At 37.0% G+C, this 126728-nt stretch overlaps 1 protein-coding gene across 2 annotated transcripts; it reads left to right on the forward strand.

The window, feature by feature from the left end:
* Positions 1-8813: 8813 nt before the first annotated feature.
* On the forward strand, positions 8814-120528 carry LOC131969517 (unconventional myosin-Ic-like). 2 transcript variants are annotated; one of them, XM_059330563.1, is made up of 33 exons: positions 8814-8920; positions 9033-9224; positions 79738-79893; positions 82213-82328; positions 85230-85428; positions 86590-86670; positions 87350-87529; positions 89211-89309; positions 90711-90821; positions 92910-92981; positions 93185-93304; positions 95788-95861; positions 98509-98614; positions 100915-100995; positions 101607-101698; positions 102726-102820; positions 104690-104736; positions 104846-104926; positions 106250-106355; positions 108977-109094; positions 110820-110933; positions 111128-111204; positions 111309-111377; positions 111516-111600; positions 111721-111880; positions 112759-112842; positions 112927-113020; positions 114447-114502; positions 115081-115216; positions 115691-115761; positions 117702-117799; positions 117959-118058; positions 119925-120528. In XM_059330563.1, exons 2-33 carry the CDS (start codon positions 9135-9137, stop codon positions 119949-119951), a joined length of 3195 nt encoding a protein of 1064 aa, XP_059186546.1. In that variant the 5' UTR covers positions 8814-8920; positions 9033-9134; the 3' UTR covers positions 119952-120528. The 2 variants fall into 2 exon arrangements, with proteins under 2 accessions (XP_059186546.1, XP_059186547.1); XM_059330564.1 differs by lacking the exons at positions 8814-8920; positions 9033-9224 and adding an exon at positions 18548-18776.
* The last annotated feature ends 6200 nt before the right edge of the window (positions 120529-126728 follow it).

Raw genomic sequence — 126728 nt, forward strand, 5'->3', positions numbered from 1 at the left:
GTGTCTTTTTTTAGATATTTTGTGTCTTTTTGTCATTTTGTGTCTTCTGTGGGTTTTTTTTGGTTATTCTGTCTTCTCATTTTTTGTCTTTTTTGGTCATTTTGTGTCTTTTTTTTAGTCATTATGTGTCTTTTTGTGTCTTTTTTGGTTATTTGTGTCTATTTTGTGTCTTTTTTTGGTAATTTTATGCCTGTTGTGTCTTTTTTTAGTTATTTTGTGTCTTTTTTGTGTCTTTTTTGGTAATTTTATGCCTGTTGTGTCTTTTTTTAGTCATTATGTGTCTTTTTGTCTCTTTTTTTAGTCATTATGTGTCTTTTTGTCTCTTTTTTGTGTCTTTTTTGGTAATTTTATGCCTGTTGTGTCTTTTTTTAGTTATTTTGTGTCTTTTTTTGTCATTTTGTGTCTTTTTTGGTTATTATCATCTCTGAACCACAACCATCTCTGGGGTTTACAGAGAATGGTCCCAAAAAGAGAAAACCTCCAGAGATCAGCAGTTCTCTGGGGGAAATGCCTCCATGCTGCAGAACCCGTTCCTCAGTCAGTGATGTCAAACTAAAAAGGTGTCACACTAATAAACCCTCATGAGGTTTTGGGAGGTTGTTGACATTCAAGTTACCGTTTCTCCTCCACTCAGCAGCTTGTTGTAACATGAAACCTCAAGAGGGCAGCAAGTTCCAGCTAATCTGACAAAGCATCCCTGAATATTTCCATATTTCCACAGAAGATGGTGGTAGACGTGTTGTAAAGGAAACATAAAGTGCAACAGGTTAACTTTCCATTCATTCTCTGTGAGAGTGTGTTCTCCTGAGGGCGTGTTCGGCCTCCTCTCCTCCGTCTGCAGCCTGATCGGCGTCCTCTCGCTTCCTCGGCCTTCCTGTGGAAACTGGAAACTGCGGCGGTGCAGAGCGCGACCCAGGGAACAAACATCAATGAAATATTATGAACTTCCTCCTCTGCTGCAGAGACAGCAGTTATAAATAGCCCGGGTTATTTTCAGGCAACACTTGTGAGATTTACTCAGGCCCTGGTCTGATCTGGTCTGGGCTGAACCTCAGTGTGGGATCTGGTTGCAGGACTGAACCACAAATACACAGCAGGATGAACCCGTGAACTCACACTTGCTCCGTCCTGTCCCTGTCCCACTGCAGCAGAGACATGCTGTACCGTCCTGTGTGCATTTCACTGTTTCTCTCTGCTATTTTCCCACAAATCCATAACTTATCTGTGAATTACAGATATTGATCACAGAGGAAATGCAGCTTTTTAGCCCCGTCGGATGAACTCAAATCATCCATACTCACAACATGCCACTTTATTAGGTACACCAGTAAAATGTTACCCAACGGCTCTTCCATTAATTCTACAATTACAAAGATTTTTATGATAAATTGTATTATTAGATGACACTCACGTCATCTGTCATTTCCTCCTGATGACCCCTCAGAATTTCTCCAAAAATGATCATGGTCATTGAACAGGGATTGATAAAAAACTATATGACCTATCGAAACGCAAATTAATACACCAATACACAAGACTTGTGTCTACTGTTTAACGTTTAAATGGAGTCTCTAGGTGAAATTATGCCGGAGAAGTAGACGTCTGAAAATCTTCAATTAATGTTCTTTTTTGCTCATTTTCTTTCGGCCGTCCCATTCATTTCAATGCAAAATTTTGGGCAGTTTTTCTGTACGGGTCTCTGAGCCTCTCTGACATGGAGCCACTTGGATGAAGGCACATCACCTCCAGCTGAACCTTTCAAAAACTGAACCGCTGGTCCTCCCTGCTAAACCTACAATGCACCACAACATCAACATCAAAACTGACTCCCTGTGTCTTTCACCCACCAGGGTGGTGAGAAACTTAGGTGTGATGATTGATGACCAACTCTCCTTTTCCAGTCATGTCGCCTCAGTTACCCAGTCATGCCGCTTTGGACTTTACAACATCAGAACAGTCAGACCTTACCTAACTCAACATGCCACTCAACTCTTGACACAAGCTGTCTTCATCTCAGAACTTGACTACTGTAAACCCTCCTGACAGCCTGTTAGCCTGCACAGTAAAACCGCTTCAGATGATCCAGAACGTGGCGGTGCGTCTGGTCTACAACCAGCCAAAAAGGTCACATGTCACACCGCTGCTCATTGAGCTCCACTGGCTACCTGTTGCAGCCCAAAGCATCAAATTCAAATCTCTAATGCTGCCTACAAAGTTGTCTCTGGTTGTTACGTCCACTGACTAAACCCAGCCAGCAGACAATAACCCAACAATCAGAAAATTAAACAAAGTCAAAGGTGATATGAACAATGATGATTTATTTTACAATAACCAAACAAAGACACACTAAGGTGGGGGAGGATGGGACAAGTGATTGTGCCAAAAGAAAGTTGAAACAAATATAACAAAAGAAGGCCTATCTAACCTAGCTGTGAGGTAAAACAAACAAACAAAAGGCCTAACTAACTTCTCTACAAAAAAGGCTTTCAGAACAATACAGGGGTGCACAACCAATAACCTAATGGGGTAACAGAGAATAACCTATGTGATGCAAAATGTACAGGGTACCCCCAACTTACCTAGTCCCAACCTCCCACCACACAAACCAATTTTCTTAAGCAAAGTCAGCAAATGCATTGGGAAAAACCAAGAGAGAATGAAGGCCCAAGATGTCCTCCATTTAAAAGGGTCTCTTCCATTGTGATTGGCCAGCTGGGGATGCAGGGAGCCAATAGGCAGCACAGCCTGGCTACACAGGTAGCAGCTCATCAGTAATCACCTGCAGGTTGTCATCCCAATCACTGACAGTCTGTGCAGGAATCACCTGAAAACACAGGAAAAGGAGGGAGGAGAAACACAAAAACACACACATTGCTGCCTGACACGTAACACTGGTGCTGCACCCAGCTACCTGAACGCTCTGATTCAGACATATGCTACCTCATGACTGTTGTCCTCTTCCAATGAACGGCGCCTGGCTCTGCCCCCCGTTGGTCCAAGACAATCCAGACTCTTTGCATTTCTTGTTCCCCGTTGGTGGAACACACACCAGTTCCTACCAGAGCAGGGGCGTCCCTCTCTACCTTTTTTTTTTTTAGAATATTTTATTTTTCAGTTTTCAATTCAACAAGATATACATGAAAACACAAACACACAACTCCAAACCCCTTCCCCAACCCACCCACAAACTGAAAAGCGAGAGAGAAAAAATAAATAGATAAATAAAATTAAAAAATGAAAATATTAATGATATAAAATTAATTTAAAAATAAATAAAATAATAAAATAAAAATAAAAAACGGTCGAGAGGCAAGGAATACAATTAAGCTCTGACAACAAAGAGAATGCAAAAATTACAACCCGTCCACCATAGAAGCTGGCAATGTGTCCATAGATGCTAAATAGGGCTGCCACATCTCTGTAAAAGTATTATAATCATTCCTCAGTGTATATGTAATTTTTTCAAGTGGAACACAGCTATTCATTTCTGAAACCCATCTTCCTATAGAAAGTTGGGAATCAGATTTCCACGTGATGGCAATGCACTTCCTGGCAACGCACAAGGCCAGTGAGAGAAACCTCTTTTGAGCTTTTTTTAATCGTGCATCAATATTTGTAGTATCTCCTAATAAGCCCTCTCTACCTTTAAAAACCTCCTGAAGACCTTCAGCTCTTCAGAGAGCATCTTCTCTCCTAGCACCACACCACAACTCTACTCCTTAAAGAATTGTCATTAGCACTTATTTCTTGATGCCTTGATTGTTTGCCTTTTTTTCCTGTAAGTCGCTTTGGATGAAAACGTCTGCTAAATAACTAAATGTAAATGTAAATTTCATTACATTGAAGTCTAGTCTACAGGTTGTAGTTAAACCCTCCCATGCTATACAGGATGGTTATAATCACATGATAATGGTTCTGATTATTATGGAGTTAAAATGGTGTAATTGTTGTCATTAGGCTAGAGTATTGTTGTTATCACAGCTGCTGGTAGTGTGAGTCAGATCGCTCTGTATGGGCTTTGAAAATCCCACCGCAGTGTGTGTGTGTGTATGTGTGTGTGTGTGTGTGTGTGTGTGTGTGTGTGTGTCTGTGTCTGTGTCTGTGCCTCTGTCTTCTCATCGTGACTCATCTTCAGTCTGTTGAAGCAAAGGAAACACATGGTGACACACACACACACACACACACACACACACACAGTCAAATAGAAAACCCCTCAAATATTTCTCAAAGGAAGGTCAGTCTTCGTATTAGAACAGATGTGCTTTTACAAGCGTTCTGTGACTTTACAGTAACTGCAGAGGAACTTTGTTGTGGGAAAGCACTAAAATTTGTCATCATTAAAAAATGTTTTGGTACCAGATGATGGTATTTTACTTTTTTAGTTTAGTCTTTAATTAGGTTCTATGATCAACTGAAACAATAGAAAACAATAAATAGTCAAACAAATAAAATGAATAAATATACAAAAAAATAAAAATAAAAAATAATAATAACTAGAAAATTTCCTCTGGGGAAATTCTGAAATGGCCACGGGGGTTACTGCCGGTGTGTGTACACTATGATGAGATTCTTCAGAGTTTTCAAACAATTAATACTAGTAATGTTATGATGCTATATTATATACAAGGAGAACAACTACAACAAGCAATTCTTTTCAAGTATTTATTTCCTCCATATATATATATATATATAGTATCATAACATTACTAGTATTAATTGTTTGAAATCTCTGAAGAATCTCATCATAGTGTACACACACCGGCAGTAGCCCCCGTGGCCCTTTCAGAATTTCCCCAGAGGAAATTTTCTAGTTGTTTTTATTATCTATGTATTTATTTTGATATTATGATATATGTATTTATTTTTATTTGTTTAACTATTCACTGTTTTCAATTGTTTTAATTTATTTATATAATTGAATCAGTTTTTTATTCAGTTTTTTTCCTCAAGTAAATTGATAAGATTGAAGATAGCGTTTCCTCAGTTCTTGCTTTTAATGATTATTGAATGCTGTTTCTAGTAACATTATTAATTATTAAGTAATTGATTGCTTTGTGTGTGAATGGGCGGATGTGTGTGTTTGTTTTATTTGAATGAAAAGTGCTATACAAATAGAGTTTGATTGATTGATTGATTGATTGATTGATTGATTCAATTCAATTTTATTCCCTTCTGATCATTCAACTGTAACTGTGTTTGTGATCAAACTTGTTTCATTTCACTTTCATTCTACATGAAGCAACAATAGTGTGTTTTTCTTGGAAGTCACTCACTTTCAAACTATGTGTTCTTATTTTTAGAATAAAACCAGGCAGAGCCGTGTGTGTGTGTGTGTGTGTGTGTGTGTGTGTGTGTGTGTGAGTGTGAGTGTGAGTGTGTGTGTGTGTGTGTGTGTGTGTGTGTGTGTGTGCGTGTGAGTGTGTGTGTGCGTGTGTGTGTGTGTGTGTGTGCGTTTTTCAAGGCCACAGGTTTCCTGTTGATGCCAGGCTGTCAGGAATGCCTCCAGCCGGGGTCGGAGGTCAAAGGATGTGTGTCACTGTCATTTCCCCCCTCAGCCCCTCCACACACACACACACACACACACACACACACACAGAGTAGGACAAAATATGCATGTTCATGGCATGTGCCTTTTTTAAATACAGCTGCTGAGTTAAAATTTAGCTTAAAGCAACTACAAGTGACTTTAAAAAAAAAATTGTATTGATTTGGCGCCCACTGTGGACAAAAGTGGTAGTGTTTCCATGAGCATCACCCCCTTTGTCATTAAGATCAGGATCTGGAGAAGAAGTGAGGAAAAGAAAGAACTGACTTTATCAGCTGGGAGCTAAGTCCAGCCCTCAGGATGTTTTTTTGCTACCTGTTTTTCCACTATTATTTCCTGTTAGCCCGTACTCTGGGCCATCACCAGCTGATAACAAGCACCCTGTTTGGTTTCAGGGAGCCAAAAAGCCCTTTTTGCAGGCATGTTTCTGGTGAAATTATATAAATAGAAATATTAAGGGACTGCTATTACATAAAAAGTCAGTCAAGTATTAAATATGGCAGGGAGTATCCTGAAACGATAAGATAAGATAATGGGGCTTACTGTGTCTCTATTTTGAAATATAACCTGCAACATCCCAAAAAAAGACACACAATCTAAATCACTCTGAAAGTACAGGCTAACAGGAAATAATAGAGAAAAATGGTTGCAAAAAACATCCTGAGGGCTGGACCTGGTCCCCAGCCTTTTAGACTCTAAAAAACGAAAAAAGAAGAAGATGTTTGCAGCTCCTCTTCACCTGGTCTACATCAAGGTTATTATAGTTAACGAAAACTAACTAAATAACGAAAACTAGAACTGAAAAAACTTTTTTGTTAACTGAAACAAAAATAAAAACGAGTTTTTTTTAAAACGATAACTAACTGAAACTGTATTTTGTGGTTACAAAGCCACCTAACACTAACTAAAACTAATTAAAACTATAGTGAAAATGTCCTTCGTTTTCGTCTTTGTCAACTTTTTTCATACGTAAACCTTTTTGGTTGATATGAAATCTATTAATCTATCTGGTTTTATGACTTAATAAACTTATTGGGGCTGAGATGGATCAGACAAAGGAAATAAAGGAAACATTTATTGTGTTTTTTTTATCTCGCACCCAACAAATACCCCATTACAAAAAAACTAAAACTAATGAAAACTAAACTAAAAGCATTTTCCAAAAAATTGTAATGGTAATGGGTAATGAATTTGAAAAGAAAATATCACAACGAAATTAAAACTAAAACTAAAACTAATGAAAAATCCAAAACTATTATAACCTTGGTCTATGCATTGAGTTGCTGCCATGAGATTGGCTGATTAGATATTTGTGTCAACGAGCAGTTGAACAGGTGTACCTAATAAAGTGGCCTGTGAGGTGCTTTAAACAGTTACATAATGTCCCTCAGTGGTGACTTTGAGCAAACAGGAATCACAGAAAGACGTGTTTACCTACCAGAGTGAAGCTGTTGACATTTATCTGTCACAAAGACAAATAATTACAGCCACAGTGACACATTTTCCCCCATCACCACTATATCTATATGGTGTGCTTGGATCAGTGTGTATATGTGTGTGTGTGTGTGTTGAGTGTCAAGGTCCTGGTTCCTCTCTTCCCTGGGGACAAGAACACAAGTCTCCTATTTGTTTTTAGAAAGTGTGTGCACACACGTGCCTCTTGTTTGTATATCCTCAGGGAAGTGTGTTCACACACATACGTCACATACACACTCAATCTACTGGGTGGGTACTGGTAATGTCTGAGGCAGGATGCTAGGTCTATGAGGAAACCCTGTTTAGACCAGCCCTGTGTGTGTGTGTGTGTGTGTGTGTGTGTGTTGGACACAGTGTCATCAATTATCAAATAGGAGCTGAGGGGAAACAACAAGATAAAACAGACCAGTGATTTCTAACTTGCACTTGTAGCTTCACAACGTTTTCTGCAGTTGAAACTTAAAAATAAAGACAAAAGAAAACTCATTCTAAGTAATGAAATAGAAGCTAAAAAATAGAGTAAAACCAAAAACAGATTTAAAGTGTTAGGTTATTAATGTGTAATTCAGATTAGTAAATTAATTAAAATTATTGTATTTAAGATATGTTTTTATTTAAATGTGCACTTTATGGAGCTTTGGTATTCAAAAAAAGGTACTCCTGTTGTTATACCGTATTTATGTTCACTTTAATAAACGGTTTCAATAAAACTACTTGTTACATGTCATATTAGACTTTGACTGAACATTTGCTCTCACTTTTCAGCCTAAATATACCAGGATATGAGTTTTGATCCATATCGCCCAGCCCTATGGTGAAGATTAGGGTAAGGGACTAGGGACTTCACTATTCCAATGAGGGTCCTCATAAAGATAGAAGTACAAGAATGTGTGTGTGTGTGTGTGTGTGTGTTCTTGTACTTCCAACATAGTGAGGACCAGAACACGTTTTCAACCAACAGAGTGAGGACATTTTTGCAAAGTGAGGACATTTTGGCCGGTCCTCCCTTCTTTAAATGCTTTTTTGAGATTTAAGACTTTGTTTTAGGGTTAAGGTTACAAAAAAAATGATTACTAACTAACTAAACTAAAATTATAGTGAAAATGTCCTTCGTTTTCGTCTTTGTCAACTTTTTTCATACATAATCAAGATGGATAATACAGAGGAAATAAAGGCAAAATTTACTGTGACCTCTTTTAATCTCCCACCCAACCAATACCCCATTACAAAAAAATAAAAATAAAACTAATAAAAACTAAACTAAAACTAAAGCATTTCAAGAAATAAATACTGAACTAAAACTAGCAAACGCACTCTAAAAACTAATTAAAACTAACTGAATTTGAAAACAAAAATTTACAGTTAAAATTAAAACCAAAACTAATGAAAAATCCCAAACTATTATCACCTTGCAAGGGAATTCACTGTTCCAATGAGGGTCCTCACAAAGGTAGAAGTACAAGAATGTGTGTCTGTGTGTGTGTGTGTGTATATATATATATATATATATCTGTTTAAAGAAAGAAAGAAAATCAATTCACCAGCTGTGGCTCTAGCTGTGACTTTTAATTGTAGGCACAAATGTGTTTCCCTCTCCCTATTAGCACGCTCCCTATTATCTTCTATGTACACACACGCCACTAAGACAAAAGACACATATCCTCTACATGTGACATCCATCTCAGGCCGGCTCAGCTCCATATCCTCCCGTGATCCCTCAGCTGGAGAGGCTACATCCTCTGGCTGCAGCGAGGGGAAGCTGGCCTCACTGTGACTCTCCGCTCTGCAACAGGTAACAGCCCAACACCAACCCTCTGACCCACAAATAGCTCCAAAGCTGCAAAATCACTGCTTTCAGCTTCTTCATCTGCGTGTCAGGAAGCCACATTACTCTGACAAGTAAGCGCTCCTGCTTGAATGATACACTGTGCATAAAGGAGACGGATTTATCATTGTTGCATGTATTTCTGAGGAGAGTAAAGGTTTATGGTGGTTATGTTTTTGCTTTCAGGCATCTCATGGGATAGGACCGAAGGATATTTTTCCTGTTAGAGGAACAGAAACCACCAAACAAGTCGGAATCAATTTTTTTTTTAAAGGAGAAAAGGGAACAATGATGGAACTGAGGATCCAGCTGATCCCGACGGGGGAAATCATCTTTTCTCCGGGGAAGAACGGAGAGAACTACTGCCACGGCTGCAAGGTCAGTTCACTTCCACACTGTGGCCAAGTCTCACATTTCTCCACTCATCCTTCATTCTCATGGCTTTTATGCAGCTCAGTGGGTAAAAATAAGTGCTGACACAGCTGAAGTTACAGGGCTCATCTCCCATAGGGAGGAGGTGGAGAAACATTTACATAATTTAAAAAGTGTAAATTGCTTCAGAGTTTACTGTCTGTCATGTAAACTGCATTGATAAATCAGAACAGCTGTGTTTAGTAAATAAGTTTAAATCCCCTTTGGCTCTGAGCGGTGCTCTCTGAATTATAATAAGCTTTTCTCATGCATAGTTAACTACACATGTAAAGATGGACTTCCTCCAGTGGTGGGAGAAGTATTCAGATCCTTTACTGCAGTAAAAGTACTAATACCACACTGTAAAATGACTCCATTACAAGTAAATGTCCTGCATTCAAACCTACTGAAGTAAAAGTGCAAAAGTATCAGCATCAAAATGTACTTAAAGTGTCAAAAGTAAAAGTACTCGTTATGTAGAATGTTTTATATATTCCATATATATTATTTGTATTGATGCATTTATGAAAGCAGTGTTTTAATTTTGTAAAGACAGGACTCATTTTAACTACTCTATTTATTGTTATGAGTTTTAATTTATAAAAAATGCATAATCACTTTAAATTTATCATGTTTTTTAATGTTAAATCTCGACCTGAAAAGTAACTTTAGCTGTCAGCTAAATGTAGTGGAGTAAAAAGTACAATATTTTCCTCTAAATGTGATGGAGTAGTTGTAGAAGAAACTGCTCTCAAAAAGTATAAAGTTACATAAAATGGAAATACTCAAATGAAGGACAAGTACCTCAAAATTGTACAGAAGTACAGTACTTGGGTAAATGTACTTAGTAGACTTGCGTCTGTAGACTCCTACCTTCAGCTTTATTGACATGGATAGAATAGGATTTATGCAAAATCACACACCACATAACAAAACCAGTGGCAAGTGGCAAAATAGACTCCAAAGAGTTAATTATGTCATCTTGTTGCACCCTCTTTTTCTGCAATGATATTGTGAATTTACTGCTAATCGCTATGCACTGTAAAAACAGATAAACAGTAGCTACTCAATAAAATTGAGGCAACAGATTGCACGCAATATTATTAATTAAATCTAACTACGTTACAAGTTGAGTTAATAACAACTTAACAGGAAGTGCCTGTCAATTAAAAACAGACTAATTCTATTGTGTTGGATTCATTCAAAATTCTCTTGATTTAGTATTACATACACATAAAGATTATATTTAATGTGATCAAAATAAGTAGATTCTATCTCAAACATTTTTATATTAAAGTTGCTTAAACAACTGCCTCAAAATCAAGGACGCATTTATATTTAATACATTTTATCAAATATATTAAGTAAAATGAAATGACTACAGAATAATTCATTACAGTGTGAACCAACTCCTAATAATTGAATAACGGTGAAGGATTCACTACCCCCACCCCCACCCCGCACACACACACACACACATTTTTATTTTTATTTTATTGTGCTGCATATGGATGGAAAGCTGGCCAGTGGTGAACGTTCCTAATAATCACAACCTTACATGGAAGCCTCTACTACCAGTGTATGAATGTGTGTGTGTGTGTGTGTGTGTGTGTGTGTGTATGTGTGAATGCTGAGTGGTGTTTAACCCTCTGGAGTCTCCAAAAGCTCCAAATCCAGACTTCTTCATCACATCCAGACTAGAAAACAAAGCAGCGTGGAGCCCTACTGTAAATTTACCTCTAAAGTTCTGGCTGTAAACTCCATGAGGCCAGTTTCAGTTTGATGATGATATACAAGTAAAACTTGACTGCATAAAAAGAAAAGTTGGGTGAACTCAAAATTTCAAGGCAACAAACTTCAATAAAATTTTAAGTTGGACAGTTAAACTAAATATTTTAAGTTTTGTTTTTGAGTTTGCTCAACTCTTAATTCGGATTTTTGTCAACTCAACTGTAAATTGTACTAATTTATAATTTTACATTGTAATAACTTTTAATCCTTACTTCTGCTAACTTCTGCAATTGGCACGATTGTAACGCCGCTATGAAATGTCAGCTAATGTTGTGACCACAATTTTGAGTTAGCATTGATACGCTAATGGCTACTCTTGTAGCTGTAACAAGCAGCGCCGCTAGCATCAGTTAGCCGCTAGCATCAGTTAGCCGCTAGCTTTCGCTAATGACAGAATTTCACCGCTTTCCTGCATTTCACAACAAAGAAATAAGAGTTATCAGAACTATTGTCCCTTGTTGTGAACCCCAACTTAAAGATATAAGTAACAACAACTCACCAACTTGTTTTTGAGCAGACAACTGGCTTCCTTTGTTGTGCTAACTTACATTATTTCCCTAAATGTCAATCATTTATATTTCCAAGTTTTACCAACTTAAATCACTGTTTTAGGCGAAAAAATAGAAGTTGGCTTTTTTGCAGTGTGGAGACAAGGTCAAATATATTTTGTATAAAATTATAGAACTGGATGTAACCCTCTTATATGTAATACCTGCAACCATTTGCAACATTTAAAATTCTTTATTGAGCATGATAGTGTTTTGAAAGTCAAAAAAAGATTCCAAATCACATTTTATGTTGGACTAAAGGACTAAAAAAGACAACAAAAAAAAGACAAAATAAAGACACAAAATGACAAAAAAAAAGACACAACAAAAGACACAACAAAAGACACAAAATGACCAAAAAATACACAAAATGACTAAAAAATACACAAAATGACCAAAATTGTTACACTAAACAAGACACAAATGAAATAGAGTGACACTAGAATAAAAACCAGAGTTGGATGACAGGATCACACACAATCACAAGATTACATTTATGTTGGTTTTTCTTTGTTTCATTTTGATTCAAAATGTTGATCCAGTAAGTCAGAATAAAAAAAAAAATTATTATTAGGTCATATAGCTAAGGTTGTGCTGAAAAAATATACCAACATGGCATTTAAACATTTTTAAGTGGTGTATACAGGCAGGATGAAAAGGGTTAAATAGTTAATGGACTAAATAGCCCAAAACTCCATAGAGTTAAAGTGCTCAGAGTGTGTGCAAAGACCAATGACATCCATTTACCATTTACTCAGACTGTGAAACAGTTGTATAATGCAACACTTTAAAACAACAACGTAAATCCTCTGAGCCTCAAAACCAAGTGGCGTTTGACAAGCACATTTTCTTAAAAAATGGAATTAAAACAGACATTATCATCAGATTTGTAACTACAACGATTTATTCTACATCATGCATGAATCTTACATTTGCACTAATCAGATCCTATGAAAGCATTACATTTTACAGTGCAAACTGTGAAGTGTATGATAAAATTACAATCACATGATTGACTCCGCTAAGACGGACAGTGATAAGGAAAATATTCAGTATAAATATTCCATCCATCCATCCATTTTCCTCCGCTTATCCGGGGCCGGGTCGCGGGGGCAGCAGGATAAGCAGGGAATTCCAGACGTCATTTTCCCAATATTGGTAAGACTTGAAAAACTCAGTTGAAACGTGAAGAGACATCCTTTACTCTTAAACATGTTGGCATGTGTTTCATACTTCATACTTGCTGTCTTGTGTAGGAGGGTGGTAATAAAGACAGCTGATGCCTTCTATCTATATATACTGTATCTAAGGAATGAAGGGAGTGGGCTTTTTAAAAATCCATCCTGCCATGGTATAAGGAACCATTTGGTACAGTTAGAGCGTGGGCTGACACAGGATTAGGATGTATAGTGAGAGGAATGTGGTGGTCAGTGATGATTGGGGAGGTGAGGAATGTACTGTAGCCTGGACGGGAGGAAGCAACAAAGACATTCCAGTACACAGCTTCATTTTTTCCCTTACCGCATTCCTCCCAGGTCAAATCACCCTGCATCCGAGTGTGTGTGTGTGTGTGTGTGTGTGTGTAAAAGGTGTGTGTGCCAAGGTTATAATAGTTTTGGATTTTTCATTAGTTTTAGTTTTCATTTCGTTGTCAATTTTTGTTTTCAAATTCAGTTAGTTTTAGTTAGTTTTTAGAGTGAGTTTGCTAGTTTTGATTAGTTTTATTTTTTGGAAAATGCTTAGTTTTAGTTGAGTTTTTATTAGTTTTAGTGTTAGTTTTAGTTTTTTGTAATGGGGTATTTGTTAGGTGCCAGATTCAATAATGTCACAATAAATGTTTCCTTTATTTCCTTTGTCTGATCCATCTCAGCCCCAATAAATTTACTAAGTCATAAAACCAGATGGATGAAATAGATTTCATATCAACCAAAAAGGTTTATGTATGAAAAAAGTTGTCAAAGACGAAAACTAAGGACATTTTCACTATAATTTAGTTAGTTTTAGTTAGTTTTGTAACCACAAAATACAGTTTCAGTTAGTTATTGTTTTTTTAAAAACTCCCGTTTTTATTTTTATTTCAGTTAACGAAAATGTTTTTTCCATTCTAGTTTTCGTTATTTTGTTAGTTTTCGTTAACTATAATAACCTTGGTGTGTGTGTGTGTGTGTGTGTGTAAAAGGTGTGTGTGCCAGGATCATCAGTTGTCTAATGGAAAGTTGGGCAATTTTGTCCGTTTTTAGTTTAGTTTCGTTATGTTTTCTATAAGTTTTCTTTCCCAAAATGAGGGCCTTCTAAATAAATTTGTCATTTTCTTTCCTTGTTTTTTGTTTTTCATTGTAGAATGCAATTTTTTGTTCAACTTTAAACCTTTGGAGTCTATTTTCTCCATTTCTGAAAACGATTCATTCTGCCACTTAAAAACTGTTTACCATGCCATATTGGTATCATATTTTTCAGCACAATCTCACCTATATGACTGTTAGTGTGGCTCCGTCTAGTTTTACTTGAAACGCACACTTCAATTATGGAGCGTGAGGATGTAGACGCGTGTCTTAAGCCGAAAAAATCCCACAGTTTCTTCGAAAACCTTTCGTTTGAGCATTACAAACAATAAACTGCAGCAATCCAAAAAATGATAATTATGAGCACGGTCAAAAACTAGTGTGCTCTCCTCGTCTCCATAATCCTAATTAAAGCAAAGTAAGCAATTATGACGTTACACACATGTCAGCCAATAAGAAGAATGCAAATCCTACGAACCAGTAGGCATTCTTACTTACCTTAATAAAGAACTATGAACTATGAAATACTAATCTGAATTATTTATCAGCTTTTCCACAATATACAAAATGGCTCTAACAATGACCTTACTGGATCAAAGTTTGAACCCAAAAGAAACAAAAAACAACCAAAATCCAATTTAGAAAATTATGATTTTTTTACTTTCAGAACACAATCGTGCTCAATGAAGAATTTTAAATGTCGGTTACAAATATAACATATAGAGGTAAAATGAGGAGAACATCTACTTCTATATTTTTATACTAAATATATTTGACCTTATCTCTGGTTTCACTTGGCCTATCATCATCAAACACAAACTGGCATGGAGTTTCAAGACAGAACTTTCGAGGGAAGCTGACGGTAGGAAAACACCCTGCTTTGTTTTTACGGAGAGGTAACGCACCAACACTTTCATGAACTCTCCCACAGCTTCCACAGAGGTGGTGTGAGGAGGGTGGAGTGGCTGGTGTGGAGGTGGAGGTGGGGGTCAGTGTCCTGACTGGGCCTTTCCGTCAGCACAGTCTGTCTGTCTAACATCGCCATGTCAACAGGATGCAACCTGTGTGTGTGTGTGTGTGTGTGTGTGTGTGTTTGTGTGTGTCAAGGTTATTATAGTTAATGAAAGCTAATGAAATAACGGAACCTGGAATTGAATTTTTTTTTTCCTTAACTGAAATAGAAATGAAAATAACGAGAGTTTTTAAAAAACGATAACTAACTGAAACTGTATTTTGTGGTCACAAAACTAACTAAAACTAACTAAAATTATAGTGAAAATGTCTTCGTTTTCGTCTTTGTCAACTTTTTTCATACGTAAACCTTTTTGGTTGATATTCAATCTATTTCATCTATCTGGTTTTATGACTTAATAAACTTATTGGGGCTGAGATGGATCAGACAAAGGAAATAAAGGAACATTTATTGTGACTTTTTTTAACCTGGCACCCAACAAATACCCCATTACAAAAAAACTAAAACTAACACTAATAAAAACTAAACTAAAACTAAGCATTTTCAAATTAATTTTGTTATCAGTGTATTTAAAAGTGTTTAACAACTCTAATCAAAGATTTGCATATTTTAGACTTAATATTATAAAGAAATGTTGTATTTTAGTCTTAATATTATTTTATCTCACTTTCTTTTTTCCCTTTTCAAATAAACTTATAATTTCTATTATTTTTATGTTTAAATTAGTATATATATGCAAAGCAGACTGTGGTAAGTCATGACAATTTATTTGACCTTTGACCCCAAAAATGTAGTTACTGTACTCTGGTTTTGCTGTAAAAGGTTCTATTAGTCAGTACTGCCAGTGTTTGTGGCTGTTGGAGGCTGAATCGATCACTCCCCCCTCTGGCTGTATGAACATATTACAGCTTGGACATTGACAGCCAGCTGACCAGCTGCTGGAGGTCACCTTCACATGGGCAGGACACGTGTTGTATGACTCTGCAGTGATCTCTGCAGTGATAGAGAGGCTGTTATGTTATGGAGGGAACACTGGACTCTCAAACTGTGAGCTACCTCAAAACAATGTTCACTACTCTGCCCTACAAAGCAACAAGGCAGTAACTAGGCAGAGTGCAGAACTGAGAAAAATGACTTTAACCTCCTGTGACCCTGCATCCTCATATGTGGACATTTTATTTTAGGTTTTCTGGACCTTATATGACCTTACTATTTTGCCACAATGGGCTGTATTTGAAATAATTGGAACCATTTGTTTTCCTGAACATGGATATACCAAACCCAAACTAATTTGACCATTTTAGGTCAATATTTTCCACCCGGAAGCTGTTCTGGTGCTGAAACGGCTGCTGAAAAGCTGTACTTCACTAGGGCTTCTTGCAGTTACTGTACAAAACGACTACCATTTTTCTCCAAAACGACACACATTTGAGATAAGATGTTTTGTCACATAACAAAGGATGCCTTGAACGTCATGAAAATGATAATAACTCATTTTTGACTGCCTTTTTGCTTTGTAGGGCAGTACTGAGGACACTGAGGCCATCACTCCATGATTTAACCCTCTGGGCTCTGAGCCTTTTATATACCACATAATATTTACTATACCCATGTTTGGTATTTGGTATTTTCTCAGCACAACTTCAACATGATCTGACGATTATTTTTTCACTTTAACCCACTTTATTAACACATTGAGCCCAAAAATCATGAAATCTGAAATAGAATTATACTATTTAATTCAATAACAACCATAAATATGCTAAATGAACTGTTTCAGACCTAAAAAAATGTAAACATAGGTTGCAAATATGAACATATAAAGGTAAAATTCAAATATAATACAACTATACACAAAAAATGACCATAAAAACATGTTTATTTATAGGAACAGTGTTAGATGATTAGGCCCCTATTTTCCATTTTTGCAGAATGCCACGCCTGCCTCGTCCAATACTACTTTTATACTTGAATAAATCATTTTGTACCATCAAATTAAAACGATAATTTCTTTGGTTTTACGTGACCTCAGAACGTCAAACAAATCATAGACCCCATAGAGCGGATTAAAGGGGAAATGTTATGGTCATTTTCAGGTTCATACTTGTATTTGGTTTATTACTAGAACATGTTCACAGGTTTTAATGTTAAAGAACACATTATTTTTCTCATTCTGTCTGACTGAACACACTTGGGTGATTCTCATGAAGCCAGTCTAAGCTATGTCTGTGAAGATTATAAGGACATACTTTATTAAACTGAATATATTTCACTTTTATATGAATGAACAATATAGACATAATGAGGCACAATTCATTGTTTTGTGTTAAAATAATATTTTCTATATTTTTAAACATGTTTTTGATGAAAAATGTCATGTTTTCCCCACACTTATATACAATAAATATTTAATAAACTATATAAAATGTTTTTAAAAATGTATAATTTAACAGAATATAATCAAATATAATGTTTTTTTAACAATGTATAAAGAACAAAATCTGAATGAAAATTGATGAGAAAAAATAGTTAGATGTTACGGTAATGATAGAATCGTTTGCATTAAAATATGTGTATATTTTAATAAAATCCATTTGGTGATACCAGCTACCCTTTATATAGGTATATTTAGGTGCTTGCCAAAGAAAAAAAAAACTTTCATTATTTTTTTTTTTTTATTAAAAATGTTGTTTTGCACCTTTCTTATATTTTGTCATTTGTTTGCAGCTATGACAACATAAATTCTGTTTGAGGATATCTATCTATCTATTTATCTATCTATCTATCTATCTATCTATCTATCTGAGTGTGAAGCTGCAGTGACAGCCTTATTGTCGGTAGAGGGAACAAGAACTCTGTAAACTGATAGATGTTGCTGAGAGAGCAGCTTGATGCAACTCTGCCACTGTTGTGTAATGTGCAACTAAATTGCCGCGGTAAAACCTGCAATAAAGAGAGATTAATCCCTCGCCCCACACTGCGTTCAAATATTTGGCCATTTTAATGATGCCTTACATGTGAACACACACCCTGCCTGCATTTATCACCCTTTGATAGCACTGAGTTGTAAAAGTTCAAAGTGTGTTTTAAATAAGTGCTGATGCTGCCGATTTATGTCCTCTGGCTTTTACTAACTTACCAACTTGCTTAGGACTCTAACTTCGCTTCAGTTAGTTTGTTGATTCGCATAAAAAAAAAAAGTCTAGATTTTCGAATGCAGTTTTGTTTGATATGTTGGGAATATTATTCCCTCCGACTCATGATAGGTGCATGTATATTATTATAATATTGCAACCTGGCACGTATCGACTTATCTAAACATAGGGAATTATGTTTCTATTGGTTCCAGTTTGTATAGCTGCAGATCATAAGTCAAAAAGGCTGTCTGGTTATTGCCGTACAGAGAAAACAATGACGACATGTGGCTAAAATAACCCCTATAAGTCATGCATGCTGTGGGAAGGGTTTTGGTGAACTTCCTGGTGTTACAGGGCTGAGCTGCCCTGCACTGAAAGAAAAGGAAGGGGGAAACTGCCACACCACTCCCAGTGGGGCTTTAAGGGGAACTGAGTCCAAAAAAAAAAATTAAAATAAAATCCCGCACACTGTCAGTTCCTTGAACATCTCTAGATATTAATAAGATATTAGAGTATGAGTGTGGGGCTGAGCCGCTAGAGGAGACTCTGCTGAGGCTGCAGTCTGGGACAAACCACAGTGGGAGCAGCTGAAACCACAGTGGGAGCGCTGGTGTGGACTGGGAGTGGTGGGAGGGTCAGGATTCCACGCAGAACTGTACGTTAAGGACGTTAGTGAGACATTCAGTGTGTGTGTGAGTGACACCCACAGCAGAGGACTGAAGCAGACACCTCCACTAACTCAGACACTCAGAGAGACTAGCACACGGCTTCACCTCGGCTCTTTTAAGGTATGTTTTAAGTCATTCCTTTTTTTTTTTTTTTTTAAGATATTTTTTTGGCCATTTTCAAGGCTTTATTGATAGTGAGGACATGCGGCAAAGGGGGCTCAGGCTGGATTCGAACCCGGCTCCGCCGCAGCGAGGACTGTAGCCTCTGCATATGGGGCGCCTGTGTTTCTGTCTTTTAAGTCATTCCCGGCTGTTTTCTTGCCGCTTCTATGGTTACTGTAAGGGTTAACTTTACTTTTACCTAACCCGGCTAACTTCACTGTTGCCTTATTAGTCACAGTTGTGACATTTGGAAAGTTTCCGCAGAGTAATTTGTGACATTACAGCATGCTTGAGTGAGTGGGCTGAGAGCCTCCTTGATGCGAACCATATGGACAAAAAAAAAACCCCGCTACGCCAAATGTCATTCAAAAAACTGGCAATTTAACGCTGTTGCAGCCTGTTGGCGTGTCATTTGCTCGGTAAAACATACTTTTAAGAAATGTGACACATCTGCCAGAGCCACTGTTCATTTCTGCATATGTTCAACACGATATGTTATGTTGCTTTGGTTGTATTTTAAGCGTTTTCACTCGACCTGTCCACCGCAGTAGAGGTTATTGGGATCTAGCCGAGCTAAGAAACACAAGTTTGTTGTGTGTATTTTGTGTGTTTGTTATGCCGATGTGGAGATGTGTGACTAAGCTGTGCTGTGTGAATGTGTGCTCCAGGTGGGTTGTTGTTAAGGTAAGGAAAATTAAAAATAAGTCAAAATGTAGGTAGGATTTGAATGAAGCTTGGTTTGAGGTTCTCTGTTAACTGACTTTCACTGAAGGCCACGTACTGATTTGGCTTGTAGCCTACAACTTGAATCCTTCAGGTTGGGGGTTGTCTTTTTATAGACACCAGACAGACACAGATTAAGATAGTTAATTAAACAGCTAACCTCACAGCATGTCACACCTGTGAGAACAGAGCTGCTGTAAACTTAGTGGATGTGTCTGTCAGGAGGGAGAGCAACATGGGCCGGAATCTGTTGCTGTGGTAATGAATGGTTGCTAACCATCTCCATCAAACCATAGCAACCAGTAACCAGCAGAATGGTGATGATCAGTTTGATGGAACTTTCTATGCTATGTAGTAGGGTAGGGGTGGGCGATATGGCCCTAAAAGAATATCACGATATTGCAGGCTATTTTTGTGATAACGATATTCTTGACGATATTAGGAAATACTTTAAAAGACATACAAAATATGATTTTTTTTTTTAGTCTGTATGAATAATTAAAAATCTAAAATGTAGTTTCAAGTGCAAATCTCAACAGTTGCCAAATACAAAATGTTTTACTCTTGACTCTTGAGTATGAGCAAATAATAAAAATAACCATTTAGGGGTTCTGGGGGGGCATATTTTAATTACATTTTGTAAAGGAGAATAAAGGTTCTTGTATGTTTTATTTAAGGCATCTTATTTTGACAGTCTTCTTGTAAATTCTGTGGTGGATTCTCTTGACTCACTGTGCTCTTATTTTGAAAGCTGCATGTGTTTAGCGACAGGGAGTAAGTAGCTTTTTGTGATTAAAACAACTTTCACCACCACATCAAGAAGTAGGAACATTGCCAATATCATGATATGCATTTTTTTAACCATAAAAAATATATACCGATATTATCGTGAACGATACGATATGGCACACCCCTATAGTAGGGCTGGGCGATATATCAATATAAAAAATATAGCGATATATTTTTAAATGTGATATGGAATTAGACCACATTGCATGTATCGATATAGTTCAAAAACATTTTCTTTCTTTCTATATAAATGCTGCCCTGACTAGGGTTTGTCATATTTAGTTCTTTTGTAATGTTTGTTATTCTTTTCTCACATACATTTATTATTACTATATTTCTATAGCACCTTTCAAAACCAGGGTTACAAGGTGCTTTACAAAGTACATTATCATGGAGGCAATACAACAGTTAAAACAAAAATAACAGAACATCATCAAAAACAGTGATCAAGCAAAAATAATAGGATACAAAATTAAAATATGTGTAAGACGTTAGAAATCATTGCACAAATGCCAGTCTGTACAAGTGGGTTTTTAAAAGTTTTTTAAAATGATATATAAATATATTTATTTCAGAAAAAGATTGGCCTAATTTTATTACTATTTTTTTTTTTTAATTTAAACGTGCACTTTATGGAGCTTTGTTTTGTTTTGTTTTTAAAAAGGGTTCTCCTAGTATTAGTATTTATGTTCACTTAAATAAACGGTTAAATGGATAAATGTCATATTTGGCTTTGACTTTAACTGAACATTTGCTCTCACTTTGAGATAAAAAATATCGGGATATATATCGTATATCGATATTTAGCCTAAATATATCGGGGAAATGACTTTTGGTCCATATCGCCCAGCCCTACTAAGTAGTTTGCTCCTATAAACCTTTCAGCTGTCAAGTGTCTCTGCTAGAAAGGCTTTGTCAACATGTTTGCTCACCTGTTTGTGTTGTTTGCACCTGTCATACAGTGCAAATGTAGTGTAACAGCCACTTTGTTTGTTTGTTTATTTGTTTTTTGTTTGCTTAAACCTCCCACCACTTGGTGGAGAAGATTATAGATTATACATGTAGGTTCAGAGTGAATAAGGGCACCTGTGTATGTTTTATTGTTGAGTTTTGTAAATTAGAGCTTTATTTTGTCTCTTTTAGGATAGTATTGAATAGCAAAACTGAGTCACTGCATGTAGAATTAAATGATTTTCTCACCACTGTTTACATTGATTGTCAGTGGTTGTCATTTGAGAACAACTTTCTTTCTGTTTTGACTTTTTAATCTCCTGATCATGAGAGAGATTACCCACCCAGAAGGGAATAAAAGGGAGAATATCCTTTACATTAGGCCAATGTGAATAAAATCAGAAGAGAGTGGGTTTTTTGTGATTTACATTTTTTACTGCGATTTCTTCAGTAAACAAACAACATTCTATATAGTATACATCTCTGGATAGGAATAGGGGAAACATGATATTAAATTAATTAATTAATTAAGAAAAATAAATTAAATAAAAAAAACATTTTCATATAATGATAATAATAATATAAAAAATATATGTACATATATATACTAGTGCTGCAACTAACGATTATTTTCATTATCGATTAATCTGTTGATTATTTAAACGATTAATCGATTAGTTGTTTGGTCAATAAAATGTTGAAAAATATCAATATCAATGTTTCCAAAACCACAAGATGACGTCCTCAAATCTCTTGTTTTGTCCACAAACCAAAGAGATATTCAGTTTATTGTCATAAAGGAACAAAGAAACCAGAAATATTCACATTGAAGAAGCTGAAATCAGAGAATTTGGACTTTTGTCTTTAAAAAGCTGTTCAAACCAATTATTAGATTATCAAAATAGTTGACGGTTCATTTAATAATCGATTATTGTTTGATTAATTGTTGCAGCTCTAATATAAACATAATGAATAAGAAAGAAAGTTGTAAAAAAAATAATTAGTTAATCAATAAATGCACTCTATATATAAATATAGCTATGCATGTAAGAAGGGAGAGTTGTATCAGGGTGAAGCTGCTTAGAGCAGCTGACCTGCTGCTTCAAGGTCTGGTGGAGGGCAGGACCTCCAGCTCTCACACTGGCTGCAGCTGCCACTCTGCTGTACATTTGCTATAAGCTCCTTTAAATGGCAGCTTGAGATGATTGGCTTTGAAGCCAGAGTAGCAACGATGGCAGTGTCACAACACAGTGGTAATATCTTCCTCTAATGTAAAGTAGAGTTGTTCTGATTCCGATACCAGTATCAGAAATTGTAAATTAGTAATCGGTTCGCTTTGTTAACCCTTAATATGGCACTCATTGAAATACTTGCAAATCCCAAATTTCAACCCTAGAGAATATTGGAGGATATTACATACAGGCAGAATGTGTAAAAAACAACAACATACAGACCCGGGGGAGATGGGTAATATTTTGAGACAAAAGTTTACGAGATTAAAGTGGCAAATCTACGAGAAAAAAATGCGCAGATTTATGAGATTTAAAGTGGTGAATCTGGGAGGAAAAAGTTGCTTTTCCCCCACTTTTTTCTCCTAAATTTGCAACTCTTTTCTTGTAGATTTGCCACTTTAATCTAGTAAATATAGTTCTTCGCCCAATATAGGGTTAAGCTAATATTGTGGCTGCACTTTAAATATATTCCTAGATTTATTTATTTAAGTTGCTGTTGCACTACTGTTTTGTATACTGTTTTATTTAAAAATAAATGTAAAAATAAATGGCTTGAATCTGCTGTATTTATTCATGTAAGCCAGGCCCAATGATAATCATATCACAGTCATGCAGGTGTATATTTTATAACATACTGGTATCAGATTGGTACTCCGTATCGGCCGATACCCACAGCACAAGTATCGAAATCGGTATCGGGAGGGAAAAAATGGTATGTGAACATCTCTAATGTAAAGGCCTAATATCAGAATGATTGCTAGTTGAAGACACAGTGCATGCATAATCTGCACCATTAACCACCATGGCACACAACACACATCGATGTGCTGTTGTCGATAGATTTTTCCAAAGCAGTCCCCCTGTTGTATTGTCCCCAGTGAGATGTATTTAGCTGTAGTTTCCATTGGACTGATGTGGAGCAGATGCTTTCAGGCAGATTTTCCCTCACTGCTTTGCTTCAAGCTTTTTTTAATCTCCTTGGGCTGGGTTTTCTGTCGTATTTCTGGTTCGTGGCTGTGACAAAGTTGTGGTCACAGTGGTGTTGGGTAGTTTAGAATGAGCTTTTACCCCAAATGTTAACCTCCTTCTTCTGCATGCTTAGGCATTTTCCACTTGGCTCTGTATACTTGTGTAAGCAAAGACACATTGGTTGGAGACTGGTCTTCCCTAGAAAAACCAACCCAGAGGTTGTTCGTACAGGCAGCAAAATTCGACCCATATTTACGTTTAATAATGCCTTCCACTGCCCTCTAGCATACGTAGTAATTATGAAAGGCAGCGTGAGTTTAAATCGCAAAATTTAAATAAATATATGGAGCATAGCCTGCAGACTAAAGCCAAAAATGTTGTTGGCAGAGTGAATATTCTTTGTATATTCAGAGAAGGACAACTACTAATCTATAAAAGCTTTTATTTTTGTATTAAATTAAATAGATTGATTTGATCTGATTTGATTGAAAGTTTTTAATTTGAAGCAATAAAAGCAATAGTATTTTTCTTTTCTTACCATCAGGTGTGCATAAAAATGAAATTATTATGTGAAATTATTGCTTACTAGTGCAGTGCCCGTCAGAAGTATATATTCCTACATTACATGCCACACCACAACGTATGCAAAACTTCAAAAATCACTTCCTTAGAAGACGACACCATCCAGCACATACACATTGATATTCACTGGAAACTATTTGAATATTTGAAACGGTCTGAGAAATATGGCGCTTTTATCCAAAGCGCTTTACACAACACACTGCGCTCATTCACCCGTTCACACACACATTCATACTGGTGGCAGAGGCTACCCTAAACGGTGCCACCTGCCACCATTGGGAATTCATTCACACACCAATGAACGCAGCATCGGGAGCAATTTAGGGTTCAGTATCTTGCCCAAGGATACTTTGACATGTAGCTGCCATGGTCAGGGATCGAACCACGGACCTTCCGATCAGAAGAAGACCGATCTACCAACTGAGCCACAGCCGCCTTCTTGCTTATATAATAATAATAATAATAATAATACATTTTATTTGGAGGCGCCTTTCTTGGCACTCAAGGACACCGTACAAAGGATAGAAAGGAAACAGCAATAAAATACAATAAAATACACAGAATTAATAACAATACAATACAATAGATATATTGGACAGGGTAAAAGTCATCAGACGGAATAAGCAGTTTTAAACAGATGTGTTTTGAGTTGTGATTTGAAATGGGGGAGTGAGTCAATGTTCCTGAGTTGGGGTGGTGGTGAGTTCCAGAGGCGGGGAGCAGAGCTATAGATAGATAGATGGTATTGGTACTGGCCAGGAGAAGCAGATACTTCTGGATTATTGGTGTTGGTTGAATCATTAGATGTTGTGCATCCCTACTTGTAGTGCTTCACACATAGAGGAGACAGTTGATTGGTTGGCTCTGACTCTCAACCCATTGCTATGGTAGTTGGTACATTCCTTCTCAGCAGATTCATTATCTTTCCGATCCCATTATCGAGAAAGTGGTGAGTGAAAGAATTAAAAGTGAAATTGAATCCCAACAACCTTCCCATGGACCTTAGTTTGACATCCACTGCTGTCTGTTTTGGCGGATATAGCGACTGTCTGCTGTTGACAGGGTGGAGGTTTTCCTGCTCATGTCGTCTCTAAGCTACATGTGATGTGGGATCCTGGGAGGTTCCCATAGGATACACCTGACTGACAGACCTTCACCATCATCTCCCCAACAGGAAAGACTCTCAAACAAGCATATGAGCTCATCAAGACTTGTGTACTTGAACTGTGCTATAAGAAATGATCAGTGTGGTACCTATTTCCCACTTTCCCTCATCTTTTAATGTTATCTCGTCAATTTAACACTTTGGAGATTTGCACTATTTAATCAGTTTTTGAATACTTTTCAATCTGCCACCTAATAAATGTATACCATGCCATTTTGGTATAATTTATTTCAGCTCAACCTCACCTATATGACCTGATAATTTCACTTTGGGTACAAATATAATATATAAGAGGTAAAATGAGGATAACGCCTAGTTCTATATTGTTATAATAAATATATTTGACCGCAGAGACAGAGATATATGATGTGAGATAGCATTTGCATTAAGTTAAATTTAGTTCAAACTCTAAAAGGAGTAAATAATCAGCCAGGGTTGAAGTGAAACGTTAAAGACGAGTGTCAGTGTTTTTATTTTCAAAAAAGAAAAATATATTAAATTGGAACCGTTCATTATGTTCCTAAAACATCATTTTTTATTGCCCAAGTTTATGATGAAAAATTAAAGAAAGCCACAATCAGATGGTTGGCAAAAAATAGCAATTATAAAAGATTGGGATAAAGATCAATCATTTTTCTTTATTTTAATTTTAATGTTTTATAGGTACGTTTCTGTTGTTACCATATATTTTCCCTTTTTCTGTTCTGGCTGTCATGGAGTTAATAGTTTAAATATGGAAATGGCTGGTATACATTCAAATATAACATATAAGAGGTAAAATAAGGAGAACTTCTAGTTCTATATTTTTATACTAAATATATTTGACCTTGTCTCCAGTTTTACTTGGCCTATTATCATCAAACACAAACTGCCATGGAGTTTCAGTTCAGTACTTTAGAGGGAAGCTGACGAGAGAGCTCGACGCTGCTTCGTTTTTTTACATCACAACATCATTAAAAAGTAATGTGCCAGCACTTTTGTGGACACCTGTGGACGTGATCAACTGGCGTGACCTCTAAAGATACAGCTGTCAGGCCCAGGATGTTTACACTGCACACACGTGAAAGAAATGGGCAAAACAATTATGCCATCACAGCAGGCACCGGGATTCAGTTTCAAGAAGTGGTATGCCTGGTTTGACCACCAGCACTGTTGGCAGGGTGAGACTCCAGTGAGGGATCATGACCTTGTAATTGCACAAGTTTAGTCCTACTGGCTGACTGTGCAGCCTGCTAAGGGTTTGGATTTGGGCAAACATTAAGCTAAAACTAAACTAATGCTTGCAACTGTGGATGATGAAAGAATCGTTAAATGCCTGATATTTGAAAGAGCTTGACTTTGCACAGGAAAAAGTTAGAGAAATATGACAAAAAGTGCAGGTGAGAACCATAGACATATAGATAATGGACGTAGTCACCGTGACGTCATCCATTGGTTTGTGGTCCGTTGGAAGCATCAAGTTCAGAGTTACGCTCGTCGACATCTTGCGTCGCCATCTTGCGTCGCCATCTTGTTTCTGATACGGGGAGCAGACCATATCTGGACTGTGGAGGAGGAGAGGGATCTGATCACTGACTACAGCCTCTCTACACCTCAACCTGACTTAGAGAAGCTGCTGCTAATTCATGTTAGCATTAACTGGAGCATTAACTGGGATGTTAGTTTTGGCTAGCAAAAAAACAAAAACAAAATGTATGTTACTGACCTCAGAAAACTGAGCAGCGACTCCTTGGAGTGTCTGTTAGTCCAACCAAACGCTGAACAAGACATTTAATGAACAAAATGTTCAAATAAACTGTCATTAAGTGAAAATACAGTGAAAGGGTCGAAGTTATGAGACCAAACCGCTAAACGTCCTTTTTTATATCTATATCACGTTATATATAATTTATTGACACGTTGCCATGGATACTCATTGCTCTGCTTCTCTCCTGATGACGACTCGCCCTGTTAGTGACCTATCAAAGGTAGCCCCGCCCCAAATCATACGATTCTTTATCTTCTATTTTCTTCTAAATGGGGCCATTATTTACACTATTAACATCAAATTGTCTTGAAGAAGACTTTTGAGCGATTGAAGCGATTGAGACCATAGTGTTGTCCTAAAAAAAAATTCTGAGGGAATAAATCAAGTGAGAAGTTTTCTCATTTTGCACTGAAATGAATGGACAGATTTTTTTTTTGCTGCCAAACTTAACGCCCCCTGCTGGAATTTTTGGTAAAATGCAGCTGAAAGCACTTCCTGGTTCCATGCTCAGACACGGAGGTTGCTGCCTGGTGAGAACAGCAGAAATGCCTGATGTGATATAGGCTGCTACTGCTTACTGGCACCGCTTGATGTATAAGTTCAGTCATGGGTTATACAGATGTTCCTGGTCATACACATTAAGCTTGACATGCCTAGTTTAAAACCTGGCATCTGTGACTACAGTATGAACCCAATTGTGCAGATATGGTCTGGGCTTTGGACATGTTGCCCTGATAACATTAAGCACAGATCACACTAGACTAAGAATAGGACTGATAAGGTTCTAGTGCAACAACAGTTCAAAGTGGATTGATGGCCTTTGTACTTGTTTCTTAAGAAATAATGAATTGGGTCAACTGGGTTATTGAGGGCGGTGGTAAAAGTCCTGATAAAATGAGTAATGAAATTTCTGTAGGAAGGTTGCATGAGGTTCAGATATTGGTCAAGGAGAACGATTTGTTCTTTCCATCTATTTCCAGAATGTGCTGCTCTGTTGTAAGACAGTAAAACTACAGTTCCACATTTCCACTGAGCCTTTCTGAACAATACAAATATTTGGCACTATCTGAGCTAGAGATGGTCCCATCAGGTTTTTTGGGACCGATACCGATCACCTAAAGCCTCACCGATCCGATTACTGATCAGAACTGTTCAATCACGTGGGACGATATTAATATTTATATTTACTCTTTTTTCCCCATCAATTCATCCACTCATGCACAGGCCTATAGTCTTTCATTTATGTTAACCTTGTAACCATTTATTTCCCTCCCTCACTGCGCTCAGTAGATTCTGTTGTCACTTTTAGAAGCCAACTGAAGACATTTTTATTTGTTCAGGCTTTTGATTAATTGTTTCGGGACTGCTATGGTTGTTTAAATTGCTGTTGTTTTGGTCTTTTAAAACTTGTATGTACATTTTTATGTTATGTGTATGATTTTTATGTGAAGCACTTTGTGACTTCTGTTTGTGAAAGGTGCTATATAAATAAAGTTTACTTACTTACTATTTCCTAGATACTACTAGATTTCCTAGATTGACCTTTATTTATTGCATAGCAGTAACTTTAATATTCCTTCATAGCAGCAGTGGCACTGTGGAAAACAATATGCCAACATGGCCTCTATAGGGCAGTCAAGAACAGGCAGGAGCTTCATGTTGAAAGTTCACTCATTTATTGATACTATCCATTTTAAATGGCTGTATTTCCCACCGCGAGGGTTGTAGGACTGTGTGCTCTCTATTGTTGTTTGCAGGAGAGGCGGTTTCTTCTTTTCTTCTGTTTCAGGAAATCTTTGTGTTCTTTTGTGTGAAATGACTTCAAGTGCCTAATTAAATTTATCGTGTTGAAACTGGTTGGGTTGTTTCCCCCACGAGGCACTAAACGCATAATTTGCAGCTAGCATGTGTGACATGTTGTGGGTATGTGTAGGTGCATGCAGGCTGCGTGACCACAACACTTCTTCTTCTTCGTTTTAAAGCGGCAGCGTTTCGGCGCACTACCGCCACCTTTGGATCCGGAATGTATATCACACCATAACAAACACTTGTAAAGCACATGTACGTATAATGCGATCGGATCGGTGATTTTAACCTTTGATCTGATTTTTTGATCGATCAGGCCAATCCGAACAGTTGCCGATCGATCGACGTCATCCCTAATCTGAGCCATTTGTTGTGTTCATAGCACAAACTATTCCCCAGCCATGATCATGGCAAATCTCAGTCGCAGGTGGATGACACAAACAGGCCAAAATCAGCTGTATAACAAAAGACCAGTGTTCATGTCTGGATGGACCACTCCTTACTTCCTGTGAGAGATAACTAAGGAATGAGACTGAGATAAATAAAAGATTTGGTCAAGTGATTAAAGCAATTAAGTGATTAAATTCGGTGGATAAAATGAGCTTAAGTTGGTAATGTTGTTGGTATGTGTGGGAGTTTTTTCAGATGATGACTACAGCAGATAGAGACTGTGAACATGTGGGAAGTTGAGTCAGACATTGAGATGGGAATGTGTTGGAGACACTGGACGGGATGGATATTGATCTAGGCTTTGTTAGACAGACAGCAGAAACAGAGATACGGATATATGATGTGAGATGGCATTTGCATTAAGTTAAATTTAGTTCAGACTCTAAAAGAAGTTGAAATGTCAGCCAGGGTTGAAGTGAAATGTTAAAGACGAGTTTTTATTTTCAAAAAAGAAAAATATATTAAATAGGAACGGTTCAGTGCGTTCCTACAACATCATTATTTATTGACCAAGTTTATGATAAAAAATAAAAGAAAGCCACAATCAGATGGTTGGCAAAAATGAGCAATTAGAAAATATTTTTTTTCAATTATACCAATGTATACAAAATGTGGAATATAAGTTCACTGAAGAGCTGAAGCTGCACTGCAATGGTGGTTTAAATGGGTAAGATAAAGTTGAAGTAGTAGCAAAAATGCTTATTCATGGTTGAGTAGATAGAGTAGATAATTGGTGATAAAAATCAATAGTAGTATGTAGAGACAGAGGTTACAAAACCGATTAAGAGCGATACACCAGTCAGAAATATCAGAAAGAAGATGGGAAACGTTTTAAGGTTTGAATTGAATGAGTTTCTAGCTAAAAGCATGAATTCGCAATTATTTCATGAAATAGTGCAGAAAGAGTTAAATTTTTGTCAAGTTCCTCATTCATTTCAATGGAGAAAGAATACCAGAATGGAATATTTCTGAAACCATGAGAGATATGAATGACACCTGCACATGTCCTGATTGAGCTTAATGTTTTGCTGTTTGAATGAAGTTTCCATGATGAAAAATGTGGATATAATCTTCAAAACAATGCAAAATGTAGTGGAAAAATAATTATAATATTTATTAAAAAATCATGAATTAGCAGTTTAAATGTCAGTAAAAGAGTAAAAGTTTGCAGTATGTGTAAGTGGTGAAAGTAGTTTTAATTTGATTTGAAATGGAATCGCTGAAGAAAGTTCAGGTATACTGTAAGAAGTTGAAAGTAAAATCTGAAAGTGTGATGGGGTACATTTAAATAATATAAATAATGGATAGTGCCAGTCAAATTACAGTTGTTATTCGTCAGCATTAATGTGCAACATCTCAAGTAGTAAGCCTGTTTTGCCTCTTATAGCTTTTATTGTCTCGGTCGGCAGAGCTGCAGAATGTGTTGGAAATGATGCAGAAACACTTTGTAAAGTGGATGGAAGTAGTGAGTGTGTGTCTGGCAGTGATTCAGATGATGTGTTACCTGTATGTTGATGACTCACAGTCTTTGAGAATGTGTATGTACAGTATGTGTGTGCCTGGTTAGTTTTAGCCCTCTCCTGTGGGCAGCTCTTTTAGCTTTTCCATGTGATTTTTTTCCCCCCACATCCCAAAGCTAGCCCAGCGGCAGAGCGAGCCCCGCCCTGCTGGGAATAAACGTTATGAGTGACTGAGTGCTGCTTCTCCTCACTATTACAGCCTTGACTGCTGTGGGACGGGAAACCACCCTGGAAATGACACAAAACCCTCCACGCCAGCTTCACTGCCTTTTTTGTATATATGCAGTGTGCCTGCAGGAGCTGGGAAGTCCTTGAATGACTTATGACAAAGGCTACAATTACTACACACAATAATACATAATACATAACTAATAATACATAAATAAAAAAAAGTTTTATTTAAGTTTTATAAAAAAGTTTTATAAAAGTTTTATAAAAGTTTTATAAAAGTTTTATTAAAGGTTTTATTTATGTACTAATAATACATAAATAAAAAAGTTAATACATAATACATAAATAACATAAAAAGTTAATACATAACTGCATTTCTTTCATTTAGTTATCAGTTTTAGAGTTAATCTCTTCTATTATTGAACTTTTTAGGATGCAGGCATGTATCTGTTTTTCTTTAATAATCTAGAGCCTCAAAAGTCAGTTGAACCAAAGCAAACTTGTAATGCTGTGTAAAACGTAAATAAAAACAGAATTCATCAAATACAGAATTCAGTGTGCATCTGCAAAAACAAAACTTTATCAGTTTAAATGCAGTGTATACTGTATAAATGATCACATTCTGTTGATTCACATTTTAGACAATATCCGAAATTTTTTGGAATGGGGGTTGTACATTGGAACAATGGATTTAATCAACATAAACACAGTTTGAAGAGTCAGAAAAAAGCTTCAGCTTGTGAGAAATCTTCTGTCTAACCTGTCACTTCAGCTGTCCCCATTAACTCCGCCACAGAGGTTACTATTTTAGTTTGGTTTGTCTGTTTGTCACCAGTATTAAAGGGAAAACTAAGAAACTACTTTTCTGACTTTCTGACCTTTTTTTTCACTTTCATTGACTTTGCCAGATAGGGCACTTATGCTCCATTAATCGAGTGTTGGAATTATTGGAAAAATGAGTTCCTGATCATATTTCATGGCTCTACCTTATTAGGTTCTTTTTCTCAAAGTAAATATATTTATATGAGAAATGAATAACGAGCATTACAAAAGAACTAAATATGACAAACCCTAGTAAGGGCAACATTATATATAAAAGGGAAAAAAAGAACTATATCGATATATGTGATATCTAATTTCATATCACATTTAAAAATATATCGATGTATTTTTTATATCAATATATCGCCCAGCCCTAACCTAAATTCATTCTTGTGATTTCGCATGTATCTTTGGTTATGTATCAAAAGAACATTCATGAATTTGGTGTCAGCTGAGGACAGAAATGCTCAATCATGTTTACTTACCACAGTGCTGACCAGCTCACTTCTTAATCCTGTTCCATTCTCTACTCTTGCACACACCCTCACCCATACACCTTCACTCAGATTAAACAGATAATACAAGATGACTGGTAATCCACTTTCATCTGCCCTTGCACATCTTCAGGCCAGAAGGAGAGGAGCTCCATGGATGCTTATGTGTGGTGGGACATGTGCCTACATTTCTAGGTCTGGTTCGGAAATGTTTTGTTGAGGGCCATTTACTGCTGTTGTTGCATTCTGGGTATTTCACCAGAAAGTTATTGAAAGTTCCTAACCCCATGCTAGTGACAACAGTAACCCATGTACAATAATAGACTGATGTTTATTTGAAATACCTATTAATGTGAGAGATTGTGTTCCAGCCCAAACCTCCACACATGGAGAAAGTAGGTGGTCTCAGGAATAAAAACCACTGTCCTTACCCCCATACTGTGCAAAGTAAACTCTGCATTGTATATCATTCCAAAATAAATCCATGACACCAGTCAATGAACCTTTTAGTGAGCAAAATATTACTACCACTAGGGCTGCAACTAACGATTATTCTCATTATCGATTAATCTGTTGATTATTTAAACGATTAATCAATTAGTTGTTTGGTCAATAAAATGTTGAAAAATTTCAATCATTGTTTCCCAAACCACAAGATGACGTCCTCAAATCTTTTGTTTTGTCCACAAACCAAAGAGATATTCAGTTTATTGTCATAAAGGAACAAAGAAACCAGAAATATTCACATTGAAGAAGCTGAAATCAGAGAATTTGGACTTTTTGTCTTTATAAAGTTGAAGTAGTAGCAAAAATGCTTATTCATGGTTGAGTAGAATTGGTGATAAAAATCTATAGTAGTATGTAGAGACAGAGGTCATAAAACCGATCAAGAGCAATACACCAATCAGAAATATCAGAAAGAAGATGGGAAACATTTTAAGGTTTGAATTTAATGAGTTTCTAACTAAAAGCATGAATTCGCAATTATTTCATGAAAAAGTGCCAAAAGAGTTACATTTTTGTCAAGTTCCTCATTCATTTCAATGGAGAAAGAATACCAGAATGGAATATTTCTGAAATTATGAGAGATATGAATGATACCTGAACATGTCCTGATTGAGCTGAATATTTAGCTCTTTGAATTAAGTTTCCACAATGAAAAATATGGATATGAACTATCCAATGTGATATGAATATATATGAAATCAGAGAATTTGGACTTTTTGTCTTTAAGAAGCTCAAACAATTATTCGATTATCAAAATAGTTGACGATTCATTTAATAATCGATTATTGTTCGATTAATCGTATAATTGTTGCAGCTCTAAATACCACCTTCAGTTATAGACTTGTTTGTGAGTTCTTCTGCTCGGTCTTGTGTGTGTATGATCATCGTCCCTCTCCATCCGTCCTTGTAATCATGTCAAACTGACCTGAGCCCTCTGGATCCTGCACTATATCATGACTGTAATTATGTCAGCTCCTCTCCTGTGTACCTGTGATTTTCAACTGCTTCCTAACCATACCGTCAGTGTTGGGACACACCCACCCCTGCTGTTTGCTGAGATATGACACCAGAGGCAAATCTCTGTTTGTTGAAACAAAGGTGCTTGTGGTGTGTCCGTGTTTGTGTTGGGTAGATGCGAGACTCTGGAGCACTCTGGAACATTTTAAAGCCACTCCTATTCAGCAGAATTCCTCTCCTTAACCCTGCTACCCAATCCCCTTTAAAAAGAACTCTGGGTTTTACTATTTTTAGCTAACCCCATATCTCTCGTTCATGTTGGATGTGTTCAAATTGAACATGTAAGAAGGGGGTGGAGAGAGTGGGGCATGTTTGTGTCAGGAGAAAGTGGAATCTGGTATCTGGAATGGACATGGGAAAGGAAAAGTTGTGATAAATAGCATAAAATGGGCTTAATGGCTTGACGTGAGCATTCAAACACAATTTTCTTTGCCCTGTGTGTGACTAATAGCTGCCCTATCAGAACAGTTCCTAGAAATCTTCTTAGATGTTCCATGTTAGAGGCCTGATGGGTTGGAAGTAGTTGGTAAACTACTGAAGATAATCATCAAGGTGAACATGCTCGCACTCGTCTGTCACAACAGCTCTTCCAGCTTCTTTACTGGCCCGTTTACTCCTCCTGGCCTTGTGTTCTTTGGATTGTACATTATCGCACCCAATAAAAAGTTATTTAAGAGTGGAAAAACCTCTCAGACCTAGCTAGCTTGCCAACTGTCTGCTCAGTTGCTAATGGGACATAGTTCACATAGTTTATTCAAGAGGCATACCATAGACTCCTGTTTCATAACGGCTTGAAAAACGGACTTAGAACCCATCGACTATCGGTCTGATGAAGGTTAAGGTTCTGGGGGCTAGGGCCAATACTTTTGGGTTAATTAGTTGGGCCAAGACTTCCTCTTACATGCTCTGGTCATTGTTTACCGTCTGATTAGCAACTTTAAGCGTGAGCATCAAGTTGGAGTTGAGAGACAACGTCTATGACCGGCTCGTTCCACAAGTTGCCAGTTTAGTGAAGTTAGGGGTTAACATCCCCTCCGGCTCTGTGACTGCAGCTGGGAGAGACTGCTGCAGGAGGACTGTGCTGCTTCGACTCCTTCTTACTCTTCCTAACGAGCTGGCGGCCCTCGCGGGTCGTTAAGAAGAGTAAGAACGAGTCTCCAAAAGTCTCCAATAACACCAGAGAAAGTTGCTGGATTTGTCTCCAGTTGCTTTTTTGAAAAATAGTCACTAAGGGGGTCTGAAAAGTCGCTAAATATAGCGACAAAGTTGCTAAGTTGGCAACACTGCTTCGCCGGCTTTTACGAATGGCGCGTGTCACATCCTGCTTAGCGTTCTATCCAATCAGCAACCAGGCTTTTTTCAGGGGAGAAAAACGGCCCCACCCCCGGTGGTTAGTGAACTACTGGTGTAGAAAGTGCTTGATTAGATATGCAGGAGCCGCATTTTTAAATGGAAATATCGCGACGATCGGGTTAATTTAATCGTGGCGGCCAAAACTTTGCTTTTACTGTACGCCATCAAAAGATTTAACTTATTTTGCCACTAAATTACTGGGACTTTACATTATGATGACACGAAGCGCATTACAATAAAGGTTTAACACACAATGTGTTTTTAAAATGACAGGAGGTCTTTTCTGAATGGCCAGTATAAATTAGCAGAAAAGAAACTGTGTGCATGTGTGTTTTCCTCAGCCTCTACTACGGTGAAATACAGCAACCTGTCCCTGGTTTAGACTGTGAAAGCGTTCTCTCTCACTCATTACCTTTTGTTAACCTTTAACCAAATCTTTCCATGGAGCTTTGATAGTGTTTGTACACTATGAGCAGGTGTGGCCTTGGGCCTGGAGAGAGGGAGAAAAGGGAAGAGTGGCATGAAGGGAGATTATGAGGTGGTGGAGTAGGAGGTAGAATGTAGGAAACGGCAGAAAAAGTGTCGTATAAATAACCTGATCTGTTGTGTGAGGCTGAGAGAAGAAAAAGCTGCTGTGGCATGAAAGCATAGCCAGATACCAGCAGAGAGAAAGCAGCCTATAGAGCCTGAAGGAATGCAAACAGTTGATGAATGAGATTAATCTCTGATGGCTGATACAGATAATTATGCAATATCCACTCATTCTTTGTCTTGACTGTGAAGCAGGGGAACAACCTGGACTAGTCCAGGAGAAAGTTGACACAGATATTGCATTGACGGTGCATGCTGCCAGGTCAAAGTCTAATCAGACAACTCACACCTGCAGTCCTCTTTCTACTCTGATTACCCTCCTGTGAAAACCAGGTTGCAAATGCTCATAGGAGGTTAATGTTCACCAGACCCCTCGCCACCAGGATTACACAGTTGTTTCATAATTAATGTATTTTTATCCTGAAGGCAGCTGTGAGCCACATACCTCTTTAACAAAAAAACAAATACTCAAAGCTCACTTTCTCACATACCACAGCAGCTGTGTGTGTGTGTGTGTGTGTGTGTGTGTGCGTGTGAATCCTCTGCCTTTGGAACAACTGTTCTAATTATTTCTGAGTTATTCTCAATGGGGTTACATTTTCCGTGGGCGTGGCACTGTACTTTAGTGGACATTCCATCTAAATTTCACCCATTTTTTTGACTGCTACAGCACACATATCTGATCTGATCTGCAAATATCTCATCTTGTGTTGTACTTTGAGAAAAAAATAGAAAACACAAGGAGGAAATTTACAATTAATATTTTATAGTTTTTTTTAATGGCTCCCTCTAAACGTGTTATTTTTAATCAGACTTTTTGTGCTTATCTTGTCACATCTTCACAGGTTTCAATCATGTGAAACCTCAAACCTCAATAGCATTTAAACTGGTGAGTGATATAAAAATTCACCCCTTTGGCAGTTTGTGTACAAGGCTGTTTATGTTTATATCTGTGGTAAAGTTGGGCATTTTATTAATAATAATAATAATAATAATAATAATAATAATAATTTAATATTATTTGTCGGTCTAAAGCAGGCGTCTCAAACTCAAATTACCTGGGGCCCGCTGGAGTCAGTATCAAAATGACCAAAAAAAAGACACAAAATTACAAAAAAAATACACAAAATGACTGAAAAAAAACCCCACTAAAAAATGACCTTAAAATGATACAAAATTACAAAAAAAATCACAGAATTACCAAAAAAGACAAACAATTATTTAAAAAAGACACAAAATGACAGAAAAAAACAAATTACTTAAAAAAGACACAAAATGACCAAAAAAGACACAGAATTACCAAAAAAGACACAAAATTATTTAAAAAAGGCACAAAATTATAAAAAAAAAGACACAAAATTGTTAAAAAAAAGTAATTAAAGGGACCTTTGAATATATGTAAAATTACCACCAAATTGATGTTTTCAACTTCTTGGGAAGCAGGGTTGTATAAGGTGTGTGATATTGACTCCCATCATAACAAGCATATTCTCATTGTTGACATGTAGTGGCAGTCACACATGTCTCCCTCCCCCCTACACACACACACACACACACACACACACACACACACACACACTGGCTCAGAGAAAGCCTCTCTGTCTCTATGTTTGTCTCTCAGTCTCAGGAGACACTAGTCATGCCTGGCAGTTTGTAACATGTCATCATTATGATGGGGCTGGCTGGGAGGAGGCTGTAGTAGCTGTCTGGTCACTGCTGGCTGCCTCTAACCAAATGACCTGATCCTGGACAACAAGCTTGTGGTGGTGTGCCACATGGCCATGTTTTAGGCTACGATTTTCACCAGAAGCTACGTGTCTATACATGAAAAAGATTAGTCAAATGAGGTGTTCATTATGTTGAAGCTAGTGAATGAAATCCTGTGAGTAAGTCACAATGAGCATGTGTCCTCGCAGCAGTTGTGTGTGTATTTTATCTCGGCGGCCCAACCCTTGGTAATAAATCTGTACGGAGATTCCAAAGATGTTGCAATGAACTGTGTGACCAAATTGCTGAGCTATCCTCTCGTGTCGGGAGACCGTCTGTGTTAAGTTACTTTCTCCAGAGATTCCTCTAACAGTTCAAGCAGTTCACACATAAATTCCCACCCATTTGTCAGGGTTAATGTCGGTGGATGCTGACATGTCAACAGCACTTTAATGAGAAACTGATGGCCTCTGAGGAGCCATTTTTCCAAAGTGTCACACTTCCTTTCAAATCTTTTCTTTCTCATTTTTTCTATATTGTACAGCCACCCCCTTTCTCTCTCCCTATATGCTTCTTTCAGTCCCTATGTGACAGCTGAGCACTTTAATGACTCTACTCTATTTGTGTGTGTGTGTGTGTGCATACATACATGTAGTGACTTCAGCTGTAGATGCCAGCTGATGGGATTGCTAGAATCCTATGCATTAGGATGTACAGTAAGAAGATGGCTGCTGAATATTAAAAAAGGGAGGAAGATGGTCAAAAGGGAGGGTGAGGAATAATGTGCACAGAACAGAATAGGGCCAACACCTTCTGGTCAGTTGGTAAATGGAGTGCACTTATATAGCGCTTTTATCCAAAGCGCTTTACACTACACACATTCACCCATTCGCACACACATTCATACTGGTGTTAGAGGCTACCAGGGCACACTGGTGCCACCTGCCACCATTGGGAATTCATTCACACACTGATGAACCCAGCATCAGGAGCAATTTGGGGTTCAGTATCTTGCTCAAGGATACTTCGACATGCAGGCTGCCGGTCAGGGATCGAACCACCAACCTTCCGCTCTGTAGACGACCTCTCTGAGCCACAGCCGCCCCACAGGTCGAGCGGTTGGTCAATATACATTCAAAAAAATGATTCAAGCCCTTCTTAGATGTGACACATGAATGTATTGTTTATCCAATGAAAATATATCAATTAAAATCAAATCAAAAGTAGTTTAAGAAGTGTAACCTAAAATGTATTAATTTACTCCCCTGTCCTTCCCTTCAACCCAAAAAGAAAGACTTTCAGTTTTCCAATTCTATGTTTTTAGGTTGAACGAACACAATTTCTTTATTTTAGCTCTCCTTGACATAAATGAGTTGAGGTAACTCAACTTAAATACAATACATACATGTTTTTAATTTGAGTTTGACCAAATGTAAAAAAAAGTGAGCTACATAAACTCAACTACATTATATTGCATCGATGCACTTTTTTTGAGTTTGGGCTACATATATTTGTTGGATGGAAATTCTGCCCACAATTTAATTGAGTTCATCCAATGAGTTATTTTTTTGAGTGTACTCGGTCCGAACAAATGTCATTGGTCCAACAATTGCTGGTGTTACTTTCATCAGGCAGTGTGTCCACTGAAGATTTTTCCAGGCTGAAAACAGCTTCAGCTGAGGCACAGCTATGAGACGAATATCCACAGAAATAAAAATGTCGGCACAAGGTAGAGAGGCTGAATCACGTAGAAAGAGACAACAGACCTGCTGTTTATCGCCTGCAGTTTTAATTTGTTCTCCGTTGTTGTTTCTTCAGCACTGTGTTTGACTGTTGGTCACTGTTTCATTGTGATTGACCAGCTGTGGTACAGTGATGTGACACATGTACACATCCTGGACCAGCCCCCATATATGTTGCATCCCTGATTTGGTCTAGGGATGAGGGAGTACACAGGAGTCAACAAGATCAATTAAAGCTGCAAGCAGCGATGAACTGGCCCGAGCAGAGTGCACTGACAATCATTTGTTTCTTAACAAGATAAAAAAGCTTTAGATTTAGAAGTGTTAGATAATTTATCTTGTTTTAAGAGTTAATTTCTTATTTTAAGCGTTCAACATGCTTATTTCTAGATTTAATCATCTTAATTCAAGAAATCTTGTCAAGTGAAATTATCTGTCCATGCAGCAAGATCATTTCCCTCAGATTTAGTGTTTTTATCTGGTTTTTAGACACACCTTTTTGCAGTGTAACCACTGATGTTAAAAACCCAGGGTAAAAGGGACAAACATAAGGGACAAGTATAAACCAAAAATGATTGTCCCTTAAAAGACACAAAGAAAAACAAACCACAACAAAACTCAAACCACTCCAGCCGTAACAGAACAGCAGCACGTTACCACAAGTTAAACATTTTTCAACTCTTGTGGACCAGAAATAAACACCAAACATTCAGCGCTCAGCACAGAATCCACGCTCTGCACCTCGTCATGCTGCTAGCTCTTCTATCATACTGTAAATACATGGCACTAAATGCTTTGATGGCCACACAATGCTACCAGGATACTCTAGATAGATGTTATTCCCACACAACCAACCTCTTGGTTGAACAGTTAGTATATTTATTTGGTCTTCAGCTTTACTTCTGAGTACTTTGTTTGTGTCTGTTTGTTCTAATCGTCTGGTTTTGTTTTGTCCTGCAGCTCAGCTGTTATTAATGTCTAATCAGCAAAGAGGAAGTGCTTGGAGTAAACAGGAAATTCACTGTTTGGAAATTTAGCAACGTTGTTCAAGCTGCTATAATGCCGTACAATAACAGAGGACTGGATACACATTGATAGGCCCGCATTTCTTACACATACTCAATTCCGATGAAGTACTTCCTTATTTACTTTGTGCAATTCAAACACTACTGGCTGCAACTCTGTTGGTGGTTCAGCTGAGAGGCTTACGAGGTCATGACAGACGGGACAGAAGGCGGAAGAGAGGAGGAACAGGAAGAGGTGGTGGTGGTGGTGGTGGTGGTGGTGGTGGTGGTGGTGGTTGAGGGATATTACATTTTTCTTTAAAGGTAGCATCCCAATTTTTATTTGGCAGTTGCAGATTGATTTTTTGTCTATACTGAAAACTTTCTAAAATAACCTTTAGACCCTCGTGAGAACATAAAATACGGCTTTTAATAGAGGCTCAAGATATTATTGCAACCATTACAAGGGCGTCGGCAGTTTCAGAAATCAGGCTGAGGACAGAACAGGACAATATCCAGTTGTCAGTTTATTGGCTATAAAACAAGTAAGACTAATAGACACTTATTATTAGCCCAAATATTGGCTCTTATAAGTTCAGAGTAGTAATGAGCATTGGTGTAACCAGCCTGTAACGTGTCAGAGTGTGTTGTGCTGATGTGGGCTGGGCTGCAGGCTGCAGGGCAGGCTGGCCATTGTTTTAACCTACAGCTTCAGCTCTTCTCCATATAAGGCCTGCTGGGTATAAATAAGACCAAGAAGCACTCTGTCCATAGGGGAGGAGAAGTCAGAGGAGAGATGTGGAGGAAAGAGACAGAGGAGAGGAGAGGAGCAGTGGGATAGAGGTGTACTGGAGGTAGAAAAGGGAGGGATCAGGTTTGGAGAGGCAGAATGTTCCTAATGTTTTGAGTTCCTTCTCAGCAAGTCAGCACCTGTCCTGACTGGAAGGGCCTGTCGACTGGGAGAGTCTAGTGTGTTTGTGTTTTCTTTTACCTTCATATCTGTTTAAGGACTATAGTCATTAAAACACGTCAAAAGTCAGTTCCTGCTTTCTTCAGGGGAGTTAGTTTATAGTTTCAAAAAACTACACCGTAAAAAATGTTTGTAGAAATTACAGTAAAACACTTTCAAATTGCATCAGAAATAGGTCGTAAAATTGAACATTGTACCTCACCGTAGTAGATACTTTTAATTACTGTAAATCAAAGAATAGTATAAAACTTTAAATTCTACTGTCATAAACTGTAGAAAACACACAGTTGTGCTGTAAAAATGAACAATTTTCATGTAAAATGAATGGAGAAATACCACGATGACACAATTATCCTGAAAGTAATGGGATTATTCAGTATAAATTACAGTTTTTTTGCTGATATTTACATTTACATACGCTCACTGTATTTCTTACGGTGAAGTTCTGGCAACCACAGCTGCCGGTATTTTACCGTAAATTAAACAGATTTTTTTTTTTACAGTGTGTTTTATGTTTTTTGTTTCTTTTGGGTTCAACATGTTGATCCAGTAAGTGAGGTTGTGCAGAAAACAATGACACCAACATGGCATGGTAAACATTTTTTTAAGTGGCAGAATGAAAAGTATTCAAAAACAGACAAAATAGCCCAAAACTCCAAAGGGTTAATGGCTGTCAGGTCAAGAAATAGAAAGTTACATTTGGTACCCATAAGCCCATGCAAAGATTGTTTCATTTCATCTATAATGGCCTTACCTAAATCATGGCAGTATATATTACAAATGTCTGCAAACATAGCCTATACCAGTGCTAGAAGAAACAACTATGGGTTAGGGTTTATCACGATACTAAAATTTTCAACTCGATACCGATACTCAGGAAAATATTCGTTTCTCGATACCATTTTCGATACCACAAGGATAAAAAGAAAGACCCTAAAATTTAACAGAAATATTTTTATTAACAAGAAAAATGCAACATGGAAAAATTAACAGAACCACAGGTTAAATATTTATAATAAAAAACAGTTCAAGCTTCAGGTCTGAGGAAGTGCAATAAATAGATACAATAACAATTAGAACAATATTTTGAGGCACAATATTAGGCAAGCTTGATTAAAAAAAATAACAATAACTTAAGTGTTCATTCCTTGGCTAGGTATCGATATTTTTGAAAATGAGTATCGTATCCGGATACAACGTTTTAGTGTCGATACTTTTTTGAGTATCGATACTTTTGACAACCCTACTATGAGTATTGTTTAAGTCCTAAAGACGTACGATTTCAATTGTGAAGTGACACATTATTTGGATATTTTCATATCTGGGGAAAATTTGGGATTAAATGGGTTAAGACCTGCAGTGTGAATGTAGCCTCTCTCACTCTCTCACTCTCTCACTTCTTCTTCTCTCCATAACATTGTCAGACACTTAACAATCTAAGCCTGAGCTGAGATGGCGGCTAAATAATAATAATAATAATAATAATAATAATACATTACATTTTTATAGCGCTTTTAAAGGTACTCAAAGACGCTTTACATGACAGGAAATTAGACACACACAAACACAAAATACAGAAGAAAATAACTAAACAGAGATGAGAGATTATGAATATAAATGGAATCCAGCCATCATTCATTAGATCATTCACACCTCTGCTTAAGCTACTGTGACATGTCAGAGTGTATTACGAGAAAAGGGTCAGTTAAACACTGTATATAACTATATGAAACCACCACCACTGTACTTCTATATATGAAGGCAAACGTCACACAGCGCCTTGACAACACCAGCTGTTAAAACCTCAACATTAAAATAGGGTGGTCATTTAAAGCAGCGGTCGGTGGTTGCAGCATCATATCAGATCTTTTGATTGTGGAGAAGAGCCGGCAGCAGCCGCCATTCATCCACACGGTCGGCTCAGCCTCGGGTTACTGCTTCATAGAAGACGCTAGACACTTTAGGAAATGCCTGCACAACCAAAGTGCTGCCACGGTGGAAAAGTGGGTGTGTGTGTGTGTGAAGGACAGGGAGTGTCTCCATATTTGGTGTGTGTGTGAATTGTGAAAAAAAAAGGCCCAGTTTCCCCTTATTAACTTAATTTCAAGCCTGCTGCTTTAGTTTTTTTGTCACACATCTGTTCACAATGGAAACATCGCACTCTGCTATGGTCTGGTACACACACACACACACAGACACACACACACTAGAGACACAGGAACACTGTGACTGTCCCCTGGGAACCCCCTTGTGTCAGTATAGTGCTGGGCTATAAGCTGACAGATGGCTGGTTATTTCAGAAAACACGTACACTCCCATACATTACAGTCACCCTCCTTTAATATCTTTTTTCTTCTTACTGTGACACTTTCACCATCTGTCATCAACTTCCTTCCTCTCATCCTCTTTCTTGATACTTCTCCTTCACCCCGTTTCTCTCTCTCTGCTGCCCTCTCGTCTCCGTTTCTCTCCACTCTTGTTTGCCGCCCACATGGCTCGCATTCTTTCGCTCTGACATCACAGCCGCCCTGCTCTGCCATTTATTTTTTCTCTTCATTTTTTGGTCTAATTCTCTTTGGTTCCTTGGCCAATTTGCCAATCCTGGATCCTCCCTCTATTTAAGTCTTTAAATACTGGAAAGTAACCACGCACACTGCAAAAAAAGGTGTGTCTAAAAACCAGATAAAAACACTAAATCTGAGGGAAATGATCTTTCTGCATGGACAGATAATTTCACTTGATAATAGGGTTGTCACGATACTAAAATTTTCAACTTGATACCGATACTCAGGAAAATATTCGATACTTGATACCATTTTCGATACCACAAGGATAAAAACAAAGACCCCAAAATTTAATAGAAATATTTTTATTAACAAGAAAAATGCAACATGTAAAAATTAACAGAACCACAGGTTAAATATTTATAATAAAAAACAGTTGTGCAAAAAGAAACTGCAACTATGATAACAAGCTTCAGATACTCTTTACTCTTTACTCTTTACTCTCAATACTCTTTCAGATACTTTTGAAAATGAGTATTGTATCCGGATACAACGTTTTAGTATCGATACTTTTTTGAGTATCGATACCCTACTTGACAAGATTTCTTAAATTAAGATTATTAAATCTAGAAATAAGCATGTTTAACACTTAAAATAAGAAATTAACTCTTAAAACAAGATAAATTAAAGCTTCAAGCAGCGATGAACTGGCCCGAGCAGAGTGCACTGACAATTATTTGTTTCTTACCAAGTTAATAAAACTTTATATTTAGAAGTGTTAGATTATTTAGATAGATAGATATAGGTAGATATACTTTATTTATCCCAAGCTGGGAAATTACAGTGTAGCAGCAGCATTACACACAGAGACAATGACAACACAATTAAATAAAAAGAACAACCTAGGCATACTTCAAGCAATAAAATATAAAAATACAATAAAAATACAATAAAATATAGATAAAAAACAACACCAAAAGGAATAAAAACCAACAATTAAACAAAAGTTACAATACACTACGGGAGCTGCGGCTACAGGCTGCCACCTGGAGCGGCGCCAGAGACTTTATCTTGTTTTAAGAGTTAATTTCATATTTTTAAGTATTCAACATGCTTATTTCTAGATTTAATAATCTTAATTTAAGTAATCTTGTCAAGTGAAATTATCTGTCCATGCAGCAAGATCATTTCCCTCAGATTTACTGTTTTTATCTGGTTTTTATACACACCTTTTTTGCAGTGCAGGTTGGGTGGGTTGATGTATTGTTATGTTGCACCAAATGTGTGAGTTTAAAAAGACAAATGTGAGAGGAGAGCGAGGTGAAGCAGGACATGGTGATGGAATGACAGTCTGGCTTGTGTCAGGATCTTGCTTGCCTGAGTGTGTTTTGGTTGGTGGGGGTGTATGCAGATTTACAGCGACTTTGTTCAAAGCAGTACTTTGTTTTTTCTTTATTCTTTGATTTGCAGCCAGCGGGTTAAGGTTTGATCCATCCCTGGCTTTTCTCTCACAGCTCACACTGACTGGTTGTAATTCAAAAGCAAAGGAAGGCCAAAAGTTCACTTAATATTTATTGTTTAAGTTGTTGTAATGACTTTAGTACCGATTACCAGGCTGGATTTGTTATGGTGGAGGGACCTGTGCAGTGTCAGAGAGAGCCAGTAACAACACGCAGACAGCGCCAGAGAAAGAGGAGAGGCCAGAGTTATGGTGCACTTGCTTTGTTTAGCTTGTGACCTGATATTTTGTACCACTTAGAGCACTTCGTTCTCAACCTTTTTGAGTCGCGACCCCCAATTTAATATACATGTTGTCCGCGACCCCCGCTCACTGAACAGAATCTCACACGCACAGTTCAGATCACCCAAAAAAGAAACAAAATGACCAAAAAAGACACAAAATGACCAAAAAAAGACACAAAATGACCAAAAAGACTAAAACACATGAACACTTTAACACAGTGGAGACAGAGCTGACTTCCAAAATGATTTGGCGACCCACAGAAATCATCTCGCGACCCCAATTGGGGTCTGGACCCCGAGGTTGAGAATAGCTGACTTAGAGGGATGCACAAAACTCACAAACCTCTTTACAAGTCATTCATCTTACTCATTCATCTTAGCATCTTAACAATATCACAGACTTATCGCGATCTATTGGTCAGCAATTGACTGATACACGTTTATTCAGCTATTTATTTTTTATTTTAATTTATTCTTTACTTTCTTAGTTTTAATTTCTAACATTAAATGTGTAATATATATAATTATTCTTAATAATGCCAAATATTATAATATTATTATTAAGTATTTGTTTAAGAAAGCAATTTTCCTAGTATGCATCTTCTATGCAAATTGGGTCACAATGTATGTAGAAAAAGGTTATATACAGCTCATTAATTGACTACATCAGCTACCAATCAGTTAAATTGACCACTAAATGATCAAAAAAAGACACAAAATGACCAAAAAAGACACAAATTAACCACAAAATGACCAAAATAAGACACAAAATGACCAGAAAATAAACAAAATGACCAAAAAAGACATTAAATGACCAAAGGAATAAAACACATTAACACAGTGGAGCCACAGCTGACTTCCAAAATGATTTGGCGACCCCCAGAAATCATCTCGCGACCCCAATTGGGGTCTGGACCCCGAGGTTGAGAATAGCTGGTGTAGAGTACTACGTCACATCCTGCTTAGTGATCTATCCAATCAGTAACCAGGCTGTTTTCAAGGGCTGGAAACAGCCATATTGTGATGCTCTGCTCTTGAAATGAGATATATAAATAAACTTTTTATTATTATTATTATTATTATTATTATCATCTCCAATATCCCAGTCAGTCAGGGTCTACTTACCTATGGTGAAGTTTTGACAACAGCTATTAATGTACCAGAGCCAGGGTGTGCTCTCAGACATTACATCTCATAACACACATAACAACTAAGTTTAAAAAAAAAAGAAGCCAGAAATGCCCAAAACTAGGTGTGTCCCTTTAACATAACATATACGTGAGCTCAGAGCAGCAGAGGTCGTGCTGCTGGTGGAGAGCCAGCTATAGTGTAACTCTGACATGTAAAACCTTTCTTGATGAAGCTGTAATAGAGACGGGTGGAGTCATCATATGGACTGTACTTTACTGTCTCATAGAGGACATTACTGCATAGTTCTGCTTGATACATAGGAGCCAAATGTAAGCATTAATCATTAACTGCAGATGTGCTAATCTGCATATTTTATTTTCCCTCTTCCTTATCGTTCCATCCCAGGCTAATCCTTCTGCTTCCAGAGATGATTGTGGTTTCAGGTTCTATACAGCAACAAGGAAAGGTCCCATGTTGCATTACTGATGTCACAGCTGAGCATATATTATCATGCTGTCACCCCTGGGATTCATCAGTGTGATGAAACCTTTACAGCAGAGGCTGAAAACGAACCCGTGCAACCTTGTGATGAAGGGTGTGCTCGACATGATGCAACAGTGCAGCACTGATAGAGATCCCATAAGCTTTTAGTCCTTTTAGAGCTGTGGCGAACTCTGGGCTTTCACTCATTTTGGGAAGGTTGATTAAAAAACAAAACATTTTTATTATTATAGTCAGGCGGCTTAGCTAAATAAAGGGGACACGCTGGACAAAAGCACCAAATTTTTTCCACGTGCTCTCTATCACCATAGGTTTCAATTTTTGGTAGGAGCCACTTCATCAAGATGGCCGAGCCGAGATGGCACCCATATAAAGTCTATGAGAACCAATACATCTTCCAAGCCACTCAGAAGGTCAATCTTGGTGTCAAAATATACATTTTCTGGGTCAAGGAATCATTTTAAGCTGTTGAGAATATCACTAGATGATTATTTGATCAAATAGATATGTTCATCTGTGGACTTTTCTAAATTAAAGCAGGTTTACATTAAGTATTTCTCATGTGCAGCCTTGAATCTTAAAACATGCTAAGTGCATTTGTTTTCTCATAAAACATTCGCACATTTGCACTCTTCTTCACTGCTTTTTCTTGGCACATTACTGCTGATACAAACAAAACAACAAACATTCTCTTAATAAGGTCAGTATGTGTGTCACTAACGATCAGGCATACCGGGTCAGTGCATCCCTAATGTCTAATGACACACCAATATCTGCCTGATACAGAAACAGTGGTTTCATCAAGTCAATAATTGAATCCATGCTTCTGTAGTATTTATACATATTGTTAGGCACCTGTTTGTGTTTGTGCATCAATAGGAAATCAATAGAAAATTTTAGCTTTTAATTTAAAATTTTTGAAAAAACAAGTCTATAATAAGCAACCTGGTCTCACAGAAATCTGTGAAATAGCCACGGATTTCGCTTAACTCAAAATCCGTGGAATAGCCACGGAATCGCTCAAATTTCCGTGAAACTGACACAGATTTCGCTACAATGCAAGTTAATGACAGTCATATCCCGTGGCTATTCCAACATACAAAGTGATTATGTACATTCACTGAGTGAATATTTAGAAAATAAAACATATATTTCTCGCTAGAAATGTGATCAAAATCCATTTTTATGCAGAAACTAAGTCAAAATATTGATTTTTTGACTAAAAATGAGAGAACTGTCCGCCATGTTTTTTGTTCTGACCGCCGGGACCTTGAAAGTCACGTGACTTGGAACAAACCGATAGGAAAAAATATCATTAGGATGGCCACGGGATATGACTGTCTTTAACTTGCATTGTAGCGAAATCCGTGTCAGTTTCACGGAAATTTGAGCGATTCCGTGGCTATTCCACAGATTTTGAGTTAAGCGAAATCCGTGGCTATTTCACGGATTTCTGTTAGACCAGGTTCTTAACATCAGTGTATATGATGGAATAATGTCATTAGAATGTGTGAGAGGCTACCAAATTTGGGCTTTTATGGAAAACAAATTCTCCAGGGGGGGCCTGTCCCTGCAGGCATGTACCTGCTTTGATCAAAAGGTTGCATGTCGCATCAGAGCCTGCAGTTGAAACGCGCCTTTGCTGTCCGAATGTCCCATATAAAAACCATGTTTGTATTGTTTCCATGGCCTTATGACCCTCAGTGCTTTTTATGTCATGCCATTTATAGCCTCAGAGCTGTAAAAGTGGTTTGAATGAGGTGTTTGCTCACATTTAACTCTCAAAGTGCATAAGATTGATGCATTTTACTTATAAATGTACAAAATCTTCTACCGGGTGAGGCATATATACAAACTGCCATTTAAAGGGTAAGATTCTGAAAATGAATGAAGAGTTGGTAGTATGATCAGGACTGATTTTTTGTGTGGAAAGTTATATTTATTTATCATTTTATGGAAGTTTTATGACGTGGAAATGTTTGTCCTCGAAAAAACATCAGAGAAACTTTTTTTTAAAGTGAGGCACAAAGGGTTAAATAGTTAAAGAACATACTCGGCATGTACATCCTTTTCGAGCATTACTATGTTGCACGTGTTGAAATGGAGAAATCCTCTGTATTCAGCCTGTGAGCAGCACGTTCTCATGGCGCAACTTTATTTAGCAATCGTTGGTGCACATGAGTCATTAGCATGAGTTTGGACAAACTGAAGATGGATGCTTTTTTTTGTATTCAGCAAAAGGTCAAACATCCAAGCATGCAAGGAAAATAACATAAAAGAAAAGGAGGAGAGTCACGAAAAAAAATGCTAAAAAAAAAATGATGTTAAATAATGAAGATGCATGCTTTGATAGACTCCACAGGACAACCACCACTGTAAAAAAAAATCTGTTTAATTCACGGTAAAATACCGGCAGCTGTGGTTGCCAGAACATCACCGTAAAAAATACAGTGAGCGTATGTTAATGTAAATATCAGCAAAAACTGTAATTTATACTGAATATTCCCATTACTTTTAGGATAATTGTTTCATCGTGGTATTTCTCCATTAACTTTACATGAAAATTTTATATTTTTACAGCAAAACTGTGTGTTTTCTACAGTTTATGGCGGTAGAATTTAAAGTTTTATACTATTGTTTGATTTACAGTAATTAAAAGTATCTACTACGGTGATGTACAATGTTTAATTTTACGACCTATTTCTGATGCAATTTGACAGTTTTTTACTGTAATTTAAACAAACATTTTTACAGTGCAGTGTGTGGCTGCAGTTGTCTTTTGTTTGCATGAAGCAGCTTCTGTAGACGTCACGTTTAGTTCTATTGTATTTTGTGTAAAAAGTGAATGAATGACACCGAAAACAGTGTTGTAGAGAAAAGTTCCCACATTCTTTAGCTGTATCAAGCAAGCGAATGCAGACCAACCGGCAAATTAGTATGGCATGATGTGACATGACGACACGTTCCCAAGCATTATTTCTGGACTGTATGGGCACTGGAGGGAGAGTGGAAAATGTCTATATATATCCGAGATAACTCAGAACAAAGTTTGCTGGAGAGGAAGTGAGAGAGGAAAGAAGAATGTAAGGGGAGGAGATCACACATGGAGGAGAGCGAGAGAGGGAGAGAGAGGGAGAGGGAGAGAGAGGGAGAGGGAGAGAGAGAGAGAGAGAGAAGAGGAGCAGGAGGGGAAAGTCAAGTTCCCATTTCTAATTTCCCACGGAGTCGAGGTCACATGCATTTCCCTGAAAGTGGTCATTGGGATTTCTTTTTTTTTTCCCCTCAATGTAAACAACACAATGTTTAATTTGGTTTTTTTTTTTTTTTTTAAGTGTGTGTGCATTGCTTTGACACACACACACACACACACACACATTCTTGTACTTCTACCTTTGTGAGGACCCTCATTGGAACAGTGAATTCCCTTGCAAGGTGATAATAGTTTTGGATTTTTCATTAGTTTTAGTTTTAATTTTGTTGTGAATTTTTGTTTTCAAATTCAGTTAGTTTTAATTAGTTTTTAGAGTGCGTTTGCTAGTTTTAGTTCAGTATTTATTTCTTGAAATGCTTTAGTTTTAGTTTAGTTTTTATTAGTTTTATTTTTAGTTTTTTGTAATGGGGTATTTGTTGGGTGGGAGATTAAAAGAGGTCCCAGTAAATTTTGCCTTTATTTCCTTTGCCTTATCCATCTTCATTATGTATGAAAAAAGTTGACAAAGACAAAAACGAAAGACATTTTCACTATATTTTTAGTTAGTTTTAGTTAGTTTTGTAACCACACAAAACAGTTTCAGTTAATTATCTTTTTTTTTTGTAACCTTAACCCTAAAACAAAGTCTTAAATCTCAAAAAAGCATTTAAAGAAGGGAGGACCGGCCAAAATGTCCTCACTTTGCAAACATGTCCTTACTCTGTTGGTTGAAAACGTGTTCCGGTCCTCACTATGTAGGAAGTACAAGAACACACACACACACACACACACACACACACATACAGAGTGTTGGGCAAACCAGCAATCATCAACCCTTCAGTGACCATATAACCACAGTCTTCCTATGAAAATAACATATTTGCACCATCATCATGCACCTGCTTTGATCAAAAGGTTGCATGTGGCATCAGAGCCTGCAGTTGAAATACTCCTTTGCTGTCCAAATGTCCCATATAAAAACAATGTTTGTATTGTTTCCATGGACTTATGCCCCTCATAATGCTTTTTATGTCATGTCATTTATAGCCTCAGAGCTGTAAAAGTGGTTTGAATATGCTGTATTGGTGTATGAATGAATTCCTAATGGTGGCAGGTGGCACCAGTGTGCCTTGGCAGCCTCGGCCACCAGTATGAATGTGTGTGTGTGAATGGGTGAATGTGCGTAGTCTGTAGTGTAAATCGCTTTGGTTAAAAGCGCTATTTATACACTACCGGTCAAAAGTTTTAGAACACACCAACTTTTCCAGAATTTAATTGAAAATGATGCAGTTTAATGTCTCAGTGTACTCTGAAATGAATGCACATTTGCAACATTTAAAATTCTTTATTGAGCATGATAGTGTTTTCAAAGTAAAAAAAAAAGATTCAAAATCACATTTTATGTTGGACTAAAGGACTAAAAAAAGACACAAAATGACCAAAAAAAGACACAAAATGTCCCATATAAAAACAATGTTTGTATTGTTTCCATGGCCTTATGGCCCTCATAATGCTTTTTTATGTCATGTCATTTATAGCCTCAGAGCTGTAAAAGTGGTTTGAATATGCTGTATTGTAGCCTCAGCTTGTGTGTGTAGGCTGCCAGGCAGAGTGTGGGAGGAGAAGACAAACACCATAGTGATGGCCATATTCATTTGTTATTCTGCATGTTATTTAAATTTTCCTCTCATTCACCTAACTTCTGTAAAGTCAACTCAACCCCGAAGGAAGAGTTACGTTGCATTATGAAATGCATGTGTGAAAGTGGGATAAGAAAAGTGGATAAGGAAGGGTTAAAGTCTGACAGCTGAGCGAGATACTGGTGGTCAGATACAGCCCCTCCTTCCTCCAACTCGGCACAAATATGCTGCCTCAGCATGAGCCTGCAGAAACACACACACACACACACACACACACACACACACACACACACACACACACACACACACACCTTTACAGTCTGCTGCACACTTGTCAGTTTTATCCAGACACATTATTAAACAGATGAATCTTGTTGATACGTTGGGTGTTAAACAGCTACAAGCCTCTATCTTCTCATGTATCTGTGGCTGTTTCCTGCCGTCTGACCGGTGAATTGTCACACAGCGGTGAGAGAGAGAGAGCGTCTGGAAAACATTACTCAGATTCCTGCAGCAGGGGCTCTGATTATACTGGCAATGAAGACAGAGAGCGAGAGGAGATGAAAGAGGAGAGGAGGAGGGGGGGGCATCAAACGAGATGTTAAAAGTTTAATCTGTAACACAGACGCTTCGGACCAAAGTGTCTGTTTTCTCTCGGTCGCTGCAGAGAAATGGAGATGAAGTTATTTTCAGGCATTTTGATGCCTGCCTCAGCAGAAACCTGATGGATCCTTATTGAGTTTCATTTGGAGGGGGGTGACCAGTAGAGGGCAGCGTGGAAGAGAAAGTGTGAGAAAGTGTGTGTGTGTGTGTGTGTGTGTGTGTGTGTTCTTGTACTTCCTACATAGTGAGGACCAGAACACGTTTTTAACCAACAGAGTGAGGACATTTTTGCAAAGTGAGGACATTTCGGCTGGTCCTCACTTCTTTTAAGGCTTTTTTGAGATTTCAGACTTTGTTTAAGGGTTAAAGGTTACATGATAATGATAATTAACTGAAACTGTATTGTGTGGTTACAAAACTAACTAAAATTATCGTGAAAATGTCCTTCATTTTCGTCTTTGTCAACTTTTTTCATACTTAATGAAGATGGATAAGACAAAGGAAATAAAGGCAAAATTTACTGTGACCTCTTTTAATCTCCCACCCAACAAATACCCCATTACAAAAAACTAAAACTAATAAAAACTAAACTAAAACTAAAGCATTTAAAAAAAATAAATACTAAACTAAACCTAGCAAACTCACTCTAAAAACTCATTAAAACTAACTGAATTTGAAAACAAAAATTCACAATAAAATTAAAACTAAAACTAATGAAAAATCCAAAACTATTATAACCTTGGAAGGGAATTCACTGGTCCAATGAGGGCCCTCACAAAGATAGAAGTACAAGAATGTGTGTGTGTGTGTGTGTGTGTGTGTGTGTGTGTGTGTTCTGTGTCCTTGTTTCCCCAGGGTGTGTTCTCCTACATTGTCCCTTTAGTAATCACAGATAAGAGACGGAAGTTACACCTGCTGTCTGTGTGTGAATGAGCAGAGTGAATCAAAGATTCCCTACAGCTCTGTGGTTTGTGCTGCTGTAAAGAATGTAATGAGTTCTTTTGCTGAATTTACCAGATACTATTTTTTTGTAAAGAATCTTTGTGCCCACTGAAAGACCCTCACTGCAAAAAAGGTGTGTCTAAAAACAAGATAAAAACACTAAATCTGAGGGAAATGATCTTGCTGCATGGAGAGATAATTTCAGTTGACAAGATTTCTTAAATTAAAATTAATATAAATAGAAATAAGCATGTTGAACACTTAAAATAAGAAATTAACTCTTAAAACAAGATAAATTATCTAACACTTCTAAATCTACAGTTTTTTTATCTTGGTAAGAAACAAATAATCATCAGGTCACTCTGCTCGGGCCAGTTCATCGCTGCTTGCAGCTTTAATTTATCTTGTTTTAAGAGTTAATTTCCTATTTTAAGTGTTCAACATGCTTATTTCTAGATTTAACAATCTTAATTTAAGAAATCTTGTCAAGTGAAATTATCTGTCCATGCAGCAAGATAATTTCTCTCAGATTCAGTGTTTTTATCTTGTTTTTAGATGCCCCTTTTTTGCAGTGTAATGAGTTCTTTTGCTGAATTTACCAGATACCATTTTGTAAAGAACCTTTGTGCTCACTGAAAGACCCTGGAGTCCACAAAAGTGTCACAACGTAAAAATGAAGCTGACAAGATAAGGTCAAATATATTTAGTATAAAAATATCTGCAAACTTAGATTTCATGTTTTTTTGGGGTTTTTTTGGGTTCAAAATGTTGAAGTCAAAGTGAAAAAAATAATGATCAGCTCATATAGGTGAGGTTGTGCAGGAAACAATGACACCAACATGGCATGGTAAACATTTTTTAAGTGGAGTTTTGGGCTATTTTGTCAGTTTTTGAATACTTTTCATTCTGCCAAAGGGTGAAGGATTTTTTTTTTTTGTAGCATGAATAGAACGACCTTGACTGAGACTTTACCTGAGCTCAGTGAGAGGAAAGTGACCGCAGTTCAAATTCCTGAAACACGAGAAATGAAACTCACTCTCTGCCTTTACCTGCTCTCATTCACTCTCTCATTCATTGTTTCTTCTTCATTTCCAGCGTAGCTCCCTTTTTATTAGTCATCCTTTCATGATTTAAAAAAAAAAAAGTACTGGTTTATTCTTCAGCTGTGTGTTGGCAAAAGACTGAAAGGCCGTTTCTCACCAGTTCTATAGGGCTGTTTCCACTACCGGACAATACCCAGAATGAGGCGGGTCTCACTCGCCGAAACGCCCCTAATTTGAATATGAGCCGTCCAGAGCCGGCTTTTGTTGGGATTTTTTTCGTCCCTGTTGAAGAGCAGGGTCTTTTCTCCCCTGAAAACAGCCTGGTTACTGATTGGATAGATCGCTAAGCAGGATGTGACGTAGTACTCTACACGACAACAACACACGACATTTGTAAGCTGGCAAAGCAGTGTTCCCAACTTAGAGACTTTGTTGCTAAATTTAGCGACTTTTCAGACCCCCTTAGCGACTATTTTCAAAAAAGCAACTGGAGACAGATCCAGAGACTCCTTCTTACTCTTCTCAACGAGCCGCTAAAGAGCTGGAGGCCGGCTCGTTCAGAAGAGTTAGCTACAGTTAGCTCTGTAGCAGTACAGTGTGTCTTAGAATTTTACCTTTCCCTTTAATACTGTTCCTAATGTATAGAGCTGCAACAATTATTGCATTATTGCTGCTGCTGCAGGAGGCAACATGGTCTCACAGAAATCCGTGAAATAGCCACGGATTTCGCTTAACTCAAAATCCGTGGAATAGCCACGGAATTGCTCAAATTTCCGTGAAACTGACACGGATTTCGCTACAATGCAAGTTAATGACAGTCATATCCCGTGGCTATTCCAACATACAAAGTGATTATGTACATTCACTGAGTGAATATTTAGAAAATAAAACATATATTTCTCGCTAGAAATGTGATCAAAATCCATTTTTATGCAGAAACTAAGTCAAAATATTGATTTTTCACAAAAAAATGAGAGAACTGTCCGCCATGTTTTTTGTTCTGACCGCCGGGACCTTGAAAGTCACGTGACTTGGAACAAACCAATAGCCACGGGATATGACTGTCATTAACTTTGTAGCGAAATCCGTGTCAGTTTCACGGAAATTTGAGCGATTCCATGGCTATTCCACGGATTTTGAGTTAAGCGAAATCTGTGAGACCAGGTTGCAGGAGGTGTTGACTTAGCGATCTCTGTTTGTTTACAACAAGCACCAGACACTCTGTGCACAGTTAGTGATGCTGTTAATTCACAATCACTATGTTTATGATCAGCGGAGACTCTGTGCATAATTAGCCATGCTGCTTTCAGCTGCTGACGTTGTGCACAGTTAGCGACGTTGAAAACCATACGTCACCTCCAGAGTCTCTAAATCCCTCTGGGGGCCTTTTAGAGGGTGTGGCCTGAGTCTTTCCCGGTGGACACTTTCCCCCCTAGTGGAAACACGGCTAACAACTATTCCCAGGGTCTGGTGCAAATTATCTGCATCGCTGTGTTCTGTGTCCTAGTGTTCGGTCACACTCTTATTTACTTTAACATACTCTTCGGTCTCTCTGCCTCTGCCCTGATGTCTTTTTTTTTTTTATTTGAACGTTGAAATGTATATTATCTATAAAGGATACAATAAATAGTACTGATAATGAGCAAAGACAACTCTCTCCCCCTCAAAGAAAAACAGGAGGGGCAAACAGTAGCCAAATAAACAAAAAAAAAAAAAAAGATATATTTAACCCTTTATCAGGCAAAGAACTATATTTGGTAACTTCAGGTAACATTTCAAGAAAAAAGTTGCAAATTTACTAGATTAAAGTGGCAAATCTACAAGAAAAAAAGTTTCAGATTTAATTTTTTTATTTTAATTTAGTCGCAGATTACTGCCCTGATGTCTGTTGAGGCTTAATTTCAGGCAAGAAACCAGTAGCACTCACTGGAAGCATTCTCCTCCTGCCCTGACCTGAACCTCCTTCTCTCAGTTCTCCAAAGCAAAGCTCCAGTGTTTTTGACAGCCATTAAGGAGGTATAACGTCAGCTAGGACACTGGATTTCACTGGTCAAACATATGTTTTTGCAGGCGGAAATCTGCTTAAAATCTAGGTCTGACCAAATATTTTCTCCCCCACATAAAAGTTCATGAGCAGTGTGCAAGGATTCATTAGAATCTATAAAATATAGGAAAAACTGCATGGAAATGTATAAATGTTTTGGATTTTCTTGGATGCAACTTTGTGCTTGGTGTATGGCTAAAATGAACCAGAGACACGGACTACATGGATTACCAGCAAGCACCATGTTTTCTGGATTTATGGGCCTATTCTCTCAGATCAGCAGGAAGGAGGGAGTCTTCCTAATGAGGCCTATAAAAACTGGCTTTCCTGCTGCTGCTTTGCTCTTTGAAGCCTCTTCCACCATAGACCAGAATGCCCTACTTTGTCCAGCATCATGAACTCATGAGACCTCTTTCATGTCTGAAACCTGTCGAAAATACGTTCCTTACTGATACTGAACTTGCCACCATAGACCAACGTCTGTTAAATACGAATTATACAAGCAGATTCATGCCAGCTTGTTCAGAAGTTTCTGATTGAATTTCAGGAGGAATCCTCAGAAAAAAACCTTGTTCCAGAAAGAAAATGACACTGCTTTTTTGCTGCACAATATTCTCGTTCTGTGCAAAAATACTTGAGACAAAACCAACTGTTTCAAAACATATTTCGACTTTTGATAATGAATCGCAATCTGCACCTTAACTCTTGGCAAGAAAGCCAATAAGACTACATTCATACTGAAGCTCTTAATGCTCAATTCAGATTTTTTTGCTCAGATCCGATTTATTTGTTTGGCTGTTCACATTATTTTTGGTTGTTGAAGTCGGCGTTTATGGCGGAAGCAGGTGAAGTTATGAGCAGATGATTATGAGAAGAAGGATGAGGAGAAAGAGAGCAACATTTCTAACAATGGCTTTATGTCTGTAGGGAGGTGTGTGGATGAGGAGTCTGAGCCAGGAGTGGTTGGATCTTAATAATCCTTCATGTAATCATATTGTCAAATGACTCCCCCCCCACCAGTGCAGAATTGTGACGTTTGTCGCTCCAAAGTGACGTAAAAGTGACTGTTCAGTCTGAGGATCACATTGAAAACATCAGACCTGAATCTGATTTAGGACCACATATGAAAGAGGCCCAGGTCTGATTAGAAAAACTCAGATTCCATTTTCACACTGTTCACACTGATCTGAACTAGAGGTAGACCGATATATCGGCCGGCCAATCAATGATCCCATTTCACTGAGCCAACAGCAGGCAAGGCTCGGTGCAACATCTCCATTCTCTGGTGAGCTGCTGCTGATACCAGAAAAAATAAAAACACATCAAATATGTGGATCATCTGAGGCGCCGCCACCTCCAGGCCTAGAACAACATACACATTGTTTAATATCCAACTATTAATATGTTTTGTTAATAAATGTTTCTTTTTTTGTTTAAATGGAGACTTGTGTAACATTTGTTATCATTGTGTTATTTTATCATGTAAATGGAGGGAGAAAAGGCAATATCGGCTTCAAGAATCGGCCCAAAAAAATCGGCAGCACACATCGGGGATCGGTTAAGACTGATGTCAAAATAATCGGTATCGGTATCGGCCTTAAAAAACCCGTATCGGTCAACCGCTAGTCTGAACCGTCAAAATGTTGAACAATTCAGATGGCAATCTCACTTCAACAAAAACTTAAGTAAGCAGACACTGATGGTGGGACTCCAAACAAAACACCATCAGGTTTCAAAGTGTCTCTCATTAATGTGTGTGTATTGGTGTATTCTCCCTCTTTGTTCTCAGCAACACACACCCATCGCCTGTACCATGTCAGTTGTTATTAGTGTTAACAAGCAGATGCATTAGACTGCTGAGGCCTTTGATCTGCTGTGTGTGTGTGTGTGTGTGTGTGTGTGTGTGTGTGTGTGTGTGTGTGGGGGGGGATTCTGGTCTGGAGTAATTACACTCCCTGTAATGATATTGGACTAATGATGATAAGTCCTTGTTCATGCATGCGTGCATCATTGTATACATGTATGTGTGTGTGTGATGGATGCAGGAGGCATTAGGACTCCTGGCTGCCTGTCTGCTTTCTGCTCCAGCTTGTTAATGGCAGAGTGGAGAGAGAGAGAGAGAGAGAGACAGAGAGAGGAGGGAAGGAAGGAAGGAAAGTAAACTCCTTTGGCTCAGATGGATGATTATTTATTGGCTCGTGCTAAATTTAAGAGTTTCCCCTTTTCACACAAGCACGATTGGATGCGCACACACCCTTTACCCCTCTGGCATCAGGATACATTCTTTCCTTCTCATCCCTTTTTTCTCTCCAGGGGTGGTTGGGGCCAGATGTGTGTGTGTGTGCATAAGATAGGAGATGTTTAACTCTAACTTATACTCTCCTTATCTGAGAAACTATGGGAAGTTTCTCTGCATAAATGCCTGTTGGATTGAGGAGAGGGCGTCAGAGAAAAAAACAGAGAGAGAGAGAGAGAGAAGGAAGGAGGGGGAGTTTGTGTGTCACCCAACACAGGGACTATTTCCTCTGGAGGGAGGGAGAAGAAAAGTGGGTGAACGAGTGGCGAGAGAGAGAGAGAGAGAGAGGTGTGTGTCTGTGTGAGCAGCAGTAAGAGGAGAAGCTATGGCAGCTGGCTCTCAGGACGAAGGGGAGAGCTTCTAAAAACAAACTCTCGGCTAAATAGTGGTCGTGACGCGGCCGCGCTGGAGGCCACATTCTTATAACTGGACTATCAGCGCAGCGGTGAGGAAAAATCACTGGAGAGCAGAGCAGGAGCCATGAAGTACAGACCTTTGGTAAGGAAGTCTTGACACCTTTTGATGGTTGGTCATTGTTAGAATCGCTTGTCTGCAGGTTTGCATTCAAGAGTGTGAAAGGTAAGGAGTTCTGTGGGGGATGGAGTTCATTTGAGGGTTTTTTTTAAGAGCTGCTCATTGTGTAACAACCTTGACAGCCGCTCTTGAACTTGAAGGACACAGGTGAGAGAGGCAGGTGACTGTGTCTCTCTTTTAAAACTGCTTTTAGTCGCTCTCCACTTTCATCTCAGCATCCTCCTTCACCCTGACTCTGTATTTGTCATGTTGATGTCAGAGCTATTTGAATTTGAATCTATTTGATATTTGAGAAGGTGTGTCCTCACCATTGTGTGTGTGTGTGTGTGTGTGTGTGTGTGTGTGTGTGTGTGTGTGTGTGTGTGTACCGCCCCAGGGCGAGGCAATCACATGGTGGTGTTGTGTGGCCAGGCAGCATTCTTATGCATTGGCACAGATCGTAACAGTGAGCATGTTAATGAGGAAAGTGTGTGTTGATGATCAGTGATGTATGAGTGTGTGACTTAGAACTCCAGCTACGATTAGTTGACGAATTAAAAACAACTCATTTTTCATGCATAAGTGACAGAATGTGGAGATTTCCTTCTTTTCTCTGTTTTATTTAGTAATAATCTTATTTTTTTGGTTATAAAACAAGGCATATCTAAACATCACCTTGGACTTTGAGAAACTTTGATGCACATTTTTCACTATTTTCGGACATTTAGACCAAAGAATCGATCTATTAATCTAGAAAATAATCGATAATGGAAACAATTGTTTGCAGTTGCAGTTACAGCTGCAGCCTTTTTTAAGTTCTTTTTGGAGCTGCATGTATTTGCACGATTCTTTGTGGAGAAGGAAAGTTTTCCGTTGATATCTGTTAATATCACTGTTTGACAAAATTTCAGGCTGCAACAAATACATAAAATGATGTGTGTAGGCTCTTTAAAAACCTCTGCTTTAGTCATTTTTAAAAATCTTTCTTTCATGCTGAATGACTAATTTTCCAAGAGCACAACACAACATTTAAAGTAATGCTTTTGCATGATTCTTTATGGAGAAACTCAGTTTTGCAGGTCTGTCCAATGAATCAATTTATCAAGTGTTAGTAGAATTTCTTTGGTTAAGGACAGCCAGTGGTGGTTCTACACAGGGGCCTCCAGGGGCCACTGCCCCTGTGAAGAAGCCCTTGGCCCCTGCTGTGGCCCCTGTGTCAAATTAATAATAAAACGATCAATTTATAACGATGAACGACGGAACAATTCTTACCTATTTTTTTGTCCAAACAATATCTCATTGTACAAAAAAGGAACCCAGAATGTGTACATTGTATAATCGTTTAATTGTGCAATAAAAGCGAAATATAAAGATCATTCTCACTGTACTCACTTTCAAAATAAAAAAAAAGTAATTGTGCACAAAAATGAGAAATGTCATTGTCGTACAAAAATAACTGTTAATGTCGGTAAGTCTCAGTGTTTCAATCAATGTAGTTCTTCCGAAAATGAGACTTTTAGGTAAAATAAAGGTTTTGAATGCTTAAATAACATTTTTGACGTTTTTTATGTGCCCCCCTGATTAAACACTGGCCCCTGCTTAGCCCCCACAGTAAAATTGGTCTAGAACCGCCACTGAGGACAGCCCTACTCTGCAGCTGTGTGTGGAAGGTGGAGGACTGTCAGTAGAGCACAATGCACTGAAAGATTCCTGACACAGTTGTCATTACTGCCTGCAGGGCATCTGACTCCAGTTCAATAGGTAGTTTATGTTGGGCTCGCCTGGTTTCCTAGGGCTATCCACTCCCGTCACTTTCTACACAGCGTCAGCTCTCTGTCATGGGAGGTTTGACAAGTAAAAAGCTTGAGCTGCTTGGAAAACTAGCTTCTTGAACCTGGAATACAAACCTAATGAGTTGAAAAGCTCAGAACTGCTTCTTCATGGATTATCGTTGGGGTCGGGTAAGTTAGTGTTGCTAAATTCTTGCATCTGACTAAATAATTTGTCATTTGAGGGAAGGATTCATGCCAGTTTCTAGTTGAGTTTCAGCCTGCTGGGAAAGCTACTCTTAGTGAAACAAAGGTGAAACTCAGCTGCCTGTCCAGGGTGGATGAATGAAATCTTTTATTACACACATTGTGGCTTTTTTGTGTGTCCCTGCACTAATATTAGAGGTTTTGTATCAGTAGTTTCAGCTGTGGGAATATCATATTTTTATTTTGGAGCAATTTTTGCTTTGTGCTTTTTAAAATCAGCTTTTTTAAAAAACTTTGGGTGAAGTTGATTTTGATACTGGAGCAGCATTTCAGTCCAACACAAATATATCCAAGGATATATTTGTCACATTTAGATGAGAATCAGGTTTTCTGCATCGATGTGCTAAGGTTGTAGGATTGGTAACGGACATGCAGCTCGGTTGGGAAGCAGTGGCGTTTAAAATACATGGAATTCCTGGAATTGTAGCCCATGTTGCAGAGAAAGATGTTTCAGCATATTACTGCTATTACTTGCTAACTTTGCAGACATTACAACACTGCTGGCATCTTTCTTTGTGGTATGAAATCAAGCTTTTGACCCTCTTTTCCTCTCTGCTGTGGCTGCTCTTTGTTGCAAGTTACTAGCAGCGTAGAAGCACGAGTGTGACTTTCAGAATGACATGCTTGTCCAAATAAAAGGAACTCTCGGCATGTGATTATGATGGATCGGACTATTTGTCATCAGTTCTCACTAAATCACTTTATTTATTAACTCTCTGGAGTCCACGAAAGCACCGGCACATTCTTTCCTCATGACGTCACAATGTAAACAGGAAGTACCGTTGTATTATGTTAACAATAACCTTGGACCTGTGTAGTATTTCCAGTTTCTTACTTTGAAAAAAGTTGAAAGAAATACATTTTAAACAAGTGTAATTGTAAATGCATTTCCAAGTTAAACCGTATTTGCATGTGTTGATCTGCTGTCAGCTTCCCTCTAACTCAGCTATTCTCAATCTTGGGGTCCCGACCCCAATTGGGTCGCGAGATGATTTCTGGGGGTCGTCAAATCATTTTGGAAGTCAGCTCTGTCTCCACTGTGTTAACGTGTTCATGTGTTAATGTGTTTTAGAGTTTTTGGTAATTTAATGTCTTTTTTTTGTCATTTAATGTCTTTTTTTTTGTCATTTTGTGTCTTTTTTTTGTCATTTTGTGTCTTTTTTTTGGGTCTTTTTGTGTCTTTTTGGTCATTTTGTGTCTTTTTTGGTCATTTTGTTTCTTTTTTGGGCCATTTTGTTTCTTTTTTGGTCAATTTGTGTCTTTGTGGTCATTTTTTGTCATTTTGTGGTCAATTTGAGTCATTTTTTGCTTAATTTTATGTAATTTTTTGGTCATTTTGTGTCTTTTCTCGATCATTTTGTGTTATTTTGTGGTCAATTTGATTCTTTTTTGGGTCATTTTGTGTCTTTTCTGACTTTCCAAGGAGTCTCTGGCTTGAAGCTGACTGTTACACACTCAGGAGGTCAGAATGGACCTTTAAACTTATAGCAAAGGACTAAAAGTAACAATAAAATATAAAAAAAATATATAAATGCACAGACAGAGAGATGTTTTAGTTGTTGTCGGCTTCATTATTTGTCCAAAATTAAAGGTAGAACAGACCTGACACACCTAGAGCTGGTAAGACTGCAGCAGAGTCGTGGCATTCTCACAAACACCAGATTATGGTGGGTCCCTAGTGGAATAGTGACCAAATGCGACATATAAAGTCCTTCCAGCAGCTAGTTGTGTTGTTTTGACCCACATGGTTCATTTGTGCTGCCTGCGGGAGACTCTGCAATCTCGTCTCACCTGTCTGACTGCTCTGCAGAGCACCTCAACTCTCTCCTGGGAGTGAAAAAAACACACTCACCTCTACGCCTGGAGGGCTGTTTCTAAGGTAGTCATAATCAAAATGTTAATTAGCAAGGATCCTGTACAGGCGTGGAATGGGAGGACGCTTTAGTATTCATATAGCGTGTGTTTTACCTGGAAAACACCTGGTCATTTAGAGCAGTGGTTCCCATCCTTTTTCTTGAGGGACCCACGTTTTTACCATTGTAAACTTTGGTGACCCCCCCCCCCCCATTTTTCCATTAGCTCTGTGTTTCTGTTGTTAGGTGAGGTTACCGCTAGGTGAGGTTACCGCTACGTGAGGTTGCCACATAGGTGATTTTACCGCTAGGTGAAGTTGCCACTAGGTGAGGTTACCGCTAGGTGAGGTTACCACTAGGTGAGGTTACCGCTAGGTGAGGTTGCCACTAGGTGATGTTACCGCTAGGTGATGTTACCGATAGGTGATGCTACCGCTAGGTGAGGTTACCGCTAGGTGATGTTACCGCTAGGTCAGGTTGCCACTAGGTGGGGTTACCGCTAGGTGAGGTTACCACGTAGGTGATGTTACTGCTAGGTGAGGTTACTGCTAGGTGAGGTTACCGCGAGGTGAGGTTACCGCTAGGTGAGGTTACCGCTAGGTGAAGTTACCGCTAGGTGAGGTTACCGCTAGGTGAAGTTACCACATAGGTGATTTTACTGCTAGGTGAGGTTGCCACTAGGTGAGGTTACCGCTAGGTGAGGTTACCACATAGGTGATTTTACTGCTAGGTGAGGTTACCACATAGGTGATTTTACTGCTAGGTGAGGTTACCACATAGGTGATTTTACCGCTAGGTGAGGTTGCCACTAGGTGAGAGTACCTCTAGGTGAGGTTACCGCTAGGCGAGGTTACCACGTAGGTGATGTTACCGCTAGGTGAAGTTGTCACATAGGTGATTTTACCGCTAGGTGAGGTTGCCACTAGGTGAGGTTACCACTAGGTGAGGTTACCGCTAGGTGAGGTTAGTGCTAGGTGAGGTTTCTGCTAGGTGAGGTTACCGCTAGGTGAGGTTACGTTAGGTGAGGTTACCTGTGTATACTGCAGGAGGGATGTTACACATGTCCTTATTCTCACGATATAGCCTTTATTTTTTAACTTTTCTATAGTGATTTTTCTATTTAAATAAATGAATAAACGTTTAATGTAGCCCTTATTTAGTTGTTTTTGTCCCACTAATGAATTAAATGCTAACTCATCTATATTTTGCACATTAGATTTATTACAGCCCTTAAAATCAAGAGGGCTTCGCGACCCCCCCGTGGATCTTTGGCGCCCCCTTGGGGGGGTCGGGCCCCCCTGGTTGGGAATCACTGATTCAGAGTATAGCTTATAGCTTGTTCAAGTGTGTGTCTTTAGGCTTTGACTGATGGGCACCATCATGTCCCAAAAATGAATCTGAAGAGAATTTCTTCACTTCATGCTCTCTCCTTCTACCAGCTCCTGGAGAACAGATGAGAGCAGGGGAGAAGTCCATGCCAGACAGCTGATTCATGGTGGAAAAATACAGAAAAAGGGCAAAACATTCAGCGAGTAGCTTATCGTCTTTTCATCAAAACCACACGCCTTCACTCATTAGAAAAGTTTCACAAATGTAACAGAAATCAGAAGAACTTAGTTTATTTTCTCTAACAGGACTGACTGCTGCACATCTTCAGTTTGCATGTTAAACCCGGGTCTGCAAATTTAACTCCAGTTGGTTTAAGCTGATTTGTTTCTCAGCTCTTTGATTCCTGTCCAGTGTGAGAAACACATACTACATGCAGGCCAGAGTTCCTGTTGAACCAGTCTCCATTCTCCTCTGACCTCTGGCATCAACAAGCATCAAGGCTCTCTGGAGGTTTTCTCTTTTTGGGACCATTCTCTGTAAACCCTAGAGATGGTTGGTAGATCAGCAGTTTGTGAAATACTCACACCATTTTGTTTTCAAATTCAGTTAGTTTAAATTGGTTTTTAGAGTGAGTTTGCTAGTTTTAATTAGTTTTTATTTTTTGGAAAATGCTTAGTTTTAGTTTAGTTTTTATTAGTTTTAGTGTTAGTTTTAGTTTTTTTGTAAGGGGTATTTGTTGGGTGCCAGATTTAAAAAAGTCACAATAAATGTTTCCTTTATTTCCTTTGTCTGATCCATCTCAGCCCCAATAAGTTTATTAAGTCATAAAACCAGATAGATGAAATAGATTTCATATCAACCAAAAAGGTTTACGTATGAAAAAAGTTGACAAAGACGAAAACGAAGGACATTTTCACTATAGTTTGTTAGTTCTGTAACCACATAATACAGTTTCAGTTAGTTATCGTTTTTGTTTTTTTTAAAAACTCATTTTAATTTTTATTTCATTTAACGAAAATGTTTTGTCAATTCCAGTTTTTGTTATTTTGTTAGTTTTCGTTAACTATAATAACTTGCTTCAAAGTCACTTAAACCACCTTTCTTCTCCATTGTGATGCTGCTTTGAACTTCAGCAGCTCGTCTTCACCAGGTCTACATGTCTGAATGTGTTGAGTTGCTGTCATGTGATTGGCTGGTTAGATATTTGCATTAATGAGCAGTTGAAGAGGTGTACCTAAGAAAGTGGCCAGTGAAACCAACTGCAACACAAGCGCACACAAACAAGCCAGTAAAGTGAAAACACTGTGCAACTTGTTTTATTTCCAGCCTGTATGCTGCTATAGATTGCTGTTAGGTCTTTCTGTTCCCATCCTGCTCCTCCCTGCTCCCTGTATGAACACTGTATGGTGCAGTGAAAGCAGCAGGTGAGATGAGGTTTACATAAACAGTGTGACATCTGAGCTCTGTGAGCCACCCGGGCCGATGTAAAGGTCAAGCTGCTATTGTTCACAGGCTGGCTGGATGATCAAATCCCTCTGCTTTCTCCTCCTTCCTCAGCTTCTCTGAGATGTGTTCGTCTGTCCTTTGAAAGAGGAAGGAGTTAAAGCCACAACCCCCCAGTATAACAGAATGGAGAGAGAGAGTAAAACATGTATTTATTATGGAGAAAATCACAGCAAGATTAGTGCTTAAATCAGACAGCTTTGAACAAATATGGCTACCAGTTAAACCAGGGGTGTCAAACTCAAATACACAGTGGGCCAAAATTTAAAACTTGGACAAAGTCACGGGCCAACATTGATATTTATTGAAAAAATTGATGAAGTTCAAACGAAATGGAACAAGCAAAGCTTGATATAACTTAATATTGCAAACATGCAAAATCGAATATCAAATAAAACAAACAAACACATCAATGGCATTCATCCTTAAAAAATGTTTTAATAAAAATCGTATGTCCCTTCATTTTATATGCGGCCTTCTTTAAATTTAAATTTAACAGTAATCTTTTTCCACAGGCTAAAAATAAATGTGAGAATAAAATAACAATAATAAACCAAATGACTAATAATATCCTTCAATGAATGTGCAACCATTCAAGCCTTGGACTAGCAAGAAAAAGTGCATAAAGACACTTTAATTGTTGCTCAGTTTGCTACACACTGATCTACTGTGTTCAAGCCAAAACACCAGCAGAGCATTCTGGGATTTGTAGTATTATTTGCACTGTATAATACCGGCGGGCCAGCTCTGGTTGTCATTTGGTATTTCCTCGCGGGCCAAATATAATTATACTGCGGGCCAAATTTGCCCACAGGCCAGAGTTTGACGCCTCTGAGTTAAACAGACAGTGGCAGAACTTTAGACACCTCTTCTTTTTCTTTTTTTCTTTCTTTTTTTCCACTTTAGTTGTTCAGTAAATGTATGTAGTTAAGGATACATGTTGCCCACATTACCTCCTTTTAAGAAGGAGGAAGAAATATTTGAAGATAGGATGTGAGGGCATGATTATATGTCAGAACTGAAACTGTAATAGCATCTCCTTATGTGCACTGTAACGAATTTCACTGTAAAATAACAGTAAAATACTGGCAGCAGGGACGCCAGTATTTTACTGTTATTTTAAAGTCCACATACTGTAATTTATTTAACAGTATATTATCGTATTTTGGCTTACAGTATATGATCGTAGGATAATGGTGTGTGTTATTTTACAGCAGTTCATTACAAATAGTGTTTAATGTTTTTAATTTATAGTTATGTACTTTTATTGTTAATTGACCGATTTAACTGTTCATTTACATGTGAGGGATGAATATTTAACAGTATTTTACAATTATTATAAAATACAGTAGTATACTGTTGTAAATTCACCGTAAATACACAGCATTTCGTTACAGTGTGTGTTCTTAGTGCATGTGTTGTGTGTATGTGTGTTTGTCATCTCGCGAAATAAAAAGTGAGTTTAAAAAAAAGAGGAAGGAGTGACGGAAGGGAGGAGAAGACAGTTAAAAAAAGAAAAGTGAGATTCTATGATACAATGATTAAAATAGGCGGCGTAAAATACAAGATGGCCTAAGGGGAAGTTAAATAACATTTTAAGAGCAGTTCCTGTAATAGCCAATTTACATGATGAAAGAAAAAAGTGTTGAGTTTACTTATTCTGACAGTCCTTTACCACACTGTCCCATCTACTGCACCTCAAACACTCATATTACCCTCTGATAGGGCTGGGCGATATGGACCAAAAGTTATTTCCCGATATATTTAGGCTGAATATCGATATATTTTAGCGCAAAGTGAGAGCAAATGTTCAGTCAAAGTCAAAGCCAAACATGACATGTCACAAGCTAGTTTTATTGAAACCCTTTATTTAAGTGAACATAAATACTGTATGACAACAGGAGTACCTTTTTTTTTTTTTTTTTTAAATCAAAGCTCCATAAAGTGCACATTTAAATAAAAAAAATACCTTAAATAAAAATAGCCTATGAAATAAAATAAGCCGTTTTTTTTACTGAAATAAATTTATTTATATGAGAAAAGAATAATGAACATCACAAAATAACTAAATATGAAAAACTCTAGTTAGGGCAGCATTTATATATAAAGAAAGAAAAAAGTGAACTATATCGATATCTATGATAAGGTCTAAATCCATATCACATTTAAAAATATATGGATATATTTTTTATATCGATATATTGCCCAGCCCTACCCTCTGATTCTACCCTCTGATATGATCAATGCACTGCAGTTAATTTGCTTACACACTGCAAAAAAAGAAAAGATGGGTGAACTCAAAATTTCAAGGCAACAAACTTCGATAAAATTTTAAGTTGGACAATTAAACTAAATATTTTAAGTTTTGTTTTTGAGTTTGCTCAACTCTGAATTTCTCTAACACCGCTATGAAATGTCAGCTAATGTTGTGACCACAATTTTGAGTTAGCATCGATACGCTAATGGCTACTCTTGTTGCTGTAACAAGCAGCGCCGCTAGCGTCAGTTAGCCGCTAGTGTCAGTTAGCCGCTAGCGTCAGTTAGCTGCTAGCGTCAGTTAGCCGCTAGCATCAGTTAGCCGCTAGCTTTCGCTAATGACCGAATTTCACAACAAAGAAATAAGAGTTATCAGAACTATTGTCCCTTGTTGTGAACCCCAACTTAAAGATATAAGTAACAACAACTCACCAACTTGTTTTTGAGCAGACAACTGGCTTCCTTTGTTGTGCTAACTTACATTATTGCCCTAAATGTCAGTAATTTATATTTCCAAGTTTTACCAACTTAAATCACTGTTTTAGGCCAAAAAATACAAGTTGGCTTTTTTGCAGTGCATGTTTATTGGTACCTGCCCTGATAAACTCATACGACTTGAGGCTCAGCTTTTAGCAGAGACTCGTACCTCTGCAGGTCTCCTCCTTGCTGCCCTGTTTGCTTCACAGGATTCGGAAAACATGACGACATGTACTGTAGGAACCGGGTAGGCACGTACTTGGCGTGTTTTTGAGACCGGGTGGAGGTCCGGTGTGCGGCACTATGTGCAGGAAAGCCAAACAGTGAAAGCGACTTTGGGGAAACAATGAAGTAATGGAGAGAGAGGGTGAGAGACTGAAACAGGGAGGGAAAGTAAACGAGAGATAGAATGTATAGAGGAGGAAGAGGAGGGGAGAGGAGGGGAAACTAGGCTCTGGTTTCTTTCCTCCCTGGCGCCATAATATTTGGAGGGTTTTGCAATAAACCAAGACATCTTAATGTACATGTCAGGTTTTTTTTACTACTATGAATAGTAATTTAACCTGCTCCCGCATGATGAAGTCCTTTCTGTTTGGTCTAAACACCCGCTGTCATGTAATTCATTCCCAGTAAAATTCCTCTGCTACACAGGAAGTCTTGGTGTCATATATTTCCAGCTGCAGCAACAGCAGCTGGATTAAGAAAAATAAGAAATTAGTTAAAGTAAAAAGCAGCAAAAGTTAAACTGACAAGTACAGACATCACCAGAAAAATACTAAGTGAAGAGGTCAGCAGTGCAGCTGGTAACAAGGAATGTAAGAGACACACACACACCCTTGTCCGTCTATCTTTGTGAGGACTCTATTGATGAAATGCATTCCCTAGACCCCTAACCTTAACCATCACAACCTGATTATAACCTGAACCTGAAAATCAAGTCTCAACCCTCAAACAGGCCTTTAAAGAAAAAATGTCCTCAGTTTGCTGGTTAAAGCCATGGTCCTCACTATGTAGGACGTACGAGAAGACACAAACACACATTCTTGTACATCTATCTTTTTGAGGACACATCATTAATGTAATGAATTTGTAGCCGCTGACCCTAACCTAAACCTGAAACTAAAACCAAGTCCTAACCTTCAAACATTTTTAGGGCCTTTGAAGAAGTGAGGTCCGTCTGAAATGTCCTCACTCAGTTAGTTAAGGACAAATTCTGGTCCTCACTATGATTGGAGTACAAGTACACACACACACACACACACACACACACACACACACACTCCGCTCTTAGGGTTCACACATGCACACCCGCCCACCCCTCCCACACACACACACACACACAGCTGCGGTTTCTTTGCTTTCTGTAGAGATGTGTGAAACAAAAGGTCAGCAGAGCTCATGGTGTCCCGGGGTGAGAGAAACAAGATGTATGTGATGTGAGACATGAACTCACACATGCTTGTGTTAATCGTTAAAAAAATATTAACGCTTGTATAAATACCAAGCACATTCAATGCATTGCAACGCTCTTTACTCACCTCTTTCCCTACTCTTATGGAAAGTTATGGACCTTAACATTAAATTCCAGTGAGTGTGGTTTAATTCTACATTCTACGACGATAAAAGTAAACCAGACGGTATAACACAGGGGTCAGCAACCTGCAGCTCCGGAGCCACATGAAGCTCTTCAGGCCATCTGAAATGACTCCCTGTTGCTGTGACAAAAAACCCCAAAACAAAATGAAACGTTTATTTCTTTACATTTAAATTTTTTATTTGTCATTGGTGTAGGCCCAAAGCGATTTGTACTCTTCAATTGTAAAAATGTGTAGATTATACATGGCTGTAAAAAGATTTTTTTAAACATTTTAATCAACTGAAATGTGCATTATAGCTTATAAAAAGTCTACCGGTCGGAACCTTAAACACTAAATTTTGCCAACTTCAAGTCTAGTTTTGAGTTTCCCTCGCTAGGCTAGCTTTCGATTCCAAATCTCCTGAGATATGTAATGCAAAAATCATACAGAATCAAAAAATAAATGCTCATTATGACCTATTATTAATGTTGGTAGGCTAATTTAGACCTAGTAGGCAGTGATATCCTTATTCTAAGGCTTAAAATAAGGTATGCGGCTCCATTTCGACTGTTTTTCTCTTATTTTGGCCGAATGGCTCTTTTGTTAGTAAAGGTTGCTGGCCCATGGTCTCACTTGCCGAAACGCCCCTAATTTGAGTACGAGCAGTATCCCACTTTTGTGGGACGTTTTCCGTCCCTGTAGAAGAGCAGGGTCTTTTTTCTCCCCTGAAAACAGCCTGGTTACTGATTGGATAGATTGCTAAGCAGGATGTGACGTAGTACTCTACATGACAACAACACACGCCATTTGTAAAAGCCGGCGAAGCAGTGTTCCCAACTAAATTTAGCGACTTTTCAGACCCCCTTAGCGACTATTTTTCAAGAAAGCGACTGGAGACAAATCCAGCAACTCCTTCTTACTCTTCTTAACGAGCCGGAGGTTGAGTCGTTAAGAAGAGCCACCGTTAGCATCAGTTAGCTACAGTTAGCTACAGTTAGCTCTGTAGCAGTACAGTGTGTATGTGCTGCTGCTGCAGGAGGTGTTCACTTAGCGATCTCTGTTTGTTTACAACAAGCACCAGACACTCTGTGCAAAGTTAGCAATGTCGTTAATTCACAATCACTATGTGTATGATAATTGGAGACTCTGTGCATAATTAGCCATGCTGCTTTCAGCTGCTGACGTTGTGCACAGTTAGCGACGGTGAAAACCATACGTCACCTCCAGAGTCTCTAAATCCCTCTGGGGGCTAACTTGTAGTGGAGACACGCAGAGTGAGTGGACTTTAGAGAGGGCGTGGCCTGAGACTTTCCCGGTGGACACTTATTCCCCTAGTGGAAACACGGCTATGGTCATTCCCCGGCTGCAGAGATGCTGCAGAGATGTGAGAGGAAGAATCACTGACCAATCAGAGTAGACTTGGCTTTTCAGGAGGGTGATGCTAAAACAGAGTGTTTCAGACAGCAGTATGAGAAAAGAAATGTGTTTGTCGAGCATCAAAGCATGTAAACATGTTGTAGTAGAAACCCGAAATACAGGTATGAACCTGAAAATGAGCATAATATGTCCCCTTTAATATTACTGAAGAGTGCATGTTATGATTAGCATATTTTACTCATCGTCACTTTATTGTGGGAGTTGTATATTGTCGTGTCTCGTAAAATCTAAAGACATTAAATCAAATTGTCCACACTTTGGATTCATGCCATTGTTGTGTGATTCTGAGGGCATGCTCACACACAAACACACACATGTACTGTCTCAGCCTGGAATAAGGAGTAAAAGTGAGGTGCAGATTCAGCTTGAGTCCTCATCAGATCATAAAGATGAGAGGTGAGTCAGCTGGAACAGCCTCAGCCTTCTCCGGCCGCTCTCCTCTCTGACAGGCAGTAAAGATAAAGTGCTGGGGTGGCTCGGTTTAATTAAAGAGCATAAACATAACAGGCGGTGAGAGCTAATGTTGTTAGGGTTCATGGCAGTTCTTTAAGTGGAGTTACAGACCCGGTCCAAAGTCCACACCAGTGTCCCATGGCTTCTCCCTTTGTGTGAAGCACCATGATTCTGCTTTGAAACCTGGGGATCAAACACACCAAATGAAATGCCATCAAGATGTTTTGCACATTTTAACAGGATTCACTGTGAAAAATCACTTCAATTAAAGTCACCAAACCAAAAATCTACACAATCCAACGTCTTCCAGCAGGATTGTGTTCTAAAAGTGTGGAGAAATAACAGCATAAGCAACCAAGATGACAGGTTTTCCTGACGTTAGTGTGTATATTTAAACATATGACATAAAAAAAGCATAATAGGTCCCTTTAAACTTCACATTTATAGGGCTTAACTCATACTTCTGTTCGGTTCTGTTCATTTTTAAATGATGCATTTTTTTGTTAATAATTTTGGGATCTTTGTTTTTATCCTGGTGGTATCGAAAAATGGTATTGAGTATTGAATATTTTACTGAGTATCAGTATCAAGTTGGAAATTTTACTATCGTGACGACCCTACTAACTAGCCAATCACATGGCAGCAACTCAACACATTCAGACATGTAGACATGGAGAAGACGAGCTGCTGAAGTTCAAAACAGCATCAGAATGGGAAAGAAATGTTTTGCACATGTTTGTGTTGTGAAAAGAGGCGATGAGGTGATTTAATGGGCTCGCTGTAGTGCTGCTGTGTGGAATTTCAGGGAGTATTGCTAACTTTCCAGTCTGGTATAAATGCAGGACTGGAGTCATAACCTGGCATCCATCATCTAATCTCTCTTCTTTACATTTTTAATTTTTTACTCTTAGCCCTCTGTATTTTTCCCTCCTGTCTCACCCAGCGCTAATTAATATGTTCTCTCGTCCCTCAAGCTTTCTCTTCTCTTTCTTTCTCTTCTTTACGGTCTCCCGAGAGATGACTGCTACTGTACTGCTTAGCACAAAAACAACACCTGCTGTACTTTGTGTCTGTCCCCGTCCCTGCCTCCACCCTCCAGCACAAAGTTGGTTTTAGTTCGGTCCAACTCCGTACTTGTTAAACATGGATGTGGCTGACATTCGCAATCTTATGCGTAAAACTCAAGCCTCTATTCTAGAAAACGGCTTCCTGGGCACAAAGGTTGATGATCTTAAACATGTAAGTGTTGCTGTTTCACTTCTCTTCTGGTTCTAAACTCGTGCAGTGTACTTTAGGAAATGTGCAACTTGGGTGGGGCACTTTGGTTGAAGTGTAACTTTTGCCCCACACATCTGGGTTTGGCTCCATCTAAGCACCCTACACTTAGAGGCTGTGTTAGAGAAAACTTTGGAAAATACACAAACATAAAACTCTTCTTTGTTTTGTTTTGTTTGTGTTTGAATGAATGTGAGGTGTGTGTGTGTGTGTGTGTGTGAATGGCTTTTAGACTTCAAACAGGCTCTATTGTAGGCTTGAAAGCTGTGGGGACTTTCTCTAAGTCCTGAAAGATGTGATGGGAAATTATGGGACAGGAAGAACTTAATCCTGTTTTATACAAGGAGAAATTTTGTTTCTAAATTAATTAACCCTTTATAGGGCACTCCTGGAAATTGAAAATATCAACCCTGGAGGATATTGCAAGACTTTTTGCAAAATATTTCATTTTTATATTGCAAATCCAGGTCAATTGAGTCATTATTATTATTATTATTATTATTATTACTATTATTAATTATTATTATTATTATTATATTGATTATAGTCTCTTTCCCACAGCAACCCTGAATAGACAATAACAAATTATTTGCATCGCCATCCATCACCACTTTATCTTTTACCTTTAAACTATTTATTTATCTTTTTAGACTACTTATTACATATGCGTAATGTCTGAATGTCTTTTTTAAAGCACCTTATATATGAGAAGCTATATAAGTAAATTTAGTTGTATACTTTTTTTAATACAATGACAATAAAGGAAAGCTTGAATCTTGTATGATTTACTGATCGGCTCAAGTTACCAAATATGGTTCTTTGCCTGATAAATGGTTAAGCAACTGAACTGAACTGATAATAGTTTAAAGTTATTTTTAAGCAATAACATACATTCTCTTGTTTCAGTTTTTCCAATTTTCTTTAAATTTATGACCTGGCCCTGCAGCCTCAGTGCTGTGTCTGCACAGGATGCCTTCAGGCTACTGCTGCACGCTATTGGAAAATAATTGACTCTGCTATATTTATTTTTTTTGTGACATACATTTCAACGTGAAAAAATAGCCGACAGGAAATTTTCTCTCTCGAGGGAGGGCCAGGGCATGCTATGCCAGGGGGGAAAAAGTTAGTTTTATTTATATAAGTTATTGGCTTCAGTTCAGTGCACTTTGAGTTAGGGCTGGGCGATATGCCTCTAAAAGAATATCACGATATTGCAGGCTATTTTTGCGATAACGATATTCTAGACGATATTAGGAAATACTTAAAAAGATATAGAAAATATGATTTTTTAAAATCTGTATAAATAAATAAAAATCTAAAATGTAGTTTGAAGTGCAAATCTCAACAGTTGCCAAATAAAAAAAAATACTCTTGACTCTTAATAATAATATAATTTTATATTATATATATTATATATTATTATATATAGATATTGCAGGCTATTTTTGCGATAACGATATTCTTGACGATATTAGGAAATACTTAAAAAGATATAGAAAACATGATTTTAGTCTTAGATTTTAGATTTTTTAGTCTGTATAAATAATTAAAAATCTAAAATGTAGTTTGAAGTGCAAATCTCAACAGTTGCTAAATACAAAAAAATGTACTCTTGACTCTTGAGTATGAGCAAATAATAAAAATAACCATTTAGGGGTTCCGGGGGCATATTTTAATGAAATTTTGTAAATGAGAATAAAGGTTCTTGTATGTTTTATTTAAGGCATCTTAATTTGACAGTCTTCTTGTTCTTCTGTGGTGGATTCTCTTAATATACTGTGCTCTTATTTTGAAAGCTTGACTGACTGGTGACAGACACTCAACCTTATGCCACTACATCAAGAAGTAGGAACGTTGTCAATATCATGATATGCATTTTTTTTAACCATAAAAAAAAAATATACCGATATTATTGTGAACGATACGATATGGCACACCCCTACTTTGAGTGCACGATTAAGAGGATAGATCTGTGAAGAACTATCCAAAAAAGTTGTAGCATGACATGATTGAGTTAGTTTAGTAGTGAATAGAAGTGTATCTGTGCTGGATGACCCACAACAGACTGCAAGGTGTGGCTGAAATATGCTCTTATTCTTTAATCTGTTCATGTGGGCCTCCATGCATCATGCAGTTTAACCTTCCCTGGATATTGCATTAAAGCAGAGGTGTCAAACTCTGGCCCGCGGGCCAAATTTGGCCCGCAGTATAATTATATTTGGCCCGCGAGGAAATACCAAATGACAACCAGAGCTGGCCCGCCGGTATTATACAGGGCAAATACTACTACAAATCCCAGAATGCTCTGCTGGTGTTTTGGCTTGAACGCAGTAGATCAGTGTGGAGCAAACTGAGCAACAATTAAAGTTGTCTTTATGCACTTTTTCTTGCTAGTCCAAGGCTTGAATGGTTGCACATTTATTGAAGGATATTATTATTAGTCATTTGGTTTATTATTGTCATTTTAATCTTACATTTATTTTTAGCCTGTGGAAAAAGATTACTGTTAAATTTAAATTTAAAGAAGGCCGCATATAAAATAAAGGGACATACGATTTTTATTTAAATTTTATTTAAGAAATGAATGCCATTGATGTGTTTGTTTGTTTTATTTGTTATTCGATTTTGCATGTTTGCAATATTAAGTTATATCAAGCTTTGCTTGTTCCATTTCGTTTGAAATTGTTAAGGTACATTTTTTCAATAAATATCAATGTTGGCCCGCGACTTTGTCCAAGTTTAAAATTTTGGCCCACTGTGTATTTGAGTTTGACACCCCTGCATTAAAGGAAACGCATGTTCTTCTTGAACATCTTCTCATACTGTCTATCTCAAGATACCTGTTTCACCCTGTCTGACACGCTCCAGTAGAGCTGCAACAATTATTCGATTAATCGAGCAATAATTTAATATTAAATTAATTGTCAACTATTTTGATAATTGAATAATTGGTTTGAGCAGCTTTTTAAAGACAATAAGTCCAAATTCTCTGATTTCAGCTTCGTCAATGTGAATGTTTCTGGTTTCTTTGTTCCCTTATGACAGTAAACTGAATATCTCTTTGGTTTGTGGACAAAACAAGAGATTTTAGGACGTCATCTTGTGGTTTGGGAAACACTGATTGATATTTTTCTCATTTTATTGACCAAACAACTAACTGATTAATCGCTTAAATTGATGATTAATCAATGATTAATCGATGATGAAAATAATGGTTAGTTGCAGCCCTACTCTCCAGTTTAGTGCCTGTCTCTTTAGTCCCAGTCTGCTCTGGTTGCTCAGTGTTTCCAGGTCTTACTCATGCACCATCGATGTCTGTAACAGAACTGTGACTCTTCTGAACCAGCTGAACCTGACTGCTCTTCTGTTATGTGCCGTCATTCAGATTGCTTCCACTTATAAAGTCTGGTGGACTCGATGTGATTCAGTGGTGAAGATACATTGTTGCATTTTTCATTTGGTTTGCTTTGCTTCCACACTGAGTTTCATCACCAAGCATTATAAACAAATGTCCTTCGTCTGTTGGACAGAGTATGTGAGGGAAAGAGCTTTTACATTTTTACAAGCAAGTTAGTGACTTTAATGCAGGGGTGTCAAACTCAAATACACAATGGGCCAAAATTTCAAACTTGAATAAAATTGAGGGCCAACATTGAACAAATAAACCTTTTAATATATACCAAACATGTTTTGCTTTAACATTAAATATGAAACCAGCAACGCTTATAAACATACAATATATAACTAAATAGTGCAGACATGCAAAATCAAATTTCAAATAAAAAACACATCAATGTCATAAATTTATTAAATAAAAATTAAATAAAAATCGTATGCCTCTTTTCTATTTGCATCCTTCTGATTTAAATATCAAAATAAAATAAAGTTTTTCAACAGGTTAATACATTTAAAAATAAAATAACAATAATAAATCTAGTATTAGCGGTAAATGCGCCGTATAATACCGGCAGGTCAGCTTTTATAGTACAATAATTATATAATAATTTGGTATTGCCTTGCGGGCCAAATAAAATTACACTGCGGGCCAAATTTGGGCCAGAGTTTGACACCCCTGCTTTAATGCATTGTTGAGTTTTTAATTTTTATGCGCCATTGATCCGCTGTGAGATTGAATCCATTAGCCACCATTCTTTGGCTGAATCATTTGAAGACTTTTTATGTGTGTCATGTGATCGTCTGACCATATTTGGATAAGGCTAATTTCAGGCTATTTTTGCGATAACGATATTCTTGACGATATTTCAAAATACTTAAAAATATATAGAAAATATGTTGTTGTTTTTTTAGTCTGTATAAATAAATAAAAATCTAAAATGTAGTGTGAAGTGCAAATCTCAACAGTTGCCAAATACAAAAAAATTTGCTCTTTACTCTTGAGTATGAGAAATAATAAAAAATAACCATTTAGGGGTGTCGGGGGGCATATTTTAATGACATTTTGTAAAGGAGAATAAAGGTTCTTGTATGTTTTATGTTAGGCATCTTATTTTGACAGTCTTCTTGTAAGTTCTGTGGTGGATTCTGTTAACACACCGTGCTCTTATTTTGAAAGCTGCATGTGTTTAGCGACAGGGAGTAAGTAGCTTTTTGTAATTAAAACAACTTTAACCACTACATCAAGAAGTAGGAACGTTGCCAATATCATGATATGCATTTTTTTAACCATAAAAAAAAAAATACCGATATTATCGTGAACGATACGATATGGCACACCCCTATTTGATGTGTTTTTCTTTTTTCTGGTATCAGCAGCAGCTCACCAGAGAATGGAGATGTTGCACCGAGCCTTTCCTGCTGTTGGCTCAGTGAAATGGGCTCATTGATCGGTGAATGCACGCACGTATCGGCCGATGCCGATACAAGTAAAAAACGCAAATATCGGCCCGATATATCGGCCGGTCGATATATTAGCCAGTCGATATATCGGTCTACCTCTACTGCTTTTACCGTGCTGCTGTTGATTCTCAAATTTCTGCCCAAATTCAACCCAGAATGCTCTGTGTTTTGTTCAGCTTCCTTCCTTTGGTTTGGACTGCGTTCTCACCGGCAGAGAACCGAACTGTGGTGCGCTTGGAAGAGAACCGGGACCCCCATTTTTTAGTGGACCACGGTTCGGTTCTTTTGTTTTTTTCTGGTGTGAATGCTCAAACAAACTCCGGTGCTGACCAGACTATCTGACAAAATGCACCAGAGTGATGTTGTGATGTCCACAATAATGGTGATTACTTATTAAAGCACCAGTAGTCAATCACACTACTGTTATTGAGGTATTTGCCCAAAAATATTTTGATATTTGATTTTCTCCATTGCTAAGCCCTACTTCCTACTTAGTTTTGACATCACAACCTTATTCTAAAAACAGGCTGTGTGCTTCTCTCTGTGGATTGAGTGTTTCGATACTTTCTTTTTTGCCAACATTATCTTTATTGAGTTTTCAAAATGTTTCCAAAATACATAAATATACAGAAATAAGAGTGCTCTCACAACAAAGGAGACATCAGGTGCAACTAAATTATTGTCCAGCATTCAGATTGTCCTCCCTTGAAAATCAGGAATTTATAAGATAACATAGAGCAACGCTTAGGTGAAAGTACAAATATAAAATACAAACAAACAAAACCAGAAACAAAAACAAACAAACAAAAGAAACAACAACCAGAATAATAATAATAAGAGTTCCTCCATCTTATCACGAGTTAGCCCAGGTTATTTCACTATTTAGCATGGTTTAAAAATACAAATGCAGATGTACAATTCACACAGAATAAAGAAATCACATATCAAAATAAAAATTATTTTAGATCACTGCAAGGGATTACCCCTAACTACGCCTCGTCGGCTTCATTTCCCACATTACTTAATTCTACACTCTCCATATATTCCATAAAAGTTTGATACTTTTTTAAAAAATTTTATAGGACCTAAACCTGCTTAATAACCCAAAAAACATTGAAATCTCACTTTTTCCAACATGCAACCTTTAAATAATGCTCTCCTCTGCCTCCACTGGCCTTTATCTCCCCGTTGGTGCAGCACTGATTAATGATTTTAATTGCTGGTGTCTTCTCGTCCTCTCATTTCTTCTTCACTAATAAAGATGGATAATGTGTATGTGCTTCATTTCTCTAATTTCTTCTTGCATAGGCCGAGCAAAGTTTGATTAATGAAGTGTTACGGTTCATAGGTTATGCTGTTCTATTCAGTCACTAACCCCCCCTCCCCCTCCCTGTCCTCCTGTAGGTGGTGGCGAGTGACGGGGTGCGGGCTATGATGGAGTCGGCCCTGACAGCCAGAGACCGGGTGGGCGTGCAGGACTTTGTCCTGCTGGAGAACTACACCAGCGAGGCGGCCTTCATAGAGAACCTGCGCAAACGCTTCAAAGAGAACCTTATCTATGTGAGGAGATTAAACACTATATATGGGCTGATATACACTTTTTAGAACCTGGTCTCACAGGAATCCGTGAAATAGCCACGGATTTGCTTAACTCAAAATCCGTGGAATAGCCACGGAATCACTCAAATTTCCGTGAAACTGACACGGATTTCGCTACACTGTCAAAAATGTTTGTAGAAATAACAGTAAAACTCTGTCAAATACATCAGAAATGGGGCGTAAAATTAAAAATTGTACATCACCGTATTAGACACTTTTAATTACCATAAATCAAAGAATAGCACAAAACGCTTACTTTTTTCTGTCATAAACTGGAAGAAACATACAGTTTTGCTGTAAAAATATAACATTTTCATGCAAAATTTATGGAGAAATACCATGATGTGTGATTGAATGACACAATTACCCTAAAAATAACAGGATTATTCAGTCTAAATTACAGTTTTTGCTCATATTTACATTTAAATTTAGAATAGAAAATCCACTCACTGTAATTTTTACGGTGAAGTTTTGGCAACCACAGCTGCTGGTATTTTACCGTAAATTAAACAGATTATTTTTTACACTGTACAGTGCAAGTTAATGACAGTCATATCCCGTGGCTATTCGATGGATATTTTTTCCTATTGGTTTGTTCTAAGCCACGTGACTTTCAAGGTCCCGGCGGTCAGAACAAAAAACATGGTGGACAGTTCTCTCATTTTTAGTGAAAAAAAAATCAATATTTTGACTTAGTTTCTGCATAAAAAATGGATTTTGATCACATTTCTAGCGAGAAATATATGTTTTATTTTCTAAATATTCACTCAGTGAATGTACATAATCACTTTGTATGTTGGAATAGCCACGGGATATGACTGTCATTAACTTGCATTGTAGTGAAATCCGTGTCAGTTTCACAGAAATTTGAGTGATTCCGTGGTTATTCCACAGATTTTGAGTTAAGCGAATCCGTGGCTATTTCACGGATTCCTGTGAGACCATGTTGACTTTTTATAACATGAAAACATAATTGAACATTTATTACGGGCACCTACAGTTTATTTTCTTTGCCCAGAGAAAAATGTGCCTTTTATTGCATTTGCATACTTTAACGTTTTTTTGTTTTTAGATGCACATTTTAAGATTTGAAGTTGGCAAGAGCTTATAATATCTCCTGGTGAGAGACTTTATTCAAGCATACGTAATGAAACTGAGGCCTGAAAAATGAGCTTCCTGCTTTTCATTAGTAGTTAAACACACAACAGAATGACCCATAATATTTAACACTGACCTTTGGGTTGTTTCCTGTATTTGATAAGGATTATACTGTGTTTTCACTCCAATAGGTAGTTTCATGTTTCTCTTGAAAGAGGGTTGAGAGTTGTGGCTGTTCAAGGCACATTAAAGATTACAGTTTGAATTAAGTACTCACATCATGCTTGTCATGATGGTTGTTAATTCATTCATTCATTTTTTGTTTGAAGATAAAAACATAATTACATATGTATGAATATTTATGTAAATATAGTTATGTATGGTAAGTGCTGGAGAATACATACTTAAATTATTATTTTATTATGGGACTAGTACTTGTTTATAGAAGAAAAAAGAAAAAAATCTACAACAAAAAAAGAAAGAAATATCAATGCACAAGTTATATTATGCAAGATAAATGGTTGATAAATTAATAAAAAAAATATTTTGCAGGACATATTTGGCTATAAATTTGTATATTTGCATGTTTATATATATATGTGTGTGTGTATATGTGTGTGTGTGTGTGTGTGTGTGTGTGTGTGTATATATGTGTGTGTGTGTATATATATATATGTATATATGTGTGTGTGTGTGTATATATATGTATATATATGTGTGTATGCATGTATGTATATGTGTATGTATGTATGTATGTATGTATGTATGTATGTATGTATATATATATATATGTGTGTATGTATATGTGTGTGTGCATGTATGTATGTATATGTGTATATATATGTATATGCATGTATATATATATGTATGTATATATATATTTATATTTATTATGTATATGTATTCATAGGTTAGGATTAAATAGGGAAGCCTAGGCTGATTTATTAGCTAAAAATAACAAACAAATGTACATGTTTAAAAGAAAGACTTGAATCCATCAATGCTTGATGTGAACACAGACTCACTAACAGCTAATATGCAGCAGTAGGAAGGTGATGGAGTCACACAGTGTGTGTAAGACATTTGTCCCTGAATCTGATCATGTCTTAGTGTTCTCAGTCCTGTAGAGCAGGAACAAACCAGTCTTTGTCCTGTATGTGACCGTATGTTCCTCTCTACCAGACCTACATTGGGTCAGTGCTGGTGTCAGTTAACCCGTACAAAGAGCTGGAGATCTACACCAAGAACCACATGGAGCGATACCGTGGAGTCAACTTCTACGAGGTCTCACCACACATGTGAGTACAGAACCTGACACAGCCGGAAAGGGTTGTAACAGGATTTTATGTGAAAAATCACATCAATTAAAGTCACCAAACCAAAAATCTACATAATCCAACATCTTCCAGCAGGATTGTGTTCCAAAAGTGTGGAGACATAAGAGCATAAGCAACCAAGATAACAGGTTTCCCTAATGTTAGTGTGTATCAAGGTTATTATAGTTAACGAAAACTAACAAAATAACAAAAACTAGAATTGAAAAAACATTTTCGTTAACTGAAATAAAAATAAAAACGAGAGTTTTTAAAAAAACGATAACTAACTGAAACTGTATTTTGTGGTTACAAAACTAACTAAAACTAACTGAAATTATAGTGAAAATGTCCTTAGTTTTCGTCTTTGTCAACTTTTTCATACGTAATTCTTTTGGTTGATATGAAATCTATTTCATCTATCTGGTTGTATGACTTAATAAACTTATTGGGGCTGAGATGGATCAGACAAAGGAAATAAAGGAAACATTTATTGTGACCTTATTGAATCTGGCACCCAAAAAATACCCCATTACAAAAAAACTAAAACTAACACTAAAACTAATAAAAACTAAACTAAAACTAAGCATTGTCCAAAAAATAAAAACTAATTAAAACTAATGAACTCACTCTGAAAACTAACTAAAACTAACTGAATTTGAAAACAAAAATTGACAACGAAATTAAAACTAAAACTAATGAAAAATAGACCTGGTGAAGAGGAGCTGCTGAAGTTCAAAGCAGCATCAGAATGAGGAAGAAAGGTGATTTAAGTGTCTTTGAACGTGCCATGGTTGTTGGTGTGAGTATTTCACCAACTGCTGATCTACCAACCATCTCTAGGGTTTACAGAGAATGGTCCCAAAAAGAGAAAATCTCCAGAGAGCCTTGATGCTTGTTGATGCCAGAGGTCAGAGGAGAATGGAGACTGGTTCAACAGGAACTCTAATAACCACTGGTTACAACCAAGGTCTGACAAGACCATCTCTGAACCACAACACCTCCAACCTTGGAGCAGATGAAGACCACACCACCACTTTATTACCTTTATTACCTTACTAGATAATAAAGTGGCCGGTGAGTCTACACGAAAGCTGGGAGAAATGATTCATTGCACCTCTTTGCTATTACGGGTGAAATATATTTCTTTTTCTGATTGGCCCAAACTTTGAAAGCCTAATTTCTGGTGGACAGCTTGTTTACTGTTGCCTTGTTTTTGCTCCAACACTAAAAGAAGGAGTCTGTTGAGGCTTTTTAAACCTAGGATGACATAATATTTGCTGCACCAGCCTTCTACATGTTGTCACAGTGTTTATGTGTAGAGCGCGTGGGAATATTTGTGTCACTCTCTCAGACGGACGGCTACGTAATGCTCTCATGGTCTGACTGTCCTTTTCTCTACCAGTCAGACTGTTTGCCAGACGTCATGGCATGAAGCAGAGTATTTGTTTGATTGGTTGCCACAGGAATGGTCAGGGAATTCCCTAGTGAATCCTCCCAGACTCCATAGGTCAGCTACTAAACAATCATGTGCATTATGGAGACTTGAAGAGGCGTCATCGAAACATTTCAGACTCCCTCACTAGCTCTTTCTATCTGCTCTAACTGCTGGTGTGTTTTTTTCTCTCTTTACTTCAGCACTTGCACTTAGAGCCAAATGTTTTTGCTCTCTCTGAGTGGAAAGAAAGATGTGCTTTGGCAAGTAGATGTGGAGGGTTGGAGAGAGAAAGTAGGAGGGAGAGGTGGAAAGAAAAGTAAGCAAATGATGGTACCAGGCAAGAGATTTCCTCCCTGAAGAGGGAATTCCTCTGACCTGAACCTGACCCCCTCCCCAACACCATGCAGTACACACACAGAGTATGATGCCACAGTGTGTTTTTTATCTTCCAGCAATTAGTGTCAAAAATGTGTCCAAACAGGCTGAAACAACATTACAGTGCTGATAGGAGCATCAGGCTGACAAATGATACTGTAACTAAAACAGGCTGTGCTCCACTCTGGGCTTTATGATTCATACTGGAGTCTTTCCATGTTCACACACTACGGGAGGCTATCACATGTGACATCCACACTCAACTTTTCCAAGAGATCTGGCTATTTTTTCAGCACACTGTGCACCCTACACTGGATATTTTCTCTTTTTGGGACCATTCTCTGTAAACCCTAGAGATGGTTGGTAGATCAGCAGTTTGTCAAATACTCACACCAACAACCATGCCACATTCAAAGTCACTTAAACCACCTTTCTTCCTCATTCTGATGCTGCTTTGAACTTCAGCAGCTCGTCTTCACCAGGTCTACATGTCTGAATGCATTGAGTTGCTACAAAATAATGGGAAAAAAGTCAGTCATGAGAGTCAAGTCAAGTCAAAATCATGAAGAAAAGGTCAAAATAAGAAGAAAAAAGTCAAAGGCAAGAGAAAAAAGTCTTAATTAGAAAAAAAAGTCAAAGTCACAAAAACAAGTCAAAATAACGAGAAAATAGTCAAAATAACAAGAAAAAAGTTGTTGTCAAGAAAAAAAAGTCAAAATGGAAGAAAAAAGTCGAAATCACGAAAAAAAGTCAGAATAATGAGAAAAAAAGTCGAAGTCACAAGAAAAAAGTCAAAATGAGAAAAAAAAGTTGAAGCCACGAAGAAAATGTCAAAATGAGAAGAAAAAAGTCGAAATCACGAGAAATAATTCGAAATGAGAAAAAAAAAGTCGGAAGTCCAAATAGCGAGAAAATAGTCAAAATAACAAAGTGAGTGGCTCATTAGATATCTGTGTTAACGTGCAGTTGAACAGGTGTACCTAATAAAGTGGCCTTTTTCAGTCACACGTTCTATCTAGAGCATTCTCTTAAACCTTCTAAACGTCTTGCTGTCTCTCACTCCACTCCTCCAGCTACGCAGTGGCAGACAACTCCTACCGCTCCATGAGGACGGAGAGAAAGGACCAGTGCATCCTGATCTCCGGGGAGAGCGGCGCTGGGAAGACGGAGGCGTCCAAGAAGATCCTGCAGTACTACGCCGTCACCTGTCCAGCCAGCGACCAGGTGCAGACCGTCAAAGACCGCCTGCTGCAGTCCAACCCCGTGCTGGAAGTAAGAGCCACGGCACTTCATTCAGTCTGTCGACTTAAATCTGTCATCCTCATGTTGTTGTGTTCTTATAGATCAGGGATGGGCAACTTAATTGCTGCAGGGGGCAACAGTTTTTCATGGACACTACCACAGGGCCACATATAGGACCGTGCACTTAACCAGATATGATAAAAGTGCAATTTTAAATATGTTTACAGTGCAGTAACTTAACATATTTCATGCTCAAATGCATGTATATCAGGATAAATGGGAATACAAAAGGTTTGAAGCTAATAAAAAATAACCACTTACTGTGATTTATTTTTTATCAGTGCAGTTTTATCAGACCAACATTAATTGCAAGAAGTAATTTTGTGCATTTCTGCAGTGCACTTTTAAGATTTCATGCTCAAATGCATGTAGTTGTACTGAGGGCCACTTCAAGTGAGGGTGCGGGCCGTATGCGGCCCCCGGGCCTCCAGTTGCCCATCCTTGTACACATGCAGCTTTCAAAATAAGAGCACAGATAATCCACCACAGAATTTACAAGAAGACTGTCAAAATAAGATGCCTTAAATAAAACATACAAGAACCTTTATTCTCCTTTACTAAATGTCATTAAAATATGCCCCCGAAACCCCTAAATGGTTATTTTTTATTATTTGCTCATACTCTCAAACTCAAACTGTTGAGATTTGCACTTCAAACTACATGTTAGATTTTTAATTATTCATACAGACTAAAAAAAAATCATGTTTTCTATATCTTTTTAAGTATTTCCTAATATCGTCAAGAATATCGTTATCGCAAAAATAGCCTGAAGTATCGTGATATTCTTTTAGGGCCATATCGCCCAGCCACCCCTACCCAGACATCATTTTCAAGCTGAAACTGTTTTGTGCAGGACTGTAAAGAATGTGTGTGATTGTTTCTGTGTTTTTGGAGAATCTGGAGGTGTGTAAACGCTTGTTGAGACGTCTGACTCGTCTCTGCCAGATGCTCTCCAGATGTGTCTGTGCTACTGTCCTGGACAAACACTGCAGGGACTCTAATCCTGTGTCTTTCTCTGCTTCCTGCTCCTCTTTATCACACGTTTTCTCTCTGTTCCTGTTATCTCCCTACCTCCTCATCTGTCAATCATCACTCCTCTCCTCTCTTCATCCCACTCTATCCTCTCTCCAGGCCTTCGGCAATGCCAAGACGTTGCGTAACGACAACTCGAGCCGATTTGGCAAGTACATGGACATTCAGTTTGACTTCAAGGTGAGTAGGACAGTGTGATTTACACTGGCAGCTACTTTACGCAACAGTTAGCACTGTCTAACAAGTCTCTCTGAGAGGAAGCAGAACATTGCAAGAACAAATTGTTATCTCAACAGTTTGATAACCAAACTTCTCTGCAATTTGATTTTCTCTTCGTTTAATTACTCACATTCTCCTTCCTGTCTCCCTTTTTTGTGGGTCTAAAAGCATCTTTGATGTTGTGGGAACTGATGTTTTTTTTTGAGACAAGATATCAATTTTAGAGAGCAAAACTTCAGAAATTGAAACACGTATATGTGGACAGATGAAGTGATTTTTCAAGCAAGAACAAATTGTTATCTCAACAGTTTGATAACCAAACTTCTCTGCATTTTGATTTTCTCTTCGTTTAATTACTCACATTCTCCTTCCTGTCTCCCTTTTATGTGGGTCTAAAAGCATCTTTGAAGTTGTGGGAACTGATGCTAGTTTTTTGAGACAAGATATCAATTTTAGAGAGCAAAACTTGATTTTCTCTTCGTTTAATTACTCACATTCTCCTCCCTGTCTCCCTTTTTTTGTGGGTGCACAAAATGTGTTATGCAATACAAAATCCTGCATGTTATATAAACCTCAGTACCCCAGCCTCACCCTCTCCTCCTCCTCCCCCCTCCCTCCCTGGCCTTTATCCCGTCGGCAGGGCGCCCCAGTCGGAGGCCACATCATCAACTACCTGCTGGAAAAGTCCAGGGTGGTCCACCAGAACCACGGGGAGAGGAACTTCCACATCTTCTATCAGCTGATCGAGGGCGGGGAGGAGGACCTGCTGAGACGCCTGGGCCTGGAGAGGAACCCTCAGCAGTACCAGTACCTGGTCAAAGTAAGTATCCACACTGCAAAAAGAAGAAAAAAAGTACAAAAATTATGTGTATTTTGCTTAACCCTCTGGAGTCCATGAAAAGACCTGCATATTACTTCTTCATGACGCGAAAACATAAAAATGAAGCAACGTCGAGTTTTGCCATCAGCTTCCCTCTAAAGTTCTGGCTTGAAACTACATGCCAGATTTTTTTTTTTTGATGATATTCAGCCAAGTAAAACCGGAGATATTGTCAAATATGTTTAGTATAAAATATTGAACTAGATATTATCCTCATTTTACCTCTTATATGTTATACATGCAACCTGTATTCATATTTGCGATATTTAAAATTCTGTGTTTTGAAACATAACTTTCAAGATCGGCTAACTGATGCTAGCGGCGCTGCTTGTTACAGCTACAAGAGTAGCCATTAGCTTATCAATGCTAACTCAAAATTGTGGTCGCAACATTAGCTGACATTTCATAGCGGCGTTATAATCGTGCCAATTCAGCACATTGCAGAAGTTAGCAGAAGTAAGGATTAAAAGTTATTACAAGGTAAAATTATAAGTTAGTACAACTTACAGTTGAGTTGACAAAAATCAGAATTCAGAGTTGAGCAAACTCAAAAACAAAACTTAAAATATTTAGTTTAATTGTCCAACTTAAAAGTTTGTTGCCTTGAAATTTTGAGTTCATCCAACTTTTCTTTTTTTGCAGTGTGGTTAAAACACTCTTGCTTTTTTTGGGCTCCAGAGGGCTCCCTGCAACACTGACCTTATGTAGACATCACATGTGTGAATAGAGCAGGTTTAGTGTCTGGAGAATTCAAAGCGAGCAAGGTGTTGATGATGTTTCTGTCATGGCACTGATGTGGAAAAAGTGAAGAATACAAACATCCAAGTGTGAAGAAGAAGGGTCATTTGCACAAAGATGTCTTATATTCTAGTAAGCAAAGGGTGGTTACTTTGAGGAATCTAAAATATAAGACATGTTTTCAGTTATTTCACACTTTTTTGTTAAGTACATAATTCCACATGTGTTCATTAATAGTTTTGATGAATCTACAATGTAAATAGTCATGAAAATAAAGAAAACGCATTGAATGAGAAGGTGTGTCCAAACTTTTGGCCTGTACTGTATATCAGATTTTTTCTTTAATGGTTCGTAAACCTGCAACAATATCGATTAATGGTTAAATCTCAATGAAGTCTTGTCCAGCCACACCTTCAGCTCTGGAGGGAAACCTCTAGATGAATATAAATGATCTGTAAATACTGCAGGGAAGGTGTGATAAATCCTCCCCAGCCCTCCCGTCCTGTCATAAGTCATAGGTCTGTACTGTGGTGTGTGTGTGTGTGTGTGTGTGTGTTTGTGTGTGTGTGTCCCAGTGGGAGTTCTGGTTAATAGGCTCAGTTGGAGACTCTCAGTGCTGTGAGAAGAGCTTTCCTCAGGGGGGGAAATCTGCCTTAAGGCACTTGCTGAACCTTCCTCTCGATAAACACACACACACACACACACACACACGCACACCAACAGCCACTGAGCAAAAACACCTCATGTTTGTTTGTGTAAATAGGTGTTAACATCACATTTCCCTTGCATGTTAACACCTATTTACACATCACTGACTTCACAACTTTACGAGGAAATTAAAGGGCTGAAGTAGATGTTAATGATGTATTTGTGTTTCCCAAAGGGTAACTGTCCCAAAGTGAGCTCCATCAACGATCGAAGTGACTGGAAGCTGGTGAGGAAGGCCTTGACTGTGATCGGTTTCAACGAGGACGACGTGGAGGTAAATCACACCCGGCATGCAGTGATGGAAGAAGTATTGAGATCCTTTACTGCAGTAAAAGTACTAATACCTCACTGAGAAATGACTCCACTGCAAGTAAAAGTCCTGCATTCAAAATTTACTGAGGAAAAAATCAGCATCAAAATGTACTTAAAGTATCAAAAGTAAAGTACTCATTATGCAGAATGGACCCACAGTGTTGGTAACACTTTACAATAACCATCATTTAGAAACGGTAAACAAATAGTTTATTTGCAAACCAACAGGTGGTGCCAAGGCCAACAAATGATCTTTATATTTACACAATAACACTGGTGGTCACTTTGGCCCATATCATTTCCTGTTATAGACTGACCCCGGCCCCCCATCACAGAAAGAAAAGCTGATGTGGCCTCCATCGAAAAAAGTTTGGGGACCCCTATACGGTGCAACAACAAATCAAAAAACACAACAACAAAACAGAAAACACATCAACAAATCAAAAAACACAACGGCAAATCAAAAAACACAACAACAAATCAAAAAACACAGCGGCAAATCAAAAAACACAACAACAAATCAAAAAACACAACAACAAAACAGAAAACACAACGGCAAATCAAAAAACACAACAAATCGTTTCTGTTTTGCTGTTGTGTTTTTTGATTTGTTGTTGTGTTTTTTGATTTGTTGTTGTGTTTTCTGTTTTGTTGTTGTGTTTTCTGATTTGCCGTTGTGATTTGCACTTCAGGGCCACCGTACCCCTGCTCTAAAGTGTACTTAAGTACAGTACTTGAATAAATGTACTTAGTTACCTTCCACCACTGCTGACATGTTTGTCATCAGTGTGGGAGGTGTAAACTTTTAGCAACAAAGCAGGTGGAACCTCTAAAGGCTTTACGAAGCTTACACACAAAATATGTTGCATTTTCTCTGTTATAAGTTTGTCTGAGGTAAACCTCAAGGAACTTACTGGCCATACAACACAGGTTTTACTATGAACAGTGAACAGTCCTCAGGGCACGGAGCCTGTTTCTCTTTCAGACTTGCTCTGTGGAAGTTTGAGAAGTGTTAGCTGTGTGTGTTATTATATGGTGAGAACTTATTTGTACTCAGCGTGGGAGTCTTCCTACATGCTCAAAAGTCTGGGCTTGCGTCCAGAGATTTTAAGATCTCACGCTGCTTATGGAGTGGAGAGCAGGTGTGAGTTTGTGCAACTCTACTTGCACATTTCTAAACTCCTATCCTGTTCAATTCTTAACCTAATTTCAATCAAAGACACCCTTATCTGCAAAGTCGGCCATAAAGATAAAGCCTGGGCAGTAACTAGAGATTCTCTTATCGTGCTGCAGCCTCTCATCTCTTTACCTTTGTTCTCCTGTTTGTAACTATTTATCCTCCCTCTCCGTTTTCTCTCTGTAGGAGTTGTTGAACATAATTGCCAGTGTGCTGCACCTGGGCAACGTGCAGTACGACGGGGAAGAAGGCAACGCCAGAATCACTTCTGACACACAGATAAAGTACCTGGCCAGGGTAAGCTGCTGCACCGAGCATGCTCACAAACACTCAGAAACACTCAGATGGGATTTAAAAATAAAAAAGCCTGGGCTGTCTTAGAATTCCTCTTAGGAACGGCACAGAGAGTTATTTATGAAGCTTCCTACACTTTCCTTTCAGCGAGGAGAGGGGGCAACGCTGCAAAGTACAAGTTATGATGATGCATTGTAGTTTTTCTGACAGTTAAACAAGAGTGAAAGTGGAAATACAGCAAACAGCATCATGCAGTAGGTGTTATGTACAAAGGTAAATCACTAAGTCAGAAGTTCCCAGAGGTTTTTGTCTAATGACTCCCTCTGTCAGAAGAACCCCTCCATCTACTATCAGTATCAGTAAGAATTCTACTCCTTAAAACATACTCCTTCTTTAGACACTTTATTTTTATTTTTACATTACATTTTATTGTATTTTATTGTATTTTTAATATTTTATTGCTTGAAGTATGCCTAGGTTGTTCTTTTTATTTAATTGTGTTGTCATTGTCTCTGTGTGTAATGCTGCTGCTACACTGTAATTTCCCAGCTTGGGATAAATAAAGTCTATCTATCTATCTATCTATCTATCTATCTATCTATCTATCTATCTATCTATCTATCTATCTATCTATCTATCTATCTGTATATACAACAGTGACAGCATGTACCAAGTACTTACAAAGAAATTAAAGAAATTAAAGGAAAGATTAAGAGACATAATTATAGGGCTGCAACTAACGATTATTTTCATTATTGATTCATCTCTCGATTATTTAAACCATTAATCGATTAGTTGTTTGGTCAATAAAATGTATAAAAATATCAATCAGTGTTTCCCAAACCACAAGATGACGTCCTCAAATCTCTTGTTTTGTCCACAAACCAAAGAGATATTCAGTTTATTGTCATAAAGGAACAAAGAAACCAGAAATATTCACATTGAAGAAGCTGAAATCAGAGAATTTGGACTTATTGTCTTTAAAAAACTGCTCAAACCAATTATTAGATTATCAAAATAGTTGACGATTAATTTAATAATGTATTATTGTTCGATGAATTGATTAATTGTTGCAGCTCTACAAAATTATCTTTAAAAAAGTGAGTATAACAAATTAAGCTTCAAATCAGGCGATTGCACAACAGAACTATAATAAGTAAACAGGTCAAATTATTTATCAGACAAAAAGGAAAGTGCCTTGTTTTAAGAGTTAATTTCTTATTTTAAGCGTTCAACATGCTTATTTCTAGATTTAATAATCTTAATTTAAGAAATCTTGTCAAGGTTAATTATCTGTCCATGCAGCAAGATCATTTCCCTCAGATTTAGTGTTTTTATCTTGTTTTTAGACACACCTTTTTTGCAGTGTATATCCTACACATCTTGGAAACACATGCACTTAAATAGTTATGTGACACTTACAGGGTTCGTACGGTCATGAAAAACCTTGAAAAGTTATGGAAATTGAAAATGCAATTTCTAGGTCCTTGAAAAGTTATTGAAAAATAAAATCCTCTGTAAGGTTTTGGAAAAGTCATTGAAATATTGCTGGATAATATTTAGAATGTGTAAAATAGGCCTATTAAAAATAATATAATAATCCTTATACTGTAGTTTTAGGAGTACTTTTGGTACCTTTAATTGTCAAAAAATAAAATAAAAATTAATAAAATTTCAGTCAGAAGATTTTTTTTAGCTTTGATCCATATAAATGTGTGTTAATAAGAATTAAATTAAATCAGTTCAATCAGTTGCAATTAAAACATAGCAAGGTGTATCAAATGTGTCTGTGGTTTGATTTAGAGGCACCGACTATAGTGGTCCGACTGAAATGCGTTAATTTTTTGGTCTGGAAAATTCATTGAAAGGTTATGGAGAAGTCATTGAAAAGAAGAAAAAGAAAAAAGTGTACGAACCCTGCTCTTAGAAACTTCCCCCATTCCTTCCTGCCCCAATTTTCCAATTAAATATGAAACAGAACGAAGAGATTGTAATCCCAGGATGTCACAGCTGCTCAGCGGCATGACGTGACATCATTTATTTGTCATTGGTTGTGCCGTGGTGCATGCTAATGTTGTTATGCTTTTCCAGTTGTTAGGAGTGAATGGGGCAGTGCTGACGGAGGCACTCACACACAAGAAGATAATTGCCAAGGGAGAGGAGGTAGGTTTGGATACACACTCTCATTGTAGCGCAAGAGTGTGATAAGCATTTGTATACAAAGCTTTCCTGTCTGTGTAATGTCTGCTCTGCTCCAGTCTAATTATATTGTAACTCCTCTAACCCCATGTTACTCTGTTATTGTCTGTCTTTGCCTGTGTGTGTGTGTGTGTGTGTGTGTGTGTGTGTGTGTGTGTGTTCATCAGCTGATGAGCCCACTGAACCTAGAACAAGCGTCATCAGCTCGGGATGCTTTGTCCAAGGCGGTGTACGGACGCACCTTCACCTGGCTGGTTAACAAGATCAATGCTTCACTCACATACACGGTACTCACACACACACACACACACACACACACACACACACATACACATGCACGCACGCACGCACACACACACACACACACACACACACACACACACATACACACACACACACATACACACATGCACACACACGCACACATGCGCACACACACACGCACGCCCACACACGCACACACGCAGACACACACACACACACATGCACGCACACACACACACACACACGCACACACACGCACACACACATGCACACACATGCACACACACACACACACACACGCACACACACACATGCACATGCACACGCACATTCTTGCACTTCTGTCTTTGTGAGGGCCCTCATTGGAACAGTGAATTCTCTGCCAAGGTTATAATAGTTTTGGATTTTTCATTAGTTTTAGTTTTAATTTCGTTGTGAATTTTTGTTTTCAAATCCAGTTAGTTTTTGTTTTTTTCTGTGTTGTTTTCCATGAAAACAAACTGTTTTAATCATGAAATGAGTTACAAAATTAATCGGAAAATATAGTAAAGACATTGACAAGCGGAGAAATAATCATTTTAACCTGTACAAATCTCCAACTTTACATCTAGATACTCAACCAGCCTGAGGAAAAGAACAAGAATATGAATACCAAAAGTAAACTTACTTATTATGCAGAACAGCACATCTTTATTTATTTGCATATACTCTATGTATTGCTTAACATACTGCTGGTTAATCTGAATCTGCTATCTAACTAAAGCTGTCAAATAAAGTGGATCGATATGTAAAGTAGCAGAATCAAATCCAGTTGGTTTTAATTAGTTTTTAGGGTTGGTTTGCTAGTTTTAGTTTAGTATTTATTTTTTCAAATGCTTTAGTTTTAGTTTAGTTTTTATTAGTTGTAGTTTTTTTGTAATGGGGTATTTGTTGGGTGGGAGATTAAAAGAGGTCACAGTAAATTTTGCCTTTATTTCCTTTGTCTGATCCATCTTCATTATATATGAAAAAAGTTGACAAAGACGAAAACAAAGGATATTTTCACTATTTATTTTTTTAGTTAGTTTTAGTACGTTTTTTAACCACACAGTTTCAGTTAATTATCATTTTTTTTGTAACCTTAACCCTAAAACAAAGTCTTAAATCTAAAAAAAAAAAAGCCTTTAAAGAAGTGAGGACCGGCAGAAATGTCCTCACTTTGCAAACATGTCCTCACTATGTTGGTTAAAAACGTGTTCCGGTCCTCACTATGTAGGAAGTACAAGAACACACACACACACACACACACACACACACACACACACACACACACACACACACACACACACACAGAATCAGAAAGATCTTTATTGTATTTTTTTGGGTTTTGTTGACTCAGAAAGATAATAATTCTACTTGATGTTTATTATTGAGGTCATAGTGGGTGGTGGTGGTGTACTGGAGTGCATTATATTGACAGGTGTTCCTAATATTCTGGCACTACTATGTATGTTAATTGGGTGAACAAAAATATTGGAAACACCTCCTAATATAATGCAGTCCAGTTCAACTCTACTGCAAACTACAACCTCTATAATGAAGATATAGTTAAATGAATTATTGTATTATTGTAAAATTATTGCAGAATGTATGGATGTAGATGTTGTATTGGATCACATTAGGTTACACAAGTGGACCTAATAAAGTGACCAGTGGGTGTAATGTCCCAGTCAGAGCATGTTGAAGTCTCCCCTTCATTCTCTTACAGCACAGCTCCACCTTGTGGACATTAATGAAGCAAACATACACGACTGGTCAAAAGTTTTAGAACACACCAACTTTTCCAGAATTTAATTGAAAATGATGCAGTTTAATGTCTCAGTCTACTCTGAAATTAATGCACATTTAAAATTCTTTATTGAGCATGATAGTGTTTTGAAGATAAAAAAAAGATTCAAAATCACATTTTATGTTGAACTAAAGGACTAAAAAAAGACACAAAATGACCAAAAAAAGACACAAAATGACTAAAAAAAGACACAAAATGACCAAAAAAAAAAACACAAAATCACAAAAAAAGACACCAAAAGACACAAAATGACTTACAAAGACATGAAAAGAATTCAAAAATGGACAAAATAGCCCAAGACTCCATAGAGTTAAGTTGTTAACCCATTTCTTGTTCCCTGAAAAAGGCCTACTTGTATAATTCTGAAATGTACATTATTTTTCAGTTTTGGTTAAGCTTACCTTTTTTTATTTACCTCTGGCAGTTCACCACTTACCTTTGTACCCTTTCAAGCTGTTCATTTGACTTGAACTGCTTGAATTTCAATAAAAAACTGGAAAAATTGGGCTGTTCTAAAACTTTTGACCGGTAGTGTAAGTCAATATGTCACTGTATAATATCAACCAAATCTTATTCTTGTTTTTTGTTTTTCATCAATCATGATTTTTAAGTAAAATCCTCATTCTGAGACTTCCTGTGTATTGAGGTTTTCTCTGTTTTGTTGTGGTTCTGTAACAGGACGACTCCTACAAACATTACTCTGTCATCGGCCTGCTGGACATCTACGGCTTCGAGGTCTTCCAGAATAACAGGTACACTGCTGCTATTGTTTGTTTAAACCTTTGGCTCTTTAAAAGTGAACACAACTTTAGAGTATACATTCAGCTCAACATTTACATATCCATGTAAACCTGACAGTTATGGAACAAAAACTAATCCACATAATTTGATTTAAAAACATTCCTGGAAATTCCAGGTTCTTCCAGAGATTCAGCTGTGTCTCAGTTGGTTAGTGAGTAAACTGCAGATACTGAGATGCAGCTGGAATCTCCAGAAGTTGGCTAAGGGTAAAAAAGTTGACAAAGACGAAAAAGAAGGATATTTTCACCATTTATTTTTTTAGTTAGTTTTAGTACGTTTTTTAACCGCACAATACAGTTTCAGTGAATTATCATTTTTTTGTAACCTTAATCCTAAAACAAAGTCTTAAATCTCAAAAAAGCCTTTAAAGAAGTGAGGACCTGCAGAAATGTCCTCACTATGTTGGTTAAAAACATGTTCCGGTCCTCACTATGTAGGAAGTACAAGAACACACACACACACACACACACAGTCAAACTGCTATCTCTAAGGTCAGTTATTAAAGGTATTATTTCAAGCGGTTTACATGTATTAATGACTTTGTTTGGCCACTTTGTGAATGGACTGTAATGTAAGTGAGAAGCTCAGAACATCTTGGACTTTCTCAGTTGCTTTCTATATAAAGTACTCGGATCCTTTTTTGCTGGAAAAATCCAAATAATCTGACATTTACGTCATTATTGCTTCTCTTCAGCCCACTGTTCATTCATCCAGACTCCTGGAACTGATCTGGCTGCTAATTATCAGAGTGTAACATTTGCAAATGACTTTATTATCGTTATAGAGCAAACAGTTACAAGTAGCTGGCTCACCATGCCTTGTTTGCTCACTAATGTTTTTGCTTGCAGAATACTTTGTGTTGGGACATGTTAGTACATGAAAGCTCTGGTGCTTTACTTCTTCATGACGTCACAATGTAAAACCTTCAGCAGCGTGTTTCCTGCTGTCAGCTTCCCTCTAAAGCACTGGCTTCAAACTCCATGAGGCCAGTTTATGTTTGATGATGATAGGCCAAATAAAACCAGAGATAAGGTCAAATATATTTAGTATAAAATATAGAACTAGATGTTCTCCTTATCACATTTAAGCCGGGGAAGCATTATCGCATTTCTACCATCAATGCCAGGAAAGCGGATATGTCGTTTTGTAGTATTTGTCGTTTTTTCATCCTATTTTCGGTCTCTTGGCCAATGAAATGCATCAGAATACATGTGGGAGTGTCGCAATGCAACACGTTGATTTAAAAAAAGAAAAAAAAACTTGAAGGTTTGGACAAAAAACTCAACTTCTTATGAAAGCCACAGGTGTAAGCTCTCAAATACTTTTTGGATTTCATTTCTATCTGCTACAGAGGCTGAAAAATCTATTATTTAGTAGGAAGCGTTGACACTTCTGTTGAGTTTCAGAAAAACTTCAGGTTTTAGGCGGTTATATTATAATCGCTGAGAGGTTTTACGGGCATTTTTTTCCAGACGTTTTAGGCCTAAATGGGTTATTTTACCTCTTAGATGTTTTATTTATATCAAAACTCCTCATTGAGCATAAAAAAACATCAAATTTGAAGTCAGATTTTATTTTATTTTTTTGTTTCTTTCTTTTGTGTTCAAAATGTTAATCCAGTAAGTCAAAGTGAAAAACTAATTATCGGGTCATATAGGTGAGGTTGTGCATGGCAGGGTGAACAGTTTTTAAGAGGCAGAATGAAACGTACACATGTTTACACTGCAAAAAAGGTGTGTCTAAAAACACTAAATCTGAGGGAAATGATCTTGCTGCATGGACAGATAATTTCACTTGACAAGATTTCTTAAATTAAGATTATTAAATCTAGAAATAAGTAATAATATGTTGAACACTTAAAATGAGAAATTAACTCTTAAAACAAGATAAATTAAAGCTGCAAGCAGCGATGAACTGGCCCAAGCAGAGTGACCTGCAAATTATTTGTTTCTTATCAAGATAAAAAAAAAAAAAAGTGTAATTTTTTGGTCTTTTTGTGTCTTTTTTGGTCTTTTTTTTATCTTTTTTTTTTTTTTGTCTTTTTATGTCTTTTTTGTCATTTTACGTCTTGTTTCTTTTTTTGTAATTTTACGTCTTTTTGTGTCTTTTTTTGGTCATTTTGTGTCGTTTTACATCTTCTTTTGGTCACAAAATGACCAAAAAAGACAAAAAATGTACAAAAGAGATATATAAAAGCTGCAAGCAGCGATGAACTGGCCCGAGCAGAGTGACCTGCAAATTATTTGTTTCTTACCAAGATAAAAAAAACTTTAGATTTAGAAGTGTTAGATAATTTATCTTATTTATCTTGTTTTAAGAGTTAATTTCTTATTTTAAGCGTGCAACATGCTTATTTCTAGATTTAACAATCTTAATTTAAGAAATCTTCAAAAATCAAGTGAAATTATCTGTCCATGCAGCAAGATCATTTCCCTCAGATTTAGTGTTTTTATCTTGTTTTTAGACACACCTTTTGTGCAGTGTATATATTTATATATGGTATGAATTGTGGAAAGACCTGTATGTGTGTAATATTAGTCAAAAATAATCTAAATGAGTAAGAAAGCCAATAACATGTTTATGACCTTTTCGTTGCAGCTTCGAGCAGTTCTGCATCAACTACTGCAACGAGAAGCTGCAGCAGCTCTTCATCGAGCTCACCCTCAAGTCTGAGCAGGAGGAGTACGAGGCTGAAGGCATCACGGTCAGACTCCTCCACATGTTGCTGCTGCATTTACACACTGCAAAAAGTCAGATTAAATATCTTAGATCAAGGGGATAGATGCTTATTTTTTGTCTGATAAGACAGTTCTTGTTAGCAAGGTTATAATAGTTTTGGATTTTTCTTTAGTTTTAGTTTTAATTTCGTTGTCAATTTTTGTTTTCAAATTCAGTTAGTTTTAATTAGTTTTTAGAGTGAGTTTGCTAGTTTTGATTAGTTTTATTTTTTGGAAAATGCTTAGTTTTAGTTTAGTTTTTATTAGTTTTAGTGTTAGTTTTAGTTTTTTGTAATGGGGTATTTTTTGGGTGCCAGATTCAATAAGGTCACAATAAATGTTTCCTTTATTTCCTCTGTCTGATCCATCTCAGCCCCAATAAGTCTATTAAGTCATAAAACCAGATAGATGAAATTGATTTCATATCAACCAAAAAGGTTTATGTATAAAAAAAAGTTGTCAAAGACGAAAACTAAGGACATTTTCACTATAATTTTAGTTCGTTTTAGTTTTGTAACCACACAGTACAGTTTCAGTTAGTTATTGTTTTTTAAAAAACTCCCGTTTTAATTTTTATTTCAGTTAACAAAAATGTTTTTTCCATTCTAGTTTTCGTTATTTCATTAGTTTTCATTAACTATAATTACCTTGGTTGTTAGTCAGCATCTTTTATGTTCGACTGTTTCACTTGTTTTAAGTGTTTTGGTCCTTAATAATCTAAATCAGATATTACAGCTTGTTACTGAGATTTTATGACCTATATTGAGTAAATACATGCTGGAAACTAGAATATCAACAGTTACAAAGCTGTTTATCAACACTTACAAGTATAAAACTGCTATTTCAAAGTAATTATTTCTTATTTCAAGCATAACTAAGAAATCATAACTTTGACCTAATTTTACCTTTTCACATCCTTAAAACAAGCAGCCGGATGGAATCAATTGTTTTATTATCAATGAAACAATAGAAGTGTGTATTGTTGTGTAGTATGTATGTAATTAACTAGTAAATTGGCACATAGCTGTAAATTGACACTTGATATTTAAACATTTAACATGAAACATTTAACATTTAAGGACAATTTTTAAAAAAAAATCACTTTTTATTAGTTAGAATACACTAATTCGAAGGTATTTTTGGCTTCATTAAGATTAGATATTTAGGGACCGAGCACTAACAGTGTAATTGGTCCGTTTATTATTCTTATTCATCCCAAAAACTAAGCGCTAATTTGGAGCCTTTATCATATTCAAAAACTCCTCATTTTTGGAATTTACATACATCTCCGCTTAAATTTATGTATTCTAGTTTTACTTGTTTTGGAAAGTCTTGACAAGCCAAATTTTCTTGTTCCATTGGCAGATAATTTTGCTATTTTTAAGCAAAATACACCTAGTTTTTTTTACTTTTTTCTTCTTTTTTAGAGGTGGCTTTTTGCAGTTCCCTGTTATTTTCCTTCACCGGCTCCCTTGTTTTAATTTCACTTCCCTCCTCTGGTCCTATTAGTCTCTGTTCATCTTTATGGTGCTGTTTTCACCTTCCATCATCAGCCCTGTCCTCCCTCCGCTGAGGTTTAAGGCTCTGCAAAGTGCTCCTAATGTGATTGTGTTTGCAGTTTATTTTTCAATGTGAAATTTGTAATTGAATTTTTCACTCTGCTGGTTCACTGATGCTTTTACTTAAAGTGATTCGCAGTAAGTGCACATATTTTTAGAAGACGCTGCCCCCAATGGAAACTAACTTTGTTATGTTGTCTTTTATTTATTCACAGTTAAAGTCTCATAAGGAAATTACATGAAAGATGATATCTAATTTATAATCCCTCTTGAATGTTCTCCTTTGCCTTATTTATATTCATTTGATTTATACGGTTTTGTTTTTCTTCTTGGGAACAAGAGGTCGTTGTGTTCAGTCTAATATAAATGCAGTGGTCAGAGAGCAGGTTGTGGGAGAAACTTGGACTCTCCTCTCAAAGAGCCCATTATCAGGAAGACATCAGGGCCGTGGGCCGGCTCGCTGTCATCTCTGTGGAAATTATGTGACTGTTGGTGCAAACATAACCTGACCTGCAGCTCTGTGTTCATGTGTGTCCACATACAAGTGGGCGAGCAGCGTCTGTGCACCAGGATGCCTGAGATTCTGCAGATGATTGACATTATGGTCATTAAATACCAACTGTATCATGTTTACATTTATATAGTGGGCAAGATTTATGTCCCAGATGGTCCGGACAGTGAGATAATGATGTGATGTGTTTTTTCACATGGTGCTTGTGTGTTTGCAGTGGGAGCCGGTGCAGTACTTCAACAACAAGATCATCTGTGACCTGGTGGAGGAGAAGTTCAAAGGCATCATCTCCATTCTGGTGAGGAGACACAAAGACACAAAATGACCAAAAAAAGGAAACAAAATGACCAAAAAAAAGACACAAAATGACCAAAAAAAAGACAAAATGACTAAGAAAAGGAAACAAAATGACCAAAAAAGACACAAAATGGTCAAAAAAGACACAAAATGACCAAAAAAAGACACAAAATGACCAAAAAAAGACACAAAATGACAAAAAAAAACCCCGAAATGACAAAAAAAAGACACAAAATGACAAAAAAAAAACCCGAAATGACAAGAAAAAGACATGAAATGACCGAAAAGACTAAAACACATGAACACATGAACACTTTAACACAGTGGAGACAGAGCTGACTTGCAAAATAATTTGGCGACCCCCAAAAATCATCTCGCGACCCCAATTGGGGTCCCGACCCCAAGGTTGAGAATAGCTGCATTAGAGGAGCATCTAATGTCATCTGCATAATAATTTATGAAAGAACTGATTTGACCCCAGCACTGATTCATGCAAACTCTGCTTGGAGTATCAAGTGAATGTATCTGAGAGGGACGGTCCGTTAGGGGATCAGGTTTTTGCTTTTGTCAGAGTTTGACTGATTCGCTGCCCTTTTTGTCCTCCGATCACAGGATGAGGAGTGTCTTCGACCCGGAGACGCCAGCGATCTCACCTTCCTGGAGAAGTTGGAGGACATTGTGGGAGGACACGCACACTTTGTCACGTGAGTTTGATTCCCATTTTGTCTGGTTTAATGACTGCGGGGCCTCAAATATACCCAAAGCGACAGTGATTTTTGTCTTCCTTTTTTGGGATGTTGTGGGTGATATTTCAAAATAGAGACACAGAAAGCCCCAGTATCTTATTTTGCTACTTTCCCCTTTGTTTCAGGATACTCCCTGCTGAATGTTACGCTTGTGTAACTATTCATGTAATTGTAGTACCTCAAGATTTGCATTTTTTTAATTTTACCAGAAATATTTCCGCAAAAACTGTTTTGTTTTTTTAGCCCCTGAGACAAAAGCCTCCAACTTCAGGGTGTTTGTTTTCAGCTTGTTATTGTCAAACAGGAAATAAAAGAATAGAGAAAACTTAGCTGATATATGTACCAAGGCTATTATAGTTAACGAAAACTAACGAAATAACGAAAACTAGAATTGAAAAACATTTTCGTTAACTGAAATAAAAACAAGAGTTTTTAAAAAAATGATAACTAACTGAAACTGTATTGTGTGGTTACAAAACTAACTAAAATTATAGTGAAAAAGTCCTTCGTTTTGGTCTTTGTCAACTTTTTTCATACATAATCCAGTGTTTCTATTAGAAAAAGGATTCTGTTCGTGAACATGCAGGAACACATTGTAAATATGTTTACTGAGACTTGGATGTCTACACTCCAAACAAAATTGAAAACACCCAGAACTGTAAGAGTTAATAACCTTATTGGGGCTGAGATGGATAAACCAAAGGAAATAAAGGCAAAATTTATTATGACCTCTGTAAATCTTGCACCCAACACATAGCCCATTACAAAACAACTAAAACTTATAAAAACTAAACTAAAACTAAGCATTTAAAAAAAAAAAAACTAAACTAAAACTTGCAACCTAACTCTAAAAACTAATTAAAACGAACTGAATTTGAAAACAAAATTTCACAACAAAATTCAAACTAAAACTAATAAAAAATCCAAAACTATTCTAACCTTGATATGTACTGATGTATCCAATCCTGTGTGTGTTTTCCTCCAGTCACAAGCTGGCTGATGCAAAGACCAGGAAGGTGATGGGCCGCGATGAATTCAGACTGCTGCATTACGCTGGAGAAGTCAACTACAATGTCAACGGTATGTGTGTGTGTGTGTGTGTGTGTGTGTGTGTGTGTGTGTGTGTGTGTGTGTGTGCAGCAGTAAACACTGAACATATTGAAAGTGTTTGTCTTCTATTTGTCACTGCAAACAAGCAGAGGAAGCACAGCAGCAACACCAGTGTGACCTCAGACTAGTTTCCACTACTAAATACCATAATCATTTATCAACCCTTTGGAGTTTTGAGCTATTTTGTCCATTGAATACTTTTCATTCTGCCAATTTAAAAATGTCATGCTATGTTGGAATCATTTATTCAGCACAGCCTCACCGATATGACCTGATAATTACTTTTTCACTTTGACTTACTGGATCAACATTTTGAACTGAAAAGAAAGAAACAAAAAAATAAAATATAATCTGACTTCAAATTTGATGTTTTTTTATGCTCAATGAGGAATTTTGATATAAATAAAACATCTAAGAGGTAAAATAACCCATTTAGGCCTAAAACGTCTGGAAAAAATGCCTGTAAAACCTCTGGGCGATTTTAATATAACCGCCTAAAACCTGAAGTTTTTCTGAAATTCAACAGCTTCCTACTAAATAATAGATTTTTCAGCCTCTGTAGCAGATAGAAATGAAATCCAAAAAGTATTTAATTTATCAGCCCTTTGGAGTTTTGAGCTATTTTGTCCATTGAATACTTTTCAGTCTGCCAATTTAAAAATGTCATGCTATGTTGGAATAATTTATTCAGCACAACCTCACCGATATGACCTGATAATTACTTTTTCACTTTGACTTACTGCATCAACATTTTGAACTGAAAAGAAACAAAAAAAACATACAGTTGGATTTTGAAGATACTCAATGAAGAAATTTAAATGGAGGTTACAAATTCAACATAAAACAGGTAAAACGAGGAGTTCTATATTTTATACTAAATATCAGGGCTAGGGTTAACCCAGGGGTCTGGGGCTCTTCAGGAATTACATTTTAATTTTCATTTATCATTGGTGTAGGCCCAAAGCAATTTTTATTCTTCAATTGTAAAAATGTTAAGCTTATATACAGCAATAAAGCATTTCTTTTTAACATACAGTCAAGGAAAAAAATTATTAGACCACCCTTGTTTTCTTCAGTTTCTTGTTCATTTTAATGCCTGGTACAACTAAAGGAACATTTGTTTGGACAAATATAATGATAACAACAAATATATATCACAATAGATTAATTTAAGAGCTGATATCTTGACAGTTTTCATGTTTTCTTGATAATAACCAAATCATTATCAAGAAAAATCATGGAAAATAGCTAGATATCAGCTCTTCTTTATTCAATGGTCTAATATTTTTTTCCATGACTGTATTATCAACTAAAATGTGCATCATAGCTTAGAAAAATCTTAAAAAGCCTTAACCTATACATTTTGCCAACTTCAAGTCTAGTTTTGAGTTACCCTAACTAGACTAGCTTTCGATTACAAACTCCAAAATCATATTAATAAATGCTAATTTTGCCAAATTAGTCATGTTGGTAGACTAATTTAGACTTAGTAGGCTGTTTTATTTTCATTCAAAATGAGGTTTGCGGCTCAATTCCAACATTTTTTCTCTTATTTTGGCCAACAATGGCTCTTTTGTTAGTAAAGGTTCACCATCAAGTCAGAACTTTAGAGGGAAGCTGACGGCAGGAAACACGCTTCTTGTTTTTTTTTTCATGGTGTCATGAAGAAGTAATACGCTGGACCTTTTGTGGACTCTGAGGGTTAAAGTGTGCTCGGGGAAATAAAAGATTAATGTCAGTTTCTAACAGAAGCTTGGGACAAATACAGATTTCACTGGATATAACAAGTTTTGGGTCAGTACATGTATTAAAAATGTAATTTAATTTTCTCTCTCTCAGGATTTCTGGACAAGAACAATGACCTGCTCTTCAGGAACTTGAAAGAGGTGTGGGAGAAAATAAATTGTGCAGATTATACGAGAAAGCAGTGAACTGTATTTCACTTTGACAGTGTGATATATTAGTGTTTAAAACTGCCTTTTGCCATGTTTGCAGGTTATGTGTATGTCAGAGAACAAGATCCTGAACCAGTGTTTCGACAGAGAGGAGCTGAGTGACAAGAAACGCCCAGAAACGGTGAGATCACGTGTTGTTTCTGTGTGTATTCCCTCTTTGTGTCTGGAGGTTTTTCTCTCCACACGTATAAATCATATTCTCATGCATCCCAACATACTTTCCCACCGCAAAAAACAAACAGTGGTGTGTTTCCCCTCTCCGGTGTTGAGTGGGCCGGTCTGATGGGGATTCTCCGGAGCCTCCCACTCACTGAGGAATGCCCTGACACTTATATGCCCTTCTACACACACACACACACATTCTTGTACTTCTATCTTTGTGAGGACCCTCATTGGAACAGTGAATTCCCTTGCAAGGTTATAATAGTTTGGTTTTTTCATCAGTTTTAGTTTTAATTTTGTTGTGAATTTTGTTTTTTAAATCAGTTAGTTTTAATGAGTTTTTAGAGTGAGTTTGCTAGTTTTAGTTTAGTATTGATTTTTTTAAATGCTTTAGTTTTAGGTTAGTTTTCATTATTTTTAGTGTTAGTTTTAGTTTTCTGTAATGGGGTATTTGTTGGGTGCGAGATTAAAAGAGGTCACAGTAAATTTTTGCCTTTATTTCCTTTGCCTGATCCATCTTCATTATGTATGAAAAAAGTTGACAAAAACGAAAACGAAGGACATTTTCACTATAATTTTAGTTAGTTTTGTAACCACACAATACAGTTTCAGTTAATTTTCTTCATCATGTAACCTTTAACCCTTAACCCATTGAGGCCTAAAACGCCTGTAAAACCTCTGGGCGATTTTAAAATAAGCCCCTAAAACCTGAAGTTTTTCTGGAAATTCAACAGAAATGTCAACGCTTCTACTAAATAATAGATTTTTCAGCCTCTGTAGCAGATAGAAATGAAATTCAAAAAGTATTTGAGAGCTTACACAAATACTACAAAACGACGTATCCGCTTTCCAGGCTTCAATGGGTTAAAACAAAGTCTGAAATATCAAAAAAGCCTTTAAAGAAGTGAGGACCGGCCGAAATGTCCTCACTTTGCAAAAATGTCCTCACTCTGTTGGTTAAAAACGTGTTCTGGTCCTCACTATGTAGGAAGTACAAGAACACACACACACACACACACACTTGAACAGGGTATTGTCACAGCCTGGCTAGTGAGACTCCCAGTCCTCCACACTGGTCCCAGTGTTCAGTCTCCAGTGGACTCTGCCAGTCACATCAGTCTCCCTCTGCTTGTTTCTTCGGTCTTCGTCTCTGCCGGCGGGTTTCCATCACATACACTCTCCTCTCCGCTTACTGACCAGCTTCCTCTCACCTCCATTTCCTTTTCACCACTTCCTAACCAGCTTCCCTTTGTTCTCTGTCCGTCTGTGTCTGCCCCTCCAGGCAGCCACCCAGTTCAAAGCAAGCCTGGCGAAACTCATGGAGATCCTCATGTCGAAGGAGCCGTCGTACGTCCGCTGCATCAAGCCCAATGACTCCAAGCAAGCAGGTAAGAAGCTGTTGCTTTTTACTTTTTGAAGATAGGAACGAGGATCCTTTCAACACTGATGTGTCATTAATATTTGTAAAAGTAAGGAAAAGTAAGAGGACTTGACATTGGGAGAAAAGAGGAGTGAGAAGATGAACCGTGGGGCTTTTTGGCAGTTGGTGGTTTTCCAAACATTTTAGGTCAACATTTTATACACAGACATTACTAACACTTACAGTATAGGCCAAAAGTACACTATTAATGACTATTTACATTGTAGATTCATCAAAACTATTAATGAACACATGTGGAATTATGTGCTTAACAAAAAAGTGTGAAATAACTGAAAACATGTCTTATATTCTAGTAAGCAAAGGGTGGTTACTTTGAGGATCTAAAAAACAAGACATGTTTTCAGTTATTTCACACTTTTTTGTTAAGTACATAATTCCATATGTGTTCATTCATAGTTTTGATGCCTTCAGTGAGAATCTACAATGTAAATAGTCATGAAAATAAAGAAAATGCATTGAATGAGAAGGTGTGTGTCCAAACTTTTGGCCTGTACTGTACATGGGAGCTGGTCATAGCTGTAGGAGGAACTGTATACCTAATTGTGAAATGTCATCACTGCTGAATATTTATTGGGTTAGTCCAGATTTATTTTTCTTACTTGGAGGTGTGGTCTTCATCTGCTCCAAGGTTGGAGGTGTTGTGGTTCAGAGATGGTCTTGTCAGACCTTGGTTGTAACCAGTGGTTATTAGAGTTCCTGTTGAACCAGTCTCCATTCTCCTCTGACCTCTGGCATCAACAAGCATCAAGGCTCTCTGGAGGTTTTCTCTTTTTGGGACCATTCTCTGTAAACCCTAGAGATGGTTGGTAGATCAGCAGTTTGTGAAATACTCACACCAACAACCATGCCACGTTCAAAGTCACTTAACCCTTTGATGCACAACATGGGTCAAAAATGACTCATTCATCCAAATTTGATTTAAAATTAAATGACCTAATACTATAATAATAGTAATTTGTTTCAAATAGTTACTTTCCACACTCACATATTTAATATATTTAACATGTTGGTGTATCATTTTGTCACACATACACTGTATCTGGAAGGTATTCACAGCACTTCACTTTTTCCACATTTTTTTTATGTTGCAGCCTTATTCCAAAATTGATTAAATTCATTTTTCCTTAAAATTATACACACAATACCCCATAATTATGTTTTTGACCCATGTTGTGCATTATAAGCGTAGTGATAAAAAAAAGGGGTTTTATGCAAAAAGTAAGACATGAAAACAAAAAATTAGGATGTATGATAATCAAAAACAAATTGATTGAGGAAAACCTGGAATACTGAATGATTAAATTAATTTATTGCAAAGATATAGAAAATTAAAAACTCAGTCGGGTCACTTTAGACCGATGTTGTGCATCAAAGGGTTAAATCACCTTTCTTCCTCATTCTGATGCTGCTTTGAACTTCAGCAGCTCGTCTTCACCAGGTCTACATGTCTGAATGTGTTGAGTTGCTGCCATGTGATTGGCTGGTTAGATATTAGCGTTAATGAGCAGCTGAACGGGTGTACATAATAAATAAATACTCAAATTTTTAGTCATTTATTTAGCCATTGTTTATGCTGTCTTCAAAGCCGCCAGACTCCATTTACAAAATAAGTAATGTCACCTTGTAGAACAGTGGAATTGCTTGTCTGCCGCTGCCTCTATCAGGTAGTTTGTGTGTTACTGTGAATCCAAACTAACCCTTTAAAGCACCAAAGTCACACAAAACCACACAAACTGCAGCTGGACCTTTTTTAACTGACTAAAATATGTTGAGCTGTTGCTTTCGTCCAAAGCAGCTCATTGCTCAGGTTCTGTGTCAGTCCTCCTGCCTGCTTCAACCACTTCTACACTCATCATGGATCTCATAAAAACCCCAGTTTAAAAAATCTGACCTAGCTCTGAGAAAATAAATCAAAATATCACTAAATGTATGGCGGTGAAATGTTTTACTTTGGAAACCTGGATTTATGTGGCTGAAATTCCCCTTTGTAATGTGTTCAGTGTCAAAAATCACTGCTGCTTTAATTCAATTAGGTCAACTTTTGATCAGATATAAAGAAATATAGTTGATTTTTGAGATTAAACTTGAAAACGTGAAAATAACACGACCTGATGATGGCTTTGATTGATTCCATTCATGCTCGATTGATTACCCTTCAGAGCTCAGATGTTTCAGTGTGAACTTTTCATCTTGAATTTGTTTTTAACAGGCTTTTGGACATTCTTGTAAACACACACACATGATGTTTCTGGGAAAATATTAGCTTGTGCTAAGCTGCTTCACCAAGCTAATATTTTCCCAGAAACACCATGTTAATCCTGTGCTTTCACTAATTCCAACCAAAACAGTTTGTTTTCAGCAGTGTAACTCTCCGTGTGGTCGTCAGTATATCGGGCCGGCCTTTGTTTCTCTCCACAGTCGGCCTTTTGTTACTTTCACACTGCGTCTCTGTCCTTTGTCACTCCTACTGCTGTTGTTTAGCATTTACTGGTTTTCTCCGGTTCATTTTGTCCGACAGACTTTACATTTTTCCTCCTGGCTCTCCCTCCCTCTCTGCTCCTGTCGCAGGTCGGTTTGACGAGGTGCTGATCCGTCACCAGGTCAAGTATCTGGGCCTGATGGAGAACCTGAGGGTGAGGAGAGCCGGCTTCGCTTACAGACGACGCTACGAGGTCTTCCTTCAGAGGTGATCAGCTACTCTCTTTGTTTTTACCAGTTAAGGTACAATCCATGGAAGCACTGTATCATAATCATAATCATAACCAAGTATGCACTCAGTGGTTATTCGAGTTCCCGGGGTCTGGGAGGATTTACTAGGGAATTCCCTGACCGTTCCTATGGCAACCAATCAGACAAATACTCTGCTTCATGCCATGACGTCTGGCAAACAGTCTGACTGGTAGAGAAAAGGACAGTCAGACCATGAGAGCATTACGTAGCCGTCGGATTCTGAGAGAGTGACACAAATATTCCCACGCGCTCTACACATACAGTAGAGGCCAAAAGTTTGGACACACACCTTCTCATTCAATGCATTTTCTTTATTTTCAAGACTATTTACATTGTAGATTCTCACTGAAGGCATCAAAACTATGAATGAACACATATGGAATTATGTACTTAACAAAAAAAGTGTGAAATAACTGAAAACATGTCTTGTATTTTAGATTCCTCAAAGTAACCACCCTTTGCTTACTAGAATATAAGACATGTTTTCAGTTATTTCACACTTTTTTGTTAAGTACATAATTCCACATGTGTTCATTAATAGTTTTGATGAATCTACAATGTAAATAGTCATGAAAATAAAGGAAACTCATTGAATGAGAAGGTGTGTCCAAACTTTTGGCCTGTACTGTATACACTGTGACAATATGTAGAAGGCTGGTGCAGCAAATATTATGTCATCCTAGGTTTAAAAAGCCTCAACAGACTCCTTCTTTTAGTGTTGGAGCAAAAACAAGGCAACAGTAAATAAGCTGTCCACCAGAAATTATGCTTTCAAAGTTTGGGCCAATCAGAAAAAGAAATATATTTCACCTGTAATAGCAAAGAAGTGCAATGAATCATTCTAATCAATCAATAATCAATAAAGTGGCACCTTTCTTCCTCATTCTGATGCTGCTTTGAACTTCAGCAGCTCGTCTTCACCAGGTCTACATGTCTGAATGTGTTGAGTTGCTGCCATGTGATTGGCTCATTAAATATATGCATTAACAAGCAGTCGGACAGGTGTACCTAATAAAGTGTTAGTAGAGTTTTCAGTAGAATCAGCAGGCAACGCACTACAACATATTTGATCTAATTAATTGTTTTTTTCTAGTGAATAGTTATGTTGAATAGTTTTCAGTACAGAATAGATTATCTTATTTCAATAGAACTTATTTTATTTATTATTTTCATAGCTAGTGAGTTATTTGTTTAAATATAAATATATATATATACATACATATATACATACACATACACACACATAACTCACTAGCTATGAAAATAATAAATAAAATAAGTTCTATTGAAATAAGATAATCTATTCTGTACTGAAAACTATTCAACATAACTATTCACTACAAAAAACAACAATTAATTAGATCAAATATGTTGTAAATATATATATATATACATACACATACACACACACACACACACACACACACACACACACATATATATATATATTAGATTTATTTAAGTATTTTTATCTTTTAGTTGTTTTTCAGTTGAATCATATCTAAAGTAAAAGAAAATCCACTGTAAAAAGAAAAAAAAATATTTGCATAATGTTTCCAAGGTCAACTAGTAGTAAAATTGTGCCCTCAGATAATCGGACAAAACAATTGAGATTATGATTTCTGCTTTCCAACCTTGTAGCTTCCAGTATTGTAGTATTGACTTGTGTGTGTCTGTTCAGGTATAAGTCCCTGTGTCCAGACACTTGGCCCAACTGGCAGGGTAAACTGTCTGATGGAGTGGCCACACTGGTCAAACACCTCGGATACAAGCCTGAGGAGTACAAACTGGGCAGGTCAGCAACATTTAATGTTTTACACATAAACATACTGAAGTGTTTGCTTTCATATGACTCAAATATAAGTCTCAGATTGTGTAGTACAAGCTGTGTTGAAAATCATTTTTCATATTCCCTGTGCTTCTACTTGAATCTGAACAGCACTTTGAAATGTATTTGATTGAATACAACTTAAACTTTAAACCTTTTAGATCCAAAATCTTCATCCGTTTCCCAAAGACGTTGTTTGCCACAGAGGATTCCCTGGAGACCAGGAAACACAGTCTTGGTGAGAGCCTCTGACACAGCTGATGATTCGTGCCAAATACTTTCATCATCACCACAGATTTGAAACCGTTTTTCCTCCTTTCTCTCTTATTTTGTCTCTCACAGCCACCAAGCTGCAGGCAGGATGGAGAGGCTACAGCCAAAAGTCCAAGTTTCAAAAACTCAGAACCTCAGGTGAGGAAAGCTGAATTTATGTGCATCTTCACTGGGATCATTTAGCTTTTACTCTCGCTAATGTCATTAAAGTTTGTCTAACAAACGTTCCTCTGGAAGCTGAAATGTGTTGGTTTGTGATTGTGTCTGTATCTGCAGCTATTGCCGTCCAGGCGTGGTGGAGAGGGATCCTGGCCCGGAGGAGAGCCCAGCGCAGGCGACAGGCTGCTGATACCATCCGCAGGTACATGGACTGACCAGCAGATGGTGCAATACACCCAGTACACCTTTAAAAAATGAGCACAGCACTATGTATAGATTTTGTAATCTCTTTTGATTGATTAATTTCCTTTCCCCCCCTCAGGTTCATCAAAGGCTTCATCTACCGCCACAAAGAGCGCTGTCCAGAGAACGAGTATTTCCTGGATTATGTGCGCTACTCCTTCCTCATGAAGCTGCGCAGGAACCTTCCCAAGAACGTCCTGGACAAGAGCTGGCCCGCCCCTCCAGCTGCTCTCACTGAGGTGACGCAAAACAACACAAACAAACACACACTTTCCTCCGAAGTCTACATTTTGAAGACCGGGGAAAGTCTTTTGACTACTGCCTGACACCATAATTCAGTATTATATACAGGGTAATAATAAACACTCCGTTAATGCTATCAACATATTACTGTACTTTAAAACCAGAGATAAGGTCAAATATATTTAGCATAAAAATATAGAATTAGATGTTATCCTCATTTCACCTCTTATATGTTATACCAACATTCACCATTCTTCATTGAGCATGATCGTGTTTTGAAAGTAAAAAAAAACATCATTATCAAAATCAGATTTTATGATATATTTTTGTATTTATTTATTTTATTTATTTATTCATTCATTCATTTATTTATTTATTCACCTATTTATTTATCTACTTATTTATTTAGTTGTTCATCATATCGTTTGTATTTTCTTTCCCGTTGTTTTTTAGTTTTTATCCTGTCCTGTTGTCTTTTAGTCTTTTAGTTTTTATCCTGTCCTGTTTTCTTTTAGTCTTTTAGTTTTTATCCTGTCCTGTTGTCTTTTAGTCTTTTAGCTTTTATCCTGTCCTGTTGTCTTTTAGTCTTTATCCTGTCCTGTTGTCTTTTAGTCTTTTAGTTGTTATCCTGTCCTGTTGTCTTTTAGTTGTTATCCTGTCCTGTTGTCTTTCAGTCTTTTAGTTTTTATCCTGTCCTGTTGTCTTTTAGTCTTTTAGTTGTTATCCTGTCCTTTTGTCTTTTAGTCTCTTAGTTTTTATCCTGTCCTGTTGTCTTTTAGTCTTTTAGTGTTTAGCTCCAGTGACAGAGCCAGTATGCATGGTGGCTGCACATATAAGGCTCTACCTGAAGGTGACTGTTATTGTGTGTCTTCAGGCTTCAGAGCACCTGCGTAAGCTGTGCATGCAGAACATGGTGTGGAGCTACTGCAAGAAGATCAGTCCAGAGTGGAAACACCAGGTTGGTCACACACTCTGACTGTCAGCCTGACTGTCAGCTTGCATTCTTTTCTTTGCTTCACTCTTATTTCCTCTGTATGAACAGATGGAGCAGAAGATGATCGCCAGTGAGCTCTTCAAGGACAAGAAGGACAACTACCCTCAGAGCGTGCCCAAACTGTTCGTCAGCACAAGACTCAGTGAGACATTTTATCTAACTGATACAGACTTTTCATATTGCATATTCACTAACAAAGACCATATAGATTTGAGTTTGGGAAAGTGTAATGCATGTGGAGAGGTGGGATGATGTAGGAGATAGGGGTCAGGAATCTGAGTCTTTGTGCACAGAAACGGATCGTTTATGTATATTTAGATTTTTCATATATTAAATGTTTTCTTTGTATTTTACTTACCTATTCCCTGTTAACCCATTTAAGCCTGGAAAGCGGATATGTCGTTTTGTAGTATTTGTATAAGCTCTCAAATACTTTTTGAATTTCATTTCTATCAGCTACAGAGGCTGAAAAATCTATTATTTAGTAGAAGCGTTGACACTTTTGTTGAATTTCCAGAACAACTTCAGGTTTTAGGGGCTTATTTTAAAATCGCCCAGGTTTTACAGGCGTTTTAGGCGTCTTTGAGTGTCTTGAAAAGCACTATATAAATGGAATGTATTATATTATAATTATTATTGTTATTTTTAAATTAAACTTCATAACAGTATATTAAGTAGTTAAAATGAGCCCTACCTTGGGAAAATTAAAATGCTGCTTACATAAATGCATCAATACAAATAATTCAATAATAAATATAAACAATCTGAGTGGGTCCATTCTGCACAATGAATACTTTTACTTTTGATACTTTAAGTACATTTTGATGCTGGTATTTTTGTAGTTTTTCTTCAGTAAGTTTTGAATGCAGGATTTTTACTTGTAGTGGAGTCATTTCACAGTGTTGTATTAGTACTTTTACTGTAGTAAAGGATCTGAATACCTTTTCTGCCACTGCTGAGAACAGAGTCAGAGGGGAAGACAATGAATCAGGTGCACTTAAGTAGCCTGCTTGTACAGATGTAGGATGTGTTTGAGGCGTGGTTTTTACTCCCCAAACCTTGTTTTATAAAACTTTATTTATCCCATTTAGGCCTAAAACGTCTGGAAAAAATGCCTGTAAAACCTCTGGGCGATTTTAAAATAACCCCCTAAAACCTGAAGTTTTTCTGGAAATTCAACAGAAGTGTCAACGCTTCCTACTAAATAATCGATTTTTCAGCCTCTGTAGCAGATAGAAATGAAATTCAAAAAGTATTTGAGAGCTTATAGCTGTTATATCTGAGTCCCCTCCGCTATAGTCGTCTTCCTCCATGATTTCAAAGTTCTGGAAAAGTCCCATGATGCATTGCGACACTCCCACATGTATTCTGATGCATTTCATTGGCCAAGAGACCGAAAATAGGTGGAAAAAACTACAAATACTACAAAATGACGTATCCGATTTCCCGGCTTTAATGGTAGAATAACGCAAGAGCGATCCCGGTTTTAATGGTAGAAATGCGATAATGCTTTCCCGCCTTAAATGGATTAAGTGAAGGATTTTAGCAGCATGTCTCCTGTTGTTCAGATGGTGAGGACATTAACCCCAAAGTGGTGCAGGCTCTGGGCAGCGAGAAGATGAAGGTGAGTCAAGCAAAGTTACACAGCAAAGGACGCTTTAAACCAGGGGTGTCAAACTCTGGCCCGCGGGCCAAATTTGGCCCGCAGTGTAATTTTATTTGGCCCGCGAGCCAATATCAAATTATTATATTATTATTGTACTATAAAAGCTGACCCGCCGGTATTATATGGCGCATGTACCGCTAATACTAGATTTATTATTATTATTTTATTTTTAAATGTATTAACCTGTTGAAAAACTTTATTTTGATATTTAAATCAGAAGGATGCAAATAGAAAAGAGGCGTACGATTTGTATTTAATTTTTATTTAATAAATTAATGACATTGATGTGATTTTTATTTGAAATTTGATTTTGCATGTCTGCACTATTTTGTTATATATTGAATGTTTATAAGCGTTGCTGGTTCCATATTTAATGTTAAAGCAAAACATGTTTGGTATATATTAAAAGGTTTACTTGTTCAATGTTGGCCCGCGATTTTATTCAAGTTTTACATTTTGGCCCATTGTGTATTTGAGTTTGACACCCCTGCTTTAAAAGCTTGTCTCGTGTTTGACCACAACCCTTCTGTCCCCAGTACGCAGTGCCAGTCACCAAGTATGACAGGAAAGGCTACAAGGCTCGGCCCCGCCAGCTGCTGCTCACCGCCAACAGTGCCATAATCGTAGAGGAGGCCAAACTCAAGCAGCGCATCGACTACGGAGCTCTGAAAGGTCAGAGGTCAACAGCCAGTCTTCAGTGGCGGTTCTAGACCAATTTTACTGTGGGGGCCAAGGAGGGGCCAGTGTTTAATCAGAGGGGCACATTAAAAATAGTCAAAAATTATATTTAAGCATTCAAAACCTTTGTTTTAGCTAAAATTCTCATATTTGGAAGAACTACATTGATTGAAATAATGAGACTCACCAACATTAACAGTTATTTTTGTACGACAATGACATTTCTTTTTTTTTTTGTGCACAGTTACTTTTTTTATTTTGAAAGTGCAGTACAGTGAAATGATCTTTATATTTAGCTTTTATTGCACAATTAAACTATTATTATATATTTATATTATATTATACAATGACACAGGGGCCACAGCAGGGGCCCCTGGAGGCCCCTGTGTAGAACCGCTACTGCCAGTCTTCACCTCTGATGGTTGTTTTCTTCTTGCTCATTAAAAGTGTCTCTCTGTCCCCCTGCAGGTATCTCAGTCAGCTCTCTCAGCGACGGCTTGTTTGTTCTGCACGTGCCCAGTGACGACAACAAACAGAAGGTGAACTCATGGACATCATATCAATCAGTCATTATAAATCACAGCCCCACACATATGGGTTTTTGTGGCCGATGTTGATGCTGATTTCACTGTAAAAAGGTCTAAAAACTAGATAAAAACACTAGGTCTGAGGGAAATAACCTTGCTGCATGGAAAGATAATTTCACTTGACAAGATTTCTTAAATTAACATTATTAAATCTAGAAATAAGCATGTTGAACACTTAAAATTTAAATTAACTCTTAAAACAAGATAAATTAAAGCTGCAAGCAACGATGAACTGGCCCGAGCAGAGTGGACTGACAATTATTTGTTTCTTAACAAGATAAAAAAAACTTTTTGTGTCTTTTTTGTGTCATTTTTGTGTCTTTTTTGGTCTTTTTGTGTCTTTTTTTGGTCTTTTTGTGTCTTTTTTTGGTCTTTTTTGTGTTTTTTGGTCTTTTTGTCTTTTTTTGTGATTTTACGTCTTGTTTCTTTTTTTGTCACTTTACGTCTTTTTGTTTCTTTTTTTGTCATTTTACGTCTTTTTGTGTCTTTTTTTGGTCATTTTGTGTCTTTTTACATCTTCTTTTGGTCACAAAATGACCAAAAAGACAAAAAATGTAGATGTGAAGTGTTAGATAATTTATCTTGTTTTTAGAGTTAATTTGTTATTTTAAGCATTCAACATGCTTATTTCTAGATTTAATAATCTTAATTTAAGAAATCTTGTCAAGTGAAATTATCTGTCCATGCAGCAAGATCATTTCCTTCAGATTTAGTGTTTTTATCTTGTTTTTAGACACACCTGTTTTGCAGTGTTCAGATTGGGAAAATTCAACAATAGCCAATATAGTCATTTTTTGAGCTGGAATGAAAATAGACCTTTTTATGTGCATTGTGCACCGATTTTTTTTTTTTTATCACTGTGTAAATGTACCCAGAGAACCACTTTCTGAAACATTAAACTTTATGAATGATATGATATATTATACAAACAATGTGTTATATTGTCAGCCATTTCGATGAATGATAACTGAAAAATAAAGAATAAATAGGAATAAAATAAATAGCTAAATAAACATAATTTCTGTTCAATTTCAGCTGACTATTGCTGACTATTTAAAAATAAAAAATAACTAACACCGTTTCTAAATCAGGCCAAGCAACATTTTCTGCATTATTTTTTTTATTTTATTTTTTTTATCAAAGTATTTATTTAATTTTTAATTTTTCAACATATAATACAAACACTTACAAACAGCCGAGACAGACACCAAAAACAGACAATAAAAAAAATAAATTAAATTAAAAATTTAAAAATTAAAAAAAAAACAGGCAGTCAACCCAAAACGAGGACAACAGCATACGCTTACTGTGACAAGTCCTTAATGTATTGAACAAAATAATCCCATACTAAATGGAAATTCCCTTTAACATTGTTTTTCCCTGCAATCATATATTCAAAAGATGCAGTTGTCTGTCATCATTTTCTGCATTATGTATTGTGTAAAAAGTTTTTGTGACGGCACATCTCAAACCGCATGTTCACCAATACAATATGCCTCTGATAGGCCAATATCAGTCGATAATATCTGTCAGGCTCTATTACAGTTGCAAACTTGCTAGATTAAAGTGGCAAATCTGCACGAAAAAAGTCGCAGACTTACGAGAAAAAAGTGGAAAAGAAAAAACATTTTTCTCGCAGATTCACCACTTTAAATCTCATCAACTTTTTTACCATTAATTTGAGATTTTTTGAGCATCATTTTCTGCATTATGTATTGTGTAAAAAAGTTTTCGTGACGGCACATCTCAAACTGCATGTTCACCGTTACAATAAGCCTCTGATAGGCCAATATCAGTCGATAATATCTGTCGGGCTCTATTAGACATTGTGCATAAAAAATGTTTTAGGTTGACTGTGAGTTTTCACTGTGTTTCTGATGGTTTCTGTCCAGGGGGATGTGGTTCTGCAGAGCGACCATGTGATTGAGACCCTGACCAAGATTGCGATCTGTTCCGACAAAATCAACAGCATCAACATCAACCAGGGCAGGTGAGGAGGAAACACTTTGCATAAAGCCTCATCAGTTTTCTGTGTGTTTGTCTCCTTACATAATGCTTAAAAATAGATCTCCACTCCTACACACTCAAGTATCTGCAGGTGGTAAGAAGCAGGGAGTCCTGTCTAACTCTCCTTCTGCTCCTCCTGCAGTATAAAGTTTACAGTGGGTCAGGGGAAGGAGGGGATCATAGATTTCACACCTGGATCAGAACTCCTGGTGGCCAAGGCTAAGAACGGACACTTGTCTGTGGTGAGTATTGTTCATCTTCCTCAGTATCGCTCAGATGATCATATAAGATATGACAAGCAAGGTTATTATAGTTAACGAAAACTAACGAAATAACGAAAACTAGAATTGAAAAAACATTTTCGTTAACTGAAATAAAAATAAAAACTAGAGTTTTAAAAAAACGATAACTAACTGAAACTGTATTTTGTGGTTACAAAACTAACTAAAACTAACTAAAATTATAGTGGAAATGTCCTTAGTTTTCGTTTTTGTCAACTTTTTTCATTCATAATTCAGTGTTTCTATTTGAACATGCAACACATGGTGAATATGTTTACTGAGACTGGGATGTTTACACTCAAACCAAAATTCAAAACAGTTAATAACCTTATTGGGGCTGAGATTGATAAACCAAAGGAAATAAAGGCAACATTTATTATGACCACTTTGAATCTCGCACCAAACACATAGACCATTACAAAAAAACTAAAACTAACACTAAAACTAATAAAAACTAAACTAAAACTAAGCATTTTCAAAATATAAAAACTAAACTAAAACTAGAAAACTCACTCTTAAAACTAACTAAAACTAACTGAATTTGAAAACAAAAATTCACAACAAAACTAAAACTAAAACTAATGAAAAATCCAAAACTATTATAACCTTGATGACAAGAAGCCTTCATTGTCATTGTGCAAACACCTATGCAACTAAATTGGGAGTGCCACAACTGAAGGTGCATCAGGGATAAACAATGATGTCGTAATAATAAATACATAAAATAAGAAGGATAAGGCAGGATGCATATTGCACATATTTAATTATATTGCATAGTTTTTTTCTAAACTGAAAGCTGAATTTGTACCTTTTGAATTTCTTTTTTAACCCTTTATCAGGCGAAGAACTATATTTGGTAACTTCGGTGGATATCCTAAAGGACAAAAAATGTCACCTTCCCAACAACTGCTGTAAAAATATTATATATTGATATTTTTTTCCACTTTAAAGGAGTCAGTCTTTTAAAACTACTTCAGCCGGAAATATACATATCAAATTTTGATTATATTTTTGAAGTTTTAAACCTTTAATTAGCCAGTTTGTTTACATAACTCCACAGTTTGTTTTTTGGGGGGTTTTTTTGCTAACATTTTATTCTAATAAAAAGCCCTTATCATTATGAAATGGCCCTTATTTGAATCAGATAGATGGATGGATGGATGGATGGATGGATGGATGGATGGATGGATGGATGGATGGATGGATGGATGGATGGATGGATGGATGGATGGATGGATGGATGGATGGATGGATGGATGGATAGATAGATAGATAGATAGATAGATAGATAGATAGATAGATAGATAGATAGATAGATAGATAGATAGATAGATAGATAGATAGATAGATAGATAGATAGATAGATAGATAGATAGATAGATAGATAGATAGATAGATAGATAGATAGATAGATTGATTGATTGATTGATTGATTACTTTATTCATCCCCGAAGGGAAATTCGGTTGTCACAGCAGTCCGGTATTCAAGTACAATAAAATACTGAGGTAGCATAAATAAAAACAACAATAGAAAAAAACACAGAATAGAACAAGGACACTTAAGAAGTTAAAAAAGAACATCAGTTGGTAGGATGGTTGGCAGATGATGGTAATAATTAAACTGGTGATATGATGCAACAATGCTATAGTGACTAGACGGTATATAATAATAATAATACTACAGTATATAATATATATAATATATGTAATAATAGATAATAAACAATATAAAAATAAATAAAATGAAAAATATAAAAGTCACAGATATAAGTTGTTGTTGTTGTTGTTGTTGTGTCACCTCTGACGTGTTGGATGTGTGTCTTCCAGACGGCTCCCAGGCTGAACTCCAGATGATGGCCACTCTGGTCACTAGCACCAACCAGGAGCTGCTGCTGCTCCTGGCCGCTCCATCCTCCAATCACACCACAGCAGACGGCGCTCTGCCTAAGCCAATCAGACGTCAGCTGTCACCACATGGGTGGCATGTGCTTCCAGTTAAAAAAAAACAAAAAACAACAAAAAAAAACAACAAATAAAAGCAAATCCAGCAAAACTAATTGATATATTTATGTTTATATATTATATTTTTGGGATTAATACTGTTGCTGTTTGAATATTCTGATTTTATATATGAGGCCAAGGAATAACAAATATTTTGGTGCATTTTTCTTGCACCATGTGTGTTTATTGTGCTTTATTTGGGAACATGACCAAGAAAACAATGAGGGAAGAGTGGGAATAAGAGACGACAATGAGGAGGAGGAGATTGTTGTTGATGAAAATCAGGGTTAGTTGTTGCCTGTTGCCTCTTTTTTTCCTGTTTACGTCTTTCTGCTTGACTTATAGGCTTGATCGTCTCGCTGACACGACTTTTCTAACTGGGGCGGACGGCTTGTTATCGGAGCATGAAGGTGTTAGAACAAGGCTGACAGTATGTAGGACAGCTGCTGAGAGGATCCAGGATGAGGAACTTTTCAATCAAACGGTGACACTTTTGGCACACACAGGCTGCTAGTGTCAGGCTGCGGCTCGTTAAATCAGAATAAATAGTTGAACGTGCTGCTGAATGTTTCCGTCTGTGCAGCGGTGGGAAGAGAAAGAAGCTCGTCTTAAAATAAATGGTGTAAACGTATGTGAGGATGGGGTGAGAAAAGGCAAGAGAAAGGTGAAAAGAAAGATGTGAGAATTTTTGCAGTTTTTGCCTTGATGCCAGGTGTTTGTGCCTTTGACTAATTTATTCACAGTGAGTGAGTTGAGCTGTGTTTTGACGTATGGAAACCATGACACTCAACACAAGAATGAGTCGAGTTCAGTGTAGATAGAAAGCCGTTGACTTCTAACTGCTGCCTGCACAGCTTCTTCACCTGCTCTGACCAGCATTTCAGCCATATTTCCTCCATTCTTCCAGCTCCACTCGCTGCTCGCCTCCTTCCTCAACCTGCCTGTTGTCTGTCTTAAAGAACTGGGTCTTCTCTTTGGGTTTGACTGAACTGTTCTGGTGGATAAATGTCAATATCTCTCTCCATTTTTTTACATTTCCATGTCATTGAAACAGCATTTAACCCATTGACGCCTAAAACTTCCTGTAAAACCTCTGGGCGATTTTAAAATAAGCCCCTTAAACTTGAAGTTTTTCTGGAAATTCATCAGAAGTGTCAACGCTTCTACTAAATAATAGATTTTTCAGCCTCTGTAGCAGATATAAATGAAATTCAAAAAGTATTTGAGAGCTTATACAAATACTACAAAACGACGTATCCGCTTTCCAGGCTTCAATGGGTTAAACCAAAATGTGAACCAACATTTTGAAGCTATGTTAACAAACGTATGGTGTGGATTAAATCTGAACTTAGCTATAATGTGAAGGCCAAAAAGATTGAACTACTAATAGCTGTGTGTTGTCTTGATGTTTGACATGTTTAAACTTGACTTTTTTAAAGGAAACATTGCACATCGTGCTGAGAGTTGAATGGGAAGATTGACATTACACTTCTGTGTACAGTAAATATCAGGAGAGTGCTAGCTTAGCTTAGTGGGGAACAGCTAGTGTCCAAGCTAAAAGGAAAATCCAACTGCAAAGGCTTGTTATTTGCCCTTGTTTCCAGTCTGTATGCTAAGCTAAGCTAAGTGCCTTGGTTTTAGCTTCAAATTTACTGAAAACATCCAACTGCAAAGGCTCGCTGTGTGTGCCCCATTTTCCAGTCTTTATGCTAAGCTAAGCTAAGCTAACTGTGTTTGCTGTAGCTTAAAATGTATAATACATTATACATCTGTATGTTGACTATGAAGATACATCAGGAGAGTGCTAGCTTAGCTTAGTGAGGAGCAGCTAGTTTGAGTGTGTCCTAAGCTAAAACATCCAAATGCAAATGCTAGCTGTTTCCCCCAGTTTCCAGTCTTTATGCTAAGCTAAGCTAACTTTCTCCAGTCGTATTGATCATCCCATCTAACTCCCATATTACCAAACTATTTCTCTAGTACCAGAAAATGTATCCATCAAGAGTTCTTTCCAGAAACATGCTCTTTTCAGGGAGAAAACTTCTGAAATTGCATCCAAATTGTCTTTAAAAAAAAAGAAAACAAAACAAAACATTTAAGCATTTTTATTTTTTTTAAATGACACACCAGTTCAGATGAAAGGCTTCCTATAAAACAGTTCTATCATGAATATTTCTGTCTAACTTTGACCAAAGACTGATCCCGAAAAGTTGTGTCGTTGAAAACTTTTGAGAGGAGCTCCAAAAAGTTTCCAAGTTGATTTTTTTTTTGTTCTTTTGTTCTCGCTCAATGACAGAACTTTTTTCTCTACTTGTCGCTGGGTGGCACCAGGCAGGACTGTGCTGCTGCACTTAAAACATACTAGCCAAAGACCCCGTTGATTTCTAGTGATTCTGTGTTGTATGATTATTATTATTATGAATGTTTATGTTGTTGTTTCAGGAGGGAGATCTAAATGTACAGTTTGTGTTCTGTGTTATAAATGAGAGATTCAAGCCAAGTGATGTTTGATGATGTGAAACATTTGGGGAGAAAAAAAGCTTCTAGTATTGTTTGTTGACGCAGACTTGTTCATGTGCCTTGTCGGATAGCAATACAACAGATTTGTGTGGAATTATAAGAGAAATACCTCTTCGCCAGAGCTCTTTCTGAAAGTTTCCCAGCAGCATCTAAAGACTTCCTCCCTCTGTGTGTAGAAGCTTCATTCAAACCAGTTTGTCTATTGATTTACAGATGCACTCCTGTTAGCAGTCCTGACTTACTGTATGCACCAAACCAATGTATAATTATACCAACACACTAAAAGATAAAATACTAAAGATTTGAAAAATAAATTTGAAAAGTAAATACAAACTGATGAATGGCTGTTTGTGTTATTTCGTCATCCTGTTATTTGTCTAATGAAACCTTTTAATGCAACTTTTATTAGCAAAAGAGCCAAAAAGAAAGTGAGAAATAATCGAAATGGAGCCGCAAACCTTATATTTTCATTCATTTCATTTTCATTTCACCTTTATTTATTCAGGGAGGGCCATTTGAGAGCAAGCTCTCATTTCCAATGGCGCCCTGATTACAGTACAAATACAATTTAACACATTACACTACATATCCATAATAATATACAGTACAGGCCAAAAGTTTGGACACACCTTCTCATTCAATGCGTTTTTCTTTATTTTCATGACTATTTACATTGTAGATTTTCACTGAAGGCATCAAAACTATGAATGAACACATATGGAATAATGTACTTAACAAAAAAAGTGTGAAATAACTGAAAACATGTCTTTTATTTTAGATTCCTCAAAGACATGTTTTCAGTTATTTCACACTTTTTTGTTAAGTACATAATTCCACATGTGTTCATTCATAGTTTTGATGAATTTACAATGTCAATAGTCATGAAAATAAAGGAAACACATTGAATGAGAAGGTGTGTCCAAACTTTTGGCCTGTACTGTATAATCAACAGAAGCACAATAAATTCAATGAGCACATGCACATTCAGAAATCATAACATTAATAAGAATGTCTTTAAAATGATTAAAAGGAATCAGTGTATCCAACTGAAGCTGTGACAGTAAATTATTCCATTTAATAAAACATATTTTTATAATTCATAAACTGCCCTACAAAGTCGATCTGCAGTAACTAAGGTAAGACTGAGAAAAACTGCTTTAAAGATTTTTAATGTGTTTTAACTGACAAATGGGTTATAGGTAGATAAGTGATATGACACTTATTTCTACATGTATTGATGATGTCATTTTTATGCTCCAAAATCATGATGATTTATTTGACCTTTGACCCCAAATACGTAGTTACTGCATTGCTATAAAAGGTTAATAATAGTAATGATAATGCAAAAACAGAGTGCAGTAACAACAATGTTGTTGTCTTCTTTCAGCTTTTATATTTTGTTTTCAGTGAATAAAGATTTTCAAATTGATTTAGTTATAAATGTATTTAAAAGTGTTTAACAACTCTTTTCAAAGATGTGCATATTTTAGACTTAATTTTATAAAGAAATGTTATATTTTAGTCTTACTCTTCTAGTCTTTACTCTTTTTTTACTTCATCACTATCTAGATAATAATTTCCCTTTCAAATAAACATATCATTTCTATTTTTATTATGTTTAAATTATTATATATGTCAAAGGAAAACGTGGTAAGTAAAATTACTGCTTGGTTTTGAGTGGGATTTTGTAGTTTCTGCAATTTTTATATCATTATTTCCTCCATAAATACACACATTTGTGTGTATGTTTTTTGCTTGTAAATTTACATTTCTGTTGTTTTTTTACACATTCTGGCAGTATGTAATATCCTCCAATATTCTCTAGGGTTGAAATTTGGAATTTGCAAGTATTTCAATGAGTGTCCCATTAAGGGTTAATCCAGCAGCAGTGTGAGGGCTGCAGTGACCAGTAGCAGCCACTAGGTGTCTCCCTCACTGTGACTATCTCCTCCAGTGGTTTTTGTTCCAGCTGTCCCTCTCCTCTGGGCCATGTGAACCCTCCTCTCCTGTATTTCTAGGAACTGCACGTTTGGCTTCAGGTTGGAGGTAAACAGTGAGTCACCTCACATGGTAATGGGAGGATTTATAGCCTATATACTGGCGGGGCTGCAGCACAGCTTATATATAGAGGTCTTATAGAAAACAAGGAGGAGGGATTCACTGGACAGGAATCGGAAACACTTTTATAGCCAAGTAGGTTTTCACATACAGGGAATTTGCTGTGGTGTGTTGGTGCAAAAGAACAAACAAAATATGAATATACACTACTGGTCAAAAGTTTTAGAACACACCAACTTTTCCAGAATTTAATTGAAAATGATGCAGTTTAATGTCTCAGTGTACTCTGAAATTAATGCACATTTGCAACATTTAAAATTCTTTATTGAGCATGATAGTGTTTTGAAAGTAAAAAAAAGATTCAAAATCACATTTTATGTTGAACTAAAGGACTAAAAAAAGACACAAAATGACCAAAAAAAGACACAAAATGACCAAAAAAAGACACCAAAAGACACAAAATGACTTACAAAGACATGAAAAGAATTCAAAAATGGACAAAATAGCCCAAGACTCCATAGAGTTAAGTTCTTCCACTTCTTGTTCCCTGAAAAAGGCCTACTTGTATAATTCTGAAATGTACATTATCTTTCAGTTTTGGTTAAACTTACCTTTTTTTATTTACCTCTGGCAGTTCACCACTTACCTTTGTACCCTTTCAAGCTGTTCATTTGACTTGAACTGCTTGAATTTCAATAAAAAACTGGAAAAATTGGGGTGTTCTAAAACTTTTGACCAGTAGTGTAGTTTAAGGCAAGTACTTCAGCCAAACAGAGTAGAAACAATATGTACAGATATGGAGTTATGTGAATGAGGGAAGGAGCTGTGCAAACAGGAATGTGCAAGTTCACAATATTAATATTTACAATGTGCAATGTGTGTATACGAGATTGTAAAAACTGAACAAACAGGAGTTTTAAAGGAGGCGTGAGACCAAATGTGGTTTTTGTTGTAAAGTTTTAGTGTGAAAGTGGTGCATCAGACCAGTACTAAATATATAAATATAGATTAGAGCATTAAAAAAACAGCAGCATAAATTGAAAAAAGGCAATGTACAAAAAATACTTAAAAATATGTACAAATAAAACAGTAGAAATATACATATATTATTCAAGTTATGATTATAATATATATTATAACATTTGTGATGTGTATATATGAGATTGTAAAATCATAACAAACAGAATTCAGTGTACAATTAAAAAATATATATACAAATAAAACAGTAGAAATATACATATATTATTCAAGTTATGGATTATAATATATATATTAATATATTTGTGATGTGTATATCTAAGATTGTAAAATCATAACAAACAGGAATCAACGTACAATTTAAAAATATATATATACAAATAAAACAGTAGAAATATACATATACCGGTATTTTTCAAGTTGTGGATTATAATATGTATATATTATAATATTTGTTATGTGTATATATGAGATTGTAAAATCATAACAAACAGGAATCAATGTACAATTTTAAAAATATGTATATGTATATATGTACACACAAATAAAACAGTAGATATATACACATATTATTCAAGTTATGGATTATAATATATATATTATAATATTTGTGATGTGTATACATGAGATTGTAAAATCATAACAAACAAGAATCAACGTACATTTAAATATATATATATATATATACAAATAAAACAGTAAAAAATATACATATATTATTCAAGTTATGGATTATAATATATATATTATAATATTTGTGATGTGTATATATGAGATTGTAAAATCATAACAAGCAGTAATCTACATACAATTTAATATATATATATATATATATATATATATATATATATATATATATATATATATATATATATATATACACACAAATAACATGGTAGAAATATACATATATTATAATATCTATATTATAATATTTGTGATGTGTGTATATGAGATTGTAAAATCAAACAAACAGGAATCAATGTACAATTTAAAAATATATATATACATACAAATAAAACAGTAAAAAAATTTAATTTATTTTATTTGATTCATATCTTTGCTGTAAAGTTAAGT

This window comes from Centropristis striata, chromosome 4 (genome assembly GCF_030273125.1).
Source record: "Centropristis striata isolate RG_2023a ecotype Rhode Island chromosome 4, C.striata_1.0, whole genome shotgun sequence".
Taxonomy (NCBI): Eukaryota; Metazoa; Chordata; class Actinopteri; order Perciformes; family Serranidae; genus Centropristis; species Centropristis striata.

Bases quoted from the DNA above. Each gene is read 5' to 3' on its own strand.
- LOC131969517 (XM_059330563.1), top strand. From the start codon at position 9,135: ATGATGGAACTGAGGATCCAGCTGATCCCGACGGGGGAAATCATCTTT. The intron at 110,934-111,127 runs GTCAGCAACATT...TAAACCTTTTAG, and splicing joins GAGGAGTACAAACTGGGCAG to ATCCAAAATCTTCATCCGTT. The intron at 118,059-119,924 runs GTGAGTATTGTT...TGTGTCTTCCAG, and splicing joins AGAACGGACACTTGTCTGTG to ACGGCTCCCAGGCTGAACTC.